General features: G+C 41.6%; 7 protein-coding genes, 1 long non-coding RNA gene and 1 pseudogene across 10 annotated transcripts; 1 reads left to right on the top strand and 8 right to left on the bottom strand.

Annotated features, from left to right (window-relative positions):
* Positions 1-3,538: 3,538 nt before the first annotated feature.
* LOC310845550 (lipase member M-like) lies at positions 3,539-11,716 on the bottom strand. 2 transcript variants are annotated; one of them, XM_083740746.1, is made up of 10 exons: positions 11,642-11,716; positions 10,717-10,825; positions 10,251-10,368; positions 8,881-9,079; positions 8,142-8,251; positions 7,547-7,683; positions 6,998-7,144; positions 5,992-6,063; positions 4,314-4,379; positions 3,539-4,020 (listed from the first exon to the last, which is right to left on the bottom strand). In XM_083740746.1, the coding sequence occupies exons 1-10, from the start codon at positions 11,668-11,670 to the stop codon at positions 3,787-3,789; spliced, it is 1,221 nt and encodes a 406-aa protein (XP_083596872.1). In that variant the 5' UTR covers positions 11,671-11,716; the 3' UTR covers positions 3,539-3,786. The 2 variants fall into 2 exon arrangements, with proteins under 2 accessions (XP_083596872.1, XP_083596873.1); XM_083740747.1 differs by having other exon boundaries at positions 5,992-6,061; positions 7,080-7,144.
* LOC310845598 lies at positions 4,409-5,313 on the top strand. Its single transcript, XR_014564859.1, has 2 exons — positions 4,409-4,828; positions 5,186-5,313. It is a non-coding gene; the product is annotated as an uncharacterized lncRNA (long non-coding RNA).
* A 3,881-nt stretch (positions 11,717-15,597) lies between the features above and the next one.
* Positions 15,598-54,081, bottom strand: LOC310845555 (lipase member M-like). Its single transcript, XM_083740752.1, has 9 exons — positions 53,976-54,081; positions 53,536-53,653; positions 51,591-51,789; positions 48,615-48,724; positions 22,159-22,295; positions 21,625-21,771; positions 18,704-18,775; positions 17,725-17,790; positions 15,598-16,211 (listed from the first exon to the last, which is right to left on the bottom strand). Exons 1-9 carry the CDS (start codon positions 54,075-54,077, stop codon positions 15,978-15,980), a joined length of 1,185 nt encoding a protein of 394 aa, XP_083596878.1. The 5' UTR covers positions 54,078-54,081; the 3' UTR covers positions 15,598-15,977.
* LOC310844482 (putative lysosomal acid lipase/cholesteryl ester hydrolase) lies at positions 32,556-39,257 on the bottom strand. The gene is made up of 7 exons (XM_083738592.1): positions 39,152-39,257; positions 38,640-38,757; positions 37,408-37,502; positions 35,468-35,614; positions 34,743-34,814; positions 33,539-33,604; positions 32,556-33,011 (listed from the first exon to the last, which is right to left on the bottom strand). The coding sequence occupies exons 1-7, from the start codon at positions 39,251-39,253 to the stop codon at positions 32,781-32,783; spliced, it is 831 nt and encodes a 276-aa protein (XP_083594718.1). The 5' UTR covers positions 39,254-39,257; the 3' UTR covers positions 32,556-32,780.
* Positions 54,082-68,378: 14,297 nt separating the features above from the next.
* Positions 68,379-77,529, bottom strand: LOC310844502 (lysosomal acid lipase/cholesteryl ester hydrolase-like; the record flags this gene model as incomplete). Its single annotated transcript, XM_083738604.1, has 8 exons — positions 68,379-68,612; positions 70,170-70,235; positions 72,666-72,812; positions 73,040-73,176; positions 73,756-73,865; positions 74,470-74,668; positions 75,526-75,643; positions 77,446-77,529. The coding sequence occupies 8 exons, from the start codon at positions 77,527-77,529 to the stop codon at positions 68,379-68,381; spliced, it is 1,095 nt and encodes a 364-aa protein (XP_083594730.1).
* Positions 77,530-83,093: 5,564 nt separating this feature from the next.
* On the bottom strand, positions 83,094-95,262 carry LOC310845556 (lipase member M-like). Its single transcript, XM_083740753.1, has 10 exons — positions 95,190-95,262; positions 93,461-93,551; positions 91,647-91,740; positions 89,523-89,721; positions 88,806-88,915; positions 87,862-87,998; positions 86,738-86,884; positions 85,606-85,677; positions 83,686-83,751; positions 83,094-83,348 (listed from the first exon to the last, which is right to left on the bottom strand). The coding sequence occupies exons 1-10, from the start codon at positions 95,222-95,224 to the stop codon at positions 83,121-83,123; spliced, it is 1,179 nt and encodes a 392-aa protein (XP_083596879.1). The 5' UTR covers positions 95,225-95,262; the 3' UTR covers positions 83,094-83,120.
* Positions 95,263-99,754: 4,492 nt separating this feature from the next.
* On the bottom strand, positions 99,755-108,834 carry LOC310844539 (lipase member M-like). The gene is made up of 9 exons (XM_083738634.1): positions 108,730-108,834; positions 107,630-107,723; positions 105,679-105,877; positions 104,679-104,788; positions 103,954-104,090; positions 102,341-102,487; positions 101,551-101,622; positions 101,238-101,303; positions 99,755-100,600 (listed from the first exon to the last, which is right to left on the bottom strand). The coding sequence occupies exons 1-9, from the start codon at positions 108,826-108,828 to the stop codon at positions 100,373-100,375; spliced, it is 1,152 nt and encodes a 383-aa protein (XP_083594760.1). The 5' UTR covers positions 108,829-108,834; the 3' UTR covers positions 99,755-100,372.
* Positions 108,835-115,548: 6,714 nt separating this feature from the next.
* LOC310844501 (uncharacterized protein) lies at positions 115,549-142,872 on the bottom strand (the record flags this gene model as incomplete). Its single annotated transcript, XM_083738603.1, has 21 exons — positions 142,758-142,872; positions 142,006-142,055; positions 140,569-140,681; positions 139,899-140,022; positions 138,272-138,470; positions 137,852-137,961; positions 137,384-137,520; positions 135,993-136,139; positions 135,412-135,483; positions 135,253-135,321; positions 134,437-134,668; positions 125,919-126,109; positions 125,080-125,190; positions 123,979-124,093; positions 122,738-122,936; positions 122,104-122,213; positions 121,320-121,456; positions 118,734-118,880; positions 118,394-118,465; positions 117,560-117,625; positions 115,549-115,800 (listed from the first exon to the last, which is right to left on the bottom strand). Exons 3-21 carry the CDS (start codon positions 140,668-140,670, stop codon positions 115,549-115,551), a joined length of 2,592 nt encoding a protein of 863 aa, XP_083594729.1. The 5' UTR covers positions 140,671-140,681; positions 142,006-142,055; positions 142,758-142,872.
* Positions 138,477-139,103, bottom strand: LOC310844481 (small ubiquitin-related modifier 3 pseudogene; annotated as a pseudogene). The gene is made up of 2 exons: positions 139,089-139,103; positions 138,477-138,992 (listed from the first exon to the last, which is right to left on the bottom strand). The product of its transcript is annotated as a small ubiquitin-related modifier 3 pseudogene (transcript).
* Positions 142,873-143,262: the final 390 nt, after the last annotated feature.

The raw sequence follows: 143,262 nt of genomic DNA, 5'->3' as shown, positions 1-143,262 counted from the left end.
AAGATCAGGTGTCAGCTCTGCAAGCTGAGAAATAAACCTTAGAGGACTAGATTGCAGTCTCGGGGAGATATATATATATATATATATATATATATATATATATGCAGGTTTTGGTGTCCTCGGGTGTCTTCCCGTGTAAAAGTTGGGGTGTCTAGGCGACGTTTCGACGAGGTCTCACTCGTCATCTTCAATGGATTGGAGACCTCGTCGAAACGTCGCCTAGACACCCCAACTTTTACACGGGAAGACACCCGAGGACACCAAAACCTGCATTCCTGTACCCGTGAAAATCTACGAAAGCAAATATATATATATATATATATATATAAAATATGTATATATATATGTATGTATGTATATGTATATATATGTATATATGTATATATATACTGGAGCTTTGGGAGGAAGATTTTTAAAAAAGATTGGCAAAGGAATTGGCATCTTTTTCACAACTACAACCAGAGATAATGGAGAATTCAATAGACAGAGATTATATAATTAAATCATCATATGTGAAAGCAAAGAAACTCCCAGGGGACTTTTTGGTGCAATTTTCTTCAAGAGCAATGAGAGATAAAAAATTGCAAACTCATTTTCAAAACAATCTAAGCATAGAAGATCAAAGGATTATATCAAAGGATTTATAATTCCTAAGGAAATCCCAAATGAAATAAAAGAATACAGATTTTTGGTTGAGGCATTAAAGAAAAAGAAGATACCATTTAGATGGGAATACCCAGAGGGACTGAGTTCCACTTACAAAGCTGAAAGTCATAGATGTACAGATCTGCAAAGAGCACAAGATTTCTGGGAGGGGGGAAAAAGTGGAGGTAACAGAAGTATAACAACAAGACGAGTTGGAGGAAGAACAGTGAGACACAAAGGAATCACACAGTTATATGAGAAACGGACTTTATAAGGATTATAAATGAATCTGATCCAGAACAATTATTAGGTTGTGTAGAGTAAGATTAAGCAAGACAAAGAAAGATGGAATAGGATGAGACTCTCCTTTCTGAGCAGTGGTATAGATGAATATTTCAGACAATTCCGGTGAGCTCCTTTAAACAATGGCAAAGAGAGATTGTTACATTTATCCGGCAAGGGAAAAGCCAAGGATTAAATATAAAATTTTAATAGATGTAAAAGAAAGAGGCGGATTCTCACTGCCAGATCTAAAATATACTATGAAACAGCGTGTATTAGTTGATTAAAGAAATGGCTATTACTAAAGAATACAAGAGTGTTTGATTTAGAAGGATAAGGGAATAGTTTTGGGTGGCGTGCTTACCTATGGTATGACAAGGGATTTTCTGAATCATTGCATAAGGAGAAGTTTATATGGTGTTTTGAGCTATGAAGATTCTTGACATGTTTTGGGAGCACGGAAGTAAGATGGCCCCTACTGAAGGCTTGGTTGCCAAGGTAGCTGGGGTTAAAGTGGGATAGTTGAGACCAAATGTCTTGGGGCACCCCAAGGAAATTGATACCAGTGGAGAGGCATGCATCTTTACATACTATGACCTATAACCTTTCTTGCTGTATGTAGAAGGATGTTTTTAAGTTTTATGACTCTTTGTGTGCTGTGTTTGAAACTGCTATATAAGCTTTGTTCTAATGTGACTTGTGGCAGTCTTTTCTAACCAGCACTTCTGCTGGTTAGTGAGGTTGTCCTGTTGCATTAGCTTTAATAAACTGGGTTCCTGCTGGATCTGTTGAGCTTGCTGTTGGCGATAACAATTATTTCCAATTGTTCCAATTGTTCAAGAGCTTTTGGGGTTTTTTAAGGTAAATGGCGTATACAGGTAATAAGAGTGCTGCAGCTGATTCTTCTTCTAAAACATCCTAAGGAACAGATACTTAATACTTTCTATGTTACAACATAGACAGTCCTATGCCTTGGTTTCTGAATCTTAATCAGAGAAGGTCTGCAACCTGTGCTAATTGTTCCTAGGCCACATTTCCTGTGATCCCTGACAGTTGGCTATGCTCGCTGGGGCTGATGTCCAACAAGTGGTGGGAACCAGATTGCTCATCCCCGGACTTCTCCTGGGCTGTGCCTGAAACCAGAACCCAAACGTGAACCACTTTCCAGCTGTTACTGCGACTTGGAAGAGAACACTTCTGGTTGGATTTGTGAGATTAGTATGAGCACAAAGTTGGAAAAAAGCACCCTACTTCTGGCGCTTCCATGGGTGCAAAGCTCAGGAGTTGCTGGAAGAAATGGTGTACATTCTCCTACCTCTGGCATCATGATCTCTTTGTCAGGACAATGATCCGCATCAGGGTTCTTGATCTGGGGTCCATTGACCCCTAGGCTTCCATGTGTGAACTTCAGGGGGCCCATATACCAAGCACCAAAAATTATTTCAACCAATGAAACCAACGTTGCTCAGAATGATGCTCCTTCCTTCTACCTCATAGTCCTCAGACTCCTCCTGCCATCTACGGTGGCTTCTAAGGAAATCCCTTTGTGTCTGTTTAGCTTTCTGCTTTGAGACCCAAAGGCCACGCCTGGGGGAAGGAGGGGGCTCTAGTGTACTCTCCAGAGACACCATGCCACTTGCCTGCTGTACGGTTTCTAATACATCTGACCCCTGTCTCTGTTCAGGGCTGGAGCACCTGCTATCTCACTCCGCCTTCATCACCCATTATTTCCAAGCTCCTTTCTTCTTCTGGGGTGTGTTCAGTTTCAGATCACCATTGTCTTGGTTTCATACTCCTTTCCTCTTCTCCCTCTCTGTAAGCCACTTACACTGGCAGTTCCCACCACTCCTCCTCATCTGCCAAGTCCCTGACAGTGGCCCATCTCGTTCATCATCCTGTTCTGACAGTGGCCAAACAGATGCCTGTGGGATGCATGTAAAAATCTTATCTTACAGTGGTGCCTCTCAAGACGAAATTAATTCGTTCCGCAAGTTTTTTCGTCTTGCAAGTTTTTCGTCTTGCGAAGCACGGTTTCCCATAGGAATGCATTGAAAATCAATCAATGCGTTCCTAAGGAAACCGCCTTCAGTCCAGGTCCGGGGACAGTTTGTCCCCCGACCTCTTCTGAAGGCTGGGGGGGGGGACAAGGGCTTTTCTTCCCACCCCCAGCATTTTAAAAAACCCCGGGACAGCAGAGGACTTCTCCGCTGTCCCGGGGTTTTTTAAAATGCTGGCGGGCGGCAGCGCTGCCGCCCACCAGCATTTTAAGATCGCCCCGGACAGCGGACTTCTCTGCTGTCCCGGGGCAATTTTAAAGCCCCCGGGAAGGCAGGCAGGGGGGAGCCCTGTCCAGGACCTCTTCTGAAGGCCGGTGGGGGGCAAAAGTCTTTGCTCCCCCCCGCCGCCTGCCTTCAAAAGCCGTCCGGGAAAGCGGAGAAAGCGCTGCGTTTCTCCGCTCTCCCAGGAAGGCAGGCAGGGGGGAGCAAAGACTTTTGCCCCCCACCGGCCTTCAGAAGAGGTCCAGGACCTCTTCTGAAGGCCGGTGGGGGGCGAAAGTCTTTGCTCCCCCCCCCCGCCTGCCTTCAAAAGCCGTCCGGGATAGAAACAAAACTCAGTTAACAAATTGATCATATATACATGTTATACAGATGTATTGCAGCACCTACAGTCACATGGAATTAGGGCTGGCATATTTCCAACACTGAAAATCCAGACAGAAAAGTTGTTGAGCTTTTTTTTCGCAAATTCACATAGATAGCTAAGGTATTTTTAAGGAAAATCACCAAAAATGACACCTCCAACATGGGTTGTCATAAGTCCTAATGGAATATATGCAGTATATATGACTTTTGTAACATTTTATTTGTACTTGTGCATCAGCTTAAATATATCAGGGAATAGTTTCTTTGGAGCATCCAAACCCCATGCAAAATCGCCATGCTGCCATTCAGGAATATACTTATGGAAAACCAAATTAGAGATTCGAGGAAGCAACAGCTGAATGTCCTTTCTGTTTTCTATAATATCATGTCCACCATACCACACTGCAGTTGGCACAACCATGTCTTCGATTTGATAGATTGGAGGAGTGGTCTGTGGATGAAAATATCAGAATGATTAAAATGGGTTTCATCCACCAATCTGATGGTTCATATGCAGTGTCATCAAAATTTTGGGGAAATGGTTCCTTGAGCATTCGTTTCAACTTTTCTTTCCTAACGTATTAACAAATCTGTCATAAATTTGTGCAGGGTTTGTTCCTAAACCTTTTCTTCATCTTTTTTTGTGACCCATTAAGTTCAATGAGAGTTAATTCTAAATAAATATGCAGCTTTAACACATTGAAATCTATGACAAATCCCAATCACAACAACCCTTATAATTACCGTGTTGTATATAGCTTTGTTCTTACTGCCATAGTCGAAATATTTAAGTTCTTTTGATTTAAAAACCTATAAAAGAAGGGAGAAAGTACTGAATTTTCAAATTTTTAATGCTGATATATTTATAAAGTACACATAGATTAAAAATTGGCAATATGAATTGTCAGAACCCTGTCCCCAATGCCTAAATAAATAATAATAATAATAATAATAATAATAATAATAATAATAATAATGTGGTATGGTAAAGGTAGAAAAGGTAAAGGACCCCTGGATGGTTAAGTCCAGTCAAAGGTGACTATGGGGTTGCGGCATTCATCTCGCTTTCAAGCCGAGGGAGCCGGCGTTTGTCCACAGACAGTTTTCCTGGTCATGTGGCCAGGATGACTAAACTGCTACTGGTGCACTGAGGACCGTGACAAGTGCCAGAGCGCACGAAAACGCCGTTTACCTTCCTGCCACTGAGGTACCTATTTATCTACTTGCATTGGCAAATATGGTATAATATGATTACAGTGGTGCCTCGCAAGATGAAAAGAATCCGTTCCGCGATTCTCTTCATCTAGTGGTTTTTTCGTCTTGCGAAGTAAGCCCATTGACAGCTTAGTGGATTAGCGCTACAGCGGTCTAGCGGCTTCTAGCGATCAGCTGTTAAGCGGCTTATCAGCGCATCAGCTGTTAAGCGGCTTAGCGGCTTATGAAAAGGGGGGGAAGCAAAAAAAAAACCCGCAGGGACTCGCAAGATTTTTTCGTCTTGCGAAGCAACCCCATAGGGAAATTCGTTTTGCGAAGCACCTCCAAAACGGAAAACCCTTTCGTCTAGCGGGTTTTCCGTCTTGCGAGGCGTTCGTCTTGCGGGGCACCACTGTATATAGTCAACAAAGATCTTTCTATAAATTTCAAGCAATCAAAATATAAGTTAACTATTTTGTTGTGAATTTCTTTGTACACATAAAGAGCACAACCAATCACGGCAGTCTATGATGGATTACTAGATTGTTTTCACAAATTTATGTGTGGTTTCGTAAGAATATATTATTGTTTTATCTGGAAACATTTTCATATTTATCTGGTTTTTTAAAAAATACAATCTGTTTTTACCAATATTTTGCATACATCACAAATGAATAAGAAAATGATATTGGAACATGTATAAAATCATTTCAAAAATCAATCCTTAATGTTCACTATCCTAGTAATAGCCAAACTGTGTAAGGTAATGAGAAATTGCAGTGTGCAAATTCAAATTAATGATCACTTCAAATATAATGAATAAAAAATCACTTTAGGTTTGAAGTTTAAGAACTACTCTTTAGACAACAAAATAGAAAAGTTTCTCTTTATTTCTTCTTGTGCATGACCCTATTTAAGGATATTTACTTTTGCTTTCATTTGCATGTTATTATTGCCAATTTCTACATCTGTAGACACTTATATATCATATATCACATGTAACCAGGCAACTACCCCAGCAATAACTCAGGGCAAAAAAGCTCCTGTGAGTGGTAGCTTGTCATATACCATTTATTGCTATATTGTTTTTCATTTACTGTAACTTTCCTGTCACCTTCTGTATATTAAAAAAAGAAAACCCTTATATATTCACACACAACAAGCATTCATTTGTACATCAAATGAGCTCTGAATTTTGAAATAAGGAAAAATATGCATTAAACCCCACCTGGACCAAGTGGATCATGTTTTTTACAGAAGTAAAATCTGGAAGAATTCCAGTATACACATCTGCTCGACTCTGGATTGGAGGAAAATAATAAGAATATAAATATCTTTTAGAATCATCTCTAATTATACTGAGGAAGGAGAGAGATGAATTGCAATATAAAAACATCACCAGCATCAGAGCAATACAACATACATATACCTTGAGAAAGGGAAAGGGACATTACATAGGAAAACATCCATCTCAGGAAAGATGTGATTGTGAGTTTCCTCCTCCTCTTCTTCCTACTCTTCACTGTTCTGTTCTGTTCTGTTCTACTTCTGTTTGTATGAGGGTAGAAATGGAATTCAGCAGGGTCAACACAATATAGGGGGTGTCCTAAGGGAATAATTAACCACAGCCACCTGCAAGCTCAGTGTTAGGTATCAGCCTGGTAGGAATCTGCACCATGGTTGCCCAGTGAGGCCTTGTTTGTTGGGCTTTCACCCCAGCAAAGGCAAACATGGGCTGACTCCCACCAAACAGGTTTGGGGTGGTCCAAACCCAGCAGACCCATTCCATCAATATAGGGCTTGTGCAATGATGAACGGATACTGAGACCCAAGGCCATTCCAACTCTTACCCTGTCTGCTGCTTTCAATAAAAAAATTGGCTTGATTTTATACCATCACCCTTGTACAGTCTTGTTATTTTACTGCACTCAAAACAAGAAAAACCAGAGAGAACAACAAAAACCATATAGTTTATCCATTAGGTAATGTACTAGGGTCTCTTCCACAAAGATTCTTCTCAATTCCTCTCAATTCTAGCTGCAACATGTACAGACCTGGTCACTCAATTGCACATTTAAGGCTCCAATCCTATATATGCATAACCTTGAAGCATGTACTATTGAACTCCATCATATTAGTTACTCAATAGTCATGCTTTGGATTGCATGGTTAATTTATCTTTATCTATTAGAATAAAATATATTGCTGTTTTGTCAATATATTTAGCAACATACCACGTTTAAGTTATTTAGATTGCATCCAGCGATTAGGAAAATACATTGGATACAAAATTGATCTATTACAGGATAACTGCACAGCTTGGCACTCAGTTTTTTCAGTTTATTATTAAGAACAACAAATTCTTTCTTCCCCCATATGAGCTGTAAAATAAACACACAGAGAGATCTTGGTGAGTCTCTTTAGGATTAATTTCCTAAGGAAGTACCAGTTATTCATGCAAGACCCAAGGCAGTGATTCAACTTAAAGATTTTATTGAGGCTTCGGCAACAGACTGGGTAAAACATGGAAATGGGTCTGATTTATATACACTTCTGCTCCCCCCTCCCCCAGTGCATGGTTGGCTGTTTTGTGCCAGGCAGTGAATCACAATGCAGACCTCAAACATTTGGCCTGCATGGTGATGCAGACTCAAGCTCAGAGCAGGAGACACCAAGGAACATACCTAACATCTTGCATGACCGCCCCCCCAAGCTTGAGGAATGAAGTGCCCATATCACTGAGCTGATTATACACACAAGAAAAACCTATGAGAAATACCTACTCTGATAAATCCATCAGGAAGAATGAAAAATAGCACAACAGGTCCACTGGTGTCCACAAATGTGTAGGAAGGAGACAAAGCCATGAAGAGCTTGACTTTTTGAGCAACCTGTGGCCTGAGTGAAAAGGCAATTAAACCTGCCAAAGAGAAAGAATTCCAGAATTCAGCAGCTTTTCCAGATATACCAGAGCCAATATGCAAACTGAATCTTTGGGTCTCTCATACTGGGGAATGGTCTTATCCTAGTGGAAGAGCACATTCATGTATGCTCAATCCAGGTGTCTCAAGGTAGGGCTGAGACTTGGAAAGCTGTTGCCAGTAAGTGTTGACAATGCTGAGCTGGAGGGACCAAACGTCTGACTTGGTACTACAGCTCTCTATCTTCCTATATACTTGTCTGCCACTAGTTTGGAGAGGCCTCAAAACCAGAGACCTCAAAACCAACACCAAAAACAGCACTTCGGTTGCTGTTTGTTCTTTCAGTCTGAATTATTAGATCGGAACTATATCTGTGATGTGAATTTTGGATTGTAAGAAGGTTTTAAAATTAAGGGCTCAGGCAGTAAATGGATTCCATTTGTGTCATATTACTTACCAAGTGTCCCACCCTGAGACACGCTGAGAAAATACAACCCTTCTTGCTTGGTTTTCTGCAGGATGAAATTTATTGTTGCTGGAATATCATATATCACAATTTCATGGAAGCTGTAAGACATTACACGAACAAAATGCAGGGGAAGTTTTCTCCCTTTAGCTTCATGTTGCATTAGTAGCGCACACTATTAGAGGTGTGTATGGACTCTGCCACAAATAATGAGGTGAATTGGGGTGATTTGGGCTGTGATCTCCCATTCCTAAAAGGGTTTGTGCCTTTAAAGAGAATGTTAAGTGAATTAAAGGTGTGGTTGTCCACCCACCACTGCCCCATTGACATCTTTGTATTGCTCCAGGTGAACCCAGACCCAGGCAATCTAGAGCTTCATCTACACATTCCCAGCAAATCCCAGATTGGCCCGATTCAGTTCAGGATCTAGGATTCATCCAGAGTGAATGCACAGTCCTAGCTATTATCCTTAGCTACATCTCAGAGCTCCACAAATTCAGCCTGCATGAATATAGAGAAAGTCATGCATTTTGTCATGTTGATGTAGGCTCTAAAAATAACAAGAAAGGGAACCATAGTCCACCATTTCCCATTTTTTGGAAGTCTTTCCAGGACTGAAGCACTTCTGACTCAACAGAAGGAAAAAAGATATGTTGGTATCAGTTATACTGCAGAGACAGTAATTATTACAATTATCTCAACTATCCAAGCTACAAGTTGTGCTTTATACCTGAAATTCCAAAATTCTTCTTGGTCAATTGACAGAGTCTTGTGTCTTCTAGACCAGCTGGTCCCTCTAGTATTTAGTATCCAAACATCATAGCCAGCATCTGCTAGAGCAAATCCCAGGCTATTGTTGGGAAGATTTGCAATCCAGATCCTACCTTCACTCAAAACACCATGTACCAGTAAAACAACTGGCCTAGGACCTGGGGAAGACAATATAAAGGGCATTAGAAAATATTGTAGACAATCTACCTTTTAGATAATTTCTGTTCACTTCATTAACATTGTGCGTTGTGATGATCTTCTCTAGTCCAGAAAAGATACAATTATGTATATGACAGAGATAATTGCTTCTAACTAGGTGATGTGCCATGGCTGTCCCACCTTTCGGCACTATTTAACAATAGTTTGGCTGGCCCTATTGATATGCAGAATGAGGCAGTTGCTTCAGGTAGCAGAGGATTTAGAGTGGGAAGTCGGAAGACAGAGCTTCATAATTACCATGTTACATGCCCTGCTGTTTCCAACCCTTATATCCTAAGATAAATGAATGATGTTGTCCCTTGGCTTATCTGAATGTCTTCTGTACATGGAATGGATTGGAGAGGGCTGTTGGCCTTTTCATAAAGCAGTGAAATGTCTTGAGCAGGGCCTGACTCAATGGCGTAAATAAATCATTTAGTCCATGCCACCTCATTGTGAATGGCTCAGAAATAAGGGAAAGACAAAGGTGTTTAGCTGATCTCAGATAGGAGAAATTGGGCAGAATTTCTGAATTAAATCACCATTTATGCACCCACAAAAGCTTAATCCAAGCACTTCATTCTTACTCAACATCACACAGAGACATAGACAAAAGAGCTTCAAATGTTTTTCTGGAAAATGAACTAATTCTAGTTAAAGTTCAACATTACCAGAAAGAAATGTTTGTCCAATTGCAAAATGAAGTAGTTTAGTTAATATTTGGTTCAGAGTTCAATTCAAATTATCCTTGACAATTTCACTTAGCTTTCAGATGTTATAAGCTGCTGTGCTGCCATATAAAATATAGGTAAGAAGACTTAAGATCACATCAAAACACACACAGTAGGATATGTCTTATTGTCTTCAATCATTCCGAACCTTAAAGTCCAAAGAGTCTAAAGCATAAAAGAGAATGGACTTGAATATGAATTAGAATTTTTTGAAAAATATTACCCCCAAATGAAGTTAATTCACATTCAGTTCATCCAGCAATTATGGCAACTACTGTCAGGTGTAGTTAAAAGATTTTTGAACTAATTTAGTGAACTTCATTTAACTGAGCTAGTTAATTCTGAGATTTTAAGCAAATATTTGTTTTCTCCGAGCTATGTGCATTCCTATAAAAAATACCTGTCTTCCCAGAACTGTGCATTCCATAAGGAATTCTGTTTGCTTGCAAGTAGTAGCCATCCTCTGTCAGGATTTCATGCTCTTCACTGGGGTATCCCCAATATTGGATTATTTCATTCTGCAAGAACAAAGAAATTCTCAGCAAATTGAGACCTTTATTCTAAATCTAGATGTGCTACATGGATCCTGCCTTCCTCCCCTTCTGGCTGTAATGAACAGAAGCAACCAGGAGGAGCTATCGGCAAACAATGTTTTCAGCATTAAACAGAAACTGTCATTTGACCTTGGGGTCTGCTAAATTCATCCATTATAATCCACCAAACCTCTTTGGGGTAACTCAGGCAGGCCTGGAAATCCTTCTGTGAAAAGCAAATGCTTTGGAATATCACTTAAAAGAAATATGTACAAATTATTTTTTTCTATCAATAGCCTGTTGTTTTCAAATGCATCTGAACAAGCAACTCACAATAGTCATGAATTCTTGGGGATTCAAGTGTCGTTTCCTTAGGAATTCTTCTGACTCTGTTGTCTGTTGGTTTAAGCACACCACTACCCAAAACAGCCACATCGCTGACCTGTGTAAAACAATATCTGTTGCTTCAAACTCCTTAGCAAAGATGGGAAGCCTTTCTTAAAATAGTTCTTTTAAAAGATCTGTGATTTTCTTCCAGCCAGGAACACAATGGAGGTGGTTTTGGCACCTCTCAGGTAACAGTAAGAACTTGCTGTCACAACTTCGTGGTGAGTTCTGGCCCCTATTTTCCTTGCGAAAAAAGCACTATGACAAAGGCTCACAGAACTTAAACTCACAGTTGTACACGGAAGTGCACGTTACTCTGCGTCCAGGGCTGCTGTATACCAGCTCTGTTTGCTACACCAGCTGAAACACAACCTGGCTGTGCACTGTCTCTCCAGAGTGGTAAATGCTCTGCTTATCTCCCGCTTGAACTACTGGTATGGCTCCACGTGGGGTACTTTTGAAGATGACTCAGAAATGATAACTAATCCAGAATCCAGCAGCCAGATTGGTAATTAGGAAAAGCCACCACGACCATATAAAACCAGTCCTACAGAATCTACCCTGACTCCCAGTACATTTCTGAGTACAATTCAATGTGTTCGGGCTGATCTTTAAAGCCCTAAACAGATTCAGCCATTGCTGGGAGGAGTGTAGTTACAAGGAACCAGTATAAGGCTTGTATATAAGTAAACATTTATTCAGTTTGTGATTCCCCCATGGTTGCATCAGTTCTTTGCCCACAGATTTTGTGCAAGTAGCCTTAATTTCTGGATGTGTAACTCTGTTAAATGCAAGCTATTAAAATGTAAGACCAAAGTATGTCACCAAAAAAGAAATGAAAAAGATAAATGGAAGAAAAGATTTTTCTTACCTGCTCCTGTTCATCAATAGCAACCACATCTCTAATACACACTGAAGAAGACCTAGTTTGTAATAAACTGCAGAGAATATGATCACTTTCATCAGCTACTATATAATTATACAACACGTGTCTTTCTGCAAAAGCAAACTCCTTTTACACTAAACATATCAATAAGCATGACCCATTCCCCCAACCCCCAGGGTACTGAGAGAGCAAAGTGCTGCTCTTTATATACTATACTCAGTTGCTGACACAGCTTAATTAACACAATTTAACAGTACCTGCTATTCTGCTTCACAGCTGTAAAACTAGGTCATGCTATTTGCTCTGTCCCTTAAAGACATACACATCTTGTGGAACAATAACGAACCTTCAAATTTAAAGAGACCATTCAACAGTATTATGTACATTTCAATGCTTTGTAGAGACTTGCCATGATGGGTATGTGATAATCCTTCTGTCTTAACCATTTTGTTTGCTATGCATCTCAGAGTAGACCCACTAAGGGGTACAAATAACTTTCATTTCATTTCAATGGGTTTTGTTTGAGTACAACTTACAGATGTACATGGATACAAAATAATGATGGCGACGCACACAGGACAAAAATAAATAAATGTAGATATACAAATTATATATCACTAATTTAAAAATAAATCTTCAGGTGGTTACATTTAAAAAAAAATGCAAGGAAGTGCAATGTACATTTCAATGTTTTGTACAGACTTGCCATGATGGGTGTGTGATAATCCTTTTATCATAACCCTTTTGCTTGCTCTGCATCTGTTTCATAATGAGTTTGCTTTTGTTATTACAGTGGTACCTCGGGTTACATATGCTTCAGGTTACACACTCCGCTAACCCAGAAATAGTGCTTCAGGTTAAGAACTTTGCTTCAGGATAAAAACAGAAATCGTGCTCCGACGGCGCGGTGGCAGCAGGAGGCCCCATTAGCTAAAGTGGTGCTTCAGGTTAAGAACAGACCTCCGGAACGAATTAAGTACTTAACCCGAGGTACCACTGTAAAACCTAGCTAAAGTTACTTTGCATTCCTTGTAATGTGTGGCCTCCCCAGCAAGCTCTCTGCAGTGCAACTAACCTGCAAATAGCCAACAAATACTTCCTTGCATTTTTTAAAAAAATGTAACCCACCTGGAGATCTTTATATTAAGTGGTATATAATTTTATGTCTACATTTTTTTGTGTCCTTTGTGCATCGGCATCATTATTTTGTATCCACATAAGTTGTACACACACTAAACCCATTGAAATGAACAGGGCTAAGTTATTCGTACCCCTTAGTGGGTCTACTCTGAGTATAACTTGTCAGATTTGCGTTCGACCGAACAACTCCTCTGGTTGAGCCTTCCAAATCTCCTCCTCCGATGATTAACGACCTGAGCCTTTGATAAGGCTTCAGGCACATTCCCCATTACGCAGAGTATACAGCAGCATGCGGAAGGATGAGATAGTATGAGCTACATGGCTAAAGAGATTTATTACTAACTACGCAGACAGAAAAGCAATATAATGTGAAAGGCAGAAAGCAACTGAAACAAACAAAGGAACAGGAAACCAGTAACATCACATCTGCCTCCCGTCTCCCGTGAGACTTCCAACAGTCTGGAAGGTCTCTGGAATGTAAACAGAGTCTTATGACTCAAAGCACTGCACAGTGGGAACACACAGAAATCTAACATAACTAACATGGATTCAATCTATAAATAACCTTCTTCTTCTTGCTAATCTTCTCAGTGCAAGAGTGTAGAGTGTGGTGGTTAAAGGGTTAACCTTTCTGTGTCTTACGTCTGAGGGAAGGGCTTCCACGGGAAGTCAGCCAGGATGTTGCTTCACAGCTCTTTGTTGTTTTGTGCTGTGAGACTTGCTTTCGTTTGTCAGACTCCTTTCTTCTTGGAGCAGGGATCGACTGACAAACAGAAGCAAGTCTCACAGAGCAATTGAGCAACATGCCAGCACCAAATGAGTTACTTTTCATTCCAGCTCACACCTACACTGTGTACAGTGGTACCTCGCAAGACGAATGCCTCGCAAGACGAAAAACACGCAAGACGAAAGAGTTTTCCGTTTTTTGAGTCGTTCCACAAGACGAATTTCCCTATGGGCTTGCTTCGCAAGACGAAACGTCTTGCGAGTTCTTGCGAGTTTGTTTCCTTTTTCTTAAAGCCGCCAAGCCGCTAAGCCGTTAATAGCTGCTAAGCCGCTAATAGCCGTGCTTCGCAAGATGAGAAAAACGCAAGACGAAGAGACTCGCGGAACGGATTAATTTCGTCTTGCAAGGCACCACTGTATATGTATTTGCAATTGCAGTTAATTATTATTTTATTTACTGCATTTATATGCCCATGCTTTCTTCCAGGGAACTCCAGATGGCACACATGTTCTCCCTTTCCCCATTAAATCCCCACAACAACCCTGTGAAGAAGGTTAGGCTGAGAGAGGAAGTGGTCATGGTCACCCAGTGAGCTTCATTGCCCAGTGGGCATTTGAACCTTCTTTCCTGCCCCTTGGGAAGCGAGGGGGGAGGATGGTCGGAGCAGAGAGGAGGACAGTGGCAAGCCATCAGGGCTTCCAGATGAGGAACAGCGAGAAGAGTGGCAAACTCTGTGACTGCCCCTGGGCAAAAAAAGCCCTAGCTATGCCACTGTCTGAGTCCACTGCAAAGATGGTCCATTCTCGTGTTGCCACCCTCCGGACCTCTCAGGGAGGAGGCACACGAAGGAGGGCCTCAGAAGATGACATCAGGGACCTGGTAGGTTCATATAGAAAGAGACGGTCCTTGAGGTATTGAAGTCCTGAACTGTTTAAGGTTTTATAGGTCAAAACAAGCACTTTGAATTGGGCCCAGAAACTAATTGGTAGCCAGTGCAGTCAGACCAGGATTGGTGTAATATGTTCAAACCGTCTTGCTCTGGTGAGCAACAAGGCCACTGAATTCGGCACTAGCTGAAGTTTCCGAACCATCTTCAGACCCATCTTGTCTAGGGAACCACCCACTAACAGTGCCTCAGTCTTATCTGGTTTGAGTTTCAGTTTGTTGGCTCTCATTCAGTCCATTACCGAGGCAAGACACTGGCCCAGCACTTCCACTGCCTCACCTGCAGATGTAAAGGAGAAATAGAGCTGAGTGTCATCAGCATACTGCTGACAACATACTTCAAACCTCCGGATAACCCCACCCAGCGGTTTCATGTAGATGTTACACAATGTGGGAGATAGGATTGAGCCCTGTGGGACCAAACATTGAAGGTTTCATGGGGCTGAAAAACATTCCCCAGGCAACACCCTCTGGGAATGACCATCCAATTAGGACTGGAACCACTGCAAAGCGCTTCAGAAGGATATCATGGCTGATGGTATCAAAAGCTGCTGAGAGGTCGAAAAAAATTAACAGGGACATGTTTGCCTTGTCTCTCTCTCTCAACAGAGGTCATCATACAGGGCGACCAAATGAATTTCTGTGCCAAAATTGGGCCTAACCCCTGATTGAAATGGACTGTGGTTATGTTGAAAGCCTTGGTAGAAATGTAAGAGTCAGCTGCACCCACTCCAGTCTTGAGGAAAGAACCCACAGTACTTGTTTATGCTCACAATTCCCCATTGAGCCATGGGCACATAGCCAAAATCGTTGCCTCCTAGTGTAACCTCAAAATGGGACAGGGATGCCTGTATTTAATAAGAACATAATAAAAGCCTGCTGGATTAGGCCAGTGGCTGTCAGGAGCTTGCCTTCAACAGCTCACTGGCTAGCGATCTAGTGAAATCAGAGACCCGGAGAGCTTCTTTTAGTGTTGGCCGCCTCTGCTCAAAGGTTAAGAACCTCTAATGTACAAAGATCTCCGTCAGATGAAAACAACAGGTAATATCTAAATTGTGCCTAAAAGATGAGGCGTTTGCAGAAAGAATTATGCTTTTGCAATGCATAATCAAGGAATTCTACTATCAGTTGTGTCACTGCAAACAGGTAGATTTAATTTGATGGTGAGAAACAAGTAATTAACAAATTGATCATATATACACATTGTACAGACCTATTGCAGCATCTACAGTCACATGGAACTGGGGTTGGCATATTTGTAACAGTTAAAATCCAGATAAAAAAGTTGTTGTGATTTTTTTTGGCAAATTCGCAAAAGAATTTTTAAGGAAAATCACCAAAAATGACAAGTCCGACATGGGTTGTCATACATCTGGATTTTCCTGGACATTTTAGCAATTTCTGCCTGGACACTACTTCTGAATGCAGTATTCTGGATAGGTCCAGCAAATTCCAGACATATGGCAACCCCAATGGAATATATGTAGTATATATGACTTTTGTAACATTTTATTTGTACTTCAGCATCAGATGAAATATATCAGGGTATAGTTTCTTTGAAGCATCCAGACCCCATAAAAAATCAGCATGCTGCCATTCAGGAATATACTTGTGGAAAACCACATTAGAGATTCGAGGAAGCAACAGCTGAATGTCCTTTCTGTTTGACATAATATCATGACCGGCATACCACACAGCAGCTGGCACAACCATGTCTTCAATTTGATAGAATGGAGGAGTGGTCTGTGGATGAAAATATCAGAATGATTAAAATGAGTTTCACCTACCAATCTTAGATTTTTACATTTTCTTGACCTCCTGATGGTTCAAATACAGTAGAATCAAAATTATGGGGAAATGGTTCCTTGAGCATTAGTTTGACTTATGTGTGAAGTTGACTGGCTTGAGTATAGGCTATACCAAAACTGTGGAATGTATCATTGAGGATCTGTATCAGGATTGATGTGCATGTCTGCTAAAGTGGGCAATGGTTTAGCCTGGTACTTTTAGGCCCTGGATTTAATCATCTTGCATGCAAGGTGTGAGCAGGGTTTTGAAAGCTACACATATGACTTCGGCTTAAAAGCTCACAGAATATTTCTTTCCCAGTGCAATTGCATGGCCTCAGAAATGGCACCCACACCCACATATATATATAGACGGTCAAGTCCAGTCAAAGCAAGTATGGGGTTGTGGTACTCATCTCACTTTCAGGTCAAGGGAGCTGGCATTTGCCACAGCTTTCTGGGTCATGTGGCCAGCATGACTAAACAGCTTCTGGCGCAACAGAACATCACAACAGGAACCAGAGTGCACAGAAACACCCATTTACCTTCTCACCACAGTGGTACCTATTTATCTACTTGCACTGGAGTGCTTTCGAACTGTTAGGTTGACAAGAGCTGGGACAGAGCAACAGGAGCCCACCCCATCACACGGATTCGAACAGCCAACCTTCTGATTGGCAAGGCCAAGAGGCTCAGTGGTTTAGACCACAGTGCCACCCACGTCCTACACATGTATATACACATATGGGCACACACACACACATACATTCTGAGCATGAGCAGCTTTCCATTTAAAAAAGCACTTGAAAAATAGAACCATCAAGACTAAAAGAAAGATTTGAGTTTGCTTCTGCTGCTCTGGGGCTAAACATATTTAGTTCCCATGCTGGCCGAGGTGCTGGAGTCAGGCTGGTTTGTCACTGCCAGTGCTATCTGGTGCTCTTTAGGTGATCATTTGGGCTATGGAATCCGGGACCTCAGCCATGTGTCCAGGCATGGCTGCACAAGGACTAGTGGGAAGCATCAAGGGTTTGCCAGGAGAGGGATGGGATCTAGGTTTACAATGTTGGTATCCATCTGTCTTGAGAGACAATGCAGTGCTTTTCCAGGGGTGAAGTCCAACCACTGCATTAGCAGTGCCAAAGTGACCTCCCTGGGGTGCAGGCCTGAGCGGTGGGTATGGGGGTCCTGGGCTGCCCAGACAATAAGACCACCACCTCGGCTGCACTGATGTGGTCCAAAGGAAGCAGAGCAATGCGTTTGACACCAGCTTGGCTGCAGAAGTTGCTGGAAGGAGGCATACAAGGCCCCACCCAACCGTCACTGGATTTGTGCAGAGTTTACTCCTAAACGTTTTCTTTTCTTTTTGGGGAGACCCACTAAGTTCAATGAGAGTTATTCCCAAATAAATATGCAGCTTTAGCACATTGAAATCCATGACAAATCCCAATCACAACCCTTATAATTACCGTATTATATATAGCTTTGTTCTTACTGCCATAGTCAAAATATTTCAGTTCTTTTGATTTAAAAACCTATAAAAGAAGGGGGAAAGTACTGAATTTTCAATTTTTTAATGCTGACATATTTATAAAGTTCACCTAGATTAAAAATTGGCAATATGAATTGTCAGAACCCTGTCCCAAGCCAATAATAATAATAATAATAATAATAATAATAATAATAATAATAATGTGATGTTAAATGGTAAAAAAGGTAAAGAACCCCTGAACGGTTAACTCCAGTCAAAGGTAACTATGGGGTTGCAGCGCTCATCTCGCTTTCAGGCCGGGTTATGTGGCCAGCATTACTAAACTGCTACTGGAGCACTGAGGACCGTGACGAGTGCCAGAGCACACGAAAACACCATTTACCTTCCTGCTGCTGAGGTACCTATTTATCTACTTGCACTGGTAAATATGGTATAATATGATTATAGTCAACAAAGATCTTGCTATAAATTTCAAGCAATCAAAATATAAGTTAACTATTTTGTTGTGAATTTCTTTGTACAAACAATGAGCATGAGCACAACCAATCAAGGCAGTCTATGATGGAATACTAGACTGTTTTCATACATTTATGTGTGGTTTCGTAAGAATATATTATTGTTTTATCTTGAAACATTTTCATATTTATCTGTTTTTAAAAATACTATCTGTTTTTCCAATATTTTGCACACTTTGCAAATTAATAAGTATATATATCATATATCACAAGTAACTGGACACCTACACCAGCAATAACTCAGAGCAACAACGCCCCTGTGAGTGGCAGCTTGTTAGTGACTATTTACTGCTATATTGTTTTTGATTTTATGTAACTTTCCTGTCACCTTCTGAAAATTAAAAAAAGAAAACCTTAAATATTCACACGCATTAAGCATTCATTTGTGCATCAAATGAACTCTGAATTTTGAAATAAGGAAAAATATGCATTGAACCCCACCTGGGCCAAATGGATCATGTTTTTTACAGGAGCAAAATCGGGAACAATTCCAATATATACATCAGCTCGACTCTGGATTGGAGGGAAACAATAAGAATATAAATATCTTTTAAAAGCATCTCTGAATATTCTGAGGAAGGAAATGGATGAATTGCAATATAAAAACATCACCAGCATCAGAGCAATACAACATGCATATACCTTGAGAAAGGTAAAGGGATATTACATAGGAAAACATTCATCTCAGGAAAGATGTGGTTGTGGGTTTCGTGCCAATTTGCATTTTTTATTTTTATACAATTTTAAGCATCTGTGACAAATAAACATGGGGCACCTTTGCCCAGTATCTGGTTGACAGTGCCTAAAAGGATTCCTCCCCCCCCCCCACATTATTTTTATTTGCATTTTAATGCAAAGGCAGAAAAGAAAAGCCCACATCTCCTGCCCTCCACATCCCACTTGTACAACTTTCATATCAAACATACAACTAAATATCTGGTGACTTCCCTTCCACCTTTTTCCTGATTTCCTAATTTTCTATTAAATCTCGTATTCCCCATTTTTAATCTTAGGATATCTACCTCTGTTAAATTCTATTAACTTCTATTCTGCTGGATATACTCAAGACCGGCTTGATTATTTACTTTTTATACTGGTTCTTAAAATATTCAATAAACACTTTCCAATCCTCCTTATATTCTATATCATCTTTTTCTCTTATCCTGTTCATCACTGCTGCCAATTCAGCGTATTCAAGCATTTTAAATTGCCACTCTTCCTTGGTGAGTACCATACTCATTCTCCACTTTTGTGCCAATAAGATTCATATAATTCAAACAGACTTTCCTCTAGATAGATAGATGATAGATAGTTGATTGATTTATTTTCATTTATTCCCACAATTATCCAACTATCCCTTTCCACTTTAACCTCCACCACTATTATTCTACCTTCTTCATCTTTGTACCACTGTTTAGGCCCTAACTTTGGATCAACATGTAATACCACTCCCACTCCCTTTTTTGTCTTATCTGAAGTAATAAATTCTTGTCCTAGTTCTTCATTAATCAGCTGTCTTTCTGTTCTCTCTTTATTTGCGTCTCCTGTAGGCATATGATGTCCAATTTCTGTTGTAATAATATGGGTTTACTTTATTCCTTTTTGTTATTTTATTTAACCCAGGGATTAGCATACCTTTTTGGGAGGGGGTAGGTACACCGCCCCCCAGACCTTGTGGTGGGCTGGCCCATGCGTGCGCACGGACATGCGGCAGAGGGGGCTTCTCTCTCTTCCCCAGCCCCTCCCGTCCCCCTGCCTACCTACCTATATTGCTGCCATCCATGCTGCGCTCTCCCAACTGTGGCTCCTGTGCCTGCCCTTGCAAGGGCTGCTTTCGGGCCACTCATCCCACCGCCACCACTGCCACCAGCCTGCCGCTTGGAAGGGCAGACACGGAGCTGTGGTTGGAAGAGGCACTGCGCTGCACTCTGCCAACCATGGCTCCTGCACCTGCCCTTGCGAGTGGCAGAGGCTGCTGGCAACAGTGGAGGAACGAGCGGCCCAAAAGGGCTGGCTGGCTCTGGAGATCCACTGCCCAAAATGGTGCTCAGCCAGCTCAGCCCAGCCCCCTTCCTCCTCTACACATGGTGGGGAGAAGGGTGGGGAGAAGCCAGGATGAGGGAGGGAGGAGGTGCCGCAGTGTGAGAGAGGGGGAAAATGGCGCTGGGAAAAATGGTGGCGCTGGAAAAAATATTAACAAAAAAAATAACAATCAGAATCGCCGATCCACAGAACATTCATGGGCCAGATCCTGAGGGTAATTGGGCCAGATCTGGCCCGCGAGTCATAGTTTGCCGACCCCTGATTTAACCCATTCACATTCCATGAAGCCATTTTTAGCTCCATCTTTGGTAAAATGTTTCGTTCGTTTGTTTGTTTGTTCTTCCTTTTCTTCTCCTTCTCTGTTCTCCTCTTCACTGTTCTGTTCTACTTCTTCTGGTTCCCCAAAGTCTTTTTTTATATTTGCTCATAAAGGATTTGGCCTTCATCGGTTCAGTGCAACGTTGTTTTTTCCCTTTGTATGTGAATGAAATCCCTTCTGGAAATTCCCACCAAAATTCAATACTTTTCAATTTTCTTTCTCTCTCAATCTGCTTGACCCCAGTCTGGTTGGGGTTTTCTAGACCTTTCCCACAGTGAAATTATGCCTTCATTTGTTAGGGAAAGATGGTTGTTTGTATGAGGGCACTGGGCAAGGTCAACATAGTATAGGGTGTGCCCCATAAGTGGCCTGAGGGAAGAATTAGCAACAGCCACCTGCAAGCTCAGTGTTAGGTATCAGCCTGGTAGGAATCTGCACCATAGTTGCCCAGTGAGGCCTTGTTTGTTTGGCTTTCACCCCAGCAAAGTTAAACACATGGAACAGGTTTGGGTGGTCCAAACTCAGCAGACCCATTCCATCAATATGGGGCTCGTGGAATGATGAACTGATACTGGGACCCAAGGCCTTTCCAACTCTTACCCTGTCTGCTACTGTTAATAAAAATTCGGCTTGATTTTATCCCATCATCATTGTATAGTCTTGCTATTTTACTGAACTCAAAACAACAAAAACCAGAGAAAACAACAAAAACCATATAGTTTATACATTCTGTAATATACCAGGGTCTCTTCCACAAAGATTCTTCTAATTTCCTCTCGATTCTAGCTGCAACATGTACAGGCTTGGTCACTCAATTGCACATTTAGGACTCCAATGCTATACATGCATAATTTAAAGCATGTACTATTGAACTCAATAGTCATGCTTTGGATTGCATGGTTAATTTATCTTTATCTATTAGAATAAAATATATTGCTGTTGGGTGGACTGGAGTATGGTGTTTTGTCAATATATTTAGCAAAATAAAGAGTCATCATACCACGTTTAAGTTATTTGGATTGCGTCCACTGGTCAGGAAAATAATTTGAATACAAATCTCATCTATTACGGGATAACTGCACAGCTTGGCATTCAGTCTTTTCTGTTTGTTACTAAAACCAACAAATTCTTTCTTCCCCCATATCAGCTGTAAAATAAACACAGAGATCTTGGTGAGTCTCTTTAGGATTAATTCCTAAAGCAATACCAGGTATTCAAGCATGACCCAAGGCAGTGATTCAACTTAAAGGTTTTATTGAGGCTTCAGCAACAGACTGGGTAAAACATGGAAATGGGTCTGATTTATATACAGTTCACACACACACACCCTGCAGTAGCCACCTAGTGCATGATTGGCTGCTTTGTGCCAGGCAGCGAATCACAATGCAGACCTCAAAAGTCTGGCCTGCAAGCTCTGAGAAGGAGACACCAAGGAACATGCATAACATCTTCCATGACCCAAAGCTTGAGGAATGAAGTGCCCATATCACTGAACTGATTATACACACAATAAAAACCTATGAGAAATACCTACTCTGATAAATCCATCAGGAAGATTGAAAAATAGCGCCGCAGGTCCACTGGTGTTCACAAATGTGTAGGTAGGAGCCAAAGCCATGAAGAGCTTGACTTTCTGAGCAACCTGTGGCCTGAGTGAAAAGGCAATTAAACCTGCCAAAGAGAAAGAATTCCAGACTTCAGTAGCTATTCCAGATATACCAGAGCGAATATGCAAACTGAATCTTTGGGTCTCTCATACTAGGGAACTGTCTTATCATAGCAAAAGAGTACATTCATATGATCAGGGCCTCAGTACAGGAGACTGAAGCTAGGACTGAGAAAGACTACTGTCGTACTCAGGAAAGCTGTTGCCAATCAGTGTTGACAGTGCTGAACTACATGAACCAATGGTTTGACTTGGTACTACAGATCTCTGTAGTCCTATATACTTACCTGGAACCAGCTGGCAAAAAGTCTCAAAGCCGATTTTTTTAAAAAAGTGCTCTTAAATCCCTTGCTTGTTGTTGCTTCAATATGAATTATTAGATTTGAACTATACCTGTATTTTGAATTTTTGATAGGGCCTGTTGCAGGCGGTGGACGATTCCCGCGTCATGCAGGGGGCGTTATGCCCCCTGCCCCATTCACCTAGCTGTCGCCCCACGCCCCCAGTTGAGCACCCAACCCGGCGGCTTGGTGGGGGCGTGGTTTGCTGCTCAAGAGGCAGCCACACCAGCCATTCAGCCCCATTTGCTCACCTTTTCACCGCAAGTCACCCACCCACCACTACCTTAGGTCTTAGGGCTTAGCTTTTCTCTTGACCTTGCTATGGACCTATGGTTGGTCGCCCACGTTGCCCAGGGGGCCTGGTAGGAATTTTTTCCAACTGGCAAATTGGCACCGTCCTTTTGTGTGTTTTTTTTCACCTACCTCGTAGCAATCGTCACAACTTTCCTGGTATTTGGCGGTTAGGCATTGGAATGTGTTGTTGGTGTGTGGAAGGGCATGGTGTGGCCATCGCCTACCCCTTTAAATTTGGGTATTCCGTTAAAGGAATCCGGCGGTCGTGGATCCTGTCTGATGCCTGTGTGGTGGGGGGCCATGGCATGACCCTCGGTGACATCAGGGGAGAGCTTACAGTTGTATTAGCATCAGCAGGCTCCCCCGACTGGTGGTTAACCCCTCTTCAGACTCACCCCTCTCTGCGTGGGTGGAGTCAATTCTTCTGTTGGTCCAATGCCTAAGCCAATACCTTCTCACCTGCTGTAATCAATAAAGTTGTGGCCTTTTTTTGCCCATTAACCTTACACACTGTGTCCACTTGTCTTTATTCCTCCAAGCAGGGATCAGGTCCTCAAACCACAATAAGAAGGTTTTTAAAATGAATTCCATTCATTTCCATTCATTTCACATTACTTACCAAGCGTCCCACCCTGAGACTGACCAATAAAATACAACCCTTCTTGCTTTGTTTTCTGCAGGATAAATGTTATTGTCGCTGGAATATCATATATCGCAATTTCATGGAAGCTGCAAGACATTACATGAACAAAATGCAGGTGATATTTTTTTCCACTTACTCTCATGTTGCATTAATAGATCACACTATTAGAAATGTGCATGGACTCATGCCCCAAATAATGAGGTGAACTGGGGTGATTTGAGCTGTGATCTCCCATTCCTAAATGGGATTATGCCTTTCAAAACATGTTAACAGAGTCCCCGACCTGCACCACTTAGTGATTATTGTAATCAAAGTATAGGTAAATTGTAAAAATAAGTAAGTGATTCCCAGTGTCTCTGTTGCCTATTGCTCAATATCCCCAAAACCAAAGCACTGCACCAAGCACAAAACAACCCCTCTGCAGTGCCACAAATCCAACTTAATGGTGTAAAATTGAAAAATGTCAATCACTTTTCCTACCTGGGCAGTTGTCTTTCACAAGTGCTGACACTGATGCTGAAATCCAACATCGTGTAAGCTCTGTGAGTGCAGCTATCACAGAGTGTTTGATGACAGGGGCATTCACAGGGAAACCGAAATGCTTTTTATAAAGCTATCATACTACCAATTTTACTGTACATTTGTGAAACATGGACTGCTTATAAACGCCATGTCCAACTTTTCAAAAGATTCCATCAACAATGTTTCCAAAAAATATTCCACATCAGTTGGGAAAACAGGCAAACTAATGTCAGTGTACTGGAAGGAGCAAAGATCACCAGAGTTAAAGCAATGATTCTTCAACATCAGCTTCATTGGACTGGTCATCTTGTTCAGATGCCCGATTATGATCTTCCAAAGCAACTACTCTCTTCCAAACTTAAGAATGGAAAGTGAAATACCAGTGGACAACAAAAGAGGTTTAAAAATGATCTCAAGGCAAATCTAAAAAAAGTAGTATAACCACCGATAACTGGGAAACTCTGGCCTGTGAGTGCTCCAATTGCAGAAAAGCCTTTACGAAAGGTATCATGGACTTCAAAGAAGCACGAACTCATGGCAAAAAGGAGAAACCAGCTAAGAGGGAGGCACATTCGGCAAACCCTCACTGTGATCAACTCCCACCCGGAAACCTATGTCTCCAATGTGGAAGGTCATGTGGATCCAGAATTGTTATCCAGTCACTTCCGAACTTACTGTTAAGACTATCTTCATGAAACACAATCTTACTTGGCTACGAGTAATCGCCAAAGAGGAAGAAGAAAGGTTATGTTCAAACCATCTTGTCCTAGTGAGCAACCTGGCTGCCAAATTCTGCAGCAGCTAAAGCTTCCAAACTATATTCAGAGGCAGCACTACGTATTATAGTGCTGCCTCTGAATTGGAGTGGCCCATCTAGTTCATCATCCTTTTCTCAAAGTGGCCAAACAGATGCTTATCAGATGGATGTAAAAATTGTGATATTTGATTGAATATTAGACATAGATTTTGATTTTGTTCTAACTATCCCAATGTGCTGGTCCCAGGGGGCTAACCGTGAGGCGAGGTCAGAGTCCAGTCTGAGGTCGAAGGTGCAGTATGGAGGCAGTCCGTCAAAGCTGAAGCTGGGTCCAAGGCAGGAAGTCGGTTGAGGTCAGGAGCTCCAGCAGGACAGGGTGCAGGCAGGAACAGGCTACCAATGAAGTTGCTCCCGCAACTTGGGACTGGGGCTGGCTGGCTTTTATCTGCCCCAAGGCATAGGGTGGCCCCGGTCCACAGGTGACTCTCCTGGCCTGGAGGCGAGCACTCCTCCTGCGGGAACTTAGTTCCCTCCGCCTCTCTGACCTGAGCCTCTGCAGCTCAGGAGAGGCTGGAGGGTTACCAGACCCAGAGGCAACCTCAGGTTCCTCTGATGGGGCTGAGGATGGAGCAGCTGCAGGCAATGGGTCCTCCATCCCCTCAGGAGCCAGAGCAGACTCAGCTGGTGCCTGCACCTGAGGATCCAGCACAGGTGATGACCCTTCAGGCTCATGCCCCAGCCTCGGCTCAGCTGGTTCTGGAGGCGGGAAATCCTGTGCAGGCTGGGATTCCTCAGGTCCAGCCTTTGAATCCGATTCCCAAGCCATCACACACAATAGTAATTGCATTTACCTTTTCGAAAGAAGGCATTAATGAATGATTGCTGTGTTGCCTGCATTTTGTAAAACAAGCAGTATTTACTGATATTGCTAATTCTCCTTTAGGCATGATTATACTGATTTAATTATGTTTTGTATATTGTATGCCACCTTGATGTACTTTTATGAATACTTTTATAACTATTTCAACAATTAAATGATATTGCTAGCAATGAACCAACTAGTTACATGAAGTTACCTTCTTATTTAGTTTGTTAATTACTTGCATCATTTTGATTATGGTATATGAGAACATTGTGGGCGATTTTAAAGAACAAGACTGGGTGATAACAATCTTTTCCAGTTGTTCAAGAGGTTTGGGTTTGAGTTTTTTAGATAAATGCAGCATGCAGGAAGTAAGAGCTCCTGAAACATCCTAAGGACTAGATTCTTAATACTTTTTAATGTTATAATATAGACAGTGCTATTCCTTGGTTTGTGAATCTTAGTCAGAGAAGGTCTACAACTTGTGCTAATTGTTGCTGGGCTACATTTCCTGTGATCCCCAACCATTGGCCATGCTGATTGGGGCTGATGTCCAACAGTCAGAGTTGGGCCACAGCCTGCTCACCCCTGGAATACAGCCTGTGGCCCACTTGGAAGTATCCTGGGCTCTGAATGATAACACCAAATTTGCAGGTTCAGTGAGACGGCTGCATATTCCAGCACTGTAGGAAGTTGGACTAGATGATCCTCAGGGTCCCTTCCTTCCAACTGTACAATTCTATATATCCCACCTTTCTTCAAGGAAATCTAAGGCAGCATGGATTGGCAGCAGGGTAGGGAGGTCAAATCAGTCTCAAATGCAGGGATTAATCAAGCTTGCTTGGCAGCCTTTTATTTTAAGTGAATTTTTAGTTGGGGTTAACTGAAGTTCTCGTGATAGAGAGATGATATAGCAGAATGACAAACAGACTGATCTGGTTCCTAGTTAAAATATTGCCTCTGCTGCTGGGGCCTTAGGCAAACTACTCTCTCAAAGCCTCAGTCCCTGTATTTGCAATATGCCAAAAATAATCCGGACTTACCTTACAAGGGTGTTGCAAATATTAAAATGCATGATGCATGTTTTATAATATCTGTTTGTGATTGGGTAAAATAAAATAAAATTATGTAGAGTGCTTTGCACACATATAAATGCTAAATATAAGTTCACCATCAGTAGGAGATCTTTTATATTTGCACTACATTTTCATATCTATCAATATCTTTCAGAAGTGAGGAACAGGAAATCTTCCCATCTTTTCCACAAATTGACTAAACAGTTTCTAGTACAGAATTTTATGGTCTGGATAACTACTAAAAACCATTTGCCACACATATAGAATCATTCATCAAGTCTATTCAATGCATAATAAGGTAGGCAAGGGTGAGCATGCTTTGAACAACAAAATAACATTAAATGTCAAATTCCAGTCACTGAACTGCAAAATATTGAGTGTTCATGGAAGGAGGCATGCTACACATTCTAGCCATCAGGCTCTCTTCCTGCTCACAACTGCAGATAGAGCATTTGGACTGGATTCAACTAACACAGCGTGCTTGTGTAAGCCAGCTCAAGGCATCCAATTAGCATAATGGGGTTTTCCCCACACAAACACTCTGTGCATCCTGAAAATCAACTGTGGAGAACCACAAGAACAGCATGCGGGGGAAGAGCACATGGGGAGGGAGGGAGGGAGGGAGGGAGGGAGGGAGGGAGGGAAAATTGCTCTTTCTGGCAATCAGAAATGCTTGTGTTGTTGGAAAGATCAGAAGACTACATTCCTCCTCACGTTTTTTCCCCAGGCCAGATTTCATGTTAGTGGTTATTACTGTACGCACAATGAAAAGAGCCACAACAGAGTCCACCATTCCTGGCTGGGTGTCAGAGAGACACTCAAGGAAAGCAGCCGGTAGTGACAGCCATGTAAATTATGAACATCTAACAAAGTTATAGCTGCTAGAACACACATCTCTTAAAATATTTAATAAACTTATCCGCTGCTCATCTCATTTGAAAGAGCTGCAAGCCATTACACAATTGCAGTCTTTGTGAAAGACTAATAAAACATATTAGTAATCCTACCCAGTATCAGTCATCCAGTTATCTGACAGTTGTGTATTACTGTTCTTAGCTTAGATGCATCTTAGACATTTCATTAGAGAACTTCCCTGTTTTGTGGAGTTTGCAAATGTGTTTTTCTTTGTACATTATGAACCTCTTGGTGGCTGCAGGAGGGCTAGGAGTCACCACCAGCTTTGCTTTTGTTCTTTTCCTCTGAATTGGAGCAAACGGTAATCCACAGAAAGCCTGACTTGCCGTTTGTTCCAATTCAGCATTAAAGAGTGGTTTTTCAAGAGGAAAGCAGGACACAGACCTGGAAGTGCAGGCCTGTGGCTATTGCGCTCAGGACAAAAGTAAGTGTGAATGAGATATCAGATGAAACCACTGATTTTCTGGGGGTACTCATGGGAGTACGCAGCATTGGCACCCTTTTTACTAAAAGAGAAGCACTGGTTAAAAGTGTGGCACTTACTGTAACAACTTCATGGTGAGAAGAAGAAAACCACTGGATGAAACACACTTATTATTCCTCTCATCAGAGATTCCCACAGTGCATAGGAGCCAACTCCTAGGGGCCACAGGGGCTTCGATTCCCACAATAAAATGTTTGAGGGTGCTGGGCCCCCACAAAGTTGATGGGCATTCCCATTAAAATGGTGTGTGTGCACTGCATCATGTGATCAGTTGTGTGAGGTGAGCCTTCCCTGGGCCCCCACAATATTTTATTCAAGTTGGCACCCCTGCCATAGGGAGTGGAACAATGTCACAATGCTGCATAGCTAATCAGATTAAGTTAGTTCATGTAATTCAGAGCAAGGGTGTTCCTTTGTAATTACAGCGTAAGATTGCAAAATATAAAAAAACCTATTTTTCCTATGAGTAATGCATAGCAAATAATGTCACCATTTCAGTATATCTGTTTGATTCCATTTTTAGGAAGTTATTGTTTTTATTTGTTCCAAATTCTTTTTTAGTGATCTGTGGGCTACGTGCAGTTACTGATTTTAAAAATCACACCAGTCAGAGTACAATAACATAAAATAAAAGCAGATAACCACATAGGTAAAGCAGACGGTTAAAACTGCAGAACTATTACTTCCTACTACCTGCTACTGACAGCTAGCGATCTACCAATGTCTGAGCGAATAAACATGTTTTCAGTAGGTGTGAAGACACAAAAAGAGAAAAAAGTGATGGAAAAGTTTGGTTTTGCTAGGCAGGTTGGGTCCCCAAGTGTTTTCTTTTTCTCTGCCAGCAAACGGTTAATGAATGGCAGCTTCTGATTGGCCAGGGTTCCAGGAGAGGGAGTTCAAAAGGATAGGATTTGGAGAGACAGTGAGTTAGGTTTTGGGGGTAGGTTGGGAGAACAGGTTTGGAGCTAGGTAGGGAGATAGGCAGTGAGATGCGAGAGAGTTGGTTCTGGGTAGAGACATCCACTCTGAGGAATATATCACAAGCTAGAGGAAGAAGTCTCTGAGCTTATAGTGTGAAGGACAGTGTGTGGTGTCCTATAAGAGTAATTAGGCCAGGAATTAACTGGGAGGCTGAGCCAGGAGAAGTAGAAGCTGTGAGAATAAAATTCTACTTAGGTCTCATTTCAGTTAGGAGGGGAGAGATTCTTCTATGAAAAGAGAAGACTCCCAAACCAGTTAAGAGGGGTGAGGTGATGCCTTGGGTCTGTTACTTGGAGTACCTCAGGCTGTCTAAGGCTTGTGGAACTGACAAGAAGTACCACCTTGTTTAAGAACCAAAGTATTAAGCGGCAACAGCTGTGCAACAACTGAGAAAGCACTGAAGTGGTACCTCGGGTTACAGATGCTTCAGGTTACAGACTCTACTAACCCAGAAATAGTACCTCAGGTTAAGAACTTAGCTTCAGGATGAGAACAAAAATTGTGCGGTGCGGCGGAAGCGGGGGCCCAATTAGCTAAAGTGGTACCTCAAGTTAAGAACAGTTTCAGGTTAAGAAAGGACCACCAGCACAAATTAAGTTCTTAACCCGAGGTACCACTGTATAATCTAAAGTATCCTATGTTTTACCCACTTGTGTCATAAACTTCCTTTGTTAAATAAAATCTTTATTGTTTATTTGATCAAATCATGCTTGAGACTACAAATTATTAAGTTTTCCCTCACACATGTCCCCCACAAGATAATCTGGGGTAGTTTGTGGGAATTTGTGGAAGTGGTGTTCTGTGAGGTGGGTGCACTATATTTAAGTGAGGGCGGACCCAATGGTGCCAGGGGGGAAAAGGCCGTCACGCCATCGCATATTAATTGGTGGCAGCGCCATGATACAAAGTTAAAACCCACACAGAAACATGCCCACAGATACAGATCATCCAGTTTAATACAGTATTGAGGTTATTTTATTAAAAGAGGGGGAAATTTCTGCCAGAAAATGGCCAGCAAGCGCCAAACAGAAGAGACTTGGGAGGACCCTGTGCAGGGAGCTGCTGCATCTGAGGAGAATCCTAATACTGAATTAGAAATGATGAGGCTGAGATTTGAATTGGCCAAAGTTGAAGCAGGGAAAGAAAAACAAAGTTGAAGGGGAAAGAGAAAAGGCAAAATTAGCAGCTGAACAAGTCAGAATCAAGTTGACATTCAGTTAGCATAGAGACAGGCTGAGAGAGCTATGGCAGAGCGAAAGAGCAAAGTAGCTCATGGGGGGGGGGGAGAAAGGGAGGCCAAGATGGCCCATGAAAAAGACATGTTTCTTTTAAAAATGGAGGAAATTAAACTGAGAGCAGAACTGCCGCAACCATTGTTGGGGGGGGGGGGGAGAGATTTTACCTCAGCTAATATAAAGAGATTTTCAAAGTATGTCAAAGGTGATGATGTACAGGCATTCCTGTTTAGTTTTGAATGGACCTGTAAAGACTTAAATATTCCCGAGGAAAACTGGATGCTGTACTTATGCCCACAGATATGTGGAATTATGAGTGAGATATACTAGATTTAAGAGAAGATGAAACCTCTGATTACCTCACATTTAAAGAGTGGAAGTGCGCTTTGGTCTGACTGCAGAGCAAAGCCGAAAAGCCTTTCATGACATTAAAAGAAAACCAGGAGAGTCCCTGTCAGGGAAAAAGGTGGGATATAAATAAACATATAACAACATGCCTAGTCACAGTATAGCTGATTCAAAGGCAAGGGTTTTGAATGTTATCCATTTTGCTACTGAAGCTAACAGGATGATGATTAATTCAATGTTTATGTCACCCTTAATCCAAGAATCACAGGGTGGTTTATAATACAAAAACACAAACATACATATTGTGGTAACATACAAAAGGAATACCCCACCGCACATAAAGAATTGAGAAGTCCATAGATTGTTGAATTAGCCAAAGACCTGGGAGAAGAGCATTGTTTTTGCCTGGTACCTAAAGAGATTTAATGAAGGCACCAGGCAAGCCTCCCTGGAGAGAGCATTCCACAAGGAGGAGCCACCGCAGGAAAGGCCTGTTTCCATGCTGCCGCCCTCTGGATCTCTCACAGGGAAAGCACACAAAGAAGGTTGTCAAGTGATGTGATTCAGGTCAGTTCATATGGGAAGAGGCGGTCCTTGAGGTAAATGAAGGTGTTTAACCACCAAGAAAGGGTTAATCCAGAGCCGTCTTTCCCATAGGGCTTAAGGGTGCGTTGCGCCAGGGGCACCCCCAGCAAGGGGGGGAGCTGTGCGGCTTTGCCAGTGGCCTTCCCTTTCCCTGCACACCCACCAGCTGCACCCTGCCAACCATAAGGATGGCGGGCGTGCAGCTCCCCTCCCAAGCCTCTGCGGGGATTGTTCTCCTCCCGCAGAGGCTGGGAAGGGGCGCAACTTCCCTCCCATACCTCTGCAGAGATCGCTCTCCTGCAGCAGTATGGGGGGGAGTTGCTCCTCCCTCCCCATGGCTGGCAGTGCACCAGCCCACACTATCCATGGTAATTTGGGGGCGCTGGGCGGATATTTGCACCCGGCGCCGCATCTGCTAAAGACGGCCTTGAATTAACCACACAACTATTTGAGGCCCAAGGTTGGGACAAATTGTTTATACATTAATTGGTTGTGGAGACACAGGTTTCAGGGTGGCATAGGCTTCCCAAACCTTTTAAATACTTTGAAGCATCTTAGCTCAATCAATTAGCAAATGTGATTTATAGAAATGCTATTGTTGCTCATTGTTTTTATCAACTGTAACAAATTGTACTCCAAGTTTTGTTTTGTTTGTGTTTGTGTTTACTATTCTACTGTGAAAAACTGATAAAAACATTTTAAAAATACTGGTGTGATTTATGTCTAATTTCTGGACTCAAACCTCATCTAGACATTTGCTGCACAATCAATTTAGATACAGTGGTACCTCGGGTTACATACGCTTCAGGTTACAGACGCTTCTGATTACAGACTCCGCTAACCCAGAAATAGTACCTCGGGTTAAGAACTTTGCTTCAGGATGAGAACAGAAATCGTGCAGCAGCGGCGCAGCGGCAGCAGGAGGCCCCATTAGCTAAAGTGGTGCTTCAGGTTAAGAACACTTTCAAGTTAAGAACAGACCTCCAGAACTAATTAAGTACTTAACCTGAGGTACCACTGTAATTAGGATTCTGTTCAATATGACAACACTGAACAATATAAATGCAGAGTACATTTTATTTTGCAATTAATTGTTCTATTACATTTTAAAGGGGGTGGGGAAATCTCGGGTAAGGAATTTCATGATTCATTGCAGAACAGAGGCAAGTTTATTCTATAATGCATGATTACACAATATAATATAATATAAATATAAATATTGTTATAATAAGTGGTATTAGAGGCTGTGCACCTACATGTTGTTACTTTTTTACCATCAATTTTGTTATGTGTTTTTCTTCCTTAGATCCTTTTGTTATTTCTAGCCACCTTTAATATTATTTGTGACAGAAAGGAAGAACATAAGTACAGAAAACAATCAATCTAAGACTTTTTTAAAAGGTGTCTGCATTAATATTAGATATGTTCTGCCCCTCATATTAATACTTTATTTGAACTTTTGCATCAGACAAAGTACATCCTTAAACAGCTGGTCTGGTGCATCAAGTCCCCAGGTAAAATCAAAATGTTGCCAATCAGGAATATTCTTATAGAAAACTAAATGAGGGATTCGAGGGAGCAGACATTCAATAGCCTTTTTGGTTACAACAATGTCATGCCCACCAGTCCACACAGCTGTTAGTACAATAACATCTATCTTGTAAAATGGGGGCATACTCTGTTGATAAAAAGAACAGAAATATGAAAATTAGGTTCACTTTTACATTTTTTCTCATTTTAAAGACATCTTTTGGATCTTCAAATGCATTGAATGTCTAACATCTGTCCCTTGAAAATCATTCTTTAACTATTCAGTATCCAACTCCTTACTCTGGACCAATAAGAATAGCAAAAGGAATGACAGCCCTTATGGCTCATGAGGAGGATGTGCTCTTCAGGACAGAGGAAGCATCTGGTTTGTGTGTAGAAGGTCATAGGTCCCTCAGGTTCTCTAGTAGGGCTTGGAATCAGAGCTGCTGCAAATCAGTATAGAGAGATAGATGGGGCAATAGTCTGACTTGGCATAAGGCAGTTTTCTGTGTTCTTACTCATTAAATGCATGCACTTTCATAGATAAACACATAATTACAACCAGTTCTGCATCTTTCCCAAAGGAATGATATAAGAACTCAGAAATCACAACACGGTTCTCATTTAATGTTTAACCTGCCGCCAAAATCTCTCATTAGAATCCAAAACACTTACCATGTTGTAGACAGCTTTGTTCTTTGATGCATAATCGAAATACTTAAATTGGTTGGTTTTAGCAACCTAAAAAGATGGAAAACACTTATACACAATTTGAAATTTGGTGCATGTTCAAAATACAAAAGCCTCTTGAAAGATGGAAAACACAATAAAACAATCAAACTCTTGGGATCTTGGTTATCAGAATTCCCACCCATCAACCCTAGCCAATGATAGGACCAAAAGCTCTGCTTAAAACAGTGGAAAGTAGAAAGTCAGGTAGAAGGTTATTAACATATCTATCATCCTCATTGTGAGAAAATATTAAAGAACTGAGCCCAGCCCCTCAAGATTGAGGGAGTTCAGCCCCATTCCCGCATATGTTGGGAGGGAGGAGCTATCCTCAACCCATAGAATTGGTGCCTATGTCCACAATATTGACGTCTTCTTTTGCCCAGCCTTCACTAATCTTCAGCTGCCAAGACCACTGCAATATGTTTCACCTTCTGCGTAATGTGAGGATTCCCAGCAACAGTGGATGTTAGTACACTCAGGTGCATGGGGCAGTACCCCACCAACCTCCATCTTCCCTCCTCCACCCACCCCCTGCCTGCCTGTCAGCTTCCTACTTAGTCTTAGTGTTGCCCTTGTAGAACACAGCAGCAAGGAGAATGGGCTCTGCCTTTAACTGCCTGCAGTTCTACTAACTGTTTTCCTGTCTTCACCCCCATCAGTAGATAATACTGAACTCAAAGGAGCAATGGGCAGATTCAGTAAAGGGCAGCTTCCTGTGTTCTTCCCATGAAATCCAAAGAGTTGTTGCAGTTCATGTTCGGGTTACAGATGCTTCAGGTTATAGACACTTCAGGTTACAGGCTCTGCTAACCCAGAAATAGTACCTCGGGTTAAGGATGAGAACAGAAATCACACGGCAACGGTGCAGCAGCAGCAGGAGGCCCCATTAGCTAAAGTGGTACCTCAGGTTAAGAACAGTTTCAGGTTAAGAACGGATTTCCGGAATGAATTAAGTTCTTAACCCAAGGTACCACTGTAGCTAGAATACAACTTTTGAGTGGTCCAGCAATCTTGAAAACTACACTTTTATAAAATGAAATGGAAACCTTAGTACCAAAACACAAACATAAGAAACTAAACAGGCAAGTCGAAACATCAGACTTTTGACTCCCATGTTTTCAAATGCTTAGAAGGTATTAGAACATACCTGACTCCAGTGTATGATAGTTTTTACAGAAGTAAAATCAGGGTAAATTCCAAGATACACATCTGCTTGACTCTGGAAGAATGATAGGAAAGAAAATGCTTTTTTATATTCCCATTCTTGAAGAGGTTTCAAGGAACACCTGCATTCACAAGGTCATGGCAATACAGCATACAAACACTTTCATGCTGCACAAGGAAGCAGGTTTCTGATGAAGAGGTGTCTGGGTACCTAGATGTGTATCCCCCACCCATAGTGAATCCAGCTGATAAAGAGCCATAAGAAGGAAGAACAGAGGCCTTGAAGTTGCCTCTCAACAGTGATCACCTGGACAGCATATGGAACAGGCAGAGAGTTCATCTCCTCACAGTCTGCCCCACTATAGGAATTCTTTCTGTCTTTGCATCTGGAGTTTAGCATAAGAAATTAAAATAAGCCACTTTGAGACTTCTTTGATATTTGGAGTGTGGTGCATTTCCTCCTCTATGGCGACGAGTAAGTGACCAACTACCTACTAGACGTGAAATTAATTTTGAAAATAAAATTTAAAACAAAGATTATCATTTATTGGAATAGGCTGCTATTTCACCATGGAAGAGAAGTGTAACGAAACTCAAAATTACGCCAAACACTATATTTTGTTTGATTGATTTTCTTTTGTTGTTTTGTATATGTACACAGCAAGTTCTTTCAAAAAGAAATAAATGATAGAGAATAAAACTACCTACCACATTTAGGTTTTTCCCATTGCGTCCATAAAGTAAGAAAATGCCTTCAAGACAAAGTCTGTCAATCCTTGGATAACTGCAGATCTTGGCAATGATGGCTTTTAGTTCGTTATTGAAAAGGCAGTATTCTTTATTGCCCCATATAAGCTGTATAAAATAAAATAAAAAAATCTGATGCATTGCTAAATAACCATTCTTTCTTGGAAGTAAACATTAAGGTTCCTGTTAGGAATAGTTCTCCTTTATGTTACAGTTATATACCACTTTTCTTCAAGCACGCTCAAGAAGAAATGCCTGGGCTTTCTAAGCAATTTTGCCTCCAGGTCCTGATGTAGGCCTGGCTCTGGATAGCTGAGGAGAGATTTCTAAGGGGATGCACTCCAACAACTTCTTCCCACACAACCTCTCAGGTGTTAAGATTGGCAGATGGGGCCTTCTTGATAATTCATAAAAAAGTTTGGGAGTGGGGTCCTGGAAAAGGGCATTCTCAATAGTGGACAGTAAGATGATTAACTGAGTATTTGGCAGAAGCTGAACAGCAGCAGAATGAAAATGGTGCTGGTTGTGTCACATGCAGGTTGGAATGTCAATCATTCCTTTCTAGCATCCCTGACTGTGACAGAGTCTTCATCCTGTCTAGGAGCAGCCACCAAGGAGGAGGAGGAGGAGGAGGAGGAGGAGTTTGGATTTGAAATCCTGCTTTATCACTACCCTAAGGAGTCTCAAAGCGGCTAACAATCTCCTTTCCCTTCCTCCCCCACAACAAACACTCTGTGAGGTGAGTGGGGCTGAGAGACTTCAAAGAAGTGTGACTAGCCCAAGGTCACCTAGCAGCTGCATGTGGAGGAGCGGGGACGCGAACCTGGTTCACCAGATTACGAGTCTACCGCTCTTTACCACTACCCCACACTGGCACTTTTTTCTTTCCCTTTTAAAAAATAGATTTTATTGGAATTTATAAAGTGTATGCAAAAAAAATTATCAAAAAAAGGAAAAGGGAAATAGAGAAAAGAGGAGAAAGATAGAGAAAAGGAGAAAGAAGAAGAAAATATATAGAAATAAAGGGAGAAGAAAGAAAAAAGATAGGACAATAAAGAACATCTGATACCTTCTTTATCAGGTATTTGTGAAGCTTATTCAACTCATCCAGTGAGAACGCAATGTGTATTTTAACCCTTAATCCAAATACGTTCCCATTGTTTCATCATACATTCCTTAACTTGTTATTCTTGCATTTCAAATTTCAACAGCAATTTGTACATTGAAGACTCACAGTGACCATGACATGTTAATCATCTATACACAACTGTATTTCAAAGTCTGTCAATTTTTTTCTATACTGAAAGTCTTTTTAATATAAGTTAAATCCCTCTGTAAGTTTACAGTCTTCCTGATTCCACTATAAAAATTCTTGGTGGCAATAAGACTGTGGACAACAAAAGGGGTTTAAAGACATTCTCAAGGCAAATCTTTAAAAATTTAGTATAAAAGGTAAAGGTACCCCTGCCCGTACGGGACAGTCATGACCGACTAGGGTTGCACACTCATCTCGCTTAAGAGGCCCGGAGCCAACACTGTCCGAAGACACTTCCGGGTCACGTGGCGAGCGTAGTATAGGTACTGATACCTGTGAAACACTAGCCTGCGAACACTCCAATTAGAGAACAGCCTTTACTGAAGGTGTCATGGACTTTGAAGAAGCACGAACTCATGGCTGCAAGGAGAAACGAACTAAGAGGAAGGTGTGTCTGGCAAACTCTAGCCATCAGGAGCTCCACCCTGCAAACCTATTTCCCCACTGTGGAAGGACGCAATCACTTAGGGACTCCCCTGGAGGGAAGTGGTCCAATTTTGTGGTTCACCTCCAGTGCCAGAATATCTTAGGCCGGTCCTAATACTACTAATATATAAGGCACTGAACAATTTGGTATTTAGATTACCTGATAGATGGCCCACTCTTGTACAGACTTGTTAGTTCCTCCAGACATATTATGAAGACACACCTTTTTGCCCAGACATTCCAGGATGTCCACCTCTTAGACTGTAGAAAAGGACTTCTGAATTACCATTTAAATTTAACACAGTTGTGCGATTTCATATAATTTAATACAATTCTTTAAAATTATCCTTTAACATGTGGACAATGTACATATCCGACAACCTATTGGGCTAGTTTAAGGGTGATATAAATATCTAAATAAATCATAAATATGTATCTACTTTCTGTTTCCTCCAGAGAAGACAGAGCTTCATAATTACCATGTTACTTACCCTGCTGTTTCCAACCCTTATAAGGTAAAGGGTAAAGGAACCCCTGACCATTAGGTCCAGTTGTGACTGACTCTGGGGTTGCTGCATTCATCTCTCTTTATTGGCCGAGGGAGCCTGCGTACAGCTTCTGGGTCATGTGGCCAGCATGACTAAGAGCAGCGCACGGAAACACTGTTTACCTTCTTGCCGGAGCGGTACCTATTTATCTACTTGCACTTTGAGGTGCTTTTGAACTGCTAGGTTGGCAGGAGCAGGGACCGACCAATGGGAACTCACCCGGTCACGGAGATTCAAACCGCCGACCTTCTGATCGGCAAGTCCTAGGCTCTGTGGTTTAACCCACAGCGCCACCCGCGTCCCGTTTCCCAACCCTTATATCCTAATATAAATGAATGATGTTTGTCCCTTGGCTCATCTGAATGGCTTCTGTACATGGAATGGATTGGAGAGGGCTGTTGGCCTTCACATCAAACAGCAAAATCTCTTGAGCAGGGCCTGGCTCCACAGAATAAATTAAACATTTAGTCCATGCCACCACGTTGTGAATGGCCCAGAAAGCAACTTCTTCCAGCTCACATTTGACCAATTGCAAAATGAAGTAGTTCAATTCATGTTTGGTTCAGAGTTCAATTCATATTATCCTTGGCATTTTTTCTTAGTTTTCGAAAGGTTACAAGCTGCTGTGCTGACATTTAAAATGTAGGTAAGAAGACTAAGATTGCATCAAACACACACAGGGGGGTGTGACTTATTGTCTTCAACCATTCCGAACCCAGAAATTATGGTAATTCTGAGCATTTATATGCACACATTTGTTTTCTCTGGGCTATGTGGAATCCTGCCAGTACTTTTGCTTTCAAAAAACAAAACCCTATAAAGCCCAGTTACATTCCAAAATTACCTGTCTTCCCAGAACTGTGCATTCCATAAGGAATTCTGTTTGCTTGCAAGTAATAGCCATCCTCTGTCAGGATTTCATGCTCTTCACTGGGGTATCCCCAATATTGGATTATTTCATTCTGCAAGAACAAAAAAATCCTCAGCAAATCGAGACCTCTTTTTCTAAGTCTAGATGTGCTGCAAGGAATTTTAGGTACAATGGTGCTGAGGAGAAGAGAAAAAAGTCCTGGATCCTGCCTTCCTCCCCCGCTGGCTGTAATGAACAAAAGCAACCAGGAGGAGCTAGCCATACACCATGTATTAAGCATTAAACAGAACATGTCATATGGCCTTGGAGTCAGCTAAATCCGTCCATTATAATCCACCAAGTCTCTTTGGGGTAACTCAGGCAGACCTAGAAATCTTTATGTGAAAAGCAAATGCTTTGGAATATCAGTTAAAATAAATTTGTACAAATTATTTTGTCCTAGCAATAGCCTGTTGTTTCCAAATGCATCCGAACAAGCAACTCACAATAGTCATAAATTCTTGGGGATTCAAGTGTCGTTTCCTTAGGAATTCTTCTGACTCTGTTGTCTGCTGGAATAAGAAGACCACTGCCCAAAACAGCGACATCGCTGACCTCTGTAAAACAATATCTGTTGTTTCAAACGCCTTAGCAAAGATGGGCAGGGAGAGCAATTTTAGTTCGGGTGATGCTGTGCAGGGAAGAAATAATGTATCTCTTCTGAAAATATTAGTCACTGAGATGGATAGTTTATGGGGAAATACTGAAAAAAGATCTGCCCCATGAGGAAAAGTCATGACTATCTTGGAAATAAGGCTAAGCAGGCTCAATTCTAACCCACAATGAAACCATACACTGGTGGGAAAGAATAAGCAAGTACGGTATTCCAAAACATATGACATTTGTGTTTGTTATAACTGTTTTCAAATTTGCTTTAAAAAATATTTTTTGCTTTTTAGATGTTTTTTACTGTTTTTTTTTTACTGTTTTAAGCATTTTTAAATATTGTATTTTCCTTATGAAGGAAGGGCAGACTACAAATGCAATTCAGAAAGTAAGGTATAAATAATTCTGTACACATTTATGCAATTTGTGATTCCCCCACAGCTGAATCAGTTCTGTGCCAGCAGACTTTGTGCAAGTAGCCTTAAATTCTACTGGATGATTGGGTTGTACTTTATGATAGTAATGTCTAACTTTGTTAAATGCAAGCTATTAAAATGTAAGACCAAGGTATGTCACCAGAAAATAAATGAAATAGATACATGGAAGAAAAGATTTTTGCTTACCTGTTCCTGTTCAGCAATAGCAACCATATCTCTAATGCACACTGAAGAAGACTTAGGTTGTAATAAACTGAAGAGAATAAGATCACTTTCATCAGCTACTATATAATTATGCAAAACGTGTCTTTCTGGGTGCATTGTTAATTATGGAACAGATACAGAGTAAGCAAAACAGTTATGAGAAAAGAATTATCACATACTATCATATGCCTTGTGGCAAGGCAAGGCAGTACTACTACTACTACTAATAATAATAATAATAATAATAATAATAATTCTTAAAAAAAATATTTATATCCCGCCCTCCCCAGCCGAAGCCAGGCTCAGAGCGGCTAACAACAGTAAAATGATACAACATTATAAAATCATTTCATTATAAAATCAGTTCAAAGCATTGAAATGCACATTACACTTCCTTGCATATTTTAAAAAATATAACTCACCTGGAAATTTATGCTTATATTAAGTGGTATATAAATTTTATGTCTACTTTTTTTTTGTCCTGTGTGTGTTGTCTCCATTATTTTGTATCCACTTAAGTTGTACCTGAGCCTTGAGTGACAGCAAAGGATCTAGGAGTACCCCCAAGCTACAAACCTGCTCCTTCAAAGGAAGTGTAGCCCCATCAAGAGCAGGCAATCTCCCACCCATCTTCTCCCACCCACTAACAGTGTCTCAGTCTTATCTGGATCGAGTTTCAGTTTGTTGGCTCTCATTCAGTCCATTACCGAGGCAAGACACTGGCCCAGCACTTCCACTGCCTCACCTGCATATGTAAAGGGAAAATAGAGCTGAGTGTCATCAGCATACTGCTGACAACATACTTCAAACCTCCGGATAACCCCACCCAGCGGTTTCATGTAGTTGTTAAACAATGTAGGGGATAGGATTGAGTCTTGTAGAACCCCACATTGAAGGTTCCATGGGGCTGAAAAGCATTCCCCAAGCAACACCCTCTGGGAACAACCAAGTAGGACTGGAACCACCGCAAAGGGGTGCCATGCACCCTTAGTTCGGTGGTTGATGTTGGTTGATGGTTGATCGAAAGCTGCTGAGAGGTCGAGAAGAATTAACAGGGACATGTTTCCCTTGTCTCTCTCTCAACAGAGGTCATCATACAGGGCAACCAAAGCAGTTTCTGGCCAAAACCAGGCCAAAACCCTGTTTGAAATGGACTGTGGTCATGTTGAAAGCTGCAGAACTCCAGTCTTGAGGAGAGAACCCACAGTACTTGTTTATGCTCATGATGGTGCCCCATGGAGCCATAGGTACATAGCCAAAATCCTGCCTCCTAGTGTTACCTCTAAATGGGACAGAGATTCCTGTATTTAATAAGAACATAATAAAAGCCTGCTAGATTAGGCCAGTGGCTGACAGGAGCTTGCCTTCAACAGCTCACTGGCTAGCAACCTAGCGAAATCAGAGACTCGGAGATCTTCTTTCAGTGCTTTATTTCAATCAATGAACACACATGGAGATATGGAATGTAAACCTCAACACTTGAACTGAAGTTGCTCAGAATGATGCTCCTGCCTTCCCCCTGGCTGTTACTTCGTAGTCCTCAGACTTCTCCTGCCATCTACGGTGGCTTCTAAGGAAATCCCTTTGCGCCTGTTTAGCTTTCTGCTCTGAGACCTGGGGGAAGGAGGGCGCTCTAGCATACTCTCCAGAGACACCATGTCACTGGGCTGCTGTACTGAGTTAGCGCCGGCATCTTAATCCACCATCTCTCCTTGGAGCTCCTTGACACGTTTTGGGAACAGGGAAGTAAGATTAGAATGTCAGGAGAGAGATGCAAGGTCAATGAATTCTACTATCTGTTGTGTCAGTGCCAGCAGGTAGAATTAATTTGATGATGAGCAATAGGTAATGGCGGGGGCACCTCAATTTACAAATTGATCATGAATACACATTATGCAGACCCACTGCAGCATCTACAGTCACATGGAATATATGCAGTATATATGACTTTTATAACATTTTATTTGTACTTCTGCATCAGATACAATACATCAGGAAATTCTTTCTTTGGAATATCAAGACCAAATAAAGAATCTGCATGCTGCCATTCAGGAATATACTTATGGAAAACCAAATTAGAGATCCGAGGAAGCAACAGCTTAATGTCCTTTATGTTTTCTATAATATCATGTCCACCATACCACACAGCAGTTGGCACAACCATGTCTTCGATTTGATAGAATGGAGGAGTGGTCTGTGGATGAAAAGATTAGAGTGATTAAAATGGGTTTCACCTACCAATCATAGATTTTTACCTGTTTTCTTAGCCTTCTGGCTGTTCATATGCAGGACTATCAAAACTCTGGGATGTGTGACCTATGGTCCTGGAAAATGGTACCTTGAGCATTAGTTTCAACTTTTCTTCTCCAATATCTTAATGGATCTGTGATGTATTACTGATTTACTGTGCACTGTTGATATATGTGTCCAGGATAATTATTGGATGACTGATTGAGCATAGCATATGCTAACATTGTGGGATGTATGATGACATTGAGGATCTGTGTCAGGAGTAATGTGTATGTCTGACAAAGTGACAAATGGTTCAACTTGGTACTTTTAGGATCTGGGGTTCACGGTCTTGCAGGCATGAGGTTTAGAAAGTTTTAGAAGGCTATGCAATATATTTCTTTCCCACTACCATTTCATTGCTTCACAACTACTTCTACATTCCTGCTTCTGCAAACAAAATAACAGTTTTGAAACTATCGTCTATCTATCTATCTATCTATCTATCTATCTATCTATCGTCTATCTATCTGTCATCTATCATCTATCTATCTCTATCCATCTATCTATCCACATCCACAAACACACACATGCTGAACATGTGCGGCTTTATATTTTAAAAAGCACTTAAAACATAGTACCATCAAGACCACAGGAATAAAATTGAGTTTGTTTCTGCTTTTCTGAGGCCAAACACATCTCCTTGGGCATAAGCAACATCCCAATGTAAGAAAAGGATAATATGATAAATGAAATAAATGAAATAAATAAATAAAATAAAATAAAATAAAATAAGCATCTGTAACCACATAGAGGCCTTTACAAAAGAATGAGGAAAGAAAGATGCTGTGGCGACCAGCATCAGCTTTTTGGAGCGCAGCATGTTGATGCTGGCCGAGGTACTGTCACCGTACTTGTTTGCATTTGCCTGTGTTATCTGGTGCTCTTTTGGGCTGTGGAATCCAGGACCTCAGCCATGAGGCCCAGGCATGGCTGTACAAGGAAGCATTAAGGGTTTACCAGGAGAGAGATGGGATCTAGGTTTACAATGTTGGCATCCAGCTGTCTTCGGAGACAATTCCAGCGATGAAGTCAAACAGCTGCATTAGCAGTGCGCAGGTGACCTTGCCAGTGACGCAAGCCTGGGCAATGTGCATGGCATCCCTGGGGTGTCCGGACCCCACGCTTGGTTCATGGTTGTTCTCCAAAGGAAATATGAACAATACATTTGGCACCAGCTTGGCTGCAGAAGTTCTTAGAAGGAGGCATACAAGGTGGCATCCAACCATCTCAGGGATTCCACTCCACATTTGTGCAGGGTTTACTCCTTAACATTTTCTTTTCATTTTGTGGTGACCCACTAAGTTCAATGAGAGTTAGTCCCAAATAAATATGCAGCTTTAACACATTGAAATCTCTGACAAATCCCCATCACCACAACCCTTATAATTACCGTGTTGTATATAGCCTTGTTCTTACTGCCATAGTCAAAACGTTTGAATTCTTTTGATTTAAAAATCTAAAAAAGTTGAGGAAAAGGAATGAATATTTGAATTTTTAATTGTGACATATTTATAACTTGCACATAATGAATAAAAAATTGCTTGGTAATTTCTTAGGTTGGATCTACACTGACCTGTTTAACATTATTTCCAGAATAATATTAGATATGTCATTCTAAAGCAACACAGGGCATACTTGTGAATTAAAACTTTTTTTTACCTTGGGATGGTGTTTTTTTCCCCCTCCCCTAAATGTAAGTAATACCTGGCTAAACCATTTTCCAAAATGCTTTTTCTTTCCCTGCTGCTGGGTGCTGGTTGCTCTGATCCACCCTCTGGTGTCACAGTTTAATCCTCCCTCCCTACGTCCCTCTGAGTCCTTTGTTATCTGTGCATGTAAGCCTTTCAAATTTAAATGAAGCTGAACACCACCTCTCAAATTCCATTAGAGGGGAGCAGCGTTTGAATGCATTTTTTTTAAAAGGTAAAACACTATATAGAGACATATGAGCAGTTTTTCACCAATAAAAGAGCATAAAACAGTTACAAATTAAGCAATAAAAAAGACAAGGCAATAATGCATTATGAATGTAAAATGTAGGATGTATTGTGTTATCAAAACCAATTCCTTAACCCTTCCTTAACGTTAAAAACTATGAGCATAGATCCACCCTAAATATTTGAGTCCACTACATATTTTTCTATTTCTAGTCATATAATTGGCTTAATCATAATCATAATAAATAATTTTATTATTTATAACCCACCCATCTGGCTGGGTTTCCTCAGCCACTCTGGGCAGCTTACAGCATATATATAAACATAATAAAACATGAAACATTAAAAACTTCCCAATACATGGCTGCCTTCAGATATCTTCTAAAAGTTGTGTAGTTCTTTATCTCCTTGAAATCTGAAGGGAGGGCATTCCACAGGGAAGAATAATTTGCAATATTCACATTACCAGTTCTTGCCAAATTGTAAAAGGTAATGAGCAGGGCTATCTTCTAGAAAAAGAGGTACTGGAGCTCTCCTATTTTTAGGCGGAGCACCCCTGCAGGGAAAAAATAAAAACTTTCACCGCTGCCCTCCACCACACCACCCAAATCATCCTGCCAACCACCACCTCTGCCAAGCAGCCCAAAGCGCCGTGCCGTCCGTGTTGCACAGCCATCTGCAAGGGGACGGTACCAGAAAATTACAGATCAGCCAGAACGCACCCATGAGGTGGCAGAATGCAACAAAGGGGTGCCGGAACTCAGTTTCAGTGAGTTCTGGCTGAAAAAAACCCCTGGTAATGAGAAACTGCAGTGTGAAAATTCAAACTTAACTCTCACCTCAAACAGAATGAATAAAAAATTGCTTGATGTTTGAATTTAAGAATTACTCTTTAGACAATGCAATGGAAAACTTTCTCTTTCATTCTTCTTTCATGCAACCTATTTAAGGATATTTATTTTTGCTTTCGTTTGCATGTTATTATTGCCAGTTTTGACACCTGTAGATGCATATATATCATATATAGCATGTACCATTTATTGCTATATTGTTTTTCATTTACTGTAACTTTCCTGTCACCTTCTGAAAATTAAAAAAGAAAACCCTTATTCACACACATTAAACATGCATTTGAATATCAAATGACCTCTGAATTTTGAAAAAAGGAAAAACATGCATTAAACCCTACCTGGGCCAAGTGGATCAAGTTTTTTACAGAAGCAAAATCAGGGAAAATTCCAGCAATCACGTCTACTCGACTCTAGGGGATAAATAATAGGCATGGAAACATTTTTTTAGAATCGTCTCTGAATATTCAGTGAGTGGGGGGAAGGGATGAATTACACTAGCAAAAAGTCACATGCATTTGGGACCCAACTACATTGGCAAAGAAAAAGTGCTTTATATGTGTTTTATATGCATTATAACACTGTGACACCAGATGGTGCTGTGGAGTTCCGTTTTTGCCAACCCAATTTTTCATACAAAGTTTACAAGGTGTTTAACTGAAACCCTTCTTTGATGTGTCTAGATCCAGCCCAGGGTAATACAATATATATAAACCTTGATGAAAGGGAAAGGCAAATTATATAGGAAAGCATACAGCTCAGAAAAGATGTGGCAGCAGAGGTTGGGAGCTTTGTGCTGATTTGCTTTTTTATTTTTATACTATTTTAATAGTGCATGTGTTTTTTCTAGTGTTTGATTGAAAGCCTTCTTGTGAATTTATTGGAATTTTTTTTTAAGTTATAAACATTCAAAAAAAATTAAAAGGTAAGTTAAAATATTGTATTTTTCATCTATTATCAACTTCGTCAATAAAAGTTACAACAAAAACCATACAGCTTATTCTTTCTGTAATGTACCAGGGCCTCTTCCACAAAGATTATTCTCAATACTAGCTGCAACATTTACAGACTTGGTTAGTCAATTGTACCTTTAGGGCTACAATCCCATACATGCATATCTTGGAGCATGTACCATTGGGCTCCATCATATTAATTTCTGAATACACATGTTTTGGATTCCATCGCTAATTTATAATTTATCTATTAAAATGAATTCGGTTTTCTGCAAAATATATTGCTGGTTGGAGAGAAAAAAGGGAGTACTGGTTTTTGTCAATATATGTAGAAGAATAAAGAGTCAACTTACCACATTTAAGTTATTTTGATTGCATCCAACAGAAAGGAAAATAAGTTGGAGGCAAAAATTGTCTATCAATGGATAACTACACAGCTTGGCATTCAGTCTTTTCAGTTTGTTACTGAAAAGGACAAATTCTTTCTTTCCCCATATGAGCTGTAAAATAAACACAGAGATCTTTGTGATTCTTTGGTAGGTTTCTGGAGGAAACATCGGCTTTAGATCCATTTCAGTCCAGGTTCCGTCCTGGTTTCGGGACCGAGATGGCTCTGATCGCCCTAACAGATGATCTCCGTAGAAAACTGGATTGAGGCGGGTCGGTACTGCTGATTCTCTTAGATTTGTCAGAAGCCTTTGACATGGTCAATCATGATCTTTGGACCACCGCCTCGCTGACGTGAGGATACAGGGCATAGCCTGAAAATGGCTGTGCTCCTTTATTTCTGGTTGGGGACAGAGGGTGGCGCTAGGGAGGGAGATGTTGTCGTGCCTTTCCTTGGTGTATGGAGTGCTGCAGGATGCAATCCTCTCCCCAATGCTTTTTAACATCTTTATGAACCCCTTGCCCAGATTGTCTGGAGCTTTGGGCTGGTTTGTCACCAATATGCTGATGACACTCAGCTCTATCTGCTGATGGATGGCCACACCGACTCGGCCCTGGACACACTGACCAGATGCTTGAAAGCTGTGGCTGGATGGTTTCGTGGGAGCCAATTGAAACTAAATCCTTCGAAGACAGAGGTACTATGGCTGGGTCGGGATGGCATGGGGATGAGGGACCAACTCCCTTCTCTTGCAGGGGCCCAATTAGTGCCATTACCTTCTGTTAAGAGTCTGGGTATAATCCTTGGCGCCTCAGTTTCCATGGAGGCACAGGTTACAGCAACAGCCAAGGCGACCTTTTTTCACCTTTGCCGCATCAAGCAGTTGGTCCCTTACCTTTCCCGCCCCGACCTGGCCACAGTGATCCATGCAACAGTCACCTCCAGGCTTTACTACTGTAATTCGCTCTATGTGGGGCTGTCCTTGAAGTTGTCCCAGAAACTCCAGCGGGTGCAGAATGCTGTAGCGAGGCTCCTCACGGGGTCTCTGTCATGGGAGCATATTCACCCAGTGCTTTTCCAGCTGCACTGGCTCCCAGTAGAGTACGGGGTCAGATTTAAGGTGCTGGTTTTGACCTTTAAAGCCCTTCATGGCCTAGGACCCTCATACCTATTGGACCGCCTCTCCCAATATACCCCACAGAGGGCCTTAAGGTCCATAAATAGCAACACCCTAGAGGTACCGGGTCCTAAGGAAGTCAGATTAGCTTCAACCAGAGCCAGGGCCTTTTCAACACTGGCTCCAGCCTGGTGGAACGCTCTGTCTCATGGCCCTGCAGGATCTGATTTCTTTCCACAGGGCCTGTAAGACAGAGTTGTTCCGCCTGGCCTTTGGCTTGGAATCAATTTGATTGCTTCCCCTCTTTCTTTTCTCCTTTCTCCTTCTGTGTTGGAACTCCTATTTGGGGACTTCCCTGGCTTTTTTCTTGCCCATGTAGGACCAGTCTGGATAGTTAGCCTTGGTGAAGACTTGACGTTTTCATCCCAAAAAAAGTTTTTGAGTTTCCACTGAAATCAGGCTGCATTTTAATGTTTTAATGTTGTATTTTAATCTTGTTTTTAAAGCTGTATTTCAATCAATTGTTTTTATATTTGGTTTTAGCCACCTGAGCCCAGTCTTGACTGGGGAGGGCAGGGTATAAATAAAAATTATTATTATTATTATTATTATTATTATTATTATTATTATTCTCTTTAGGATTAATATGTGAGGATTAATTAAACCAGATATTGCATGACCTCCCCCAAAATAATGACAAATGGATAAACTTAAAGATTGAACTGTCCATATCACTAAACTGATTATGTTAGAAGACCACATTAACACACTATAAAAACCTATGAGAAATACCTACGCTTATTAATGCATCTGGAAGACTGAGAAATAGCACAGAAGGTCCACTGGTGCCGACAAGTGTGTAGGTAGGACCAAAAGTTATAAAGAGCTTGACTTTCTGAGCGAGCTGAGGTAAGAGTGAAAAGGTAATTAAACCTGCCAAAGAGAAAGAATTCCAGCATTCAGCAGCTGTGCCAAATATATGGGAGCCAAAAGTCCTTGCTTATTGTTCCTTCAATCAAAATTTTTAGGTTTCAACTATACCAGTGATGGGAATTTTTGATTGTAAGAAGGCCTTTTAAAAAAGGGCTCGGGCAGTAAACACATTCCATTCATTTCTTATTACTTACCAAGTGTCCCACCCTGAGACTGACTGATAACATACAATCCTTCTTGCTTAGTTTTCTGCAGGATAAAATTTATTGTTGCTGGAATATCATATATCGCAATTTCATGGATGCTGTAAGACATTAAGGTAAAGGTAAAGGACCCGTGGTGGGTTAAGTTACTGTATTTTATGCTGTTTTTTGTTGCATCAATTAAGTGTTTTAAATTTGTTGTTAGCCACTCTGAGCCTGGTTTTCTGAACAGGGAAAGTTGGGGTAGAAATAAAAGTTTATTATTATTATCATCATCATCATCATTATTATTATTATTATTATTATTATTATTATTAAGTCCAGTCAAAGGTGACTATGGGGTTGTGGCATTCATCTCGCTTTCAGACCAAGGGAGCCGGCATTTGTCCCCAGACAGCTTTCCGGGTCATGTGCCCAGCATGACTAAACCACTTCTGGTGCAACGGAACACCGTGACGGAAACCAGAGTACATGGAAACGCCATTTCCCTTCCCACCGCAGTCGTACCTATTTATCTCCTTGCACTGGTGTGCTTTCAAACTGCTTAGTTGACAGGAGCTGGGACAGAGCAACAGGAGCTCACTCCATTGTGGGACTTCGAACCACTGACCTTCTGATCAGCAGGCCCAAGAGGCTCAGTGGTTTAGACCACAGTGCCACCCGCTTAGTAGTCATACATACAAAATGCAGGTGAAGTTTTCTCCACTTATCCTTCTGTTTCATTACTAAAGCACACTATTAGAAGTATGCATTGACTCTGCCTCAAATAATGAGGTAATTTGGGCTATGATTCCCCATTCCTATACAGGATTGTGCCATTAAAAAAGCATTTAACTACTTAGAATGCCACCACTTCGTGAGAATTGTAATCAAGTGATATATAAATTGTAAGGGGGAAATGTAAGAAATTCCAACTAGCTCTGTTTCCTCACCCCCACCCATGCCAAAAGAATAGTACAGTCTTCAGGGGTCAATGGGGAGTTCACCATTTCTTTCTCTCCCCCTCCCCAACCTCATGTTCAGTCAGATTTAAAACCCTAAATAAGCATGTAGTCAGCTTCCATGGACTTGTTTGATGCAGAGGAATGGTGCGAGGAACCAGCTGGGGGGTCACCAGGGAAGAAGGCTCAGAGCCTGGGGAGTGGTGGTGGAACGACAACAAGAGGTCAGAAGGAGAAGATGGAGACAACAGGAAAGAGGAGGTGTCAGACTCTGAAGCAGTAAGAAGGCTTAGTGAGCTATGAGAGTCTGTGGCAGAAAGTCGTCCAGCACCAGATGCAAAAGCTGAAGCAGCAGGGTGTGATGAGGAAGGCCAAGAGGCAGAGATGAGTTCTTTGAACTGTGAACTGACAAGCATGCTCCTATGACATCAGCAGAGGCAGGGAGAAGTATGACAGGTGAGAGCCTTCACCTGCATCTCCTTCTCCTCTTCTTGCACAATCCACCATTTCCACAATCCACAATTCCAGATTGGCTTGATTCAGTTCAGGTCCTAAGATTTGTCCAGAGCAAATGCACAGTCCTAATTATGATCTCAGAGCCCCACAAATTCAGTCTGCATGAATATAGAGAAAGTCATGCATTTTGTCATGTTGATGTTGGCTCTAAAAATAATAAAAAAGGGAACCGCAATCCACCATGTCCCATCTTTGGGAACTCTTTCCAGGATTGAAGCACTTCTGACACAACAGAAGGAAAAAAGATACGTTGTTAGCAGTTGTACTTCAGAGACAGCAGTTACAGTGGTGCCCCGCAAGACGAATGCCTCGCAAGACGGAAAACCCGCTAGACGAAAGGGTTTTCCGTTTTGGAGGCACTTCGCAAGATGATTTCCCTATGGGCTTGCTTCGCAAGACGAAACGTCTTGCGAGTTTGTTTCCTTTTTCTTAAAACCGTTACTGTAATACAGTACTGTACCAAGTTTGAAGCGGGAACTGGGCTGGCAGCGAGCGAACGAGGGAGCGACCTACCTTTTCCAGTTTCAGCCTTGGGGAAGGAGAGCGTCTCGCTCCACGAATGAACGCAAGGCAAGAAAAGAGCAGGAGCAAATCTCTTCCAAGCGTGATCGCGAGTAACCCGATACGAGAGAGAGGGAGAGAGAGAGAGAGACTCCGGAGACAGAGCGTGTGCGTAAAAGCACACGAAAGAAAGACTGCAGAAGGAGCCAAAGAACAAATAACAGACTTGGGCGCAACAGAAGCGGGATCTAGCAGAACGACGCAGAGGGATCCTCTTCTGGAGAGGGCACAGAGGAGGCAGCGGATCTGGCTGGGTCTCTGCGCCGCCGCCTCTGCCTATCTCTCTCTCTCCCCCTCCCCACGTGGCTGCTCCATTTTCCCCTAACTGCGTGAAGGCAGGAGGAGGGGGACCAAGGAGGAGGAGGCATCCACTGCGCTTGGGCTGCCACGAAGGCGCCTTTGTGGGGGTGGGAAGAAGCCGGGAGCAGCTGCCGAGACTGTGGGGAGCCCGGCGGTGTGGCGCAAGGTAACGGAGGGAGCAAGGGAGAGTCCGCGCCGGGCGCTTCGTGCGTCTGCCCTCAGTTCCTGGGCTCGAACTTCCTTTGGCAGCTCGTGGAGAGAGAGGGAGAGGAGCGGGCTGGGGCTTTGATGTGGGACGCGGTTTGACGGAGCGAAGATGCGGCAAGGCTTGGCGACAGAGGAAGGGGGCTGTTTTCATGGGGAGGTGGGAGGGGGTGTCTTTGCCTCTTCCTGGCAACAGATCCTCCAGGCTGTGGAAACTCCTCCTGCTGGGGAGCGACCCGCTTTGTGCTTTGCCCGCTATCCCATTATAAAAGGAGTACTGTAATAATGTTCATACAGTAATACAGTACCAGGGTGCATTCGTGCTTCGCAAGCCGAAAAAAATCGCAAAACGAAACAACTCACGGAACGAATTAATTTCGTCTTGCGAGGCACCACTGTACTACCATTGTCTCAATTATCCAAGTTACAAGTTGTCTCTTTATACCTGAAATCCCAGAATTCTTCTTGGTCAATTGACAGAGTCTTGTGTCTTCTAGACCAGCTGGTCCCTCTAGCATTTATCATCCAAACATCATAACCAGCATCTGCTAGGAAGAATCCGAGGCTATTGTTGGGAAGATTTGCAAGCCAGCACCTACTTTCAAGCAAAACACCATGTACCAGTAAAACAACTGGCCTAGGACCTGGGGGGAAACAGAAACAAAATGGGCAATCTACCTTATGGCTTATTTGTGTTCACTTCACCAACATTGCTCTTTGTGATGCTTTCATCTAGTCCAGGAAAAACACAATTATATATAGGACAGAGATAATTACTTGTAATTAGGTGATGACCCATGGCTCTATTAAAAAATACAGTGGTACCTCGCAAGACTAATGCCTCGTAAGACGAAAAACTCGCAAGACGAAAGAGTTTTTCGTTTTTTGAGTTGCTTCACAAGACGAATTTCCCTATGGGCTTGCATCGCAAGACGAAAACGTCTTGCAAGTTTGTTTCCTTTTTCTTAAAACCGTTAATAGATGAAACCGCAAGATGAAAAATTCGCAAGATGGAAAAACGAATTAATTTCGTCTTGCGAGGTACCACTGTATGAACAAATGTTTCCTGGAAATCATAGCCAATACAAAGGCAACATAATACAAATCATAGCCAATACAAAGGCAGTAAAGATCAGATGAGAAAGCAGAAAATTCTTCAGCTCCATTGCTGAAAATCAGTAGCTGCTTTCCTATGGCAAGATTCCATACAGGGCTGGCCCTACTGATAGGCAGAGTGAGGACAGAGTGGCATAATTGCCATCTGACTTGCCCTGCTGCTCCCAACCCTGTTATCCTAAAATGAATGGAGAATGCTATCCCTGGACTTGTCTGGATGGCTTCTTTACGTGGAATGGATTGGAGAGGGCTCTTGGGCTTCACATCAAGCAGCGACATGTCTTGAGCAGGGCCTGGCTCAATGGCATAAATAAATCATTTAGTCCATGCCACCTCATCATGACAAGGTAGTGAAAAACAAAGGTGATTAGATCTGCTCAGATAGGAAAAATTGGGCAGAAGATTGTACCCCATTTCTACAATTAATTCACCACTTCTGCACACAAAAGCTTAATCCAAACACTTCATTTTTACACAACATCAAATAGATATCAGAGCTTTGAAAGTCTTTTTAGAAAAGAAACTAATTCTAGTTCAGGTTGAACATGACCAGAAAGGAACTAGTTCCAATTCGCATTTGTCCACTTATAAAATGAACTAGTTTGGTTCATATTCAGTTCAGAGTTCAATTCACATTACCTTGAAATTTTCCTCAGCTTTCAGAATATTATAAGCTGCTGTGCTGACATATAACATATAGTAAAGAAGACTAAGAAAACATCAAAACACACACAGTGGGGTGTGACTTATTTTCTTCAACCATATGAACTTTAAACGTAAGAGCCTAAAGAGTCTAAAGTATAAAAACACATGTAGAAGAATGAACTTGAACCCCCTATGAAGTTAATTTGCATTCAGCTCACCCAGCAATTTTAGCAACAACTGTCAGGTGTAATTCAAAGATTTTTTTGAATTTAATTCAAAATCTTTTCATTCATTAAACTGAATTCATTAAACTGAATTAGCTCATCCTGAGCATTTATACGCACACATTTGTTTCCTCTGGGCTATGTGGAATCCTGCCAATACTCTTCCTCAGTGGCGTAGCACGGGGGGGCAGGGGGCCATTGCCTGGCACACAGTCTGAGGGAATGCAAACCAGGCACCCTACGCAGAGATCCCTGTCATGTGCCCTCTGCAACCTGCCCCTGCCTGGCATGTGAGTACCTGCCCGTTGGTGGTGTGGACTGGGGAGCAGAGGATGAAAAGTTCTAAGCCCTTCTCTTCCTTAAAAAAAAAATGTTATAAAAACATCAGTTATATTCCAAAATTACCTGTCTTCCCAGAACTGTGCATTCCATAAGGAATTCTGTTTATTTGTAAGTAATAGCCATCCTCTGTCAGGATTTCATACTCTTCACTGGGGTATCCCCAATATTGGATTATTTCATTCTGCAAGAACAAAGAAATTCTCAGCAAATCGAGACCTTTTTTTCTAAGTCTAGATGTGCTGCAAGGAATTTTAGGAACAATGGTGCTGAGGAGAAGAGAAAAAAGTTCTGGATCCTGCCTTCCTCCCCTGCTGGCTTTAATGAACAAAAGCAAATTCATCCATTATAATCCATCTAGCCCTCTTTGGGGTAACTCAGGGAGGCCTGAAAATCCTTCTATGAAAAGCAAATGCTTTGGAATATCTGTTAAAAGAAATGTGTACAAATTATTTTGTCCTAGCAATAGCCTGTTGTTTCCAAATGCATCTGAACAAGCAACTCACAATGGTCATAAATTCTTGAGGATTCAAGTGCCGTTTCCTGAGGAATTCTTCTGACACTGTTGTCTGTTGCATTAAGCACACCACTGCCACAAACAGCCACATCGCTGACCTGTGTAAAACAATATCTGTTGTTTCAAACTCCTTAACAAAGATGGGAAGTCTTTTTGAAAATGTTTTTATAAAGGTTGAGGGCAGGGAGTGCAATTTTAGTTCGGGTGGTGCTGTGCACGGAAGAAATGATGTTTCTGTCTTCTAAAAGTTTGAATAACTGAGATGGATGGTTTGTGAGGAAAAAATGAAAACAGATCTGCCCCATGAGGAAGAGGTATGGTTATCTCTGAAGTAAGGGAAAGCATGCTGTATTCTGTGGGAAGCAGCTTCCTGATAACTGGGGGGGAAATATCTGTTTTTGCTGGAGGTGGCATTCTTGAGGTGCTTCGGACAGATAAGGCAAAATAAATTTGTTACTTACTGCCTCTGACTCTGAGCTTCTGGAGGCAGCTCCCCAATCTGAACCAGATTTGTCTATGCCTGTCTGCTGGGATTTAAAATTTTCTTCTTATAAAAGCTTTCAAAAATAAGGAGCCAGTTTGGTTAGCAAACTGAAGCAAACCTTTTTTGTTAGGCTCCAGGCTTTGTGCAACTTAACATAGTAGCCCTGTAAATTGCATTTCAGTAAATTGCATAACACTGAGGGATACAGTATCTGACCATCTCTGTGTTTCCTTCCCTCTGAAAGCTGAGGCCCCCTCTAAGTGCGGTGAGGACTAGGATCCTTCTACTTCCCTCACCCAGACCAGAGAGCAATATATGGCAGGCTCTTACATCAGTGCCTGGTTGAATAAGGTTTGCTTCCACTGAAGCTCCAAGGGTGATAGTGTGATCTTACTTCATTTTAAACAGCTGGGGCCGGATGGTGAGGTGTTATGAGGATATAAAGATGTACGTTTTTCTGCTTATGAAGTGAATCATTCAATAGGAGGAATCTAGTAGATGCTCTTGGGTAAAGAACCTAGAAGGTTGGCACTCCCTGGATGTGAGACTAATCTCTGCCTTACAAGAGAAGGCTGTACAACTAGATGTTCTCATGCATCACCAGGATTAATTGGCATCATGCACCACAGTGGTTATTAAGATAATTGTAATTTACATATTGTTTACATGCCAGAATAAATAGCTTTCAATTATAGCTTTTTTAAAATATACAGCTGCATCTCCCTAATTTGCCAGATGACTCCAGGGATAATTGCCTGGCTGTAGATTTTAGTAAAACGTGTTCTTCTTGTGTATGCCATTTGTGTTGATCTTATGTGTGCCAATAACACAAAGGTTGCAGGTTTGGTCCTCATATGCGACAGCTGCTTGGTCCTGCATTGCAGGGGGTTTGACCAAATTAGGGTTTCTTATACTTGGGTCACTGGCAGTTTTTGGACTACAGTTCCCATCATCCCTGACCACTGGTCCTGCTAGCTAGGAATGATGGGAGTTGTAGTCCAAAAAGAGCTGGAGACCCAAGGACTAGGTGATCCTCTGGGTCCCTTCCAACTCTACAACTCTACAATTCTATGATTCCTGTAATTTAGGAACATAGAAGACTGCTTTATGTTCCTATCAGTCCACCTAGCTCAGTGTTGTCTTCACTTCACCAGTCTGTTAAGGTCATTTTGAATTCCGATTTTGTCTTCTGCGGCATTAGCTACCCCTCCCAGTTTGGTGTCATCTGCAAATTTGATAAGCATCCCCTCAATTCCTTCATCCAAGTCATTTATAAAGACGTTGAACAACAATGGGCCCAGGACAAAACCCTGTGGCACCCACTTGTCACTTTTTTTCAGGATGGCAAGGAACCATTAATGAGTACTTGTTGAGTTCAGTCAGTCAACCAGCTACAAATCCACCTAACAGTTACCTCATTCAACCCACATTTTATCAGCTTCCTCACAGGAATATTATGCGGACTTCGTCAATAGCCTTACTGAAATCAAGATACACTATGTCCACAGCATTTCCTTGATCTGCCAATTTTGTAATTCCATCCGAAAAAGAAATCAGATTGGCCTGACATGATTTATTTTTGAGAAACCCATGCTGGGTCTAAGTAATCACAACAGCCTTTTCTAAATGCTCACAGCAACCATTAAATTATCTGTTCTAGGATCTTCCCTGATATCGATGTCAAGCTCACTGGTGGGTAGTTACCTGGATCTTCCTTGTTCCCCTTTTTGAAGATGGGGACATTTGCCCACCTCCAGTCTGTAGGGACCTCACCTGTTCTCCAAGAATTCTCAAAGATAATAGACAGAGGCTCTGAAATTACATCTGCAAGCTCCTTTAGTACCCTTGGATGCAGTTCATCAGGCCCTGGGGATTTGAATTCATTTAAAGTAGCTAGGTGTTCCCTTACTACCACTCTTCCTATCTTGGGCTGCAGCTCCCTCCTTAGATCATTTATTCTGTTATCATCAGGTTGGGCATCTCTTTCCTTTTGGGTGAAGACAGAAGCAAAGTAGGTGTTGAGTAGTTCCACCTTTTCTCTGTCACCCAATAGTATTTCTCTATGTTCCCCATGCAGAAGACCTACTACTTGCTTGTTCTTCCTCTTACATTGGACATGGCTGAATAAACTTTTTCATTGCTAGTTTTAACCTCTTTTGCAAGCCTGAGCTCATTCTGAGCTTTATCCAGCCTTACTTTCCCTCTGCAACAGTTGGCTACTTGTGTATACTCCTCCTTTGTGATTTCCCCTTTCTTCCATTTCTTATACATGCCCTTCTTAACACTCAGCTCATCTGTAAGCTCCTTATGCAGCCACACCCATTTCTTTAGATGCCTCCCACTTTTCTTTCTTGTTGGTATTGTCTGTATTTGGGCCTTCAATATTTCTCCTTTTAGAAACCCCATCCTTCTTGGACTCCCTTCTCATTGAGTATTTCTGACCATGGGATCACACCCAGTAGCTCCTTCAGCTTTTCGAAATTGGCCTTCTTAAAGTCCAGAGTGCGTTTCTTGACTACACTCAGTTTTCCCTTGCCTCTATATCATGAAACCCAGGAGAACATGATCACTTCCTCCCAAGTTTCCAAGCACTCCACTACATCAATCAGTTCCTCCCTATTGGTGATGACCAGGTCCAAGATAGATGATCCCCTTCTTTGTTCTTCCACCTTCTGAGAAATGAAATTGTCAGTGAGGCAATGGAGGAATTTGTCAGACCTTACACTCTTGGCAGAGTTTGAGTCCCAACAGATATCAGGGAAGTCCCCCATGATTACTATTTCTCTCCTTTTTGAATGTTTGGTAATCTGCTCTAGTAAGGCATCACCCAAGTCTTGGTGGCCTCTGGCAGACACCCACAGTAAGGTCACTGTTGTTTCTCTCTCCTACAATTTCCCCCCATATACTCTCAATCTGCTTTTCATGCTCCAGGCCATAGATTTCTTCACAAGTGCACACATCCTTTATATACAATGCTGCTCCTCCCCCCCCCCCTTCCTATCTGGTCTATTCCTTTTGAACAGGTTGTACCCCTTAATTCCTACATTCCATGAGTCTCATCCCACCAGGTTTCAGTTATGCCCACCAGGTCGTATTTGCCATCCTGTATTAAAAGCTCCAGTTCATCTTGTTTGTTTCCCATGTGCATTTGTGTAGAGACAACTGAAACCATGAGTTGTTCCTTGAAGCTGCTTTCTTCTTGAAGTTTCTTGCCCTTTAGCAGGTTTCTGGAGCACCACCTCAGTTTCTTGTGTATTAGTGAAGCTATTATCTCCAGTACCAGGTGCTCTTTTGTTGTTCATATTGTTTTTTCCCTCCCCCTCAAGATCTATTTAAAGCTCTCCTGATCAGATTCTCAAGACTCTTGGCAAACACATTCTTGTCAACTGCTGTGAGGTCCAGCCCATCTCTCACCAGAAGTCCTACCTAAAGGAAGCTGAGACCATGATCCAAGAAGCCAAATCCTTCCTGACAACACCACCTGCACAGCCAGTGGCTTGCCTCTGTATTTTCTTCTCTCTTCTTGGGCCATGACTTTTAACAGGAAGGAGTGATGAAAAGACTACCTGTGCCCCATGTCTCTTCAGCTCCCTGTCCCGTGTCTCATAGTCCCTTCTATGTGTTGCAGGCTATGTGTGGCAGTATTATTTGTACCCACATGAATCAAAAAGAAGGGGTAATGAGGATATAATCCTTCTTTAGGAGAGGATATAATCCCCTCCTAAAGAAGGGGTAACTAGGATATAATCCTCATTCAATTTAAGACCATAGATCTAATCCTGCTCTCTGGATTCATTCCCTCTTCTCTGTGACAACCTTTCATTCCCCTGCCCTCCCCAGTCTTCAAGTGTATTATTTCAATGAACAACCTGTGAAGCATCTTAGTATTATTACATCATCATCATCATCATCATCATCATTATTATTATTACAAAAGCCTGATGCTGAGAGATGACCTAAAGACACCTAAAGCCATCTATGATGGAGGTGACGTTTGAACTATGGACTTTCCAGTTCAATGCAGATTCCACAGCTCTCAAAAAGTAAGTTCTTGAATCAAATTAGAGAGTCCTTCAAAAACCTGTTCATGTTTAGCTTATTATCTTATGAGAACTAACGTCAGGGGTGGGAAACCTGTGCAACCCTCCAGATGTTGTTAGACTCCAACTCCCATCAGCCTCAACCTGGCTGGCCAGGGACTAGGAGAGGCAGAGACCAGCAACATGTGAAGGGTCATAGATTCCCCACCTCTGGTCCTTTGGCCTGATCTAGCTGAGAATATATTATATTCTTAATGTTCAATTTATAGGATAGTACAGGTATAACTATTATTCAGTTGTACAGTACATTAATACAGAGCTCTACTCAAAATGCTGGCTATACTTAAACACAGGCTTTAAAAAAAAGTTGTTGCAACACGGGGGGAAATTACACCACCAAAATCAAATTGAAGGGTATTGCTTACCTTCTCCTCTCCCAACAGTGTCTGAATCGCAACTGAATGCTGCAGTAGCTTTGAAGGGAATTTATCTGCCTATGCTCTGTGAACAATTATGGTGATGCTATATGCTGAGAATGCAGTGTCTTGGATACTATTACACACCCAAACTCAGACCTATGTTACTTAATGAGACATACCAAGGATTTGGTAAACGTTTGTGGGTGTAATTCCACAATCCTTTAGGGTGGTGATATGCCACCCTAATTGGCTTGTTCTTACTTTTAAGGTGGCCTTCATATGATTGCTTTGTGTGCGTGCTTTAATTCACTCCTGTTCCTTTCTAGTTTCAAATTACCATATTTTTTGCTCTATAAGACTCACTTTTCCCCTCCTAAAAAGTTAGGGGAGATGTGCGTGCGTCTTATGGAGCGAACGCAGGCTGCGCAGCTATCCCAGATGCCAGAACAGCAAGAGGGATTGCTGCTTTCACTGTGCAGTGATCCCTCTTGCTGTTCTGGCTTCTGAGATTCAGAATATTTTTTTTCCCTTGTTTTCCTCCTCCAAAAACCAGGTGCGTCTTGTGGTCTGGTGCGTCTTATAGAGCGAAAAATACGCTAAATGAAACCTAGAGGTACAAAGTCCTTGAAGTTAGAAAGTTCTGAAGAATTGTAGATTACATACAGCATGAGTATCCACTTGGCTGAACCAAGCAGAGCATATTTTAAATAATACAAAGTGTGGAGGAAATTGTTTTTATTTTATGTATTTTGTTTTTTTATTTTGTGATTTTTATCCTGTGAACCGCCCTGAGACCTGCGGGTATAGGGTATCATACAAATTTAATAAACAATCAATCAATATTCTTCCCAACATCTCGCAGCCCCCATGAAGCAGGCTTTAAATCCTACTTGACCCCAGTTTACATTTTGGGGAAACAAAACGCAATTATAGATACAGTGGTACCTCGGGTTAAGAACTTAATTCGTTCTGGAGGTCTATTCTTAACCTGAAATTGTTCTTAACCTGAGGTACAACTTTAGCTAATGGGGCCTCCTGCTGCCTCTGCGCCGCCAGAGCACGATTTCTGTTCTCAACCTGAAGCAAAGTTCTTAACCTGAGATACTGTTTCTGGGTTAGCGCAGTATGTAACCTGAAGGGTCTGTAACCTGAAGCATATGTAACCCTAGGTACCACTGTATTCCAAAACATAAGACATTCTTGTTGGTTATACCTGTTTTTAAATTAACTTATAAAATTTATTTAGATGTTTTTAATAGCTTTAAATGTTTTAAACATTTATTAAATCATATTTTCCGTATGGAGGAAGGGCAGGCGACAAATTCAATTCAGAAAGTAATGTATAATTAATTCTGTACACATTATGCAAGGGTGTTGCAAAAAATAAAATGCATGATGAATGTTTTATAATATATGTTTGCGATTGCGTAAAATAAAATAAAATAAAATTATGTAGAGTACTTTGCACACATATAAATGCTAAATATAAGTTCGCCATCAGTAGGAGTTCTTTTATATTTACACTACATTTTCATATCTATCAATATCTTTCAGAAGTGAGGAACAGGAAATCTTCCCATCTTTTCCACAGATTGACTAAACAGTTTCTAGTACAGAATTTTATGGTCTGGATAACTACTAAAAACCATTTGGCACACATATAGAATCATTCATCAAGTCTATTCAATGCATAATAAGGTAGGCAAGGGTGAGCATGCTTTGAACAACAAAATAACATTAAATGTCAAATTCCAGTCACTGAACTGCAAAATATTGAGTGTTCACGGAAGGAGGCATGCTACACATTCTAGCCATCAGGCTCTCTTCCTGCTCACAACTGCAGATAGAGCATTTGGGCTGGATTCAACTAACTCAGCGTGCTTGCGTAAGCCAGCTCAAGGCATCCCATTAACATAATGGGGCTTTCCCCACACAAGCACTCTGTGCCTTCCCAAAATCATCTGTGGAAAACCACAAGAACAGCATGCGGGGGAACAGCACAAGAGATGGAGGCAGGAAAAAATGCTCTGTCTGGCAATCAGAAATGCTTGTGCTGTTGGAAAGATCAGAAGAGTTCATTCCTCCTCACGTTTTCTTTCCCAGGGGAGACTTAATGTTAGTGGTTATTACTGTACGCACAATGAGAGGAGCCACAACAGAGTCCACCATTCCTGGCTGGGTGTCAGAGAGACACTCAAGGAAAGTAACCGGTAGTGACAGCCACATAAATTATGAACGTCTAACAAAGTTATAGCTGCTAGAACACACATCTCTTAAAATATTTAATAAACCTATCCGCTGTTCATGTTATTTGAAAGAGCTGCAAGCCATTACACAATTGCAGTCTTTGTGAAAGACTAATAAAACATATTAGTAATCCTACCCAGAATCAGTCATCCAATTATCTGACAGTTGTGTATTACTGTTCTTAGCTTAGATGCATTTTCGACATTTTATTAGAGAACCTCCCTGTTTTGTGGAGTTTGCAAATGTGTTTTTCTTTGTACATTACGAACCTCTTGGTGGCTGCAGGAGGGCAAGGAGTCACCACCAGCTTTGCTTTTGTTCTTTTCCTCTGAATTGGAGCAAACAGCAATCCACAGAAAGCCTAACTTGCCGTTTGTTCCAATTCAGCATTAAAGAGTGGTTTTTCAAGAGGAAAGCAGGACACAGTCCTGGAAGTGCAGGCCTGTGGCTAGAACGCTCAGGACAAAAGTAAGTGTGAATGAGCCATCAGATGAAACCACTGATTTTCTGGGCGTACTCATGGGAGTCCGCAGCACTGGCACCCTTTTTACTAAAAGAGAAGCACTGGTTAAAAGTGTGGCACTTACTGTAACAACTTCATGGTGACTACTGCCACCCTTTCCCCCCGAAGAAAAGCACTGGATGAAACACACTTATTATTCCTCTCATCAGAGATTCCCACAGTGCATAGGAGCCAACTCCTAGGGGCCACGGGGGCTTCGATTCCCACAATAAAATGTTTGAGAGCGCTGGGCCCCCACAAAGTTGATGGGCATTCCCATTAAAATGGTGTGTGTGCACTGCATCATGTGATCAGTTGTGTGAGGCGGGTCTGCTGCCATGCGATTTCTGTTCTCATCCTGAAGTAAAGTTCTTAACTCGAAGTACTATTTCTGGGTTAGCGGAGTCAGTAACCTGAAGCCTCTGTAACCCGAGGTACCACTGTACTGTGTTGTCCCCTGGACTATGTGATTTAGAATTTGCTGTCCTGCTTTAAGCAAAACCTGTGCCTATGTAACCTGTATGTCTTAATTAGGCCTGTTACTTTATGGCTTGCAAGCTCTTGTGTGCAGACTTGTATGGGGATAGGGAGGCAGCTTTCACACTGGCTAAGAGCTTCAGGAGTGGAATTCAGGGTTCACTGGAATTTCTGTTTGCTTGCCTTCAGAATTTCCTAGTGCAAAATCAGTTTCTTCTTTATCCTCACAAACAAGCTTTTAACTTGACCTGAACATGTTTTGGGGGTTTTTGTGAAATTTATGCAGTTGGCTTCATCCCCCCCCCCTCGCATTAGCAAGTTCACAATTAATAGTGCAACTTAAATTATAATAATGTGAATTATTGAATGCTATATTCACAGGTGGCGTTGTGGCATCAAGGTTCTTGGTGAAACAAAGAGTTTTTTTCACCTTCTCTAACCATTTCCATAAGCAATGACATCTTCCTGCAATTTGTTTTCTCCTGATTGCTTGCACACTCTTAAACGATAAGTGTGGTGGGAAAGCTTATGCTATAATATAGAGGCTCTGCCGACAACCACAAATAAACATAATTAGCCATATCAAAATATAGCCCCAAAGTTCCCTAAGGCAGGAGGGATAGAATCCTTTCCCACTCCTGGGCATGTTTACAGGCTCCACCTGTGCAGGGTTACCATATTTCAAAAAGTGAAAAACTAGACACAAAAGTTATTGAGCTTCTTTTGGCCAAAATCTAAAAAAAAAGAATAAAAATGAAGCCATATGTCTGGAGTTTTTCACCCAGAAGACAAATCCCAGGATAAAAACAAGAAAATAAGTAAAAGAGAACAGCAAAACAATGCCTCCCAGAGACACATTTAAAATGCTATAGAATATTGATCAGCTAAAGGCCTGGTTAAAGAGGAATGTTTTTGCCTGGTCCCTAAAATATAAACAATGAAGGCACCAGGCAAGCCTCACTGGAGAGAACATTCCACAAATGGGGAGCTACTACAGAGAAGGCTGTTCTCGTGTTGCCACCCTCGAGACCTCATATGGAGGAGGCACATGAAGAAGGGCCTCAGAGGATGAATGCAGAGTCTGAGGTGATTTATATGGGGAGATGTGAACCTGGCAAATGCACCATGGCCCTGCCAGTTTGGCATGCACTCTAGTACATTTTTCAAGCCTAAAGGGTGACAGTGTTTTTATTTATAATAATCTTTATTTACCCCTTAAAAATTACACATAATCAGATACATTGTTCTGCTATGAAAGAAAAAAATTACACAAAAAGAAAATAGGGGGGAAGAAAAAAAAGAAAACGTAGAAGAGAGAGAAAAAGATGGAAAAAATAAAAAGAAAGTTTAACAACACATCTTATCAATGACATATAGTCTTTTAGGAAATACAAACCATCATTGACATTATTTTAAACATATAATTCCAATAAGCCATCCTTTTATCTTCCCCTTGTTGATTTCTCCTCACTACTCTTACTTGCTTATCAGTGTCTATTCTCTGGTTTTATTCCTTGATTTGTTTAATGACTTCCTTCTACCACTATGTGGTTCCTAATTTCTCATATCTTAAAATTTCTGTGTGTATTCTTGTTCTGTAGGAACCCATTCTCTTACCTCTTTGGAATTTACGGTAGTCTATGCTCAACCAAGAGTAATCATTGGAAACATACTTCATCATGTAATTTTTAAAAACATCCCATTCTTTTTAAATTTTATTTCCCGAATGATTTCTTATTGAGTCTGTTAGTTTCGCTAGTTCAAGATATTCACATAGCTTTAGATGCCATTCTTCTTTTGTCAGTTTTACATTATTCTTCCAATATTTTGCTACAAGAATCCTGGTGGCTGTAGTGGAATAAAGAAAAACTCTTTTATTAACCTTTGAAAAAGAAGAAGAAGAGAAGAGGAGTTTGGATTTGATATCCTGCTTTATCACTACCCTAAGGAGTCTCAAAGCGGCTAACAATCTCCTTTCCCTTCCTCCCCCACAACAAACACTCTGTGAGGTGAGTAAGGCTGAGAGACTTCAGAGAACTGTGACTAGCCCAAGGTCGCCCAGCAGCTGCATGTGGAGGAGCGGGGAAGCAAACCCGGTTCACCAGATTACGAGTACACCATGCTGGCTCTCCTTTGGGATGTGTGTTGTGAAAATATCCAATAAAAATAATTCTGGTGTTTTGTTTTGTTTTGGAAATGTGGATTTTAACATTTCCTTCAATCCATCATATATCACGTCCGAAAATTATTTAGTGCTTTTCAGCCAATAATGCCTCCTGAGCATTATTTACCCCACCAAATCATAACTTGCCTGCTCAGACTAGAAGCCAATTAAACCAATCAAAACTCCCACTCCAAGAACAGGACTCCAAGCGGTATGGAGTAAGTGAAAATGAAGAGTTCCAAGGTCAATCAATGAGTCCCCCCAAAAATTCCCAAATAGGCAACTAGCAAAGCTTCTACTGCTTAGGGCAAGAAGGAGAGTACTGATAAGAAGTGATAAAAGTGCTGTGTTTGCAGAAGAAGAAGCTTCTGGAATCTTTCCCAACTCATTTGGCCTGATGCCCTACTTGGGCTTTCCCTAATTTCTCCCCAGGGCAAAACCATTTTGAGTCTTCTTCCTATGGGAGCTGAGGGTGGAAGCAGTACTGTCTCGCTCATTCCTGTGGGGTTTTTTATAGTTTAGATTTTCCATTCTCTTTCTTATTGTTGTTGCTGTTCCTTTTAAAATAATTCTTTACAAATTTTTGATGGTGGAGGTATGGATTTGTAGTTAAAGGATTTTTAAACCTGGATCATGTCTATCATCTTCATTTGTAGCTTTTGTTCTGGCAAGCCCATTTTTTACCGTACTCTCATTTTACACATCATTACCTCCCAACTCCCTCTCCAGCCCCTCTCCACCAGTCCCTATCCGCTGGCCCCAAATTTTTGTCTGTGGTCACTGACTATATTGATTCATTTATTATTACTCATACAAGTGATCCTTTCCATGTATATTCTTGTTTAGTCATTTAGTAGTGTCTAACTCTTCATGAGCCCATGGACCAGAGCATGCCAGGCACTCCTGTCTTCCACTGCCTCCCGCAGTTTGGTCAAACTCATGCTGGTAGCTTCGAGAACACTGTCCAACCATCTCACCCTCTGTCGTCCCCTTCTCCTTGTGCCCTCACAATCTTTCCCAACATCAGGGACTTTTCCAGGAAGTCTTCTCTTCTCATGAGGTGGCAAAAGTATTGGAGCCTCAGCTTCATGATCTGTCCTTCCAGTGAGCACTAAGGGCTGATTTCCTTAAGAATGGATAGGTTCGATCTTCTTGCAGTCCGTGGGACTCTCAAGAGTCTCCTCCAGCACCATAATTCAAAAGCATCAATTCTTTGGCGATCAGCCTTCTTTATGGTCCAGCTCTCACTTCCATACATCACTACTGGGGAAACCATAGCTTTAAGACTGCCTGAATTCCATTTCCCCACCCACCAATCCAGAGGGGTAAGTCATACTTAAACAGCTTTGAAGAGTCTTGGATGATGAACAGGAGTCTCTTTGAGGACTCATCTACTGACACAATACTTTCCTTTCCTGCTGTTTGGTAAGTTACCACTATGCAATTGACTACATAAACTGTGTTAGTTTGTATTTTTACATGCTAGTCTTCTTCTCCTCTACTACAGAGGTTACATTTAGCTTCTTTGTGGCATCTATATTATTCTGAGATATGGGTCATATGCAGAAGCTGAAATGTTTTAGAGATGTACTCCTGAACTCTGTCACTCGCTCCTTCAGGCTGGGCCCCAAAATGTGTATGAAACCAGCAGGAATTTCACAAACACTGATAAACAGAACATGGAACTACTTTTCAGATGTGCACCTTCCTGTTGCATCATTGTGATCAGTTTAAAGCTTTTGATCATTTCTTATTTGCCTCAGATCACACTGACAGCTCTCAATGGAACTGACCTTGTAATGGCTGTTGTCACTTGTGTGAGCAATCAGCGATGACATGTGCAGTAGAATATCTGTGAAACATGAATTTCTGGTTGCAAATTGTGGGCAAAGCAGTTTATGATTAATGCTACTGTAGCTTCTTTTCTCTCCAAATAGTAATGGCTCTATTCTGTATTATAAACACCTACACAGAGCTTTCCAAACTGTGTGCTGTGACACATTAGTGTATTGGCTGCAGTGTGTAGGTATGTTGCGCAAATTCTCTCCGCAGTCCTCCGGTATGCTAGTAAAACTGAATTACTGTGTCACAAAATGATGCATGTCTAAACTGTGTGTCACCAACAAGAAAAGTTTGGAAAGCTCTGCACTACAATATAGATAGTCCATGCTTTCTTCCTCCTCATTTCAACCATCAACCTTGGCCCATATGTAAAGTTTTAACACACTGGTATGGAAGGCTCAAATCTCCCTGAAGTACATTTTTTGCTTTCTTCCTACTGTGCCTTTGCTTTTCCTTAGGGATTCTCATACATACATACATACATACATACATACATACATACATACATATAAGGACGCACACTGCTTATATGGGTAAAGGACCCCTGGATGGTTAAGTCCAGTCAAAGGTGGCTATGGGGTTGCAGCGCTAATCTTGCTTCAGTCTGAGGGAGCCGGTGTTTGTCAACAGAAAGCTTTCTAGGTCATGTGGCCAGCATGACTAAACCACTTCTGGTGCAACAGGACACCGCAATGAAAGCCAGAGCACACAGAAATTCCATTTACCTTCCCGCTGCAGCGGTACCTATTTATCTACTTGCACTGGTATGCTTTCAAACTGCTAGGCTGGCAGAAGCTGGGACAGAGCAACAGGAGCTCACCCCATCGTGCAGATTCGAACCGCCAACCTTCCAATCAGCAATCCCAAGAGGCTCAGTGGTTTAGACCACAGAGCCACCCGCGTCCCTTTACTGCTCACATAACAAAGGTTAACAAGCAAATTGAGCTCACAAACAGACTTCTTTACTCCCTTAAGAATCAGAAGGCACCAAGGCTTAAAGGTTGGGCAACACAGGTGAAATCAGCTAACCACTGATGGCAATCAGTGAGTTTTTCACCAGCCATCAGAGGCAAGGCATGTGGAAGAAACCATCCCTTGATGGCCCACAGACAGCTTCTCTCTGGCCCTCAGGGTTCTTCTGCTGGAGCAAACAATAGCTCCCTAGTGGTGCCTCCTAGGGTTTTGCAGTTGAATGTCTTAGTGGCATAGCTTATACATCCTCTGGTTGTATTTTTCCCCATGCTATTTTTTGAACTGTAGACTGCTTCCACTTTTTTGTGATACTTACTGTATTAGAACCCTAGAACTGTAGAGTTGGAAGGGACCCCAAGTGTCATCTAGTACAACCTCCTGCAATGCAAGAATCTCAGCCAAAGCATCCATGACAGATGGCCATCCAACCTCTGCTTAAAAACCTCCAATGAACACAACCTCCTGAGGGAGACTGTTCCACTGTTGAACAGCTGTTATTGTCAGAAAGTTCTTCCTAATGTTTAGCTGGATTCTCCCTTCTTGTAACTTGAAGCCATTAGTTTGAGTCCTACCCTCCAGAGCAGGTGAAAACAAAATTGTTCCCTCTTCCATGTAATAGACCTTAAGATATTTGAAGATGGCTATCATTCCTTTTTGGGACGTGGGTGGCGCTGTGGGTTAAACCACAGAGCCTAGGACTTGCCGAATCCCCGCGACGGGGTGAGTTCCCGTTGCTCAGTCCCTACTCCTGCCAACCTAGCAGTTTGAAAGCACATCAAAGTGCAAGTAGATAAATAGGTACCACTCAGGCGGGAAGGTAAACGGCGTTTCCGTGTGCTGCTCTGGTTCGCCAGAAGCGGCTTAGTCATGCTGGCCACATGACCCGGAAGCTGTACACCGGCTGCCTCGGCCAATAAAGCGAGATGAGCGCCGCAACCCCAGAGTCGGTCACGACTGGACCTAATGGTTAGGGGTCCTTTTACCCTTTACCTATCTTTCCTTTTCCAGGCTAAACATACCCAGACTCTTGAACTGTTCCTCATCAGGCTTGGTTTCTTGACCCTTGTTCATCTTGGTTGCCCTCCTCTGAACACATTTCAGCTTCTCAATCTCCTTCTTGTTGAACTTATTTGAGAGTGTAAACAAGCAGGTGGGTAGGGATAATCAGAGAGACAATGTACACTTCAAGTAAGTCTATCAGCAACTATTAGTTATGCTAGGAAACATATACTTTAAATACAGAATTTATTTGAACTTCTGCATCAGTTTAAGCACGTCAGGGTATAGCTGCTTTGGAGCATCGAGACCGAAGATATAATCCAGATGCTGCCAATCAGGGATATTCTTGTAAAAAACTAAATGAGGGATTCGAGGGATTAAGAGTTGAATATCCTTTACATCTTCCATAATGTCCTGTCCTCCACTCCACAAAGCTGTTGGCACTTCCATGCATTCTATTTTATAAAATGGGGGTGTGGTCTGGGGGTGAAAAATAAAACAGAAATAGGTTTCAGTGATGACACTGTCATATTTTCGTACCTTTCTGACATTTCCTCATTCTGAACCTTCAGTGTTCTGGGATGTATGGCATTGGAAAAACTATTATTTTTCCCTTTATGCATTTACCCCTCTTTAGTACTTGCATGTTTTTCCTGGGCCAGTAATGCATAGCAAAACCTCCTGTGTTAAAATGTTAGTTACATGAAGTACATTTTTGCAGATCCATTAATTTGGTAGTTGAAGATTAATTACTCTAATGTATAATATTATGCTCTGGATCATGTGAATCAAGATCAGAAAGGAATGTATGGAGTGACGATCCCATAAACATGTAATAGCAAAAAATGGATATCAATGCAGGAATTTAATTTACATATTTCATATTTGATCAACATTTACTTAGTGACAGTTAATAATATCCTACAATAGTTTGCTACAACCTGAGGAAGAACATTACGGAATTTTACTGACTCCTTTATTTAGGAAATTCTAGCAGTTTAATGTTGAGAAGAGAAAATGATTTCTCTGATGTGCAGAGGGCACCATGCTAAGGCTGCCAATCAGATTCACACAATAATTTATACATGCTAAATTCAACAAAAGTTCGCACGTTAAGTTGACCATCTCTGCTCCCCAGTGGGAAAAACAACTTCTTAACAAATGGTACAAGAATCTATGTTGATTCCCACAGATAAGGACTGTTTAGTGAACACATCACAGTTAAAATGATGATGCGACAAGATGAAAAGAATTCTAAAGACATTAATGAGAATAACCGTCATGGGGGGGGGGGTATAGAATGAAAAAGTAGAGTACAGTGGTACCTCGGGCTAAGTACTTAATTTGTTCTGGAGGTCCGTACTTAACCTGAAACTGTTCTTAACCTGAAGTGCCTCCTAGCTAATGGGGCCTCCTGCTGCCGCTGAATCGCCAGAGCGCGATTTCTGTTCTTATCCTGAAGCACTATTTCTGGCTTAGTGGAGTGTGTAACCTGAAGCGTATGTAACCCAAGGTACCATGTACTTATGCATGTGAAAACATGTTGCAATATTAAAAATGAAAGAACTGATTACTCAAGAAGAAATATGATGGGGTCCTGCTGTGTTTTTTTTAAGAAAGTAGATGGACATCTAGTAAGGAAAATAAAAGAAGCAAAGGTCAGGATCCAGACTGGAATGCATAATTGTTATTTGTCTGTTTGCTTCCATAGAAATAAAACCATTGGATCGTATCCAGCCCTGCAGATCTGTTTGTGCTATAGCCTTCTGCATGCACTACTGAACTTCTGCCAAACAGCACACTCTCAAAATCTGTGCCAAGGATTGAGAGAGGCCCCAGAGCAGAGGTAGGGGATCCCTAATTAAGCAAGTGGAACTCTGTGTGCACAGTGTTGGATCCAACCCATAATTCTGTGTACTTCTTTGATGTTCTCTCAATCTTTAAGAGTCCCTGAAGGAAGTGTGCAAGAATTCAAACATTACAGCATTTTTTAACGCGGAATTTTAAAACAGAACCCAAACTCATCCTTTTCCTTACCATATTGTATACAACTTTGTTCCTGCATCCATAGTCAAAAAATCTAAATTTATGCGTCCTAGTGACCTAGAAGAAGGACAAGAATTATGTAGAGTTTGAAAATTTTAATTTTGAAACATAGTCATGTGCTAATACAAATTCAGGTGATGTGAATTGCTAGAATTCCTCCTCATGCAATATTTATGAAACCTCTTGCTTAAAATAGTGGAGCCCCTTAAAAAATGTGTGTAAAAATATTTAATTTATTTAAGGAATTAATATATAATATTTTATATCACTAAATATACATGATCCCTAAGTGGTTTACATAGAAAGATAGATTAGATAGATAGATAGATAGATAGATAGATAGATAGATGATAGAAATATTTATCATAAACTAAAACAATAAAACAATTAACATATATAAATAAAAGCCACACTATTTTACTATTTTTGTAACTGTTGTTTCCATCGGGAAAGTGGCATGTGGAGCATACTCCAGAGGGTGAATATCACTTCCTTGATGTCACAAGTTGGCATTCCATCTTAGCAATCTTTTGAGGGCATATAAAGGTATCCTAGTTCCAAGTTGTCTAGGGCCTGTGCTGATCTTTAAATATTGGTGTAATCAGTGCTTTTTTTCTAAAAAAATATATTTAGGAGAACTCTCATTTTGGCTGCTCCCCCTCCCCCTCAGCCCCCTTCCTCTCCCCCAACACCTTCCCAACCCCTAGACGAGGGGACTTGATGAGGTGACACTGAGAGTATGGCCCACAGCAGAGAGAAGGGGAGAGTGCTAGCTGGCTGGCTGTAGCCTGGCATGAGGAGGAGGAGGAGGAAGAAGAAGAGGAGGAGACCGTTGCCCCCACCCTTGCCACCCCAGACTCCCCTCCCCGGGCACCGATAAGGAGAATGATAGAGCTCCAGTCCGCGCTGCTACTGCAGAGATAGCTGGCATGTTGGTCCGTCCATCGGTCAGTCGGTCGGGGCAACACAGAATGTTTAGGGGTACACATACCCCTGCTCCCCCCCCCAGAAAAAAGCACTGGGTGTAATATATGTATAACTAAGGACTCCACTAACCAACCTAGCATACCCTCCAAAATTCCTCAGATGAAAATAGAGGCATTTCTCACTCTCCCCCAACTGACCCTCCTTGACACCTCATTTTTTTGGCCCTTCCCCGCCACCGCAGAGCATTTCCTACCAGGAGGAAAATGAGTGCCAGCACTGCACCGATGCGATGCAATACACATGCCCTCCACTGCCCCTTCATTCTAATTTTATTTTATTTTATTCTTTGGTAAATTCACAAAAAGAAAAATATACACTAAAATATAAGTTTTCGAAAGGGGCGAGATTAGATGTAGATGGGGGGGATGAACCCTTTTTATAAAATAAACAAATAAAGACTCCTTGTGCTCTGCTCCAATCCCTGCCCTCTGTCTGCCCCTCAGAGCAGGCACTTCACACAAGGCTGGGCCGCCACGGTGGCAGCCCCTCTTCCTCTTCGCTGCTCTCCAGCAGCTGCTACGAGCTGCCCATGGTAGGAGGCTCCCTCTCAGCCGCAGACACTGCCACTCGGTACAACCACTTCCTTATCCACCTCCCCAAGTTTGGTGGTAGCAGCACTGGTGGGGGAATGAGGGACATTCCAGGACCAATCTGAAGCAGGAATAGCTTTCATAATTCGGGGACTGTCCCTGGAAAATTGGGACATTTGGAAGGTATGCCCTGGAAAATTGGGACATTTGGAAGGTATGCCCTGCCAATTTGCTTATTAATAAACACATACTCTAAATGGCACATTCAGTCCAAATACCAGACTTTGGACTAAGGCCTTGGCACTGCGCTGAAGACAGTTATCAAAATCTACCTGGCTCCAGTGGTCCACTGCTTTGACAGAAGAAAAATCAGGAAAGATTCCAACATACATGTCTGCTCGACTCTGGAAAAACAAGGTAAGATGTCCTGCCTTAAGTTGTATGAAAACAGCAAACACATTCCACAGTCTCTCTTATTTTGCTCTGTTCCAATGATACTTTTGTGTAGCAAGCTCTTTTCATTCCTAATTCTCTTCCATGACTGGTTAGGGGCAGCACTGCAGCATGAACCAGCACAATACCAGTGCTTAATATGATACCCATATGCTTTACGTTCTGATCTTATGCTCAGCAGAGCACCATCCTATAAATATTCAATAGCAACTTTAAACATACAGAGAAATCTCATCTAAATGGAGGGTGCTCTGCTACTTGGGGTACACTATAGAGAAGGCTCACCCAGTGGGCCACACTCATCAGTAAAACTTCAAGCTGACCTCCCCCCTGCAGACTTCAGGGCCCAGGTTCTTTATTAGAATTCAATATGCAAAATATAACATGAAAACAATTGTTTAGTGTGTGCTGGGCTGCTATAGTGGTGGTGGTGGTGGTGGTGCTCCATACTGTATTCATGTGTAGAAGTTCACTTCTCTTTTTCTTGTGTCAAAAGATATAAAGAGAAAGCACCTACCACATTATAGTTTTTCTCGTTAAATCCCACCCCAAGGGAAAGGAACCGGAGGCACCATTTGTCTATAACTGGGTAGCTGCATATCTTGGCAGTGAGGGCTTTCAATTCCTTGCTAAGAAGACAGTATTCTTTATTGCCCCATATGAGCTGAAATACAAAAATGTGCAAATAATTCCAAATCTTCTTAGAAGCATGTCTAATTACCTTTAGCTCTTTATCACAGTCATAACACAAAAATGGATGAGTGTTTGGAGATCCCTTCTTTTATCCAGCTCACTTGCAAATTGGACAAAGGGGAATCACCCAATACTCAAAACTATTCAGAAATAATGATATTGAGTCCACTGTAATTCAATCATATAAGAAATACTTACTCTTCTGAGTCCATCAGGAATTACCAAAAGTTTATAGAAAAGTCCTTTGCTGTTTACCAATGTGTAGCCAGGAGCAAATGACAGATAGAGACTGATTTTCGGAGCAAGCTGAGGAATGATGGAAAAGGTAATAAAACCTGCAAAAAAACAACAACCCCAAAGCATTCCATAAATGGGAGCCGTAAGTATTTGGGACAGTACATTGGGGTGGGAAACAATACTTGCATTGTTCTTATGCTCCTATGAATCCTTAACAGTGCACTCTTTTCCGGGCTACTCAGAAGTCCTACAGAATGCAGTGGGGCTTACACTAGGGATTAACCAATTGGTCAATTTCAGATTCTCTCTCTTCCTAATTTTCCCAGTCCAAAATTCAGTTTTCCACACTTCCACACCAGTTTGTGATTCTGTTCCACGAATAGATGCTTTTAATCATCAGAGCAACCCTAATTGGCTTTCACCTTAAGCAATTATCTCTTTCTAGAGTCAGACACGACTAAACAACAAGTGTGTAAGTGGCTCTTTATGCTGTCCCTGAGTTGCAAACCATTTTCAATAAAGCATACATGCAGGATTCAACAACAGAAGGGTTCAGCTTAGTTTCAGTGGATGAGTCTTCCTAGAGACTAAGTACTGCATATTCAACTTCTAGTCCCAACACAATTAGCAAAGGCTACAAGGATGAAATACGTTTCAGTAACTTGATCATAACTTACCTAGTGTCCCACCTTGGGAATGGCCAATATAATATAATTTTTCTTGCCTAGTTTTCTTTAGGATGAAGTCTATAGTTGCTGGAATATCGTATATTGCTATTTCATGAAAACTGAAATACAGACATGCAAAACACAGTAGTTGTATTGCCCACCTACGCTTAGATACAGAAACAGAAGATCCTGGAAGAACCTCTTTCTCGCTTAGACAAACAACTGCCACAGTGTAAAACAAGGCTAGGGAAACCTGTAGACCTTCCATGTTACTCTTCCCCTTCCTTTTTAAGGTAAACATCTAACAGCATACTACTAACCATGTCAATTCAAAGTAAGTTCAGTGGGGCTTAATCTTAAGTAACTGGGGTTATATGTGTAATAATATGCAGATATCATATGCATATACATGCCAGATTTACTAACATAATCAGTGCATAAACACATACAACAATACATGCAACTGTAACATGCAACAATACATGCAATTCTGTAACATGGGAGTAGCGTAGAAATTGCTAAGAGGTTAACAGTACAGAGTTATGCAGAGTCATATATATTGCTACAAGACCTCAATTGGAACATCTTCTGCCATGCTTCAAAGCCCTGTCCAAGAGGGAAGTGCTTTCCCTATAAGATAAGATTGCTATAGATGTATGCCAGGGACAGGACTCAGGAAAAGCATACTTCTTGTCTAAGCTCCAAAATGTCCTTTTAACATACCTGAAATTCCAAAATTCTTCTTGGTCAATTGACAAGGTCTTGTGTCTTCTAGACCAGCTGCTCCCTCTAGTATTTATTATCCAAACATCATAGCCAGCATCTGCTAGGAAGAATCCCAGGCTGTTGTTGGGAAGATTGGCAATCCAGCACCTACCTTCAGCAAGTAAGCCATGTACTAGTAAAACAACGGGCTTAGGCCCTGGAAAAGAAAGCAAAGAAATATAATCTGGGGGTGACCTCTCTGCCTTATACTGGAGAATCAAACCTGCCCACTGTGATGCTTTGTAGTGATGACTCCAGCAGGATACACCTGAACTTACAGAGTTACTGAACAAATGCCACTTTTTCTAGGCCAGACATGGTTACTTGTTCCTGTAATTCTTTTGCACCTCTTCTTACCACCTAACATTTCACAGATAAGAAGAGATATTGTTATGGTACTCCTCATACATGAAGGACCACTAACCCTGCCCCACCTTTCAGAGATTACTCAGCTATAGCCTGGCTTCAGAATCAGGATATGCTAGTAAACATTTGTTTTGATCTTAAGCATGTCTAAATGAATGAATGTTTATAGCCCGATCCCAAGCGCATCCAGTGAATATCGTGTAATATTTAAACAGGAAGCATCTCATTTCTCTTTCATTCCAGGATAAGTACATGCGGCTATAATCAATCTTAAGATGGGATAGCCAACCTGGTGTTTGGCTTCCATCTGCATTGGGCCCCAGTCAGCATAGCCAATGGTCAGAGATGATGGGAGTTGTAATCCACAGCAGAGTGTGATTTTGACTACCCCATTTTATTCAGCATGACAAAGGAGTGAGCATTATTGATCCAGAAGGCCATACAATAAAATAAATGAAACAGTTTTTAACAAGGTAAGGTTTGAGAAGACAGGAATTCTCCCTAGTGAACAGGGACTGTTTAGCTCATTTATTAATTAATTATCGCTTTTGCTGGGACCTTCCCACCCCCACCCCCAAAATGAAACTCAAACAACTTACAAAAAAGAAATATGAATCCAAATGCACAGCTGTTACATTCCAAAATTACCTGTCTTGCCAGAACTGTTCATTCCACAAGGAATTCTGTTTGCTTGTAAGTAATAGCCATCCTCCGTCAGAATTTCATGCTCTTCACTGGGGTATCCCCAGTATTGAATGACTTCATCCTGCAGATTGGGAGGAAAAGAAATCATGACCCCATCCCACACCCCAAGGCATATATGCATAGCCAAGATAAATAACTTTATGAGCCAGCCTCTAAGCCCCAGGCACCATTCACATGTGGGTGGGTGGACTGTAACTTGCATAATCCTTGCCCAGGGACCAGGCTGACTGAGGTTGTTGAGTCCAGCATCAACCAGAACCAACAGGTTTCCCACCCCTGCTTTTAGCTTTCTTAAACCAAGAACATAAAAGTGAACCAATCTAAAAACAAAAAAGCACTTTCTAATTTGATTCAAGAACTTAATTTTGAGAACTGTGTTATCTTCACTGAACTAGAAAATGCCTAGTTCAAGTCTCACCTTAATCACAGGCCACTAGGTAGCTCTCAGCATCAGGTTTTTGCATCAGCAGTTAGCAGGTAGTAATACTAACACACTTCACAGGGTTGCAGTAAGGGTTGTTTCTTGAAATAATGAAATAGCACATTTGAAAGGCTTTGAAGATTCAAAAGCACTGAAGGGTTACCAGAGAAGAGGGAAAGAACATGTTCTCTGCTGCCACAGAGGGCAGAATTATATCTACAGGATTCAGCTGTTGTTGCTGTTGTTTTCAATTTAGTACCCATCAGGTCTCAAGATGGCTTACAATATTCAAGAACAGAAGCAATTACCAAGAAGGGGAGTGTCACCTCTCTTGCAGACATTTCCTATTAAATTTTTAAAAATTCCCAGGCGCCAGTTTCCCAGGCTCCCTAATCTAATTGCTAAATATTGCCACCAGTCTCAACAGTGCCATTTTTCTAGAGAAAGAAGTGCTGGACCTCACCATGAGTGGCAATGGTGCCCAGCTGAGAGGTGCAGGAACTGAGTTCCAGTGAGTTCCTGCTGGAAAAAAGCTCTGATCCTCAACATTTCCTGATTCTAGACTTGTTTCCTTCCATATGGGTGTACATTAGGAGTTCAGCAGAGCAGGGATTAGCTTTGGCAAAGTTCAGAGAGGTGCTCACGGGGACACTTTCATGTATTCAATGAATACAGGAGCAGATTCTGAGAAATACGCTAGGACCTTCCTCCACCATCGTCCTGGTAGGCCCACATTCAGCTCTTGTGAGAAAGCAGTCCCCTAACAGCAGCACAAGAGGGCAAATGTAGAAAGAGTAAGCACCAAAAAGCTCAAAGCTAAAGCCCAGTTAATACATTAGAGCTGTCAAAGAGGCTGGTTTTAATTCCATCTAACAAAGGGATAGGGAATGTGGTACCCGCCAATTTTATTTTATTTTTGAACTACAACCCCCACCTTCTCTGATCATTAGCCATGCCAGCTAGAACTGATGGGAATTGGAATCCATTTTGGCTGTCTTTGTCCTAACAGCATCAATCAACATTTGGCCAATATTTTTCTGTGCAGTGGCCCAGCATTCTGATTGCCTCTGGTTTTCTCCATGCTGGTGCAAAACAGTCAAAGAAGAATCATTCTGTGCTACTTTATTAAGGCAAATTGCTTAATTTCTGTGGTAAACCAGCACAGAGAAATACATAAGATGTATGCCAAGTTTTTCATAATGGACTCATGTTTGCCTTTAGGTAATAATCTCCTGTAAACACAGGCAGGCTCAAAGTCAACATTTACATTAAGCTAGGCCCTCTGAACTTTCAGCAGGGCATAAATTAGCCCGATTCAGTCATTCACCTAACCAGAAAAGATGGCTTGTGTCAAACACTTGCAAATGAATAATCAGTTTCTTTGGGATAACCCACACAGGATCCGAAATTCTGCAGGAAATGCATTTGAATAAGCAACTTACGACAGTCATAAATTCTTGAGGATTCAAATGTCTCCCACTTATAACTTCTTCTGCAGCGGAAGCCTCTTGGATTAAGCAGGCCATGACCAAAATGAGCCACATTGTAGGCCTGGGTAAAGCAATACCAGTAGTTTCAAAGAAATACAATATCAATGTATTGCAATATTCTTAAAGGTTTTTACATTTGCATTTGACATATGGAGACCTTATGAGACAGCAGATGTACAGTGGCAATTGGTATTTGGCAATACAGTGGTGCCTCGCAAGACGAAAAGAATCCGTTCCGTGAGTCTCTTCGTCTTGCGGTTTTTTCGTCTTGCGAAGCAAGCCCATTAGCGGATTAGCGCTATTAGCGGCTTAGCGGGCTTAGCGGAACAGCTGATAAGTGGCTTAGCGGTTTAGCGGCTTAGCGGATCAGCTGTTAAGCGGCTTAGCAGATCAGCTGATAAACGGCTTAGCGGCTTGGGAAAAAGGGGGGGGGAGGGAGAAAAAACCCGGAGGAACTCGCAAGACATTTTCGTCTTGCGAAGCAAACCCATAGGAAATTCGTTTTGCGAAGCACCTCCAAAATGGAAAACCCTTTCGTCTAGCGGGTTTTCCGTCTTGCGAGGCATTCGTCTTGCGGGACACACTGTATTTGATAAATACAACAGAGTAGAATGGCCGCACTCTACATCAAACGGAGGACGCCCTTTGCATGCCTGAGCGCAGCACCCCCGATCCTACATGTCTCCTGGCAGAGCACTCCTGGACCACCTCCCCAAGTCATGAACCTTGAGGTTCCAGCAAACCTCAGTTTAAATAACCAATCATGACTGGGGAGGTGGAGCCAGGGGAGCAGACCAAGTAAGGGTAGGGTCTACTCTTTAAGCATATAAGTGGAGCCTATCTAGGAGCTCTCAGTCAGCTCCAGAGTTTCACCTGCCCTACCCTCACTTTGTTTAGGCCTTTTATTGCAGGTTAACCTCTTCTTTACAGGTATGCAGACACTGCTACGGTCTTGCAATGGTTTCTGTTAAAGGAATTTTTACCACATTGGCAGGTTTCACCTTCCCCATAGCAAAATGTCACAACTTTGGTGGTTTCAGGCCTTGAGGAGAATCCTTTCTTCCCTCAATGGGGGGCATGAAGTGGTGACACCCCCCCCCCCGTGGGTTGAATCCCAGGGTTCCCCATTAAATGGGCTGTGTTGAGGGGAGTCACTGGCCATTCGCTGAAAGGTTGTCAGTGCACTCCCCTGTGTTGCGGTGAAATGGGGGGGGGGCACTCTGCTTAAACATACGTCATTCAGAGCTAGCCGAATCCCCAGATAGATTGGTTAACCCTGATGTGTCCCAGATGTGCCTGGGGACTGGGAGGGATAAATGCCCTATGCCTAAGCCAAGGTCTTCCCACATCTAAAAGTTTAATAAAGTTGTAGCCAGTTTTAATCCCATAACATGTGTCATGTGTCATTATTCCCCCTGGGTGTCACCTGGGGTCGGGGGGGTCTCTGCCTGGGCACGCAATGTAATAAAGTGGATATTATTATTTTTTCAGCTTGTCAAAAATCAAATTTTGGTATCAACGCTTGGTGTGAGACAAAATTCACATTCCAAAATTTGGAAACGTTAGTTACAGCTCTAGAATTAACCAACTACTGCCAAAATTATCTGTGTGCCACTGATTTGCCATCACTTCACCAATTAATAAGAGGACTGCACATTCCTGAGAACAACAATGAGGAGAAAACATAGTACCCAAAATCATGATGCAAACTGCATCTCACTTCAATGGGATGTGAGAAAAATCTTGCCTAGTACATTACACCAAAAAACAACAACAACACTTTATTTTATTTCTATTTTTTTAGCAGAATTTCCTAGGCCAGTGACCAATCTCCTGCCACTTCTCATGTCCAATAGGATTTTCTTTGTTGGTGCCAATTGCCAAAAGGGAGGTGGAGGGTAATTTCCACCAAGATTTTGACTGGGAAGGCTTCAAACCCCCTCCCAAGATGCTGTGGTGTCAAATGACAACCCACTTCCTGCTTTCAAAGCTTTCAAAACCATGTTACAATTGTACCTCATGTAATTAACGCCATGTCTAGCTAGGTCCACTGTTGTTCCACATGGTGGAAACACCATAATCTGAAATCTCTTAATGTTGTTTGGCAACTAATAGAAACATGGGAATAAAGGCAAATACGGGGTGAATGATAGATATTGAATTTGATCCAGAACACAAATATGTACCCCACAATTTATAGAATAAGATAATGGGCCTGAGCAAAAGTTCACTGTACAAATTCTTGCAGGACTGAATCCAATGATCATATTTGCACTTCACAATTGGACTTTCATTCAGGTACTCCAATTGTGGGACTTCATCTGTTCCCCCAAAAAATATTTCTAGAAGATCCTATCATTTTGCAGTGTAACATACAACAACACAGGCATAAGGAATTATTTTAATGATTGCATTGTATTGCTTTTCAGTGTTTTTATGTGGCTGTACATTGCCCTTATATTTTGTGAGAGGCTGGTATAGCAATGCTCTTTAAAGATTACTTAATTTTATTTATAAAAATACAAAATTCCATGAGAATTTCCCCATATTCTTTTCTGGAAGCCAAACAATGCCCTGGAAGCCCAAACAATGTATTTCCAGCTGCTTTCTTTAAATCAGTCTTTAAAAAAGTACATGCATTTTTTTGTACTCAAAAGTAAGCCCTACTGAGTTCAATGGGACTTACAGGTGAGTACAGGTTAGCAAGCAAAAAGATTCAATGCTACATACACTTACCTAGAAGCAAGCTCCACTGAACTCAAGGGAGCTTACTTCTATGTAGAGACATGCATAGGATTCCACTGTAAATCTCACAGTGTGAAGTGCTTTAATTCTGCAAATTTCATTGGGGCTTAAACATGTATGACATTATATTAAGCATTATTCATTCATTGAGATTCGACATCTACAGGATTGAGTCTTATGATAATTAGCAATCAGTTATGTTTTCATTAAGAGTACAATTTGGAAAATGGCAAGATAAAGAATATATCACCATACTCAAATTAAGAAGATCAGTGTTTTGTTTTTAAAAAATAGCCCTTTGCTTACCTGCCGTTGGTACTCAGATGGAGCTGGGACCTTGAATAAATGTTGCAAAAGATCTAGAATGTAACAAACTGCAAGGAAGCAAGAAGTCATTGTAGCAGTGCAGCATTTAATTATACAACAGGCGTGGTGGCATTAAAAATGATGAAATGGTCGCAGCGCTTATTCATTAGACCAGATTTGCTTGGAACATAATAGCTGACTAAAGAGGCACAGCAAATCTATTTGAATTTCTGGGTGCTATGTTGTGACTTAAGGACTTAGAGGCAAATTAGTCTTGTCAGCAACTACCGTATTTTTTGCTCTATAAGACTCACTTTTTCCTTCCTAAAAAGTAAGGGGAAATGTGTGTATGTCTTATGGAGCGATTGCAGGCTGCGCAGCTATCACAGAAGCCAGAACAGCTGCTTTCACTGCGCAGCTGTTGGGATACTGCCAGGGAGACAAAAGCCATCATGGCCCCCAAGCCGCCTCCGGACGATCCATCAATCTCCCGTAGATACAGTATCAGTCAATTAGTGACACGAAGCCTCGGAAATAGCTTTCCACATTCCAGAGCTCGTGCACACTCTATCAGCAGAGTTTGCACAACGAAAGATGCACTCAGGAGAGCATATTTACAAGTTTATTCAGCGTTGGTCAGAACAAAGAAAAAAAACATGACTGCCTGCTTTGATGTCTCAGGCACAGAGAGAAAAACGAAAGCAATGTACAAACATAAACTTCCTGTGAACAGGAAATACGCAAGCTGTGACAGAACAACCTGCTCCCTTCTTAAGGTGGAATGGAAATATCCTAACAGCAGCAATCCCTCTTGGTGTTCTGGCTTCTGAGATTCAGAATATTTTTTTCCCTTGTTTTCCTCCTCCAAAAAGTAGGTGCGTCTTGTGGTCTGGTGTGTCTTATAGAGCGAAAAATACGGTAAATACAATTTTAATTAAAAAAAATATCACTATGGTTGTCATCTACCCAATGTTGGGCAATTTCCCTTCTGTATTCCCCATCCCTCATTGTTCAGTAGGGCAGCCAGAAGTTTGTGTTTCCTTTGTCAATTTTTTATTAAATTTTAAAATCTTTACATATAAATTCCAGATTCCAAATGTGTTATACATTTCTCCTCTGCAGAAGTTTTTTGAGAGGAGTGCAGGTGACTTTACCAGGCTGTTGGGGAACAAATTTCCTAACATTATCTTGCAATTCAAGGCCACATTTGCAGTATATTTGTAATGATTTGAGCTTAAGAACAGCTTGAGCTTAAGGCCTTTTTTTCAGCTGGAACTAACCAGAACTCAGTTTTGTCACCTTTCAGGTCCCATGGGAGACTTTGCAAGTCCCCAGGGTCTGGGGAGATGAATGTGAGCCACATGCAGTTCTAGGTATTTTCAGAAAAGTTGTGTGGATATTCTACCAACAAGCCCCTCACCTAGTTTAAGTTCAAAGTCTCTCCAATGAAAATGAATGGAGGAAAATGCTGGTGTTGTCATTTTTGCTTGGTTTTTTTGTGAGTGTTATGAAATTTTGAAACGAAACACTTGGGGTCAACACCGCCCTGGATATAACTTCACATTGTCCCCAAATGAAAAAATGTGCTCCCTAATCTCAGACACAGCAGAGGTTAATTATGATTAGTCTAGTACAATGTACTCTACAGGAGTAGAGATTATCACTGCACATTTTCAGGACTGAAACATGCATTGCAAATGTGTTTTGATGTGCTCTGCCTCAAATGAAACCATCATTTTTTGTGCGTTGGTTGGAAAACCTGTTCCTTTACTTTAGAGTATAGAACTGTTTTGGATAATAAAAAGTTAAATTGATTTTTTTGAGACAGTAAGACTGCATTCAGCAGGAAGCAAGTGTTCTTCAAAAAAAATTTGTGTTTTGTTTACTTTTTGGCAATGGATCTGGGTGCAATCGATGCATGAATTCAAAAAGCTTCACATCTCCATTTTGGGAGAAACAGAACACAAGGTATTCATTATTCACACTTTAGAATGTTCAGGGAGATGTACTTGCATTTTTATGTACACAAATGCAACTTAATTTTGACTATGTACTTAAACTTACTGAGAAAGCAATAAATCTCAGTGACTCATTGCAAATGTCTAACTAGACATTTGTAAATGTCTAACCGTTGTAGCTTACTTGTTTTATCACATATATTTGTCACACTATTATATATTTAAATCAAACACTAGTCTAGGTTGTTTGAAACAAACGCCTGTTTTTTCCAGGAAATTCAATAGGATATAATGTATCACTCTACATATGGTACCTTCCTGATGCAATAAATAAATAAAACCTCCTTGCTCCTTACATTAATACCTAGTGGTGCTCATACCTGGGCCTGGGTCTAAAAAACTTATTTTCATTTCAGTCCTTTCTGGAGCTGATTTTCATTGCGATCCTTTCTGGCTCCCTTGGAGAAGGGCTGTCTAGGAGGTTTGCAAGCAAGGCCAATTTAATAATCAAAATGAGGTGACATATATTTAAACTTTATTTCTGAAGATTGTGGGGATTTCAGAATCCCACCTTGGTTTCACCATTAATAGAGCAACAATAACCAAACACTTTCCCAGCTACCTCTCCATCAGGTCAAGTATTTCTGGGTACATCAGCTGAAAAGCATCGAGGCCCCAAATGAAATCCCAGTGGTTCCACTTAGGGAACTCTGTGTCATGAATGAGATTAGTAATTCGAGGCCGCAATTCTGCAGTTTCCTTGGGCTGCGAAACCCAGTCCTGTCCTCCACTCCACATCGCTGTTGGGATGGTGATCTCTTCAATTCTGTACAAGGGAGGAGTTGTCTAGGAAGAGACAGATACATTGAATATCACCTAGATACATGCACACATCTGCAGCTTAAAAAAAATAATCTGTGAAATTGCACACAACAAACTTTCACCAAAGTAAAACCAAGTGATTTTAAATTGGGTTCTTTTATTGGATTATCAATAAGTTGTGAAAATCAGAAGTAATTTGAGGGAAGTGTGGACTGCTACTTGAACAAGGATGGTGTTGTGTGGATGATGCACAAAAAATGCACACAAGGGATGCATCAAATCCAATTTAAACTGCCCCTTTGTACACACCCTCACTTTTAATCCCCTTTGCAGGCAACACAAAAATCTAGCAAATTCCTACCTGGTTGTATATATCTATGTTCTTTGAGCCATAGTCAAAATATCTGAATTGACCTGCCATAGCTGTCTAGAAAACAAAAGAGAACAATAGATAGGTGAGTATACAACTCGCCAACGAAATTGAACAACAAGTAAAGCTAACCCAAGAGGAAGTTGTTAGGAGAGGGCACTCACTGAGAGTATCTTTCACTTTCATTTCATTTAACATTTAATTTGTATACCACCTTTCTATTTTACTATACCAAAGGCGGTTTACAAGCTGAAGAAACAAAGAATGTACACCTTATAACACCTTATAACAATCTAAGCCAACACAAAAATGTGATAATAAAACATAACTTTGAAATAAGCAACTTATATCGAATAAAGTAATACAGTGGTACCTCGCAAGACGAAATTAATTCGTTCTGCGAGTTTTTTCATCTTGCGAATTTTTCGTCTTGCGAAGCACGGATTCCCATAGGAATGCATTGAGGCTAGTATTCGTTCATAAACTAGAACCTTGACTCCCCGTCATGATTTATTTCCACAATTTGCAGTTTTACGCAAAAGCCACCAGGCGGAGCCCCTTCCATCCTTTTGTTCTCTGAACTGTAGAGTCTATTGGCAGGCTTAATCATGCATTTCTGTTTAATAATTTTACACACACATACACCCCCCAAAATTGAGAAAATGTAAATGCACGCAAGATGTAACTGCTACCCTAAGATGTCCTACAAAACCACAAAGGAATACGCAGACATGAAGCTTCAGTGGAGAAACTTGCAAGACGTTTTCGTCTTGCGAAGCAACTCAAAAAATGAAAAACTCTTTCATCTTGCGAGTTTTTCGACTTACGAGGCATTCGTCTTGCGAGGTACCACTGTATTCAACAATCCATTAGAATAGTATAGAATATTAAATATCAGCATATAAAAATTAAACAAAACCCAACAAAAAAATAATTTCTAAACTACCATCAATAAAAACAATGGCAAGCCACAGTGCATAAAATAATACAATACAAATTGAGAAGCAGAGACTGGAGGGTGGGGCAAGGCAGGTGGAAGGAGGCCTTGCCTGATGAAGTCTCTCTGCTCACAGTTCTTCCTCTAAGCACAGCTCCCTTATGAGGACTCCTAGGGCTGGAGGGTGGAGCAAGGCAGGTAGAACGATGCTGATCGCACTGGCAGTTGAATCTTACTGGAACTCTAGCAATGGAGAGCAACTTATGCTTCACGTGAGGGTAGCAGGCTAGCTTAAGGGCCACAAGGCAGCCCACACAGCTCTCTACTCCAGCACTTTGCTTGATCCTTGCACACTTCCCACTCAAACAAATGCCGTGGGCCAGGCTAGTAGCTGCCTCTTTTCCTGCTCACTCAGCCAAGGACCTTTCTTAATGGTGTTCTCTTTGATGTGTTGAGAGAAAGTAAATAGGCAAGACTTCCATACCGCCCAGTTTAGCAATAAGCAAGCATTACTGCTACTGGGGCACAGGCTCAGGAGAGGGGCACTGGCTTAAAAATGAGGTGGGCTTCTGCTGCTGCACTTCCAGCACCTACCACCTAAGTTGACAGCTTCACTTTACCTCATGGTAAGGCCAATTTAGGCAGTTTCTGGGTTACAATGGCTTGCTGGTTCTGGTTTTGCCACTGCTAAATTGGGGACTCAGCTATACAGCTGCAAATATAACATTAAAAGTTTGTTTTAAGTGTATTATACAAATTTGTCACTAGATGACGATGGTGAGCTTATGTAAAATTCAATACATTTTTCAAAACGTTTTTCACAGTTTTTTTTTATATGTGTCATCTTACACTGGAAACTCAGCTACAGTATATTCTGGCTCCCTTCTATTCAAAAATTATCTAAGTTTTTATAAGGCAGGCAACATTCAACAGAGGGAGAATGAGAGAGAGAAGGGAGATCTTAGTATCTCTACCTGACCCCAGTGGATCATATTTTTCACAGACGTATAATCTGGGAATCGTGATACATATACATCAGTCCAACTCTGTAAGGGAATGGTAAATTTAGAAGTCATTTCACATAACCAAAACTCATTGTACTGGACTGTTGGCAGAGGACAAAAGCAGATATATGTTATTACATGTTTTTCTGAAGTGCAAAACTGATGCTGAGGAAACCCTGACATGCAGTTCATAGCAACTGGTACATCATGAATGAGTTGTGTGAACCAGCTGGCTGCCTGAACTCCACAGTTCTAAGATTTTATGATTCAGATAACTGTGAACAACCCTTCAAATGAACAGCCCTTATGTGCCACAAGGAGTTGGCTCATGGCTATCTGGCTATTTCCCCACCTAGGACACACCTGTTGTCTGTGCCCACCACCACCCACCTGCCCATTCAGTGACATGTCTAGAGCTCCCTGATGTTATATGGAGTCTTGATTCGGCCAGGGTCTCCCCCATCTTTGCTTGTGGGCCTACAGAGCCCCTTCTTACATTTGACAAGCCCCATCTGCCCCTCACTTCCCTCTTCAGCATGTGCAGAAGCTGCCTTCTTGAGCATTGGACCCAATACTGGTCTTGTCCACTTAGTCTGCCACAGCCTGTCTATGCATGCAGGGGAAATCTCTAACTAACCAAAGGTTTGAGACCCTTTGCTTACCCTCACCTGGTTTAGCTGGCCAGGTGAAAGCTGACTGTACAGTGGGGGGACCAATGGTGTACAAACTACCCCAGAAGGGGCACGACGTGTTCCTTCAGAAGTACTTCCAACAGAAGTAATAAAGGTAAAGGTAAAGGGACCCCTGACCATTAGGTCCAGTCGTGGCCGACTCTGGGGTTGCAGCGTTCATCTCGCTTTATTGGCCAAGGGAGCCGGCATACAGCTTCCGGGTCATGTGGCCAGCAGAACTAAGCCGCTTCTGGTGAACCAGAGCAGCGCACGGAAATGCCGTTTACCTTCCCTCCAGAGCAGTACCCATTTATCTACTTGCACTTTGACGTGCTTTCGAACTGGTAGGTTGGCAGGAGCAGGGAAACAGAAGTACTACCTCTCCTTTAACACTCCATACACCCCAGTCATAAATAAATGAAGAATCATACCGCATTTAGATTTTTTTCATTGAATCCACTGACAAGAAAAAGAGCTTGTTTGCAGAGCTCATCTACTGCGCGGTGGCTGCACTTTCGGGCCAGAAGGGCCTTCAGTTTTGGACTCAGCAGACAAAATTCTTTTGTGCCAATTATAGCCTGCAAAAAGCCAGAGATACTTCATAATCCCAATCTCTCAATAGCATTTCTTAAATGGGGCAGTTTAAATGTCCCTGTAGCTGGTTCATATTAAGTGTTTTTTTGTTGCTGATTTGTAAAAAGGTTTTAATCACCAAATATAAAAATTGCAAAGTTATCGCATTAAAAAACATGGGGAAAAAGTTGAATCTATTGGATTAATATAATTTATAAGTTATTCTTTAAAAGGTGGAAATATTATACGTATCTTCCAAATGATTTATTGCACTGATTTTATTTATTTTTATTTTTGAAAAATCCAAGGAGCAGTTAAATAAGGATAAAGTCAAGACCATGGCTCTCTACAGGTTTTAACTTCAGAAAGGTTGGTTTGGTTGCAAGTTGATTTGACTGATAGATTTAGTTTGCACTGTGTGGGTTGGCTCTCCTAATATATCCATGAAGCTCAAACCTTGCCATTGCTTGTCTTGCACATCTCGGTAAAATGCAGTGACACTAATGTTGTGACAGAAGCTCAATGACACCAGACCACACAGTAGACCAGACACTCCTGCTGTTTCCACAACTCTATTAATTCTCCTCCAGGCTTTCCCTTTTTTATATCCTTATAAGGTGAGCCAAAACATCTTGTCTGGTCTTCTGTGTTATGATCCTTGGTCTTCTTAATTTGGACTCTATATATCCAGTCTCAAGAGGGTACTTCTTTAAAAATAGTTTATCCTTCGTGCTTTCTTTTCTGTCATTTGATAGCCATGATAACATTTTAGTGAAAAACAAATTGCATGTATGTCTGAAAATTTAAGGGTGTTGGAATCTAAATTATTAATTAATCCCCCCCCCAAAAAACCCCATGTTTTTCCAGCTAATTTACCTACAAAAAAACTGGGTTTGAGCCATAAAATTAGACATCTCCCATTATGTCATAATGTCAATTAGAGCTTACGAAAATTGTGAAAAGATAATGATTGCACACATACCTTCACCAGTGCTGCTGGAAAGCGTATGATTTGTAGTGGAACGCTGATAGTGTACTGCAAAGTATAGGAAGGAGCCAGGGCAAAAAACATCTTAATTTTTTCAGCCATTTGAGGTAATATAGAAAATGCCACAAAAGCTAGAGAGGGGAAAATGGAGATTCAGTTTAGCATCCCTTAGTTTTGAATTTAAGTAATGCAGCATTTATAGGCAGACTCTTACTTTAAAACATAGTTGAGCAAAATTAACATTCATTTCATGTGGCACAATTCTTTTTCAAAATGGAAGAGTTAGACTACATGCAATATACAAAGCTATTTTATAGGAAAGAGCCCAGGATGGAATTGGAACCTCACTAAATGACATAATTACTACCATTGCAACAAAATGACATAGGCTTTATGTCAGATGAATAGATACATGGGCAGAGTTGGAAAGCCCTCTATCCTATATATCAAATTTATTTACTCTCAGATTCTCATTTTTCCAATCTTAAATTCAGTTCTCCTCATTTCTACATCAGTTAGAAATATTTGTTAAGCCCGCATGGAAGGCTCTCTCAATGTAATCATGCCCCTGAAACCTCACACTTTCCAATTATGTAGAAAATGTTCCCCACACATACACTTTCAGGCTCTATAAAAGGCTTACGCAAAAGATCAAGAACACACAATCCCACTCCCCCTTTTGTGCATTCAAATAAATATCCAAAGAGTACTATGTTTCTTATAAAGACAACAAACATATTGCAGGTTCTTGGATAACTAAAACTTCAGTAGATATCTGGTGCCATCTACAGTAGATACCTGGTGCATTCAAGAAAATGATGTGGTTTTTATGCCTTTATCTGAATTCTGCATATGACCAAGAACTAGTTCAACATTGGACCATCCCATGCCAAACTGGCCCTCTATAGAGTGCATGCCAAGATTTATAGTTGTCATACCCACAGAGCATCCTTGAGAATGGCAGACATAATAGATGTTCTTCTGTCCAGTTTTCTGCAGAATGAAGTCTGCCATGGCAGGAAGGTCATAGATGCCCATCTCATGAAAACTGAAAACCACAAAACAAAGTAAATGAGAATTAAGTGCACTCATAATCTTTGGTTACAAGCATAAGCTCTTTCTCTAGAAAGCACTACTAAGCATATTTAAGGAACAAAAGGGAAGATTAAGCAGACTTTACCATCAAATATCTAAAATTAGGTGATAAGATGAGGGGAAAGAGAAACTTACTAGGGCCAGCTGTGCCCAGGCTGTGATACAAGAAATTAACACTAAAACCATGAGCACATTTACTAAGAAGAAGGTTTCCATTTACAGAATCACAGCAAAGTCAGATGGTAAAACTTTTCCTGGACCATAAAATCAGACTGTCAATGAAGGGATTGCAGTGAAATCATTTCATGGATGTGTCCATAAATTTTATGGCCTGGATAAGTACTAAAAACCATTTGGCACACATATAGAATTATTTAAGTGGCTGAATATAGCCCGACATTAGCCTTCATCAAGTCTATTCAATGCATAATAAAGTAGGCAAGGGTAAGCATGCTTTGAACTACAAATAACATTGAATGCCAAATTCCAGTCACTCAACTGTAAAAGAATAAATCTCATTGAATGGTGAATTCCAGTGATTACACACGAAATGAACTTACCTAAAATCCCAGAATGCTTCTTCTTCAATGGAAAGGTTTTGGTGTCTTCTAGACCAGGAGTTTCCTCTGTTGTTTCCAATCCAAACATCATATCCAGCGTCTGCTAATATGAAGCCCAGGCTCTGATGCGGCAGATTTGTGACCCAGACGCTGCCTTCCATGGTCAAACAGTGCAACAGCAGTATAGATGATTTGGAGCCTGGAAGTAAAAAAGAGATTGATTGATTGATTGATTGATTGATTGGCTGAGTGACTGACTGATTGGTACCTCCAAAACACAACACAAGATACAATATTAAAACTTAATCTAATATGGAGCAGTAGGCTTGGGTCTAAATGCTGGGTTTGGATGCAAGAAAGATAGGCTCCAGTTCCTGTTCAGGTGGAAAGCTAAAGTCTCAATATTACATGCAGAAACATTGGAACTGAACCTTGAAACCTAAACCCCCTTTCTTTCTTTTTTTAAAAAAGAGCTAACCCAAAAATTCTCAGGAAAGAACATTTGATCTGTTGTTGTTTTTTTCCTTTTGTCTTGTCTTGTCTTTCTTTGTTTCTTTTCTTTTTTTTTGAGCACCTAATAAATAGACAATTTTAGTACTTCTGGAAAAAAATCTTTGTTTCCCCAGTTTTGCTGCCCACAAATACCATGGAGGAATTATCTATATACCACTTCCTCCTGAAGCAGCTATCTATTTCTTTATGACTTTTATATGCCACCTTTTTTCTGAAGAACTCTAGGCATTGTGAAAAGTCCCACCTCCCACATTCGTATTAGAATCACAACAATTCAATGAAGTCGTTAAGGGTAAGAGAAAGTCACCCAGGAAGCTTCTTGGTCAGTTGGGGATTTGTACCTGGGTCTACCTAGTCTTGGGCCAAAGCTCTAACCATTGCACCACACAGAGTTAATAGAGGCAGAGCAAATCAGTGTTCACTGAAGGAGGTATGCTGCACATTCTAGCCATCAGGCTCTCTTCCTGCTCACAACTGCAGATAAAGCATTTGGGCTGGATTCAACTAACCCAGCGTGCTTGCGTAAGCCAGCTCAAGGCATCCCATTAACATAATGGGGCTTTCGCCACACAAGCACTCTGTGCCTTCCCAAAATCATCTGTGGAAAACCTCAAGAAAAGCACACAGGGAGGGAGGGAGGGAGGAAAAATTGCTCTGTCTGGCAATTAGAAATGTTTACATTGCTGAGAAGTTATGGAATAAGGACCTAAAATTTACTACTTGCTGTGAAAATGATGTATAGATGTATAGATGGTATTTGACTCCTACAAGACTTGCAAAAATGTATAAGAACATGACTAACATGTTGGAAGTGTAAAATTAAAGAGGGCACATTCCATCATATGTGGTGGACGTGCAAAGTAGCTAAGGCCTCCTGGGAAATGATTTATAGTGAACTGGAAAAAATGGTAAAAAACCAGAGGTTTTTTTAATTAGGTTTAGTAGGAGAAGAATTACCAAAAGATAAGAAAGTATTGTTTATGTATGCGTCAGCAGCAACAAGAATATTATATGCCCAGGGATGGAAAGAAGAAAGAGCCCCATTGAAAGAAGAATGGATATTGAAGATGATGGATTATGTGGAGATGGCAAGGCTAACCAGGAAGATCAGGCACCAAGAGGATAATAAATTTAGCAGAGAATGGCACAATTTTATTGAATATATTAAAGAACACTGTAAAAGTTTTAAAATAGTAGTAGGATTTACATAACACTTGTAATTCAAAACAACAAAGGATAAAAATGAAGTATAACAAATTGGAATAAATTAATTAGATGCAGTTAAAAGAGAAAGAACTTCGGAAGCCAAGGAAAGAGTTCAGGGAACCCCATAAACGTAAGGATTTGATTACGGGGTTTTTTTAAATTAAAAAAATAGTGTGTGTGTGTGTGTGTGTGTGTGTGTGTAAAAACCCCTGTGTTTTATTTTTGAAACTTTGAAAAAAAAATTAAAAAAGAAAAGAAATGTTTACACTGCTGGAAAGATCAGAAAGTACATTCCTCCCCATGTTTTCTTTCCCAGACTAGACTTCATGTTAGTGGTCATTACTGTACAATGAAATGAGTCACAACAGAGTCCTTGAGACATTGGGTCTCATGAGCTTTCTGTACCCCCTGGGATCCTGTTCAGGCTCAAGTAATAGCCGTCTTCTGTAAGGACCTCATACTCTTCCGAAGGATATCCCCAGTACTGGATTATCTGACTCTGTAAGGATACAAGGCCACGTGTTAGACCATTTCCTCCACCAGTAGAGGTTTAAAAGTAATTGCTAGAAGCCGAAAGTTTTCGCCTAAATGCTCATTTCCAAGCATTAAGCATGGATCCTTCCTGACATTATCAGAATGGCCCAGGAGAGCAATGCACGAGAGTGAATATTTATATTTGTATCTCTTTGGATATTTGGGGAAGAATGAGCCAATACCTGCAAAGTTTATCAGCAACCCCTTGGGGAGAAAGGCAGCACAAAGAAAGGTGAAAACAAAAAGATCCCTGGAAAGTACAAAGTGGAGACTACACAGAGGATGCAAAAACAAAAGCAACTTTAATACAGTTTATTTGAGGAGGAAACCATGCAACCGTTTGCTGCTTGTCAATAGAACAGAAACTAAAAGTGCAGTACTTGAGAAATGACTTAGATAGTTCCTGATACCGCAAGCCAAGAGGACCAATACACCACAGTAATATGCCAATATATGTTTTTTCTACTCCTCAGGGGTGGTTCATTTTAAATTGGTTTACAAAACAATGCAGATGCTCCTGTGCAAGACTGGCCAGTGGGATACGCTCCAGTTGTTGCTGGACTCCAACTCCCATCAGCCCCAGCCAGCATGGATAGTGGGAGTTGTAGTCTAACATGATTTGGAGAGCACTACATTGACTCCCCCTGTTTGAGTGCTTTCTGGACCAATCTTTTCACATACAGGAGGATAGCTAAGCCAGAGCCACATACCTAGTGCCAGAGCTACACACCCATTGTCAGCAGATAACATTAAACTTACAGAAGCTTTGCCAGCATCATGAAGTAATTACAACTGGGCTTCTTTTGCTGTGTTCAGACAAGCCTCAGGATGCCCCCATCTTGGAACACTGCTCGAGCTCTGGCATGTTCTCAGTCCTCAACTTTTCTAAGTTGAAGACCAGGCAAGTTTCCAATCTGAGGGACTACTGTTCATGTTGTGGTCAAATTATATTGCAAATTACGCTGACATGCTTTTATGAACAGAGCGTGTGCATAAGGAAGGGTTACCAGACGTCCCCAGTTCCTGAGGAGAGTCCCCAGATTTGCAGATCTGTCCCCAAACAAATTCCATCCCCAGAATTTCCCCAGATTTGAAAATCTGTCCCCCAGGAAACCTCAGTAGCCCAGAGCCAGCCTGGTAGTGCTGCTCCATCACCGCCAAAGGGGAACCAGGGACGTCCAGCGGTGCACATCTCCTGCCCCCTTCCCCCTTTGATTTGACAGATTGGGGGAGGCTTGGGAATCACAGGCAGGTGGGCGCTGCCCAGAAGGGGCACAAGGTGTGTGGTTTCTTTGCCAGGCAAGGTGCAAAGCCCTTCTTTGCACCCTATGAAACATAAATGTACAGAGTTTTTTTAAAAAAACAGCTGGGCAACAGCTGCCTGCCTATGACTCCCAAGCCTCCCCCAATCAGTCAAAACAAAGGAGAAAGGGGGCAGGAGATCGGGGGAGGCTCAGGAGTCATGGGTGGGCGGCGCTCAGTTGCCCAGTTTTTAAAAAACTGCGCATTTATGTTTCACAGGGTGCAAAAGAAGGGCTTTGCACCTTTATACAATATGCATGCATGCTTTGGCCCAGGGTCTTTTGCCTCACCATCCCCACTACTGACTCCCTGCTGCTACTCAGCTTTAAAAAAAATTTAAAAAAATATTCATACAATATTCATACATTATTCAACTTACTTACAATATTCATAAACTGTTCAGGATTCAAGTCTTCTGAGCTCACTGCTCCATGTACTGCCATCATGATAAGCAGTAGCCCCATCCTTGAGAACCTGCAAAACAACTGGATATTTTAGATAATATAGGGGAAAGGTTTACTTAGCTTACTTATTTAAGAGAGTTTTTATATGGCTGAGTCTTCAAACCTCAAAGCAGTTTACAAAGAGCAATATAAAATATCTATTAAAACACTGTTAAAATCAGATATTAAAAACAAGTTGACTTTTCAAAATTTAAAAAAATAAAAATGTAATAAAATAAAATTACAAGTTACGATGCATGTCTGGGTAGTGGTGCTTAAATAAAGGGGTTTTTTTTAACAGATGTGCTTGCCTAATTTCAGTGGGTATGTCATCATGCATCATCTCTCAAAGGGGCATTTCCAGCCCAATTTCAGAGCATGTGGCACCTAGATCCTGTTTAAAAAGAAAAATAAGTCAGAATGCTTCTTAATGCCAGAAGCATTTCGCAGTCAGAGGCAGTGTGCTTCTGAATACCTAGGAAGGGGAAAGAGAGGAGGGAAGAGGGTTTTTTATCTATTTAAAAAAAATCACTTGTGCCATTCAAAACTGGAGAGAACAGAGTTAATACCAGTGATGTGTGTAACTTGCATGGAACATTTGTAGTATTGAAAGAGTACCTGAGTGAAGAGCAAACCTAGTTGGCTATGCCAACTTTACCTTGCAAACATGCATTGACTTTTGAAATCCTGAACATTTTGTTTTTGCAGCAGTTGTAAGATAAGCTGTGATAGTAGAAGTTTACATATGTTCAACATTCGCAGGCAGAAAACACTTCTTTGCTGCTTCTAAATAATATGCCATTTTAGTATCAGTAGTTGTTTTTTTGACATAAAGTGTTTGGAGGGCTTCCCGCATACCCAATGAAAACACTCATATATTGGTTCAGTTTGTGCAGTCAATAAAATCAAGAGCTACAATGTTTATTAGATCATACAGGTTTAGACTATGGACGTAGAGAAGGGGGTGTATAATTAAATGGGTCTCTCCAATGCCTTTTTTCCTTAAAAAAAATGTTTACAGTAGGACTACTCTCACTTTCCTACTCAAATTGAAATACTGCCCCTCAATGAGGCCAAACTTAGTTCACAAAATGTTTAGAGGCATGCGTACCCCTGTGTCCCTACAGGAAAAAAAGCAGTAGGTCTCTCTCTCTCTCTCTCTCTCTCTCTCTCTCTCTCTCTCTCTCTCTCTCATACACAGATCTAGCCATGTAAAAAATAAAATAAAATTTGTGTGGAAGCATGCTGACTGAATCCTTGCACCTGAAATACTAAGGAGTAAGTATTTGGCAAAAAGAAAGCCAGTATGAATGTCATCAAAAACTTTGCGAATCAGAATTATCATTGTTAAGAACATAATTGTCACTTTCTGTACTTTAATTCCCCTCTGACCCTGCTTTTATATAATCACATACAGAAAGCATGCATATATGTACCTGCAATAATAATTATTATTATTTATTATTTATTCCCAGCCACTCAGGACAACATTTCATGCATCTCATGAAGAAGATTTTTGTCCATGAAAGTCTATGTTTGTTAAGTCTTTAAGAGACTACAAGACTGTTTGTTGTTTAAATATGGACTCTGATAGTTTTAGATCTCAAAAGAAGTCTTGGAATTAGATTCCATACACCTAGCATTTTGAACAATCCAATGCAGAACTCACATGAATGATCCTTTCATTCCTTCCACTGTTCTCATTTCACACACACCTGCTCAAATAGAAGAGCAGGTGTTGAGTGTTTCTTCAGGTGAGTGTTTCTGATGAATGCAAAAGGAAACCTGAAAGTTTCCTTCATAAACACCTCAAGTCATCCAGCCATGCTCATTTACTGGGCGCAGCATCTTTCTTTTTCATTATGTGTACAGCTTCTGGTGTGTGTGTTGTACCTAACAGTGGGATGATCTTATCAAATGTACCTGTTTAAGGTAGCAGACTATTGGCTGACACGCAACCCAGTCCACAGAGTTTGATCAGGCTTTCTCTCTAGAACCTAAGCATAGAATTGCAGCCTGGGAGTGTATTCACACATGATGTTTTCTCCGATTGTCCCACGAACATCCAGTGTACTCTGAAGTAGCAAGTTCTACTTCAATTCCTGGTGGTGTTTAATGTGTATATCATTAAATAACAATTCACATCTTCTGTAGTGCTCTTGTTCAGATGTGGGCCAGTGAGGGGAAATAAACTGAGCTTGAATCTGGAAAGATGAGGGCACTGTGAGCAAGACAGGAGTTCATTGGCCAATTATTCTGAAGGAACAGCTACGTAGCCTGAGGGTGCTTCTGGGTGTAGCTTTATCACTGGAGATCCAGGTGATAGGGTGACTAGGAAAGCTTTTCATTGACTTCAGCTGTTACAACATCTAGAGTCATTTGTGGACGGAGATAGCTTGGCCACAGAAGTTCAGGCACTGGTAACTTCATGACTGGATTACTGCAATGTACTCTGTGTGGGGCCTTCTACTTGATGCAGAAACGACATGTAATGCAGAATGCTGCCAAACAAGAATGAGAATGAGTCCACGTGTTAGACCCCAGCTCAAAGATTTGCACTGGCTGCTGATGTATTTCCAGGTCAAATTCAAGGTTTAACATGAACAGCTTGGGAGCACAGTTTACAAGTACCACGTATGTTCATTCCATGGTTGCAAGGTTTCTGTTTGCCAGCATTTATATTCTAGAACATCCTGCTCATTGATATTAGGCAAGCACCTTCAGCGTATTGTTTTCAGATCCTGCTAAAAACTCTGGATGGTATTAACCTTACAGGCACCATCATCAGAAACCATGCAAAAAACCCAAACCTTCCACTTGTGCGATGGGGCTTTTGACCTTCTGCCCTCCTCCAAAATTGGCATGGGGGTGTGGGGGTTCAGAGAAGGCCAAGTACAGTACACAGGGGGAGAAGATAGGGGGTATTGTTCCCTCTGGCAAGCTGAAATTCTTTTATATATATATATATATATATATTTGCTTTCGTAGATTTTCACGGGTACAGGAATGCAGGTTTTGGTGTCCTCGGGTGTCTTCCCGTGTAAAAGTTGGGGTGTCTAGGCGACGTTTCGACGAGGTCTCACTCGTCATCTTCAGGCTGGTGCTTTCGGCTTCTTGTTACTGGAACAGAGCCTGCATATATATATATATATATATATATATATATATATATATATATAAAAGATTTTCTTAGTACAATAGAAAAAAACAAACAAAATAACATATAATTTTTCCAATATCCACATTTTCTTCACTTCTTTGGACTTCCTCGCATCTCTCGTTCCTGCGTTCCAAATTTTCAAACTTTACCCAGCAATTTATCACCTTGTTTCAATTCTTATATTATAATTTTCTGATATTGTATCCCTAATTTTAGATAATTTAACCCAGACCTTAAAAGCTTAATTTTAACATAATATTTATCCAAAATTTATCTTTTCTTATACTTTCATTTATCTTCATATTCCTTTTAACTAACTTATTGGTGCCATATTGTTGATAATCTTACATCTTTCTTAACATTCATACAATTTACAATATTTTTGTAAATAGTCCTTAAATTTCTTCCAGTCCTCCTCCACAACTTCTTCTCCCAGGTCTCGGATTCTGCCAGTCATTTCTGCAAGCTCCATATAGTCTATCAGTTGCATCTGCCATTCTTCCAGTGTGGGCAAATCTTGGGTTTTCCAGTATTTAGTGACAAGTATCCTTGCTGCTGTTGTTGCATACATAAAAAATGTTCGGTCCTTCTTTAACACCCTCTGGCCGACGATGCCCAAAAGAAAGGCCTCTGGTTTCTTAGGGAAGGTATACTTAAATACCTTTTTCAACTCGTTATATATCATTTCCCAGAAAGCCTTAACTCTAGGGCAGGTCCACCAGAGGTGAAAGAACGTTCCTTCAGTTTCTTTACATTTCCAACATTTATTATCATATTATTATTATTATGGTATATTTTTGCAAGCTTGACTGGGGTCATGTACCACCTATATATCATTTTCATAATATTTTCTTTCAAGGCATTACATGCCGTGAATTTCAAACCGGTGGTCCATAACCTTTCCCAGTCAGCAAACATAATATTATACCCTACGTCCTGTGCCCATTTTATCATAGCCGATTTGACCGTTTCATCTTGTGTGTTCCATTTTAGCAGCAAATTATACATTCTTGAAAGTACCTTAGTCTTAGGTTTTAACAATTCCGTTTCTAACTTTGATTTTTCCACCTGGAATCCTATCTTTGGCAAGCTGAAATTCTTGAGCAGTTGGAAAGTCCGCCATACCACAATGTTGAGTTCCACCCTCTTGGCTTAAGCAGACCTACCCAAACATGTAATTCTATTACAGTCTGCACGCATTTCATGCTGGGGTCTGTTCCCAGGCCCCATACATATAAGAATGTCCCATTCTGTACCGCACTGCCCCCATTCCGCCTTTATCGTGACATTTCTGGTGCCATTTTCATTCCTTTCTGAGTTCGGCACTGTGCACACATGCACAAACGTGTGTCTTTCAGACGCGTGTTAATCAGTCATTGCCGTATGTATATTTGGCTTACAAGTGATATAATTTATATTTTGCTAGATTTCATACCTGTTTCGTTTTAATGTTTTGTTTTACTTGTATTTTGTAGATTAAGCAGTATATAAAATGTGTCCCTGAAAGTTTTCTACAAGAAATATCAGCCTAGGCTTATGAAAATCAAATCTACAGATAAACAAATGAAGTCAAGATTTAGATGAACTTGTGCTGGAGGAGACTCTTGAGAGTCCCATGGACTGCAAGAAGATCAAACCTATCCATTCTGAAGGAAATCAGCCCTGAGTGCTCACTGGAAGGACAGATCCTGTAGCTGCGTTTCCAATACTGGAAACCGCAGAGAAGAGAAGAATCCCTGGAAAAGACCCTGAACTGGCTCCTATCCACAAGCCTCGGGAGCCCGGCGGGAACTCCTGCGGGCTCCCAAGGCTTGCGGATAGCTTCCTGAAGCCTGGAGAGCGAGAGGGGTCAGTGCGCACCTTCAGCGAAAGCCTGCATTCGCCCCATAGGACGCACATACATTTCCCCTTCAATTTTGGAGGGGGGAAAGTGCATCCTATAGGGAGAAAAATACAGTAATTTGTCCATGGCTAGGGGGCACAATCTGGACGGTTCTGCCAGGGGTGCAAGATCACCCAGCTACGGTTCTGGCTCTGTCCTCCAATGCTACCCCACTGCTCCATGCATCCCAAAATGTGAGCAAATTTGTGCTCAGTTTTGAGATAATGAACGAGCGTGCACAGCATGACAATAAACAGCCACCCACCATGAATACCAATGGCATGTAACCAATGATAATAATAATATAAGAATTAATAATACAGGCAGTGACAGGGATAGTCTAACTTCTGTGGCTTAGGCTCTGGTAACCTCTTGGTTGGATTACTGCAATGTGTTATACGTGGGGCTGCCTTTGAAGGCAATTCACAAACTTCAGCTGGTGCAAAATGCAATGGCCAGACACTCACCAGAACAAGACGGTTTGAGCATATACCACCAATACTGGCACAACTGCAGTGGCTGCTGATTCAAGTCCCAGTTCAAAGTGCTGATCATGACAGTGGCCAATGCCTGGCAGAACAGGAATGAATTCCCCCATAACTTGGGCCCTGATTGACCCGTTGGAACTCAGTTCACTGGCCAGGCAGGTACACCTCCACAGCTGTGATGGCTGGGGGGGGGGATTCCACATCGGACAATGAACATGTGGGTCTGGCTGCTGGGAAGGAGGTGGAGTGGGATGGTCTGCAACTGATGCCCACTGGGGAAACGGTGAGCGTCCATTATGAAACACAACATTTAGATTTATAGATGTATAGCTTGTTCTCCTGCTTCCAACTCACAAAAACCTTTAGAGGAAATGGAAAACTACTTTTTAAAAATTTATTTAATCATTTTTTCATACAAACATCAACCGCAAAAGACACATACAGCAAAAACCATAATGACAACACAATTTAACAATTCAGATTTGAATACACTGATATACCTATGACTACACCTTTTTAAACAATATTTTCCCACCTCTCTCTCCTCCCCCTACTTCCCACCACTATCCACCTTATCGCTTAAATATTTGTTCCATATTTCTTCATATTTAGCCATTCTTATTTTGCACCAACATGCAATTTGTTCGTATGTAGCTAATCTGTCCATATTATCAATCCATGTGCTCAATGGAATCTTATTGTGGCTCTTCCAATTCATCAAAACAAGTTTTTTTTGCTTCTAATATAGCAGGGTACATCCAATTTTTTTGACCCTTTGAAATCTCCCACATTTCCAGAATATAATTTAGAATTAGATTCAGTTCTCCTAAATATGAATTTCTTTTTATTACTCTTGCTATAAATATCCTCACCTCGCACCAAAATGATCTTATCATCGGGCAGTTAATCAACATATGTGCTAATTCTCATTTTTACTCCCACATCTCCAGCAGTTGTCTGCACTTGTTATTTTCCTTTGGTATAGATTTGCTGCAGTCCAGTGGGCTCTGAATATTATTTTCTGTTGAATAAGTCTTAGTCTTAGATCCATAGAGGCTATTTCTGTTGATTTTATACTTGACTCTCAGAAATCATTTGTTATCTGTACCCCTAACTCTTCACTTCATTTTTGTCTATCAAATTCTAAATCATATTTCTTCCTGTTGAGTAGGATTTTATATAGTGCAAGAGTAGAGTTTTCTGATTTTGTTGCAGAGATTAAATCATGTAGCAGCATGGGTGTTTCCAATGCTGCTATAGTGTCAGTGGAAGACCAGTGTTTTAAAGAAAAATCATTGCATAACAAAAGAGAAATCCCACAGCTATTTCTGCATCAGGTCAAGGATTTCCATGTACATCCGCTGATGAGCATCAATGCCCCAAATGAAGTCCCAGTGGTCCCAGTCTGGATACTCCTTATGGTAAACAAGGTGAGGGATTCGAGACCACAACTGCGCAGCTTCCTTTGGCCTGCAAACCCAGTCTTGTCCTCCGCTCCACATAGCAATCGGGACTGTGATTTCTTCTATCTTGTAGAAGGGTGGAGTCGTCTGTGAAAAGAAGAAAAAATGAGAACAAACTACAGATGCCACTGAAATGTAATCTAAAACAATTTTAGAATTTCTAAACTCTAATTCAAGGGATTCCCAGCCGTGCCCTCCCAGCAAAGCTCAAGAGCCTTGTTGGAAGTATTACTATACCAGTCAACTACTATTTTTGGTCGAAAAATTTCGGAGGTGGAAGTTGTGAGTGGAGATAATTAGAACAAGTGTGTAATGTAGGACACTGGAACCTGGGGCGGAGGGTGGAGGGGTACGGTGGGGGAGGTCTGACCTGGGTGTCACCACTGAAGGGGGTGACAAAATGCCAGGCGGCACTCACCACAGGGCCTGCAGTGCACCCGAGCCAAGCATCTCTCCTGGGAGTGATGTGGTGGCTTGGGCGCCCACAGGCTCCACACTGCCCCAAACAGTCCACCTGCCGCCTCCCTCTCAGCTGTAGGGCAGCTGAGTGGGAGGAGGCAGGCAGACTCCTCGGAGGCCCCATGGAGCGCCCTGCCCTGGATCACCCTGCTACTGGGCGCAGGGCACGCATGCCACCCCAGGCGCCTGATTGGCTTGCTCCGCCACTGCTGGAACCAGACCTTTCCTAGTCATCCTTATCCAATCCAAGCAAAAATATACATACCTGATTGTATTTATCTATGTTTTTTGGGCCATAATCGAAGTATTTGAATTCCCCAGTTCTACCAGACTAGAAAATGAAACATAACACCAAAGCTGTGTGAGCCTGTGTGCTTCTGCCAAGACATCAAAGCAGAGATTATCAGGAGAGGAAACAATTTAAGAAGAGTATTTCACAATTATTGCTCTATATCAGAGGTACGGAACCTCAGGCTCAGGACTCAAATGGAGCTTCCTTGTATTTAAACAAAATCATTATGTTGCAATGTTGTAGGTAGAGAACACACAACAGATGTATTTCATTTTCCTAACTGTACCTGGTTCCAGTGGATTAAATTTTTCACAGAAGTATAATCCGGGAATATTGATGTGTACACATCAGTTCGGCTCTGAAAGAAAAGGTGCATTTAAATCTCCTTCCACTTCAGAGGTTTTTGCACCACAAGCTGCAAGAAACAGTATCTGCATCTGTGTGCATACCAGGCTTTGAAATACCATACAAAGACCATCCCCCTAGAACTGCAATTTCCAGCACCCTTAAACCACAGCTCCCAGGTTCTTTGGTGCTTGCTTTGAATGAACTTTAAAGTTTTGGTGTGTGCATAGTCTTGTGTGCATGTGTAGCATGGCTTCCTGGGATAAGCTAAGGAGGGATAAGTGCTGTGCTGATCAAAAGCAGCCACGTGCTATTGTATTAGTTGCTCAAGTGTATTGCTGATGGCTCAAGGAAAGCATGTATAGATAGGTAACTGGCACCCCTTTAAGAAGTCATAAGTCAGTCCTTCTTAACTTGGAGTTCACAGTGATTCAGAGGCCAGTGACACATCCAACCTTTGACTTTGCAGGAGCCACGTCAGACAAACTCTTGAAAGTGGTCTTATTTTCCAGCAGGTTAAAATCTGTACACCTCAAGCTCGACTTCTTTACAACGTAACTTCTTTACGTTGAAATCAAGCACCCAAAATAATCAATTTTATTATTTGTGCTGGAGAGTTTTCCTGATGCTTTTCCTATTAAGTATTTTTATTGCTTGAATTAAGCCTATTTGAGCAGTGTGAATAGAAAAGTGTATAGTAGGAGGGATATTTATCAAGCACACATAAATACCGCATTTAAATTTTTCTCGTTGAATCCACTGATAAGTAAAAAAGCTTGTTTGCAGATTACATCAACTGGTCGGCAGCTGCACTTTTGAGCCAAAATTTCTTTGAGTTTGGGACTCAGCAAGCAGAATTCTTTTGTGCCAAATATAATCTGTAAAAATCCAGAGACTCTTTACATGGTGAACCAGTATATTTCCTAATACAGCAACAGATGTTCATATTATAATTTTAGCCAGGATTACAGATTTTGCTGTCCTGACTTGATCAAATGCATTATTTACATAATTACTAATTTTATTTACTTAATTCCTGCATTGCAGGGGTTGGGTTGGTGACACTCAGGGTCCCTTCTATCTCTATGATTCTGCTATATTTATAGGCCAGCTTTCAGTTGTGAAGGCTTCCAAAGCAACTCACAACAAATAACCCATGCTTTGATGATGACTCAACTCATTCTATGTATTCTCCTGCATGCGGATGGGTAAGAAAGTGAAATCTGAGCTAGCTCCCTCTTCTGGCAGGTTCGGTGTGGACAATGAAGGGTTGAGAGCTAGTCTACATGGCCCGAGGCATCTTAATGCTGAAGAGTTATTTAGCCAATCACCCTCTCACAGCCAGTTGGCTCAAAGGAATGTGGGAGGGGAACTACTCTTGGGCCCTGCTGGCATCATCACCTCTAAGCTAAGATGAGACGAGGCAGTCAGATATGTCATTGGCATACTTTAAGATAAGCAGGTAAGAACGAGATATCAGCCAATTGACTGATCTGGTCCTTGGAGTCAGGATGGAAGGCAGTTGCCCATGTTCAACATTGGAACAATCTCCCTCAGGAGGTTGTAGACTCTCCTGCATTGCAGTGGGTTGGACTAGATGACCATTGGAAGTCCCTTCCAACTCTGTGATTGTATGGTGCTATGTAAGCTAGACAGTGGGAGATGTGTCCCCTTTTAAAAAAAAAAATGTGTCCTCTTAGCTCTTGCCCTGCTGCAGGGGTGGAGTTAGACAACTTCTGCTTATTACAGTTCCCTGTAAATTAAATAAAGTTGTGGCCCATTTTTATACCCGTATGCTTTCCCCTTAGCATCATTCCAATGTGTGCGTGTAGAGGGGAGATGAGTGGATCCTTTGCACCCTGCTATTTTCATGGTTCCACTATTTCTCTGACAAGCTTCCTGCTCTGTTCTGCCTCCAGAGGCAGAGACAGTGTGCTCAGAATACAGTGGTACTTCGGTTCTTGAACGTAATCCATTCTGGAAGACCGTTCGAGTTCCAAAACATTTGGAAACTGAGGCAACTGAGGCATGAATACCAGGCTCCACCCAACACTGATAGTGCCCAGCACATGCGCATGATGTCATACATCGCCCCCGCCATGGGAGGGCATGACAGAGCGACCCTCCGCAGCATGCAGCACATTGGGTTGCCTTGGCACCCGGTGCTCCAGAGATGGCATCTATGACAAAAAGTAAATGAATTTAGTTTTATTTCCCCCCACAAAAGCTAGCCTTGCTTGTTTATTTTTATTTTCCTATAAAACTTGGATAAGAACGTAACACTTGACATTACTGATCTTGTAAACCCTACATGATAATAAGAAAAACACCCTTTTACACATACCTTGAACAATGTGTTAGGCATACGCAGCACTCGTATAATGGGACTTATACTGAAGTGGAGCGTGTATGCAGGCCCCATGGCAAAAAACATCTTTATTTTTTCAGACATTTGAGGGATTACAGAAAATGCAACAAAAGCTGGGAGGAAAAGATGATAAATTCCATTTAGCATTCTTTTAATGGGGAGGGGATGGTGTGCAAAGCAAATCAGTATTTACAGTCAAAAACTTGTAACCAAATCAGTAATTTAAATTGTCAACCTGTGTGTATATAGAATTAGATTGGGCAGTTTTCTAGACTCTAGATGCCTAGTACTGTTGATTGGTGTGTACCTACCTGTTATGCAGATGAAAGGAAAGAAGGTAAATGGCAAAACTGGAAATATTGCTAAGGCCCTGCAGTCTATACAAACCACCTTTATGTCTGGACCTCTTCACAGCAAGTCATTTTGAGTCTCAGAGTACAAGTAGGTTAAACAATGCAATAGGTGTGTGTTGTGCAACAGTGAATGTGATGACAGGGCCGATATTTGCATTCTCCAATCAGCCAGGATGAAGTTCAGCACTCAGCCTTTTCAGTTAATCTGATTCTTGGATAAAACACACCTGACATGTGTTCCCCTGCATTTCTACTGCCCCTGAGTGTGTGGGGAGAGAGCAAATAATGCAGTCACAGACTACACATGTCTTTTTCACAGCTAAATGCCAACGTTTATGCTTCACATACCTACGGTGGATCCCTGAGCGTGGCCACCACAGTAGATTTTATCCCGTCCGGTTTTCTGCAGAATAAAGTCTGTCATGGCAGGAAGGTCATAGATGCCCATTTCATGAAAACTGCAAGTCAGGAGACATCCGTAATAATTAAGTGTGTGTGCTCTGCTATGCTTACATGCACTAGCTATTTTAGCGAAGAGAAGGTAAGAAGATTAAATGATCTTCCGATAAATATGTAGAAAGAGAATATTTTCCAGGAACATTTGGTTTCAGGCTGAGTGAAAACAGTTTATGGTTACAATCCTGGAGTAAGTCTGCCAGGAGGTAAGTATCCATTTATACCATCACTGACCTCATCACATGTCTAGTGACATCATTAGCAGTGTGAGAGTTTTCAGAGGGGCATTCCCTCCAAAAAAATGTCAAGCTCTTTTGCTCAGCCGAATTCTGAATCAAGTCAAGAGTAGTTCACCCATCACTACTTCTGAGTAAATATGCTTAGGATCAAACTATTCAGGACCAGGAGTCTGTCTTCAAAGTCAGCTGTGGGAGATGCAACTTGGATTGAGACAGTGCCATGATAGAGCTGGGGTTCTTCTGACCTTTGACCCAATATTCATTAACCCACCCTCAAAACTGTGACCAAAACTGTGCGTATAATTTTCCAGGGCCAATAAATCAAGCACCTGCAATGTCCCAGGATCAATACGGCCACCCTCAATTATTTCTGGGATACTTTCTCTAAAATTCTGGAGATGTATTTCCAGTCAGTGTAGATGCACTGAGCTGAGTTTTCTTTCATTTCCAGAGTGTGTTCAACGCGTGTGTCCTTGTGAACTATTGAAAAACATTTTGCACATATATAAAATTATTAAACTTTATCTCATATTGATTACACTTACAAATCATCAAGTATACCTTGTTGAGTTATTTCACACAGGGGAGATCTTCAAAGGGAGAAAAACGCAACAGTCCATTGAGTGCTGAATTCCAGTCTTTTCTGAACTTACCTGAAATCCCAAAATGCTTCTTCTTCAATGGTAAGGTTTTTGTGTCTTCTCGACCAAGAGTTTCCTCTGTTGTTTCCAATCCAAACATCATATCCGGCATCTGCTAGTATGAAACCCAGGCTCTGATGAGGCGTATTTGCTATCCAGTCGCTGCCTTCCAAGCCCAAACCATGAATCAGCAATATAGTGGCCTTTAAGCCTGGAAAATGAAAAAGCTTCAGAAGTTTAAACCTCTATAATGCCACTCATAATGCTCATACTAAGAGTGCAGTGTACAGTGGCTAAAATGTTTTGTATGGAAATGAGGAGGCTAGTTTCAAAGAGTGCTAGGTTTTCTTTTCATGGAATGGAAGACAACTGGCACTGTGTATGACAGCGAGGGGGGGTATACGTGCATTATCCACCCTAAAATTATTGGATCCAAATCAGAGTGCCCTCAGCAGCATTCCTCCATCTCATAAATAGTTTTAGCAGCTTTACAGAAGAGGAAATTACAGCAGATATAGTTTTAGTCACATCTGCATTACATGGTTGCTTCATTTGGCATTGCGCATCAAACACAATTCATAGTCTCATGACCTTTATCAGCATTCTAGCCAATCGCTCACAGGAGGGCATCCTAACTGGTTGTCTGTCAGTCTGTCCTGCACTGTTGGTCCTCCGGGCTGCCTGTTTAAGACAGTACCAAGTGCACTGTCAGGAGGGAGCCAGAGGGAACCAGCAATTAATCGCAAGGAGTGACATTAACGCTTTATTAGAAGAAACAGGATTAGTTCAGGAGTGCCAGGTCTAATAAGCACAGCAGCTCTTTTGGGTAGGCCTTGCCCTGATGAGTCAGTTGTAGAAACTGAAGGTCTGTGCCAGTAACAGTGCTGTTGCACTGTACATTGGTGGTGCTTTATCCTTATTGGCACAAACTGTGCTTTGTGGTTCGAGGACCCGATCCCCCCAAAGTGGAATGAATACACAAGGACACGTGATATAAGGTTAATGGGCAAGAAAAGGCCACAACTTTATTGATTACAGCAAGTGAAAAGGTATTGGCTTAGGCATTGGATTACGTCAGCTGACTCCACCCCCTCAGAGAGGGGTGAGTCTGAAACAAGGGGGGGGTTATTCACCAGTAGGTGGAGCCTGTTAATGCTAATCCAACTATAGGCTCTCCCCTGATGTCACCGAGGGTCGTGCCATGGCCTCCCACCAAGCAGGCATCGGACAGAATACACGACTGCCAGATTCCTTTAACGGAATACCCAAAAATTGAAGGCATAGGCGATGGCCACACCTAGCCCTTCGACACCACAACACATTATTCCAATGCCTAACCGCCACCTGAGCCCAAAAAGGCTCGCCGCCAATACCCTCACTGCTGTAACCAATCCCTAATGCTGCTGATGACGCTATCTAACCAAATGTCATTCCCCAGGTCTGAGAGATGAACCCCGTCATTCCGATACAAGGCCCGATCGCCAATCCAGATACGGTCATGAGAAATGACTCGGCCATTCATAAAGTGCACCCAACGGGCTATTGCCCGATTTAAGAGTTTCCTGGTTTTTTCAATGGCCATACAGTTCTGCGCACCGCGCCAAACAATTCTCTTCGGGAAGGAGGACCAGAACACTGTTGTTCCGGGACACAAGGCAGCAATCGCATCCAAATCTCTCTTTATGTTCCACGACAAGTCCGCACTTCTTCTGTTTTAGGCTGCTGAACACACCCCCTCGGAGGCACCTGGTTGGGTGCCTGTCAGTGGGCGTGGGTGCCAACCAGGTGAGTGGAAGGCAGGGGGCTAATGCCCCCTGCTAGAGGTGGAGCTCGGGCTCCCGCCCACAACCACTCCCCTCTCTTCCAGGAGGAGAGTCTCTTTTAGGAGAAAAAAAGAAGGCTAGTGTGCAAAGAAGCAGCCTTTGTTTCCTCTATTACAATCGACTTTCATCCTCAAGTTTACCTCCTGGAATTCTGTTCAGGCTCAGGAAGTAGCCATCCTTTGTAATAACTTCGTATTCTTCAGAAGGATATCCCCAGTACCGGATTTTTTCACTCTGAAGGGATTAGAAAAACCCTAACGTTGGTGTGACGAAATGAATTTTGTCCTGACTTTACTATGAGTCAAGTTGTTCTGTTGAATTGTTCATGGGAACAAATACGGTGGAACTTTGGTTCTCGAACTTAAACTGTTCCAGAAGTTCATTCGACTCCCAAACCGTTCAAAAAACAAGGTGCAGCTTCCAATTGGCTGCAAGAGCTTCCTGCACTCGAACGTTTGGCTTCTGAAAAACGTTTGAAAACCAGAGCACTTATTTCCGGGTTTTTGGTGTTCGGGGGCCGATTTGTTCACCAACTAAGCCGTTCAAGAACCAAGGTTCCACTGTATGTATTTTTCCACTCTTTATATTCACGTATTTGGGGGGGGGGGGCATGAGAAGGCATTTCCCAAGTGAATGAAGACCATCAAATGAGGAGCAGCAAACAGAGAGTCATAGCTCAAAAATTAAAGATCTTGTTTTAAACACTCTCCTAGCCACATTTACCTAGAGACAAACCTCTCTTGCCTAATGCAAGCCTCTCTAATTTGAAGAAGAAAAAAACCCTCTCTTGCCTAATGCAAGCCTCTCTAATTTGAAGAAGAAAAAACTTATGTAAAAGTTTTCATTTGCAGACTTCAATGTGTATAAACTTTATATTTTATGCATATTGGACATTGCTGACAGTTCTTCAGTACTCTTGAATAAAAATAACATGGCCCAAGTTTCCCTGTTTTGTCAGGGAAGGCACCAGAATAGATTCACCATGAACTGGGCCCTTCAGATCCTATTAAGTCAAAATATGTGAATTTTCCCCAATGAAAGAGAGAGAGAAAGAATCAGTTTAATTGGGGGCTCACATAGTCAGGCACTCACATAGTCAGGCACAGCCCAGTTCACTCTGACAGCCACCTGTCACATTTGCTCCCACTTTCTACCACTGCATCCCTACCAAATGTGTGAACCAGGGCAAACCATCACTAACACTGCTATAGTGCTGCTTTGTCTCAAGACCTTAACTTACAATATTCATATATACTTCAGGATTCACTTCTGTTTTGCTCTTGGATTCTACTGGATTCACAGTGCCTTGTACAACCATCATGATAACCAGCAGCCACATCCTGGAACACCTGAAAAACGGAATATTTTAGAGAAACCTTTTTTCTTTTAGTGGTGAAATGGATCTACTTTTTAGTTGAAAACCTGCTGAACACGAGCCAGTCGTGTGAGATGGCAGTCTTAGGCTTCATTCACAGATTCAGTTTGCTCAGATCACAAGTAGCTAGAGCTCCACTCTCTTCTGCTCAGGGAGCATGCATTTCTTTTTGCATTTCAATTGCCCCCATGGAAACTTCCACATTTCCTGTTTTCCCAACATAGTTTCCTGAAAGTGAAGGAATTTTTAAAAAATCATTTGGGGATGATCTAATTGAGAGTGAAGATGCAGTGAAGGAAACACCGTTTACCTTCTCACTGGAGCAGTACCTATTGATCTACTTGCACTTTGATGTTCTTTCGAACAGCTAGGTTGGCAGGAGCTGGGACTGAACAATGGGAGCTCACCCTGTCGCAGGGATTTGAAATGCCGACCTTCCGATCGGCATGCCCTTTATAAATTTACCAATCTATAAAGAAAGGGTTTCAGTCCATGAATGCTTATGCTTACGCATGTTAGAATTAAGGTTCAGCAGGTGACTGACAATTCCACTGGATTCAAAATAACAATAATGCCCTTTATTCCAAGTTACTGAAGAATGAAAACTTTACAGAAAAGCAGAGAAATGGGAACTGCCACTATATAAAAACTCACATTTTTCAGAGAAGTGAATATTAGGGTGCATTCTACTTTGTTAGAGAAGGAGGTTTTCTTCAGGGCTTAATTAAATATAACACATTATTGGTAATAATCACATGTAACACAACTATTGCCCAAATCTTCATTTACAAAGCCATATTTATTTTCCCCCATTATCTTTATTTCTGTTTTACATGACAGAAAGGGTTCGTGTTTTAAACCAGGCAATAGCTGCCCCCTACAAATCCTGGAGACAGACAGTCATGCCATGTATCCACAGCAGTGACCAGATGAAAAAATGAGAATTAGAGGAGCACAGAGAGAAGAAAAACCACAGTGCATCTGCTGCAACAGAATCGGATGCCTTCATCTGCCTTACCTGTGATAAAGCATGTCTCTCCTGTATCTGTCTCTACAGCCACACCAGGTGCTTTAACTCTCCAACAGTTTGACTTCACTCCTGAAAGTGCACTCTTAAATTGTCTCCCAAGACAGACAGATGCCAAAAACAAATCCAAATCCAAGTACAAATACAAATCATTAAAAGTATATACAGACTATAATATTTGAGCTCTGGAGAGCTACAAGAGAAGCAGAAACCTAAAAATCTCCAATGCCTTAAAAAAATCCATTGTCCCAAAAGACAAAATGAAGACCGAAAAAGGCCAATCAACTCTCCGTGTACAGATGTAAAGACTCACATCTAAAGTTCATATAAATAGTTTCCCACGATGTTAATTTGCTTTCATTATTTTGATGTATTCTCATAAAAAGTCCGGTATAACCAGTTTAATACATAATGCTTGTTTCATCATTCCAGTGCCATGGCTTTCACAACCTGCTATGATAGGATATCTAAATTATTCTTCCATTTCACTAACGTATCCAACCAATTACAGATAGGTAGCCGTGTTGGTCTGCCATAGTCAAAACAAAACAAAATTCCTTCCAGTAGCACCTTAAAGACCAACTAAGTCAGTTCTTGGTATGAGCTTTCGTGGTATCTGAAGAAGTGTGCATGCACACGAAAGCTCATACCAAGAACTGACTTAGTTGGTCTTTAAGGTGCTACTGGAAGGAATTTTTTTTTGTATCCAACCAAGTCACTTCATCTTTGCAAGGAATTCTACCTTTGAAGAGGCGTTTCTTTTCCCCCTTCCCTTACATCCCTAGGCCCCCCCTGAAATTTGCTCTGGAAAGTTGGGTGGAGATCAAGTACAGATTTGGGGAGCATGGTGGGTAGGAGGAACTAAAGGAAGAGGAAACTCCATTGCACAAGCAGAAGTCTTTGTGTGAACAGGACAACTTTGTTGGCTAAATCCTTTAATTCAAAAGGGTTGTTTCTATACAGTAGACAGGGTGCACTGCATTTTATGTATCTATTTATTTATTTAAACAAAATTTCTATTGCTTTATTGTACAGTGGTACCTCGGGTTAAGAACTTAATTCGTTCTGGAGGTCCGTTCTTAACCTGAAACTGTTCTTAACCTGAAGCACCACTTCAGGGGGAGCTAATGGGGCCTCCCGCTGCCACCATGCCACCACCGCATGATTTCTCTTCTCATCCTGAAGCAAAGTTCTTAACCCAAGCTACTACTTCCGGGTTACCAGTCTGTAACCTGAAGCGTCTGTAACCTGAAGTGTCTGTAACCAGAGGTACCACCGTATATAGAATGTGTGAGTGAACCGCCCTGAGATCTTGTGATGAAGGGGTGGTATATAAATCTAATGAATAATAGTAATAATTTACCAAAAAACCACGAAATTAACATTAAAATGTGCAATAAAAGACATTAAAAACTGGAAATAAAGAATTCAAAAAAATCATTCTACTCTAAGCTAAAAACATATAGTAGAGAAAGTTGTCTATGTGGTAAGAATTCACTTCTGCAACACCACAGAACCAAGGAAACTATGTTCAAGTTCAGCATCCAAATTTAGGGACCCAGCATTTATTATAGCTATTTCACCTGTCCCATGTTAACATGGCAACCTCACCTTCAGTGAGGAAAGAGCATCATAAAATCCTCTTCCTGGGTCTCAGATAGCTTCAAGGATTGCTGATTTACACTCTGCTGCAGAGACTGTCTGCAGGCAATGACCGCTCCCCACATTAAATGGGGGGTGCCCTTTGTGTGGTCGCGCCCAGCCCCTGGGCCCTATGCAGCACCATTAGCACAGGCTTGGCTTCGCCTTCCTCCAGGTGGTATACTTTTTTTATTAACAGGCCAATCACATCACCTTATTTCCAAATCACATTAGTTCCAAATTATACAGCCAGGTTTTTAAATTTTGTTGGGGGTACCCATACATCAAGCTCCGAACGGGGGTCCAAGCATCACTTATATTGCTGCTTTAATTAAACAGTTCTATCCAGTTCAATCCAGATAGTCTCTTTATTACTTTCTTCATCTTCTTGTTGTTATCATATATTCCTTTCTTTGCGATCTCTGATAATCTTTACAAGCGGATTAAAAACAGACATCCTTTGTGTGGGTTTTACACTCTCCAAAGATCATATCACTTAGGGACAGCCGCCATTCCACGCTTCCATAAAAAAATTATCTTCGGTCTGTCCTTTAATTTTCTCAGGCTTGCCAAGTATATCAGGAGGGCTCTGTCAGGATAAGATCACATTCCAATCATCATTCACATTCTGATGGTCCTGATCCTCCTCCACCCGTCTTTCTTAGACAAGCCTGTCTTAGCGAGACGCCATTTAAAGCTGCGTCATAAAATTTTCCTCCGTTCTCCGTTGTTTACCAATCATCTCTTTAACTATAATCCACTCCACACAGTTCTTGAATTCCTGCTTGTGATTAATAAAACGCAACGATCTTATTTCTGGGGTGGAGGGTTATTAATATTCACATAAGGCAAATAAAGGAAAAGTTTTTTCCTCCACCCCCCTTCTTTTTCACTCCAAACATAACAGTCTCTTAATGGTGATTCATCACTTGATTTATTTGTCCCATCCGTCGCTCCAGTCACAGAGATCCATTAATCAGCAGTCTTATCTCCCGAACTTTGCTTGATGTATGTGCTTTAGCTTATTTCCAATTATATGTTTCCAATTATATTTTTGAGCTAAAGCGAACCAGCACGTGCTAATTGGAAACGGCGTCAGGAAGAGCCGACCTCATCGAGGGCTTGTGCCAAGTGACCGGCACCTCCTTCTTTCGAATCCGGGGATGCATTATGCACACCGCTGGCAAGGCAGTCCCTCCATCTTCTGAGGGGGCAGGAAGACTGCATACTTCCCATAGCAGCCTCATAATTACCTCGTATGGGTCAGAGAGATGTTATTGTTGACCATCTTCCAATGCGCCACCTGGTGGCTCCCCTCCAGGTGGTATACTTGGAGGTCTCCGCCTACCTCAGTCACTTGCCCAATCCCACCTGGGGAAGTGTTAATAGGTGACCAGGCCAGGTAGGGGGAGGGACTACCTGCCCACACAATAGAGGGAGGATCTTACCTGGGACTCGTCAGTTGGATCCAGAGCTTCTCCCACCCTACCCACCCTCAGTTAAGACTTCTTTTGCAGGTTAACCTTTTCTCCACAGGCATTCGGGCGTTGCTACATCAAGGTCGCTGTTGAAGGGCCGGAAAAGAATTCCCCTGCATGACCCACACCCTCCTCCTCTTTGCAGTGGCGATACCAGGGTTCCCCATTAAAGGGGTTGTTTGAGGGGAGGCTTTGGTCATATGCCTAGAGGTTTTCATTGCTCTCCCCTGGAACGGAGGCGGGATCTCTCTGCTTGAACCCACTCCCCACACACACTGGATAACCCTGATGCTCCCCAGATCCCCAGATGTCCTCTCATAATTGAAGTTCAGCTTACCTTTCCCTCATCCATCCCACCATTGCATTGAGGCACTAGTCCGGAACCTTGTTTGCATCTTCAGATCCACTTTTTGTGGAGAAACAGAGCTGAGCATCATCAGTATACTGATAAGATCTTGCCATCAAAGTCCTAATGTACAGTTGAGGGTTGAGGGCCACAGATAATAATCTAGGACCTAGTAGCAGGCACATCTTATGATGATGATTTTCTCACACTATCGGGCAGAAGGTAGTAATTCCACAGCAACAACATCCTCCCCACAATTTCCCATTGAGGGGGACCTCCACCAAACCAAACTCCCCATCCCGCAAGGTCTCACCCTGGCTAAGGGTCACAGGCCTGTCTCTTACAGTGCCTGGCCTACAATTCCATTTCCTGATAGACAGAAGGGTCACCCCCTGCCCTGTGCCCCCCCAATGTACCAACCCACAATGCAGATCCCTCTTGGTGTTGGCCCCTCTCTTATAGCAAAGCCAGGCCCTAGAACAGTGTTTCCCAACCTTTTTTGGCCACGCCTCACCTAAGCCTCTCTAAAATCCTGGTGCCCACCTCCCCAAACATATAATTCTTATTTTTCAAAAAGTAAACTCCTATTCACGTGGAGGAAGCGTAAAAGGCCATTAACTTGGTTTAACTCATTCTCAAATTGGCCCCCTTAAAGATCAAATAGCCCCCCTGTGGGCCATGTGCCTCACATTGGGAACCACAGCCCTAGTTTCAGGAACCAGCTTTATTCACTCAGACAGCAATCAAAGAATATCACATACACGAAGTAGTAATAAACCTTTTAAACCAGCAGGCAGGCTTGAAGGCATGAATGAACCATGCAAAATGAACAGGCAGGTGCAGGAAGAACACATATTCTTGCTAGCAAAACCAGTCCCTCCTGCTTAGTTTTCCTGCAAGCCTGCTCTCCTTATTACCTACTAACAAAACAACGTCTGAATAAAAGAACAAAAAGAAGCACATGCTCCAATAAGGAGGCTTCTAGACTGCTGCTATTCTGTGGATGGGAAAGTATACTGGCAAAGTATTAAACATGGCCTGTATTGGGTCTGAACGTGTCAAATTTCTGTAAATAATTTTACTTCAATTATTATTATTTAATAGGTAGTTAACAGCCAATTCAACACTACCTGCTGCTCTGAACTGCAGGGCCCAAGGATGGCCCTTGAGAGTGGTTTGGTGCAGGGATAACCAAAGAAGGATGACAAAAACACCAGAGCAATCAATTCTAATGCTTTATTGTAAGACGGAAGCATAAACTCATAACACAGCCTGCAGAGCCTCGCCGCCTTTACAGACACAGGGCGAACAGCAGCAGTGAGAGGCCCTCACGACTTGTCCATGAAGAGCTAACAGTGCTAATATGTTAAGCATTATTTATACACAAGGCAAGGTACATAGGCTGGAATCAATAGCCTAATTAACTCACCCATGGCTTAGAGGCTCCTTTTCAACTCTCATCTATCTCAGATAAGGGAATGACTGACAGACAGGCAGCCAGCAGGCTAGCTGAACCAAAACTAAGTCTTCAAAGCAGATCGGCCTATTAACTCATTTTGGTATCAAATAACAATTAGTCTCGGAGTCATCTTAACTACCAAGATGGCATTTACCAGTCTTGCAGAACAGTCTCACTTTTGGTTCAGCACAGCTGCATTAAAAAAAATAAAAATAAAAAATCCAATATGAAGGTATCAGTAATGTATTCAGTCTTCTATAATTATAAAGAATAACAGAAACGAAAGAGATAGTTTATAACTAGCTTTGGCATAAGAATCCTTTGGGGTGAGTGGGGAAGGAAATTTGGTGCCTAAATTGGAGAGAATATAGGCTTCCTTTCAGAAGCCTATCCTTTCCTCCCCTCCCCTTCCCCCAGACTTCAGCTGATCTATTACTATCCACTATAGATGGAGTTCAGAAGAATTTTTTAAGATGTTGTAGGAAATGTAAAAATTAAAAAAAGTTATGCAACTTGTCATCATTTTGGGGAACTTTGCAGTTCAGATTGAACTTAAAAATGAAAATTGTGCCTGTAATATAAAGTCAATTAAGCAGCAGTCAATTAAGATTTGAACACTCTCCCACCCAGGTGTTTTGTTCTATTTTTGTATAAAAACCAATGGGAGTACAACAACACATGACTTGAATTACTCTTTGAAAACCAGTGGAATAAAAAACTGTCTTCCGCCTCCCTAAAAATCCCAAGTTTCTATTGGGTTTCTCTTCATCATATCAATCACTTCTGAATAAAGGCGTTGAGGTGCATCAAGTCCAAAGAGGAAATTAAAGTGGCTCCAGTCAGGAAAGCACTTGTAGTGAATGAGATTAGAAATCCGAGGTATTAATTTTGCATTGTCCTTTGGGCGAGACAACCAGTCTTGCCCCCCAATCCACACGGCAGTTGGCACAGTCATAGCTTCTATTTTATAAAATGGTGGAGTTTTCTGGAAGGGAATATTGTCAGACTTTAATTAGTGAACTAATCACGGGGCACTCTGTATATAAATGCCAAAAGCAAATAAATAAATGAACATGTTTCAAGTACTGTAAACTTGAATAAAAGGAAAAATGAGAAAAATAAGTTTCAAAGAATTTGGAAACATGCAGCGGATTATATATTCAAATACAGAAAAGCACCACAACTATAGGAGAGGGGCAATGGACTTTGGGCAAATCCCCTTGTTTGGTAAAATCTAAAAAGAACATTCGAAATTACCAAAGAAATTTAAATTTAAATGTTTTTCCTCAGGGGAAAGTTGTAGAGAATATGAAATGAAGCTAAGACAGTTTGACAAGGGGGGAAATGTATACATTTACCTCATCTTTTGCAATAGTTTTGCTACAGTGTTGACAATTTGATGAATTAAGAGTAAGGGATTCTGACATGTATATAGCAAGAATGCCATACAGTCAATTCCACATTTCCGTGGGGGTTACATTCTGAGGCACTACAAAAGCCTGCAAACACCACATTCGCTCCCTCTAAACCTCCTTGGTCAAACTCCAACTCTCCACAGACTTCAAAGATTGGTGCGAGGGCTCCTGGGATTACTAAACTCTGGTTTCGTGCCATTTTCATGCTCTCTCAGGGCCATTTTTGCCCCTTTCCATGCCATTTCCGGGTTCATGGCAATGCACATGTGTGCATACATACCTTGAGCACGCATAAATGGGGAGTTGCCTGTATATTATGCTTTCTTTTTTAATAATAATTATTAATTATTATTTATACCCCGCCCATATTGAAAGTTGTCCACATGAAATATAATAAAAGCCAAGCTAATCTGAAAAGAAAAGATAAAAAAAGAATACGAGAAGGAAGAAAAGAAAAAGAAAAGTGAAAGTGAATACAAATCCGCCTATTATAATTGCATCATACCCCTGATTCCACTCACCTGGAAGCTTCCCCTTCTTCCCCTACCCTGCCCCCCTGGAAGATCCTCTCTATCCTGCCTCTCATGCAGGGCCCTTCGTATCCCATCTATCATCTTCCTGTGTGTAAAGGTAAAGGGACCCCTGACCATTAGGTCCAGTCGTGGCCGACTCTGGGGTTGCGGCGCTCATCTCGCTTTATTGGCCGAGGGAGCCGGCGTTTGTCCGCAGACAGCTTCCGGGTCATGTGACCAGCATGACTAAGCCGCTTCTGGCAAACCAGAGCAGTGCACAGAAACGCCATTTACTTTCCTGCAGGGCAGTACCTATTTATCTATTTGCACTTTGATATGCTTTCGAACTGCTAGGTTGGCAGGAGCAGAGACTGAGTAACGGGAGCTCACCCTGTCACGGGGATTCAAACCGCCAACCTTCTGATCGGCAAGTCCTAGGCTCTGTGGTTTAACCCACAGCGCCATCTGCGTCCCTTCCTGTGTGTATATCTTCATTAATGCAAAACAGGGAACTAAAATATCAACCAAAAAATGGAGGAACCCCCAATTCTCTGTCTGCCAATTATACATATGGCAATTATTCAAAATATTCAAAGCAAACACTCCAGGATAACATCTAGCTATATTATAGAGCTGCTTCTCAGTGTGCTAGGTGTTGCTTTCTCCGTCATCCCAGGCATCTCCAATTCACCTTTTTCCACTCAAGAAGTCCAGCCTGTACAGCCAGAAACCTCCAATGCCATTATAAAGGGATGGGGAAAAACTTGTGCCATGCATTTACCAACAGTAATGTAACAACAACAAAACACATCCTTGCCTGATGGTATTTTTCTTTGTTCTTGCAGCCGTAGTCAAAATATTTCAGTTCCCCTGTTTTTGCTGCCTATAAGGAATAAAATTAAGCAGGCATTATATTTATAAAACATTAGGTAGGCTACATATGCAGTCAGCAGGCTAATTTGCACATGTCTCCAAGAAGGTGAAGTTTTTTAAGATGGGTAACAATTGAATTGAACGGACCAGTTCTAATGGCTGGAACTGATTTTTTTCCCTTCTGATTATACCGAAAGTTGCATTAAGCTTGCCTGGTGCAGTTTTTCAAGCTCTGAGAATGATGTCAGCTCTAAAGTACAGAAGACAATAATTGTCAGGGCAAAGCTAAAGAGCAGTTGAAGGTGTTCAGATGTTTCAATGTGACCTGAATTGTAGAATAACAGTTTGCCTTAAATACAGTGGTACCTCTAGTTATGGACTCGATCCGTTCTGGGGTGCCGTTCGCACCCCAAAAAGTCTGCAACTAGAGCGCCACTTCTGCGCGCACACGCACGCGGCACAATAGAGTGCTTCTGTGCACGTGTGAGGTAAGCAGAATGCTTCTGCACAGGCGAGCACGGCAAAACCCGGAAGTATATACTTCTGGGTTTGCCGCATTCGTATCCTGAAAAAACACAACCAGAGACTGACGTAACAAGAGGTACGACTGTATTGGTTTGTGTCTTCAGAACCATGGGTGATGTCCTGCTCACAAAATGCAGCTTCTCTGCCTCCTCTTTCTCATTACATCCTAGGAGCTTCTACATTTAGAATAAAAATCACAACCTCAGCTGATTATTATTTTTAAAAGAAGTACGCATTGCTTTAAAGATGTTACCTGACCCCAGTGTACAATATTTTTTACAGAAGTAAAGTCTGGAAAGTGAGCCTGGTACACATCAACTCGGCTCTGAAAAAAACATTTTAGAAAGACAAACTGTTAATGTGGCAGATACAATGAAAAAGGGCCAACAACTGTGAGAAACAAACATCAGTGCATACGCTAAGAAGAAGCCTTGAAATCTATCCAAGTCAACCCTTATATTTCTTCTTTTATAAAAACGACAGAATGAAAAAGTACCACAATCAATAGACTTGTAGTCAAGAGATTAAGAATGGTCAACCACAAGCCAAGGGACCAGAAGTAAAAGAGAAAGAAAATAATTAAAGATACATACCACATTTAAGCTGTTCTTATTGAAGCCACCTATAAGGTAAAGGCTTTGGGCACAAAGGTTTTGTATTAATTGGTGGCTGCAAATCTTAGCAACTAATGCTCTCAGACTTCTACTTAACAAGCGGAATTCTTTCGTGCCAAATATAACCTGTGAAACATTAAAAGAATTGTGAACTTAAATTTATGTCTTTGTTCTCTTGCACTTATATTTCTCATATCACACTCATGTGCCCAAGTGACAAATCTAAACATATATGCAATGAATAAAAATGCATATACAATTTACCTGGAAGTAAGCCCCATTGATTCTATGGGACATACTTCTGAGTAGACATGGTTAGAATTTCATTGTTGGATAGCCCAATAATTTTGGCACCTGAGAGGCGAATCACAAAATTCCCACCGCCACCAGAGAAGAAGGAGCTAGTGAAGTTCTACATCAGGAACAAAGGTGGGAGGAGACCTGCGGTAACTCCTGTTTGTCAAGAAGCTATTGTAGAGGTGGGACTTGGGGGCGGGACTGCCAAGGAGGTGACAGATCCAGGCTCTAAGGAGTACGCCACAGCTGACATTGCCACTGCCGTGGCGTTGGCAGCAGGTGATGCGTTCCTTGGAGGCCAGATCTGCTGACCCTGTGGATCCTGCCACCTGAGGCAGCAACCTCACCTTATCTCATGAGTGGGCTGGCCCTGATAATAAGTCACAGCAAAGAATCACAGGGGACATTCAGGTAACAAACAAACACACAAATTGAAAGTTTATATTGGGGACTATAGGGCTGTGTGGACTAGGCCCTGCTCCAGATGCTGACACGCACACAGTGACCACACCCCGCTGTCCGTGTGTCTGGTTGGCATGTGAAGTGCCTTGGTGTGTGTATCAATAGGTCCACACACACATGGAAGCACCTTAAATAATAACAAATGGGCTATATATTCTTTTGTAGGGGAGTAGAACTACTTGCCCCAATACATGAAGTGTTTACCTAAGTGGGCAATTATTAAACCCCGAATAAAGAGAGAAGATAGATTTTATTTCTATCTAAGGAGGCCAAAGGCTCAGGAAAGGTGAGTGATAGCATAGATAGGTATGCAGAACACAAACGAATACAACATGAAATTAAGTTAATACAGAAGCCATTCAGCAGGGGTGAGGCATACTCCCGACTTACTGCCATCAGTAATGAGAAGCGATAGCAAGATTGACATCTTAAATAAAGACCTTAAAAAGTTTGATTTATTTCTGTTGCAAGCTCTGGCTAGGGGCAAACTTATAATAAAGACTAGCTCCTGCTCTAAATGCCCTAGAGTGCCTCCTGTGGTACTGAGAACCATTTGAAAGAGCATTTGTTGTTATATTACTATATATAATTATCTATAATAATGCAGCCCTATACACTTTATCCTCACATGGCTGTCTGCCCTTTCATTTGCAGATCAGGTGTGGCAGGACCTAGCTGCCTCATTTAAGCAAAATATTCAGCAATGAGTTTTTCGGGGCGTGGCAGGGTAAACCTGCTTTCTTCCTGGCTGAATGCTTGGTTCCTTAAAGAGACAACACCTGCGTTTAGCTCTAGTTGATGCCATTCTACTCTGTTCTAAGACATGAATCCTCATTTCCCACTTATTGTGTGGTATCTTACAGCCAGCTGGAGCTCCAGTAAGTTTTTAAGAGCTCTGCTTGGTTTTTCCTCCACCCTCAACAAATTAATTCCAATCCCCACTCACAAACATTTGTGTTGGGCCTCCAGGGTTTGGACTGGAGTCCTCAGAGAATAACTCCAGGTGTTTCCTGAGACAAGTGCTGGAGATTTGAAACCACATTATGACTAGTTGGGTCCATGCGCAAGGTGCTATCACAACACTGCTGAACCTTTTAAGAAAAGAATACAGCTACAGGGAGTTGTTGAGCACCCCACCTGTTGGCCAGGGTGGCAAAAAGAGAAACATGAAAACCAGCCCTGCTTGATTGTTACAAAAAGAAGTAATGAGACTAGAAGAGGTGATGAGACAGCCTTAGGAGGGACAAAGAGGAGGAGCTGGGCATTAATTCATTGAGATTAGCTTTGAGGAGTCATTCATTCCCACCAATAAATCTGTTTTCCTAGTCATTTCCCTACCAAACAAAGGTCAATACTGTAAACTGGTGAGAGGAGTTGAGGTGGAGAGATAATCTAGAATGAGCATTCCCCTATATGTGGCCCCTATGACAAAGTGTGCGACAGATGTTGGACTAAAAGTCATTGGGATTGCAACATGGGGCAATCACTTTTCCCACCAGTCACCGTCCTGATCTTGTTTGGGTCCCCTGTTCTTAGTTGCATGTTAACTACTTTCATGCAATTAACATCATTTTTTAATTTTGCTTACTTTCAAAAAGGGTTATTTGATGGCTTCCTGTTTACCTCTCATAAAAACGTTAGAGAAGGACACTTTATAAACAATTTTCTTTTTTAGCAAATTTACCATTTTTGTATTATTAAGCAAATTATACAAGTAGCTTGTCTAAGAAAACTGCATTCTGCAAATTACCATTGTGGGAAATAACTGAATGAATCCATAAAGAGCAAGAACAATGCAACTGATACCTTTATAAGAAAATCAGGAAAAAATAATATCTGGATTACTGGGCCTTTGCTGTTCTGAAATGTGTACGCAGGAGCAAAAACAAAGAATAACTTGATTTTTTCAGCCACCTCTGGCATCATAGAAAAGGCTATGAAACCTGCAAAAAAAAATAATTTATTTACAACAATAATTGGGGAAAGAAATTGGGGAAAGATAATTGGGGAAAGAATAGGAAGAAAAGACTCATCAGTCAGAAAGGCTGAAGTACAGAAGTCAGTCAGTTTTACTAACTGCCCGGACAAGAAAAAAGTTCTTACTTGGGAATTGGACACATAGTTGTGGGCAAATGTGCATACAGACTTGCATCACACAGATATTTGTACCAAGCCATGAAGCATCCCATGTGCTCTCCACTCATACTACAGGGTGTTGCTGGAGATGCACATTAATTGTCATTAATTAAGCTCACAAATATTAGCTCTGGGGCTCAAGGTTGAGGTCTTGAACGTACTAACAAGCTCATCATCCCAGGGATGGCAAAAAATTTGCTAGATTACAGAGATATCTCTAAGAATTGTATTTAGACTCGGGTATCAACCAGTCTGTGCAACTGGCTCTGTGGGTACCATATCTAAGAGCTGTTAAAAAATTGTTGAAAGAAACTTCTGCAGTCACATCAATCACATTGAATCAAAACCTTGTAAAGACAATACTGAAGGAAATTTTGTTACAAAAGAGAAAGATAGCTTTTGGCTTGCTGAAGCCAAATAAGGAGGACAGCCCTTCTCTATATTTGAAACTTACCTAAAGTAGCACCTTGAGAGTGTCCAATATAATAGATCTGCTTTTGGCCATTTTCCTGCAGAATGTAGTCTATCATGGCTGGAAGGTCATAGAGGCTCATTTCATGAAAGCTGCGGAGCAGAAACACAACGTTGGGCATGTAATGCTGGTACACAAGATGACTCATCGTTGATTAAAGCAGCAGCATTTCATATGCATGAACAGTGTGAGCTGACCATTCATGGATCTCAAGACACAGAAGTCTCTTATGTTTGTAGTCGTAAACCATGTGTATTTATTTCCTGCAGCTGAAATCTAACATAAACTCCAGAAATAGATTGACAGTTGGGGAGCAGCAACACAACTAGCTTCCTGGCAGATGGGTCACTGTTTCTTACTGGATGGGGCAGATATGAGTGTGGCTCAAACGCACTGGTGGAGCCAATCTGGCAGTTCTGTAGTTACCTGTGCACCCTGTCACCTCCCCCTCTTCCTCCTGGTAAGTAGCAGCGAGCCACCTGCCAGATAGCTCACTTAGCTGCTCAGTCCCGCCCAGCAAGCCACTCCTGATAAGCCCCGGTGCTTCATTGCTTGACAGTAATAGACAACTGCATATGCATTTCAAAAGTCTCACCCCCAGTTTGTGAGGATCTACCTGAAATTCCAGAATTCCTGTTGCAAGACCGAAAGGTTCTGGTGCTTTCTCGACCAGGACGTTCCTCTAACATTCCCAAGCCAAACATCGTAACCAGCATCTGCCAAGATGAAGCCCAAACTATTGTTGGGTATATTGGAGACCCAGGTGCTACTTTCCATTATTAATCCAGGAATCACCAAGACAGCAGGTCTGGAACCTGAAACAGATACAAATAATTAAGTTTTGTAAGAAAGACTGCAGCACACTAGGGTGGCCATGTGGCCTTCTCTGCAGAGGACAGCCTGTCAAGACCCTATAACAGCAGTCCTGAAAGACCTATATTGGCTCTCAGTACATTACCAAGCAAAATTCAAAGTGTTGGTGCTGACCTTTAAAGCCCTAAATGGCCTCGGCCCAGTATACCTGAAGGAGCATCTCCACCCCTATCATCCAGCTCCGAGGGCCTTTCCGAGGGCGGTTCCCTCACAACAAGAAATGAGTTTACAGGGAACCAGGCAGAGTGCCTTCTCAGTAGTGGCGCTGGCGCCCTGTGGAATGCCCTCCCGTCAGATGTTAAGGAAATAAACAACTATCTGACTTTTAGAAGACATTTAGGGAAGTTTTTAATGTTTGTTCTTTTATTGTGTTTTTAATATTCTATCGGGAGCCGCCCAGAGTGGCCGGAGAAACCCAACCACATGAGCGGGATATAAATAATATATTATCACTATTATTGTTGTTGTTGTTGTTGTTGTTGGAAAGGCTGGCAGAGGGCTATCCTGTATTTGAAGGCACCCTCTGTTTGTCCAGCAGACTGAGCAGGCATACAGGTCACCTGATCACAATATTCTCCACTGTATATTGTATTTATATTTAAATTATAGGAATTATATCTAAATTTGCACCTGTACTACATAAAGTAGCACCTTTGCTACATAAATTTGCACCTATGCTACATAAAGTAGCATAAAGGGCTCCGTAAGTGGACATCCTGCTGCACATCCAGAAAAAATTCTCATCCCTATATTTTACTATCTAGAGTTGTCTGTGGGATAATGCAGCACGTGGGCTGGAAAGGGACTCTGACCTCTGCTTTGAAGGGCCTGAAGGTGGGAAAGACTCTGGTTTGGTGTTCTTGGAAAGAAACTTCTAAGAAACAGGCCTGCCCATAAGATTTCTACTTAATTGCTACTCAGTGTTGGAGAATGCATGGGGCTTGCTATTACATTTTCATTTCTTCTTTCACATTGGAGACCCACCATGTTTGCCTCCTCTGCCATAAGGAATTCTGTTCATGGTTAAATAATAGCCGTCAGCTGTCAGGATCTTATCATGGACCTCACTTGGATAGTCCCAGCGACGGATGATTCCATCCTAGATAAAGGAGAAACAAAATTTCCCAAAATGAAGTACTTTCAGAAAGGTTGCCTATGCTTCTTGGTCCATTGTTGTTGCGGGATTTAAACTGGTTAAATGAAAACCAGAATTCAGATTTTAGCTCATTTTCACATATATGCACTTTCCACTTTGGGCAGAATAGGGGACAAATATGGAATAGTATGAAAATTCATAATATAATGCAATAAGGTTATGTAAAGGATTGTCTCCCAAGCAGCCTTGAATGCATCCCACTGTGAACTAGTTTGTTTTTTATTAATGCATGTATTGTGTATGCATACAAATTGTCACTTTTCTCAGCAAAATGCACAGCAGTGCTGTCTCCAAGCTTGAAGCAAATTATATGCTCCCCCCACCCCAAATCACTGTGCAGAGCAACAGGAAAAAGCTCCAGATTCAAAAGGCACTCAATTCTGCTTGCAAATGAAGGAATGAACTGTGCTTGCAATGCTTCCTTTGCAGTTTCAAATTCGAGCCTCAGCAACATCAAGCATGGTAAAGGTGGCCAATTCATGCTTCACCCAGAATGGCCTGGCTGGCCAGCCACTAAGGCCTGGTAAACCAAATTAGGTATGTGGACCAGAAATTTGGAGAAACGGGGGGGGGGGGCTCAGGTTGCAGAATCTTGGGGGACAGTTGGCAGTTGGAGGACAAAGCTGCCAAGCAGATTAAATCTCATTTGCTCTATATTTGCACATGAAATTGTTGATTGGTTCAGGCAGCAAGATGCCCTGAGCTATACCTGCATCAAGCATTTATTTTTGTATACAGCACCAAGAAAAGTAGTCATTCAAGATACATGCACCTTTCAAACGCACTACCAACCTTGTGTATTATCTGGTTAAACATTTGCACCCAATACTAAGTACTCTAAGGTGGCAAAATCCTATATGTAGGGAGGATGAAACTGTAAATAGTGTCAAGCAATATCATGCTCCTTTCACACCCAGAGATGTACTTACAGTATTCAAAAATTGCTCTGGATTTGGCTTATTTAACTCTTGGAATTCTCCTGAAGAAACAAGTCCTTCAGTCATGTACACCAACACAATCATCAGCCACATTTTGATTCTCTGTAAAAAGTAAATAAATAAATGGGTCACCCATAAATGGACAACCAACTGGGTGCTCCTTCATTTGAAAATCATCAACACAATAGGATAGGCGCCTGAAGCTGTTTGTGATATTAAACTGAATGGAGAAGGTCTGTTCCTATTAAAATGTGAACCAAACTGAATTGCTCCCCCATCCCACCATGCAGCAGCTTCACTAAAAATAGTGTATCAGCCAACTGCCTTTAGTAATCTTTTATCAGGAAGGGCCTTCCTTGAGGAAGGGCATAGCCCATCTGCTTTGCATGCAGAAGATACAATCCCTGGCACCTCCAGGTAGGGTTGTTAAGATTACCTGTCTGAAAACCTGGAGAGTCACAGCCAGTCCGAGTAAACAAAACTGAGCTAGACTGACCCTGAGTAGTATATAACACAGCATCCCATGCTTCAGGTCTACCTCCCAACATTCTCCACCATCATGCCCCATCTCCATAACAGCAGACAATCTCCCAACTACTCTTCCACATCTTACCTGGTGATAACTCTCCTATCCCTGTTTCAGCAGAGGACAGGTACATTTGCAAATTAGGACCTGGGTTTACACAAAAGGCAGGCAGGGGTGCTTCTAAAGGATAGGGCCCTTGCCCTTACTTCATCCCAAAGCAAAGATTTCATTGGCGTTTCCCCTTCATAGTTGACTTGCCAGTAGCAACCCACTGCTAGCAAGGAACCTCAGGATATGACACCACCTGGAAGTAGTTTCCAAACAAATTCTGAACCGTTATGTCAACCACAAATGTGAGGCTTCTTGCAATTCTTCCAGCAGCCCATTGGTTCCTCTTCCTCGTCTCAATGCTGCTAGAGAGCTGGGGGATCAAATCTGCCAAAAGCTCCCTGCCCAACCCCCAGCTGGTCCTGATAGTCCCTCGGCGGCTGCAACCTTAGAGGGCATTCCTTTGTTGGTATTCATAATAGCATAATCCAAGATCTTGGTGATTAAATAATAGAAGCAAAATCTCCAGACAAGTTTTCAGTTGCGGCTGAGTTAGCTCAGTGTTGGAGCGTCTTCATTCATTGCAGGGAGAAGGTTCCATGCTCAATCCCCGACAAGTCTAGTCAGGCCTAGGACAGTTCTCTAGCTGAAACCCTGGTGAAGCACTCCTAGTTATTGCAGACAGTACTGAGTTAAACGTATCTGTGGTCTAACTCAATATAAGGCAGTTGCCAAGGTACCTAAAAAGAGGTGGTGCTAGTTTTTGGTTTTAGCCAGTATGTTTTGGCCGGCCTTCCAAGGATTAATTGACAACACAGAAATATTGTTAGTGACTGGTTCCTCTGGTCGGATATGTAAAACGCCTTCTGTCAGCAAGGTGGTATACTATTCTTTGTCAGCATTTGAAGCCTTTGGCAAAAAGCCAATCCTATTTCAGACATCCAATCACACCCAAACTTTTAGAAAACCTGTAAACTCTGGGGTGCATGCTATTTGCTACTTCACACACTGTTATGCTTCCTGTGATTGATTTCCAAGCCTTGAGATTCCCACAGTGCATGCTGCAGTAACATGCACAAGAAGCCAAAATCTTCTCGGCTCTATTTGTATGCAGAAAACGTGTTTTCTTACCATGTTCCAGAATCTCAAGACCATTGCTATATCCAGACCAGCTCCTTCTTAAAATCTTGAAAGGTAATATTGCTATGGTTTCATTCAAAACATGCATCCCTCCTGTACTGATGATAAGCTGAGCCCAAACTTTCATAAAGTTGAGGTGCAGCTTTTAATGTCTTCTACAGTGGTACCTCGGGTTACATACGCTTCAGGTTACAGACTCTGCTAACCCAGAAATATTACCTCGGGTTAAGAACTTTGCTTCAGGATGAGAACAGAAATTGTGCGGTGGCAGCATGGCAGCAGCGGGAGGCCCCATTAGCTAAAGTGGTGCTTCAGGTTAAGAACAGTTTCAGGTTAAGAACGGACCTCCAGAACGAATTAAGTACGTAACTGGAGGTACCACTGTACTTCCATTATGGCTCCCTGCTGCCACCACTGCTTCCTTTTGCTGCTGTCCTAAACTTACGTGCTGCTGATAATGGTAGTCACTTTCATACAAACTCTCTCTCTTATTATTCCACATTATATAACAACAGATTTTCTAATAGATTATGGAATAGATCCAGCAACCCCATTATCCAACTTTAATTTTTAACCTCCTGCACCCTTTATTTCCATCAAAAGCATTTGAAATTCACACCATATGTGCTGAAATTCACTCCTTCCACACTTTTTCAGTACAAAGTGGCTATGACCCTGGGAGCCGGCAGTTGTCTGTAGTTAAAACAAAAAAAAACCAACCTTCTCATCCAGCTGCTTGTGGTATTTTTGCAAGCCAGGAAAGTGACAGAACGCTTCCACTCCAGAACTTTGCCAGAGGTAGTTGTAGCAAATATCACAAGCCTACATTCACTTACCAAGTTCTGCAGGATCTGCTAGACACCTGAATGTGCAAGTTCTAATGTTGTTCAGATGTTAAAGCAAAAGGATATTAAGGAATGCATGATCATAGACTATTACACTTTCAGAACGTACAATTATGCTGTATACATCCCACCCATAAAGTACCTTGATGTATCTTTTCATTAACTGCTCATTCATTTTAGCTACCTTATCCCCAAAGCCCAGTATGATAGAATTGCATACACATAATGTCTCAGCTATATTCCTTCTTTCATAATAAAGAAGTGGCAATTTCATTCTTTGAAAAACAACATGGTGGTTCATTCTTGGATAGGAATGGGAAACCTGTGGCCCTTTGGATGTTGTTGAACTATAAGTATCATTATCTCTGAACTTGCTGGTGGAATCCAACATTTACAGTTGTAATCTAGAAGAAGTTCAGGTTTAGAAACCCGACATTTCTGGTTCTATAGCCTCTGGATCAACTGGTATGCCTTTTGAATTCTCATCTCAGAACAGTGGGGTTGCTGAATTTATCCCATTATATATTAAGAAGCTAAACTAGTAGAGGATCAATTGTATATAAGCATAACCAGGGAACTGGAGGTGTGAGAGTTCCGTCATTTATTCACTGCACTGTCTGAAATGTACGTGTGACTTGCAGGAGGTAGTAGGCAAAATAATAATCTGGAAGTAGGGATAGGAGAGAGATTCAATTCAGTTCACATTGAAAGCAAAATAGAGTTATCCTTAGAATTCACTGAATTTTGCAATCCAGTTGTCTAATCAACCAATGTTTACAAAAATGCATATATTAGGAAAGTGTGCATAAAAATGAATATAGTAATGGAAATAGCATATAAAAATGCATTACATTGCTTGTAAATGTGCTTACAGTAGTCAAAGCTACATGGAAAAGTGTTTATTCTGAGAAATTCACCCTTAAATGCTGGAGAATTTTCATGAAGGATTGTTTTTAAAAATCACAAATTGCTGCAGGAATGTAGAGAAGTGAACGTAAGATTGGAAACATGGGAACCTGGGAGAACTGATATCAACAGATTGTTCCATTCCTATCTGGAAGTAATGGAAGCCTGAAGTACCCTCATATCATACAGAATCGAGTTCTCAGCCTCTTTCTTAGCTGATAATATCATCATGGCAGAAAAAATTGCTTGAAAAAGACACATTATATTCTAGGATTATTAGGCTGGATCCAGATTTAGGCATGCTTAGAATAGACGCACTGAAAACAATGGGGCTTAAACTGGTCACATCTAACTTGATCTCAGTGAATCTGCTCAAAGCATGATTAACAGTACAATCCTAGCATCACCTTAGAAGTAATTTCTTTTTAATGCAATGTGGTAAGTGGGATTAGGAGTGTAGGCTAAAGCTGGGTCCAACCCATGTTATTATACCCATTGATAATTTTTGTATAATTAGTGGATAAAAGCTACAAAATAGGATGGTGCTGTTATTTGTCCATGTCTCAAATAAAGAACCATTGGATGGTTGAGGATGCATGCAGTATATAACTTTGTCTGGAATAATGCACTAGCTGAGGAACTGAGCAAACAACTTCAAGCACTGAGATGGCCAGACTGTGAGGATTATTTTGTGGGTCAGTAGCAATGGCTTTATTCCATGCATAAAGAGACCAAAGGACATTATAACACTTTCTCATGGAACTCTATGGCATGGCCTGTTTGGGTGAAGAAGAAGAAAGTTTTAGAGGGACATTATTTTTAACCAACTCATCAACGTGAAACACTGTTGTTGTTGGGTTTGTTTGTTTGTTTGTTTGTTTGTTTGTTTGTTTTAAAGAAACTTTGGGTTTGTGTTAATCAATTCATTGAAAAGAAATAGAACCATCCAATTCTAATTAACAACATTTAAAGAGACCACATAAGTGTTTTCTTGAGATGATGTGCAGTGAAATTCTATACATGGTTACTCTCAGAACATGTTTATAGGCTTGCAGACCTATTAAGGAGAGTATAATTGGGAAATATACTGAACAAATTGCAGTCTGTGACTTCTCCTTATGTGTGATGCATTCTTTAATAGTTCATTCAGGCTTTGTTATTTATATTACTTTTTTATCGTTCTGCAGTTTGAAGAGTCAGGTTCCGTAGCCTGTTTATAGCAGAACTGTGCAATCCAATACTGATTTGAGAAGAATTATGATTTGACAAATTTGGAATTGGGCAGTTTATGATTTGCGTCAGATTTGTGCAGTTAGCTGTAGCAGATTATTGGTTTGGGGGCTAACAACTGTTTTACGTGGACTTGTGTAACTTGAGGGATTGTGCAATTTTCCATACAGTGCGGTACACTCTGATGTGGTTTAAAATTGGAAGTTTTAACTTGATTTGTTTTAAATGAGGCTGTACAATCTTCCATATAGTCGGTGTAATTTCATTTATATGGAGCTAGGACTGTGCAACTTTTATTCAATTAGAATTTCCATCACTTTGCCCCCAATCACTTCAAAGAAGTGATGAAACTTAAATGTTCTCACTGATAGACTGGAGAAAATTTTGTGCAGGTGTATTGTTCCCTTCAAATAAAAATGATTGATTTCCTTTTATTTATATTTAATCTTCCATTCCTTTGATCCTGCATACTGCTGCTATATAAGATTAAACAAATAACTACAAATCAGCAGCTTACATAACAACACCATATTCTGAACAGACACATGGCTTCTCTTTGCAGATAAACCTGTTTTTTGGGTCAGGAGTTCCTCTTGCTAAATGATGTCATTTTGCACCTAGAGCTACAGGGTGACCTCGTGCCTTGTAATTAAACAGAATATCAGCATATTGGATTATTGTGGGTGTGCCAGAATGGGGAAACTCAAGAAAGCCTTCTTGCACCTTGCCTTGCGCAACTGCTGCACAACAGTGCTGTAGGGTTGGCCAATTGCTTCTTAATAATCTGATAGTCACTACTTAACTTCCATCTCAACCCACAGCCAGGAAGAAATCTGGGGGTGCTTATTACAACCTCTAAGATCCTGGGATAACACTCCCTGCATTTCCAAGCCAGATCCCTTGCAGTCTACTCAGAGAGTAAAGCCAGCCCACAGTTCTCTGAACTCTTAGAGCTCATTGGAGCCTGCTAGTCTTTAACAACCCTGATCCTAAGCTCCTGTAGTATCAACCCAAGTGATCTAAGCCTGTGGGAGATTACACAATCTTTGAGTTTGGCAAGCATATACACTCTAGTCCTCCAAATTATATGAATGAATGAATGAAACTTTATTTGCATCAGCCGTCAGCCATAACAACAAAACAACATTGCAATATAATTGGGAAACACACTGAACAAACTGCAGTCTGTGACTTCTTCTCCTTATGTGTGATGCATTCATTAATAGAACAAAATAAAAAGTTGATTATAAAAACACAGTTTAGGGTCCTGAGTCAGCAGTCAGATAGTGGATCTTATTCTGATTGTGCAAGCTTTGCTGTCATCTGCTCCTCTTGTTCTGCCAGGAGAAAGGACACTCTGGCAGTGATTGAGCAACCTAGAAATATGAAATTTCATTAAGAAAATAAAGGAAGGGAGAAGGTGGCAAATGGACAAAACAGAATGCTGAAATAAAGGAGACTTGGGGAGACAATAACACACATCCTTTCTTAGATAGCTTAACCCAAGAATGAGAAGAAACTGCCAGGGAAGCCAAGGGCATGAGCTATTTACTTTCTTCTGCTGCCACCTACTGACTTGTCCAGGAAATGAATAGCAATATGTTACTTGTTTCTGGAAAGCTTCTCCCTATAGATAGACACAGGTGGAATCTACACACATATAAAAGCATTCTGAAAATGCTTGTTTTAAAAATACATTGAATTTTCCATAAGTCTCACCCAGTGGCGTAGCGTGGGTTCTCAGCACCCGGGGCAAGGCAAGTAATTTGCACCCCCTAACACGTGGATTTGCACCCCCTAACCCATGGATTTGCGCCCCCTAACCCCCAGATGTTGCACCCGGTGCGGCCAGCCCCCCTGCACCCCCCACGTACGCCACTGGTCTCACCATCACCATCTAGTGTCACATGTATATTGCACTTAAAACACACTTAAAATGTTTTATTTGCAGCTGAGTCCACAGGCTCTGCATTGCATCACTCCTATACTTTCCCCCATTCAGATCAATAGCATTTTTATTCTTTATTTTTTTAAGTGCTTAAGTAGTGCTGGATTTTTTAGCCTGCATAGCAGGAATTTCTGCAAATGAACTCATTACTTTTTTTTTTTTTTGAGAGAGAGAGAGAGAGAGAGAGAGAGAAGAAAAATAAAGAAAAGAAAAAAAAAGAGGTAGAAATGAACAATGGGAAACCAAACAACGTGTCAGGTCCTGAAACCAAAAGATGGAAGAAACACACAATTTGTGGGCAGTTTTGTATATGTGTAGCCTGACACAGATGGAATGGCATAAAATGATCCATTATCAGCTTGGGAGTTGAGGGACGAAAGATACATATAATTCAGGAAGAGGGGTCTTTAAACTCCCTTCTGCCCACACCAACCCCACACTGAAGGCTCCACAGGGTCAAAGAGCACTCTCCAAGCATCACTCTCTAGAAACAACCATCCAAGTAGGACTGGAAGCAGCACAAAGTGGTGCCACCCATCCCTAAACTCAGACAGCTGCTCCAGAAAGATACCATGGCTGATGGTATCGAAAGCTGCTGAGAGGTCAAGGAGAATTAACAAACACACAATTTGGGCAGCTTGAATGCTTACATACTAAGCTGGTGCTTTTGCTCCAGCAGAATGACTATCTCCAGTGCAATAAAAAAAATATTATTATTATTATTATTATTACATTTGTTAGTTGCTTTATGTTGCCCAGGGCAACCCAAAGCAACTTCCAACCAAACAACCAAATAATAATAATAATAAATCACATTGATACTGTCATGAGTTTGACAGTGTGGGTTGGGGGCTAGGCTTTATGTCATTCTAAGCCTGGATCCAGCAAGTGTGAAAATATAAGCCAGGTTAACTTTCCATGTTGAGGTGTTAGTCTGGCTGCCCACGCTTTCCCTCAGCTGGCTGCTAGCTTCAGAAAGTCAAAAGTCAAAAGACAAGAGATGAGAGTGGAGTGATGTGACCTTGAGGTAAAACAGCAAGCTGGAGAGAGAGTCAGAGCAACGCTGAAGAGCAATGTTTGATTTACGTTTGAATCCAAGGCTGCGGCTATGGGGAAATCTGTTAGGAGCTCAGCCTACACTCAAGTAGGACCCTGGCAGAGACACATGCCCAATTGGCATGTTCTCTCCCTCCTGGTTGATCGTTCAGGAGCTTCAAAAGCTTTCTTCAGCCTGAACATCACCGGCACACTTAGGGATCCTCAGAGTCTTCACAGCTTCGCGTGACAGACCTCAGCAACTCAGCATTTTGGCTAATTTACTTTATTTGCATATAAACACACACGGGGCACTGCAACATGGCTCCCTCTCTCTCTAGCATCAGACAGCAAAGGGAAAAAAGAACAAAGGATAATAGTCGACTTCATGGAACACAGTAACACAAACATCCTGTCTCCATCACATCCCACTCTGTGGAGTCAAAACATACCACATCATGTGAAAGACAACAATCCCATGACTGCAATCATGGAGCAGGAATTCTAACAGAAACAAGACCCCTTTTGGGTGTGGATGCTGTGAACCCCTCCATTGTTGGCTCAGGTTGTATACAGTGGTATCTTAGTTCTCGAACTTAATCTGTTCTGGGAGTCTGTTCGACTCCGAAACCATTCGAAAACCAAGGCGCAGCTTCAGATTGGCTGCAGGAGCTTCCTGCACTCAAAAAGAAGCCACATCAGACGTTCAACTTCCAAAAAAAAATTGCATACCAGAACACTTACTTCTGGGTTTGCGGTGTTTGGGAGTCGATTTGTTTGAGAGACAAGCTGCTCGAATACAAAGGTACCACTATATATGTATAAATAAACTGCATATCGTGAGGACACCAGAGTCTCTGCTGTGCCACATATCCAAAAACCCTGGAATCTTGCAACGCTTGGAGATTGAGGTGGTGCACAATATTACAATAAAATAGTGGAAAGCTTTTGCTTGGTGCCTAAAGATATATGATGATGGTGCCAGGCAAGCCCCACTGGCGAGAGCATTTCACAAATGGGGAACCACCACAGAAAAGGCCATTCTCCATGATTTTCAGGTAGAATTCAGCAGGGCATCTCCTGAGATCATCTCCTGAGGCCCTTCTTCATGTGCCTCTTCCTTGAGAGGTCCAGAGGATGGCAACACGAGAACAGGACTTCTCTGCAGTGACGCCCTGTATGTGGAATGCTCTCCCCAGGGAAGTTCGCCTGGTGCCCTCATTATACACCTTTAGGAGCCAGGCAAAAATGTTCCTTTTTAACCAGGCTGTTGATTGATCTGATTTACAACCTATGCTCTTTTAAAATGTGGTTTGCAGGGGTATTGGGTTATTGTTTTTATTTTTATTAGTTATTATGTTGTTTTATATCTTGATTTTATTTTGGGAACTGCCCTGAGACCCTTGGGTATAGGGCTGTATATAAATTCAATAAATCATCATCATCATCATCATCAGGAATGTCCTGGGTGATGTGTAAATTGGGCAATATATTTATCAAATCCAATTTGATTGATGTGCATTTAAATCTGAGGTGGGGTGAAAATGTACTGGGTACAGTAATACTATGAGAAAGTTTTATAAAGTATTAGTTTATTTCTTTATTTTAAAAAATCAGACAATCAGGAAAGCAAAGGGACTTTGTTCCTATTCCAAGAGAAACATTTTCCTAAAGGTTCTCTTTTAAATTCTCAATGATTTTATAATACATTCGATCAGCAGCATCAAGACCAAACACAAAATCCAGATGATTCCACTCAGGAATATATTCGTGGTAAAGAAGGTTTTTGATCTTGGGGATTAACATATTGACATCCTCAGGGCCAGAAAGCCAATCTTTTCCAGAACTCCAGACTATTGTTGTTACATTCATATTCCTTATATTGTATTCAGGAGGTTGAACCTTTAAAAAAGATTGAAAGAGAAAATGAGCTCAAATGAAACAGAATAAGATTTTAGCAAAGTTTATCCATTTTTTATGTGTAAGGGGAGGGGGAAGAAATGTAAAGAAATATTTCATAAAAGTTATGCACTGTTAAACAAGAACCCTAAATATGGTTTACAAAGAGGATTTTTTTAAAAAAATCAATAAGAAGAGTTAACAACAATAATCTAATACTTCTGCAAAGTTAAAATAACAAAAAACAGATTGAGATCCTGTAGCATTTTTTTATTAGCTTGTTTTACTTTAGTTGTTTGGTAAAAGGTACAGAATATTATTATTATTATTTAATTAATTTTAATCACTTCAATGTTTTAATCACTTCATCAGGCAGTGTAAGCCAGCTTACTCTCTTGAACAATCTACTTTCTTTCTTTCACCTTCTCACCCTTGCCCCACTGTCACCTGTCAGTTGCTTTTTAGAATAAATACAGCATGGCATTCAATGCTTTAAGGGCAGTGGAGATAGTAAGGGCATTTGCAAACTTTCAGTATTTTTATTTTCATTTTGGAACAAAATCTGAAAAAGTTGGAAAAGGCTCTACCTTGCCATATCGAGCTAGGTTGTCAAACAATCCATAATCATAAGCTTGGAGTTTACCACCAAGGATGCTCTGCAGATAGAAGAGAATCTCAAATGTATGCATGTATCAAGAAAATGAACAATGGGAGAGGGGGAGGTTAATATTTCCGGTGGACCATACCTGCTTCCAATGGATTATATTCTGCACAGATGTTCCAGATGGGGCTTGGGCTGCATACACATCTATTCGGCTCTGAAAGATAAAACAGCTTCTTTTTCACAACCTCACCCAGGCATCGAGTGACTCAGAATAACAATATTTATAGGATTAGCTAAACGCGCATGCAGTGATGTACAGAACTGTGGCCTGATGACAGCTGAAATTTTGTGTATGGTTGCAGTTTGTTCCCTTCTTGCCTCGACTGCTTAGACCAGTGGTGGGGAACCTAGTGGACATTGTTGGACTCCCATCAGCCCCAGACAGCATGTTCAAAGATCAGGAATCATGGGAATTGTAGTCCAATATCTGGATGACCGGAGGTCCTTGGTTTAGACAGAACCAGACAGATAATGTGTCTCTGTTTATCCAAGCCAGGCACCATCTACTCAGTTGCATGTTCAGGCTCCTTCCTTGGTCTTTAAGTGGTCTATACTTGAGTGTGGCCATTACTTTTCATAATACATGTGATTCAGGAGGAGTAGGTGGATGGAACAGATAGTCTTGAGAATGCAGAAGAGCATATATTAAAAAATTCTACTCACCAGGTTTAGGTTCTTCTCATTAAATCCGCACAACATGAACAGGAGGTTGCCACAAATGGGGGCCAATAAGTTTCGGCTGCAAAATTCAGCAGCAACCGAAGAACCCAAAAAAGTTTTTGGTAAAAATTCTTTCATTCCAAACATGGCCTGCAAAATTTCAAAGTGACACTTGTGTTAAGGATACGGAATCCTCGTTGTTCCAGTTCCGTAGAGTGATAATATGATCTAAAAAGTCCCAAATTATAAGCACTTAAGATAGGCCAGGCACAGACACTGCTCTGCATAGCAAATGTCTCTAGTTTAAGTACTATTGGAATGCGATGAAATATGGGCCTTAAGAGAGCCCTTCTAATAGACTATATTATCTATTAATTGATTACGATACGATATCTTTATCGTCATTGTCCCTTGTGGAACAATGAAATTGAAAATTTCATTGCTATAAATTGAAATTGAAAATTGAAAATTAAAATTTTGGAAAGGCATCTGCACATGGATTCCAGTGCAAATGAAAATACAAACATTTGTACAATATTAAAACAACAACGTTCAGTGTAATGCGGTAAAATCTAAAGTAATTGTACATCATATATGAAGGACAATCCTAAAGTCCTGAAAAGTTAAAGACCAAGAGTGGCAGGAACAAAGTGAGGTGGGGGCAGGACTTAAAGCAGACAGAATGCACCTCAATGGAGATGCAAATCATCCCCTCCCTCGTCAGCAGATTTGATGGAGTGTGAGGAAACAATCCTCCTCCTTCTCAGCTGACCTGCACTGTGTATCCTGTGTGTGCATGGGATAAGTGTGTGAGCAAGAATGCGAGGTGGCCACACCCACTGCTGTCCACAACCGCTGTTGGCATGCCCCCCCCCAGAGGCTTAGCCATGAGTGAATGTGGTCCTCAAGTCAAAAACATATAGCCAGTGCTGAGTTAAACCAATGGTCTGCCTAGTTTACAAGGCAAAGTTGTCCACTGATGCACTGCAAGGTTTAATAAGGGCCTGGCCAAAGTGCCCTCTGGTGGTGCCCTTTCACAGCCTCCCAGTTGTCTCACCCGAAGCTTAGCAAGAGATCGGTGTTGGCAGTGGCAGGCAGCAGAGGAAATGGGCAGCTGCGGTGAAGGCACTGCAGACCTAGCCACCCAATACTACGACTGCCACCATGCTTCACTTCACAGCACCAGGCCACAGAGAAAAAAAGAGGCTGACGTCAGCTCCAATGCTTGCCCAACCCACGTCAGGTGTTGATGCCCAGCCTGTCAGGCATCACACAGTGCTAAAGGGTAAGGAGTTGCTCTCGTGGTTCTTAGGCCGCAGCAGCACTAAATTGTTTACCACTACAGGGTATTCCGCTCTGGATCTGTATAGTGAAGACTCAGAAGAACGGCATACCTTGATTTGCACTTCATGAAGCAGAGAGAGCTTTGCCAGAGGAGTTTTAGCATATTTAACTGTGGCAACGGGAGCCAAGGCAATGTACAGCTTGATTTTTGCAGCCAGTCGAGGATTGGTAGAAAAAGCTATAAAAGCTGAGGGGAAGAAAGAGGAGAGAGGAACAGGTTTTGTCATCAAAGAAAGGAACTGGGGGGGGGAGTTTAATGGTAAACTTGAAGAACTGGTTTGTTGACATTTTAGCTTCTAGGGACAAGGCAAAGCCAGGACCCCACACCCCACCCATCACACAACTACAAGCAAACAAGTTTAGCAAAATTGTCATCTACAACTTTATATTTCACTGCATGTGGCTATGCAGAGTGAATGTAAATAGGAACCTTTAAATAGGTTGCAATTCTAGGCTTGCCTATTTGGAAATAAGTTTTACGTGTACCTGCTGGTCAAGTTGCAAGCTTTTGAACTTACCCATGGTGGTTCCTTGTGAATGGCCAATATAAAACAGTTGTTTCTGTCCAGTTTTCTGCAGAACATAATCTATAGATGCCGGAAGGTCATATTTTGCCATCTGATCAAAGCTGGGGGGGGGGGGAATATTATCCAAATTAAGCTGGTTTCATGGGGATAACAAAGGACTTTCCAGACTCTTTGAATTCCAGAATGTTATGTCAGGACTATTATCTTCCCATTTGCACTGTGCTCAGTAACTGCAGATACTCTGAGGTTACTGAGAGAAGAGGGCCTAACATTATGATCTTTTCAGCACAATAGATGCTGATGTGATCAATGCATTCTCCAATGTGGGGCTGTCTGTAATGAGAGCTTTATAGCTGGGACAGGAATGCTGCTGCCAGACTACACACTTTTGCTGTGCAACAATCAAGTTACCTGAATTCCCAGAACTCCACTGATCTGGGTGAAAGAAAGTGATGTCTTCTGGACCAGCTGTTCCCTCGGCTGTTTCCTAGCCAAACATCATAGCCAGCATCAGCTAGCATGAATGCCAGGCTGTTATGAGGAAGGTTTTGAAACCAGTTTGCAGCATCTACAAGCAAGCCATGCTGCAGAAATACTACTGGCTTTGGCCCTGAAAGAAAGGAAAAGAGAGGGACGCTGAACAATCTGGGGGACGCTTTGACTGGGCCCATTTTTATGACGCAGTAATTTTCCACAGGTACAGCTTCAACTTGCACACACACAGTATATCAGGGACAGGGAAAGAATTTGGATAAATGTCTTCAGAACATGAGAAGATTCTTGTATGATTGGCATGTTCATTTGTTTACTATTTAATAGCACATCCAAGGACAGATGATAAAGTGAGTTGAAATTTTACATTCCTCTTCCTAAAAGGACAGGATATTTAGCACATGCCACCCGTCTACTGTTGAAACGCATCAATAGTATCCTCATCTTCCATTTCCAACTGTGCAGGTGTATCTGTTTCATTAATTGGTCGTCCATCAAGTCTGAATCTAAACTGTCTCATTGACAAACCCTGCCTCTCACAATAGGCCTTCATTAGTTTACTTAGCGGTGTGTTGCATTTTGTTTTACTTTTAAATTGATATGGTCATTCTCTGTTTTTTACTCCTTCCTTGGGCTTCTCCTAGGACATGGTGTTGCGTCAGGCAGGGTCCTCTCAAGGAGCCAGTCCGCGCATGCTCGGAGCCCCCGTCTTCCTGCACTCTCCTCTCCCGCCCACTTTCTGGCCTCCCATCATTATCTTTGAACTTTGGCAAGCTCAAAGGCAATGATGTCGGAGGATTCCATAGGAAACAGAAGCAGAAATTGTTGACATTCACTTCTTAGTCCCATGTCCCTAGCAGAAATCAATCCAGCAAATACAATTGGCATTTGCTGTTGTTTGCAGTCCACAAATGATATGTAATTGATTACTACACACACACACGGCTTGCATTTCCTCTGCATTTAAATAAATGGTGTGGAATAATGTAACAATAAAATGATTACCTCTGTAATTATATAAAATTCTGCCAGAGGACAGTGAAAGGAATAACTTAGTTTTGTCAGAAGCTGAACTGCAGAATGGAAACAGTGCTGAATGCAATGAATGCAGGTTATAATTGAAATTGATGATTTTTTACATCACCACTCAATAGTAACTTTTGTCCTGTAATATATCACTTGCTGCTATATTAGATTATGGATCTATTGCTAAATACATATCTGGAAAAGTCTGTATGTCTATTGCAACTACTGGCTGCAAATATTTTGACATGCTCTATCTGAGCTAACCTGTCCCCAGTAGCAGTGAGGCCACTCTAATTTTTAAGCCCACTTTCAGTGCCCCAGACATGCACAGAGAAGGGTCAGATGAGTGGGAGTGGGGAGCAGAGGAAAGTTGAGCAATTTTAAAATTCAGGAGGCAAACTAGATATTTATACACAGATTGAAGGGAGGGGGAAATGATTCCCCCTTTAAAAGCATATTAATTCTTAAGCATTGGTAAGTCTTAATGGAAATCAAGCAAATAAGAATTTATAGTACAAACTCGCGCCTGGGTCCGGTCTGTCAGCTCTGCCATGTGGAATTCTGAAGACGGTAAGTATATAGCCATCGTCTGTCGTGACATCATGTTCTTCAGCAGGGTATTCCCAGTACTCGATGAGTGATTTCTACAGGAACACACACAATATTTAAAATCAGTTTGAGAAGCTTTAAAAGGCTCTGCTACAAGTAAGTATTGTAAGTATTCTGTCACAGCTCATAGGGTCTGGAGGAGGAGTAAAATCCAGACACAGCCATGTGAATGAGAGCACACCTTGCTCATGCATTCCCTTCTTTTTCACTTCCTCTCACATCTTTGACAATGTTGTGGGAGGCAGGAAAGAAGCATACCATGTATGGGGAAGGGGGAGGAAAAGAATCTGCCTCACCCTCTTTGTACAGAACAATGGTAGTAATAATCTGGCCCTCACCCATCCCTCATAACGTTTCTTTTTAGGGGTGCTTCTCTTTTTCCAATGATCATAATCATTGTGGCCCCTAGAAGCTTTCCAACTTGTGTGTCCCCTGGAGTAGATCTGAGCTCAGTCAGCGTGGAATGATGTTTGGCAGAGAACAGGTCACACATCTTGTGGGCTGAACCCATTTAAGTGATCCCCTAATGGGCTTCTCTCATTCTGTGTCTTGAGGAACATTCCCTGCTTTACATTACTTACCGCATTTAAAGTGGCTTCATAATCAACCGATCTATCACCAATAAGTCCATGAGCTAATGCAGAGCCATAAACCAAGCAGATGAGAATGGAAGCCCACGACATCGTCTGTTTGCCTGTTGGGAATGGATCTTAATTAGCACACCCAGATTTGATGAGTTTGAGCTAACTTCACATGCGTCAATGTCATGCGTACTCAAGGCTTCTAAAACGATCAGCTTGGCGTCTTTCATCGGGTCATTGCACTTCAGGTAAGTCAACAGTGTTTTCAAAGAAAGAAATGAATTAACTGCTCTTAGGAGCACTGTCCTGGGACGCAGGTGGCGCTGTGGGTTAAACCACAGAGCCTAGGACTTGCCGATCAGAAGGTCGGCGGTTTGAATCCCTGCGATGGGGTGAGCTCCCGTTGCTCGGTCCCTGCTCCTGCCAACCTAGCAGTTCGAAAGCACGTCAAAGTGCAAGTAGATAAATAGGTACCACTCCGGCGGGAAGATAAACGGCATTTCCGTGCGCTGCTCTGGTTCGCCAGAAGCGGCTTCGTCATGCTGGCCACATGACCCGGAAGCTGTACGCCAGCTCCCTCGGCCAATAAAGTGAGATGAGCGTCGCAACCCCAGAGTCAGTCACGACTGGACCTAATGGTCAGGGGTCCCTTTACCTTTACCTTTACCTTTTAGGAGCACCGTCCTAGACAGAAATCAACACTCAGCAGATAAGTATTGCAATGTTGGCCACTTATTAAAGTTTGCAAGAACAAAGAAATTAACAGTACCTCCAATTTGGTCCCCTTCTGCAATAACAAAAATAAACAAAGCACTTCCTGTCAAATAACATGTTACATTAGCTGCGTATCTGTGCCTTTAGGTTTCTACCCTTCCCCCTACACAGCAGCAAACCAGATCAGCAATAGGGAAAAATAAGTTCTCATCGAAGTGAAAATTAGAGGGGGTTTTCCTCAATGCAGATTGTAGGTACTGAGGGGTCATTTGGGTGGTCTGAACCAGGACTGCAGCAGGTGGGTTAAAGTCACCCTAACACCATGCTAGGGTCCCTATCTGCATCAGGGTCCCTATGCTTACAATCTGTGTAAAACAAACAAACAAACCAGCCCTGCATTTAAAGGCACAGATATGGAGCTAAACGTACCATATCGTTTGGCCCTTGTATGAAACATGGCTGCCGCTGCAACTCAAGTTTTCTCCATCCATATACATTTTCCACATTATATATCATAGGTCTCTCTTCTACAGTAGGCAGCGACCATCAGTTTTCTGTCAATCTGCCCCTCTCTGTGTAGAGAGAAGACATCTTCTACACCTATATCAGCAGAATCCATGTGCTGTACACATTGTGTGTGAACGATAAATCTAGTATTAAAAACATCTTCGATCTAACCATATACACACTTATACACACCCTGGACAGTTCTGAGAACCTTACCTTTGAAGATCCGATGCTTCGAAATGGTTCAACTGCAAAAACAGCAGTACCTGCAAAAGTCAGAAAACGCAAGTAAACCTAATGAAGGGCAGAGCTAAAACATTTAAGATGGCAAAAGGGAGCCACAGTTCTCTCACTACATACTGTTTAGAATAAACTGTGTCTCTTGTTGACCGAGCCTTTCTAATATATAAACTGTGGAGCTCAGGGGCTAGGGAGGGGAGAAGAATGCAGGGGTGACGTAAATAACTGTGACACTGTCTTGGCTATCAAAAGACAACAAGCCACTTGAGATAAGATCTTCTTACAGTTTAAGCAACCACTTGGGTCGATTCTGCTTACATCCCCCTTTCCTCCTCCCAAAAAATATTTAAGTACACTTTTAAAAAATGATACATCTAACATCTTTACAGGGTCCCAGTTAACCTTCATGAAAAGGTTAGCTTATTAATCAGAACAGTTGTGTGCTTTCCTAAGCTATTGTGAAACAGCTACGCAAATTACGTTTGGACAGCCAATTAATTGTTGGCTTCCAGAGGCTATTTTGAAAGTTTTTTGTCAAACAAGGTTAATGTTAATCTCAAAGTTAATTTTAGGATTAACGTTAATCTTAAAGCTAATCTTAAAAAAGCAGGGTTTGTATAAATAAGAGAATGAAGAAATCAGTAAATCATGCTGTTTCAAAATCACAGCCTTGTGGTGATCCTTCAGTGGAATGGGGAAACTCTGTGAGGGTTTCCCCCTGTTCTTACCTGTGGACAACTGGTGGGATAAGGATGTGTCAGTAAGGTCAGACATCTGCCCAGGCTGACAGCCCAGGCACTAGCATTCAGTGCACTGCCAAGCTGCACCCCTACAACTGACTGCCACGCCAGACATAGCATTGGACTATTACCTTTGCACCATGTACAAAGCACTTTTTTAAAAAATGGGGAAAAAGAAGCAAAGGTTCAGCCAGAGCAGTAAATAGCTGCTGCTGCTGGTGGTGGTGGTGGTGGTGCTAAGCAAACTCAGCTAAGTCAGTTAAAAAAAAAACAAAAAACCCTGCTGCAATGCCCCCACCTACCAAACGTCAAAATGAGGGTAGCCTTCACATTGGCAAGATTAAATGTTCTTCCACGAGCAGATTGGATGGGCTGAAACAAAGGAATTCCTAAGAAGGACAGAGCTTGTGGTTTAGTCAATAGAAGATATAATTCATGAATGCCCTTTTTATAATGATCTTAGAAACAATTGCAGGTATATTTACCCATTGCT

This window comes from Podarcis gaigeae (genome assembly GCF_964106915.1).
Source record: "Podarcis gaigeae genome assembly, chromosome: 5".
NCBI lineage: Eukaryota > Metazoa > Chordata > Lepidosauria > Squamata > Lacertidae > Podarcis > Podarcis gaigeae.
This window is presented reverse-complemented; position numbering and strand designations above follow the sequence as displayed.

Excerpts from the sequence above, each read along its gene's own strand:
- LOC310845550 (XM_083740746.1), bottom strand. The coding sequence starts at position 11,670 with ATGTGGTTGCTATTGATGAACAGGAGCAG. Across the intron at positions 8,252-8,880 it reads GAAGAATTTTGGAATTTCAG|CTTCCATGAAATTGTGATAT; the intron begins GTATAAAGCACA and ends AATGTCTTACAG. Across the intron at positions 4,021-4,313 it reads ACAAAGCTATATACAACACG|ACCACTCCTCCAATCTATCA; the intron begins GTAATTATAAGG and ends TTTCATCCACAG.
- LOC310844482 (XM_083738592.1), bottom strand. The coding sequence starts at position 39,253 with ATGTCGCTGTTTTGGGCAGTGGTCTTCTTATTCCAGCAGACAACAGAG. Across the intron at positions 35,615-37,407 it reads AAGAGTGGGCCATCTATCAG|CTTATATGGGGCAATAAAGA; the intron begins GTAATCTAAATA and ends TATTTTATACAG. Across the intron at positions 34,815-35,467 it reads ATGGGAAAAACCTAAATGTG|AGTCAAGCAGATGTGTATCT; the intron begins GTAGGTAGTTTT and ends TCATTCTTCCAG.
- LOC310845555 (XM_083740752.1), bottom strand. The coding sequence starts at position 54,077 with ATGTGGCTGTTTGTGGCAGTGGTGTGCTTAATGCAACAGACAACAGTG. Across the intron at positions 51,790-53,535 it reads GCACAGTTCTGGGAAGACAG|GTCCTAGGCCAGTTGTTTTA; the intron begins GTAATTTTGGAA and ends GTTTCCCCCCAG. Across the intron at positions 18,776-21,624 it reads ATCCAAATAACTTAAACGTG|AGTCGAGCTGATGTATATAT; the intron begins GTATGATGACTC and ends CCTCCAATCCAG.
- LOC310845556 (XM_083740753.1), bottom strand. The coding sequence starts at position 95,224 with ATGAGAACAGTGGAAGGAATGAAAGGATCATTCAT. Across the intron at positions 91,741-93,460 it reads CTGAACAGTTTATGAATATT|AGTCAGATAATCCAGTACTG; the intron begins GTAAGTAAGTTG and ends GTATCCTTACAG. Across the intron at positions 88,916-89,522 it reads GAAGCATTCTGGGATTTTAG|TTTTCATGAGATGGGCATCT; the intron begins GTAAGTTCATTT and ends TGTGGTTTTCAG.
- LOC310844539 (XM_083738634.1), bottom strand. The coding sequence starts at position 108,828 with ATGTGGCTGCTGGTTATCATGATGGTTGTACAAGGCACTGTGAATCCA. Across the intron at positions 102,488-103,953 it reads TGCCTAACACATTGTTCAAG|ATTATATTTGGCACAAAAGA; the intron begins GTATGTGTAAAA and ends GGATTTTTACAG. Across the intron at positions 101,623-102,340 it reads ACGAGAAAAATTTAAATGCG|AGCCGAACTGATGTGTACAC; the intron begins GTATTTATGTGT and ends CTTTTCTTTCAG.